The following is a 144,179-nucleotide window of genomic DNA, read 5'->3' on the forward strand; positions in this document are numbered from 1 at the left end:
TGGAATTATCACCGGTTTAGGGACTACACTGAGTTTGGAACTCTCCACACAGCCCTGAAGAATCCGAGACCACTGTTTCTCTGATTAAACACGTGTCAGCTGGCTGCTTTGTCCAACATCGTCCAACTACGATATCATCTAAATGACTAGAGTGGCGAATATGAAAATTGGGTCATTTAATTTAGGACCAATTCCACCAATATCAGTTATATATCAATGGTGGATCAATAGACATCTAGAATCGAACCGTGGACTCTCTAATATAACTCTACGGGCGAGGGTAATAGGTAAAACAGCGGACACAGAACGAATCAAGGAGAGGTCTCTTTAAATAAATGTAAACAACATCACACGTAAAAAACGTGAGCTATCCACATACGCACAGTCACATGACAGAATCGGCGCGTTCCTACACAGGTGTAGGGATTTAGAGCGCACATATAAGGGAGTACCCGGGTTAGCGTTATCTTATCCACGAAATACGGCTGACCGGTGAGGCGCTTGGAACCAACGTGCACACAAGTAAGTGAAATACAGGCACAGGGTATTAAAGAGAGGGACCGTAGTTGATTAATTACATGAGCCAAATCCAGTTTATGGAATCTCGGGACGAGCAGTCGATGTTAGATGTAGCGGCTTAAAGATGTCCCAATTAAATACATATTCGAATTTAGCTTGCTCCGGGCGTGCTCTTTAAAGCAACATCCACCGCTTTTGTGTTTATTATTCATCAAACAACGGAGTCGCTGCTCCGGGGCCTTCAATACTAATGTTGGGTAAATATGGAGCATAGTAAAAAAACCCCCTGCATAACATGTTATCCCCATGGAAAATAAAAGTTACGAGCAGATTTTATTAATGTTATATCAGAGAGAATGTCTTACGCCTATATAACTTACAAATTGGTGGGAATATAAAAGATTCTAAAATGACACTTTGTTACAATAGGCAATATCCTTAAAGCTTAATACCTGTACAGGCCGAAAACGGGATTAAGATACGGCCAAAGAAAATCAGCAGAAGTTTTTATCCAGGAATATCACCATATCGTGGTAAATATGATTTACATATACTCCTCGAGTGAAGTTATGGGAACAGAAGGGGGAGATGGGATGCACAGTATTAGGAACTTAGTAATTAGACTAGCCAATTACTGTCCTTCCTCTAGCTAAAACATGGGATTGTTGGCTTTTTCAGATCGAGCGAAATAAATTAATCGATCGTAGAGGAGCGATAATTGCCCTGCTGCCTCCGATCAGAATAGTTACATAACCTCGGGATATTCGGGTAGGTCAGGTATAGCAAAAAACTATTTATTGGCATTAGAATTAAACATTAAAATCATAAAATAATGATGTTCTATCACTTTATATCCAGAAATCAACTGTAGATATAGAGTACTTCCATTTGTCCGAAGTAATTGACCTGGCACTGCCCGGAAACAAATCAGCAGTTTCCTAGGGACGTCACCCAGAACCAATAAGGTGGGTTTATGTCACACTTACCCACATCAAAGAATTTTAGAATGGCAGACGTGTATGAATGTTAGAGTCCGATTGATTGCTGACTGTGGCCTAAACCTGGTTCCTCAAAGATCATTGAGACATCGTTAGTCTGTAGCATCTGTATAGATACACGAAATAGAGTTGTGAGGTTATTTTTTTATTTTATTTCTCCTCCTTCTCCTCGATTTTAGGTTTGGTTGACTAAGGGGGTTATTTGTATTGAACCAATTATTCCCTGGGAGGGTTACAAACTGTCTAATGAATTACAGCATTAATGAAATTGTCGAGTGAAATATCTCCTTAGGCACCATAGGGCATAGTAATTAAATCGCTCAAGGAGCATTGTCTAATTGTATCTAATTGTTCCATATAGGATATATACGCTGTTGTAAGAAGAAAGCTTGCTTTACACATATATATTGTCCTGAAGAAGGTGGCATAGAGAAACACATGAGCTACCGAAACGCGTCGACGCATCATTGAATGTTACATCCAAAGAACCATACGGGTGTCTCCCTTGATGAAATGATTAATGGACACCTGCTATATATAAAAAAAAATATTGAGTTCAATATGGAGTAACCAGACTAGAGATGCTTCAACTTGTTTGCACTTCACTTGGTTGCTAGCTTTCAGAAACTTAGATTTGTTCACACAGTGGTATCTTTTTATATAACTTGTCTTTTTAATTTTATGTCAAGTCAAAATGACTGGTCAATAGGACTTTTTTAACTGTTTTGTATATAAAAATTGTTTTATGAATGTTGTAGAATATACCATTATTAATTTTATTAAAGACATACTGTATTTTTCTAATTTAGTTTTGTTGTTGTTTTGATGTTACCTAATCACCTTTGAGGAACTGAGTTCGTTAAGAATGGATGTATGATATAGCCAAATCAGAGTTACCTAATAGGGGAATTTTCCACCGCTAATACTGATTGGTGGGGATTCTAACAGTCCCAGGAGAAATCCTCTTATTCTTGCTTTGTGTAACAACCAATTAAAAGAAACCAAGATATCTACATTGGATTTTGCAATATTTTGCCTTCTATTTACATTTGCATTGCCTGTTTTAATACTGTGTGTGTGCACGGGATTGTTATTTTACTAATCCACTCAGCTATCCACATAATACAGATCTGTTCTTTGAAGCATGCGCTGCTTTATGGTGGGTCAAAACTGCCATTAGACAAAACTCTGATCTCTGTTTATAGCAGAAACAATAATCAGAAGTTATCATGACATTTTTATTGCTGCCTGAAAGCTGGAGGCACAAGAAACTTTGTAGCATGTTATTGCTAAACACAGCGCCCTCCCTGAGGTTAGTGCCCGACCCTCCATCCAGGTGAGCGCCTAGTAAGGCCGTACCACCCTAAAGCCAGCCCTAAATGTAACCGATCTGGAGAAAATTCATGCTTCTAGATATCTAGAACACTGGCCCTGCTGGACGATGCTCAGAATTGTTGTGGTCTGTTTAGTATTGTGAGGGCGGTAGCGAGGAAGCTCTCTGCCAGGTTTGTGCTCCAGGTTTGGTGTTAAATAACTTGCACAAGGCAGGATCACTGTAAAACTGCCCTCCCTACTTGTACTGAAAAGTGGATAAGATGGCCAACTTTCCATTACCTCTTCACAGGACACTTTGCACATGTGGAAACACGTTGCGCATGCGGAGACAACAGACATTGTTGGTTGGGAAGTGGAAGACTATAAATTGCGTGTCACATTTTTCTGGTTTAATTTGAAACCCCCCCAAATTATGTCATATTATTATTCCTAGTCTATATGAATTTATTAATTCACTTATTTAAGATTTTTCTGAGGGTTTCAGAGCACTTTACATCAGTACATGTTCACATAAAAAAAAACAAGTATAAACACAGCAACTGAGATGAATGAAACATTTCCTAGCTAGCGTAACGGAAAGTTCAAATTCTATTAAGGACTCGGAGGCGAGGATTATGTTATCTCTCTTTGCTTTATTCTCCATGCCATAGTCCCCCGTCAACCCCTTGCTCTTCTTCTTTCTTTGCGCGAGTACGCAATTAGATTGTCTTCAGCCAGGCATCGGAACCTGGAACCAAATGACAAAATTAGGACTAGAAGACCAAGTCAAGGCAATAACCTGCAAGCAAGGGTATTGAGGTTAACATGTCACTAGACACGAACATGTTGCATCCAAGAACAAAAGAGCTGTAAGGATTCTCACAATCATAAAGCAATGCAGGAAATAGCAACGCAGAACAAGTCAAAATGTGTACTTACTCCCAACGGGCGAGATGTCTTGTAGTACCCTGGGTGGGATAATCCTTGCCTCCGAGTCCTTAATAGAATTAACACTCTCCATTAATATAGCTAGGACATTTTTCATTCTACATCAGGACCGGAGGCTTTGGATTATGCTAGTTTAAAGCTTACTTACCACCAAATGAGCCATATCCATAATCAGCTTAAAATAAAACCTTTTAAAGGTGGAGTCGGAGGACCAATCCGCTGCATTCATAATGTCTTCTAGACGTGGGCCAAGTGTGAATGCTTTGGAAGCCATTGCTCCTCAAGCTGAATGAGCACCAAACTGGCAAAGGCTAATGCATGCTTCCTGCATAACCAAACGCACCCAACACGCTATCGTTGGGGAGGAAACCGCCTTGTGTGGCTTTCGGAGAGCAATCAAAAGTTGTCTCTGGACTTTTTCCTTTTTGCTTACTTTTTTTGCTGTTTTCCTTATAAAATGGTGGCCTTATTGCAGGTGCGGCGGTGGAGCCTTTCATTCACGCGGGGTCGACCTCCGGGGTGTAGACCCAAACGCTGTGTCCCTGATTTGTGTATCCGCCCTGCCGGCAGGTTGATGTCCTTTACCACCCCCTTTTGTACCGCTTTTGGCCGCCATATGTGTGGCAGGGTATGCTCAGACGTGAGTCCCTTGCTCACTTTGCCACTGGATTCATGTAAGCCGGGCTGAAGACGGCTGTAATGCCAGAAACCGGTCCTCGGAAGCTTGTTTCCGGTCCAGGGAAGGCATGGCTTGGCGGTTCGGGCTGGACTGTTCCCATGAGGCACAGGGTCAGACTGATTTGCATATAGCCATGTCTGAACTGGGGTGGCAGAGTGGGCTAAAGAACGGTGATGGATTAAACCCAGATCTTTTGACTGGGTGTGAGTGTTTGATTGGTTCAGATGCTCCGTCCATCACCACCCCCTTTTGTACCACTTTGTTCACCATAAGTTGGCAGGGTATGCTCAGACGTGAGTCCCTTGCTCACTTTGCCACTGGATTCAAGCAAGCTGGGCTGAAGACGGCTGTAATGCCAGAAACCGGTCCTCTGAAGCTTGTTTCCGGTCCAGGGAAGGCATGGCTTGGCGATTCGGGCTGGACTGTTCCCATGAGGCACAGGGTCAGACTGATTTGCATATAGCCATGTCTGAACTGGGGTGGCAGAGTGGGCTAAAGAACGGTGATGGATTAAATCCAGATCTTTTGACTGGGTGAGAGTGTTTGATTGGTTCAGATGCTCCGTCCATTACCACCCCCTTTTGTACCGCTTTTGGCCGCCATAAGTGTGGCAGGGTATGCTCAGACGTGAGTCCCTTGCTCACTTTGCCACTGGATTCAAGCAAGCCGGGCTGAAGATGGCTGTAATGCCAGAAACCGGTCCTCGGAAGCTTGTTTCCGGTCCAGGGAAGGCATGGCTTGGCGGTTCGGGCTGGACTGCTCCCATGAGGCACAGGGTCAGACTGGTTTGTATATAGCCATGTCTGAACTGGGGTGGCAGAGTGGGCTAAAGAACGGTGATGGATTAAACCCAGATCTTTTGACTGGGTGTGAGTGTTTGATTGGTTCAGATGCTCCGTCCATTACCCCCCCCTTTTGTATGGCAGGGGGATGTAGGCAGCTGGGCTGTGTTCTTTGATGTCTTGCCGCTTAATAAAAATGATTGATTCTAAAAAGTTGTCTCTCCCCTGGAGGTCTGAGCTCTGAAGACATGTCCTCATATGCTCTTAGTTCTACGTCTGATGGCGAAAGACACCCCCGTGGGAGAAAACACTCTGTCTGTAATATCCAGGGCACCCACATCAGAAATCCTTCTGCATGGAACCAGACAAAGGAGCATAGCTAGCTTTGCTGATAACTCCTTTCTTGACAAGTACTCATTAGCCTGCCAGGAAAAAAACAGATTAAGTACCATATTCACATCCCACAACTCCGAGTACCTTGGTTCTGGGGGAAGTGATAAACGGAGGCCTCGCAGTAGTCGGCAAACAAACAGGTGTCCGCCTACAGGTTTGCCTTGGACCAGGGCATGCCCCGCTGAAATTGCGGACCGAAAGGTGTTCACACAGCAGTAGGCGAGGCCTTGCTGGGCCAAACTCGCCAAACAATTGAGAACCTGAACTACATCCGAGCCCATCGATCACAACCACGTATCATACACCAACCACACCATCGCCTCCAGGAAGATCGATACCGCTTAATGGTACTGCCCGCCAAGGCCTTGGACAAGAGGTTCTCAGCGTATTCCGAAAGGCCTGGGAGCGACCACCTGCCCCTGTAATCTTCCACGCCATAAGGCGCAGGGATCCATTGAGCACCATCTGGTGAGGAAGCATATTCGGACTGAGAAGAAGATCTGGAAAGTGGGGGAGTCGGATTGGAAAATCCCAAGAAAGTTCCAGAAGAACTGGAAGCCAAACTTGCGACCTCCAGATGGGAGTGATGAGAACCACATTCGCTTGTTGCCTTCTGTCATGGGTTGTCACTCGAATGATCATCGCGAAGGGCGGGAACGCATAGGGTTGCTCCTGCGTCCAATCCTGCAGGAAGGCATCTGTGGCCACTGCCAAAGGATCTGGTATCCAGCTGAAAAACCGAGGAAGCTGATAATCCAGTCTGGAGGCAAAAAGATCCATGGAAAAAGGACCCCAAAGGTCCTGCACCAGAGAAAAAACATCCAGATGTAACTTCCAAAGGCTGGAGTCTCTGAAATGACGAGACTGCCAATCTGCCAGCAGATTCTCCCGACGGGAAGGTATTCCGCCGTAAGCTAAATGTGGTGGTCGAGGCAAAATTGCCACAGATTTGTTGCCAGGGTTGCGGGCGGGCTCGGCTGTCATCACATCCAGCAATGGGAGGAGTGGTGGGCACTAAAGTGCACATGACAGGTTGGCCGGCCGATTTGGCCCGGCCAAAAAGTCATGCGCACTTTGCATGTTCCCTACCAGGCTGTAATACATAGCCTAGTGAGAAAAATGCACAGGGTCCCACTGCCTGTCTGAGCCCCGAACCGCAGTGCTCAGACCAATCACAATGCTGCTTTGCAACATTGTGATTGGCTATGGGGAGCCTGGGTGTGCTTCCTGCTTCAAGCAGGAACAGAAGAGGACAATGCAAGACGGAAGTCCAGCAGCAAGGTAAGTCACTTTTATATTTATGTTTCTATTACCCCCAGCTCATGCCACTCGGTGGCAGCCACCACTGTGTAGCATACAGTTTCCTATTATTGTTCCTGTGTTCTTCTTATCAGTGTCTTAAGACCGAAGTACTCATTTTCATCCATGTTTGGCAAACTTCTTTCTTCTTTCTGAACAAGCAGCAGCACTGCTTGTCCCCTCCGCCCCACAACCTCTTCCCCAGGGCACAGCTTGACCTCCCATCCCACTCCTGCCTCAATCTCTTATCTTGAACGCTCGGCCTCTGCATTTTCCTCGGCGCTCACCGTGCAGCCCATCCTACTCCGCCTGCTTGCGTTGGATCCCACCCTGCCCCCCTTGCTGTCAGCTGTGAACCTGTAAATACTGCTCCCAGCTTGTGTGTCAAGCAAAGCTCCTAGCCAGCAATGCACTGCTTAAGCAAGTACTTGCCAACATTTGGCAACTCCAGAGAAGGAATATAAGACAACCAAGCCAGAAATTGATGTATCCTTCTTTTACAGTATGTACAATTTTAACAGCGTCCCACTCAATCCACAGACTCTTATCTTGGACGCTTGGCCGCTGCCTTATCCTTGGCGCTCACCGTGCAGCCCATCCTGATCTGTTTGATTGTGTTGGATCCTACCCGCCTCCTTTGCTGTCAGCTGTGAACCTGTAAATATTGCTCCCACCTTGTGTGCCAATGAAAGCTCCCAGACAGCAGCGCCCTGTGTCACGATTCGCTCTCGTGCCCACCACCAGAGGGGGGCAGAGTGTGACTTTCCAGTGTTCTAATAAGCTCCCAGACACTCCCCTGCATGCATATCCTGACTTCCAGCCATTTGGACACTATTTGGGAATTGACATCATTTTCAATCCATTTCGGGTTTTGTGGAAGCCAGTCTGCTCATGCTGGAAACTATTACCTAGAATTCCCTGCTTACTGCTTCGTCTCCACCCCGGTAGGCCAAGGATGGGTGGAGGAATTCAGTTCACATGTGGCTGGCTGCTGCTAACCTGCTCACACCTGATGCATGTAATTACAGTGAGTTCTTTTAAGCTCCAGCTCCCTTCAGTCTAGCGTTTGTGCTTCTAACTGTGTTCTGGTGAGACCAACCCTTGTTCCCAGTATTTCCTGAGCTTTTGATATCCTTGTTTCCTGTGTTTTAGTTATTTATTGATTCCTGAGCTATAGCTATCCTTGTTCCTGAACTAGCACTGCCTGCAGTGCTATCTTGACTCTTGAGCTTTAGTAGTTCCCTGTTCTTGAACTAGCAATGCCAGCAGTGCTACTTTGGCTCTTGAGCTTTTGCTCAATTCTTGTGCCTGCTCCAGCACAGCCTTCAGTGCTACTTTGTTGTCTTGATTCCTGAACCAGCACTATTCTAGAATACCCTTGTAGCCTCCCCATCGGTATATCCTTTTGCAGTCCCTGCTTTTCTTCCCATTTCCTTGGTTTCAGTTCCTAGTTTGCTGTCTTTCTATTCCTGCTGTATCATTTCTATTACCTTTTATGTTTGTTACTTGCTTTCTGCCAAGTGTGCCCTGTGATTTTACTTATTTTCCTGTTAATCACTCTTCCTTGCTAGCTCCTTGTCTATTATACTTGGGTTTAGTTTTACCCCCTTGCTGTTACTGCCTTGCGTATTCCCGTTTGATCGACAGGATCCGTGGGCACAGCTGTTAACCTAAGTGATGTTTCTTGGTTACTGTGAGTATTGTCTTTGAGTTAAATTTATAACATCACCATAGGTATCAGCTCCACAGACCCTGCCTTTGCATGCATATCATATATGTGGGTATTTGCATTTAATATCTGTAACAGCAATTGTGGGTGCGGAACTTACTGAGCTTGAGTCTTACCGCGTTGATCTCCCAAGTGCTTTTCCCCACATTCCCTTTACTGTTAATGTTGTTTTATATATATATGTCTTGCACATCCTTCCTGGGTGTAGTTATTCTGGAGGCTAAATCAACTCTTGAGTGCCTATCCTTTCTGAGTCTTAGCTATCTTGTTCCTTTGTGCAGGCTTCCCCTTTCGATCCCTTTTCTCCTCTGACTTCTTGGCAGCGCTGTGCTGATCTTTCTGCTTACGTTTTCTACTGACTCACCAGTCCTTGCCCAAGTCCAGACAGTACCGGACAGTCTGTGACACCCTGGTTAGCAGGTACTTGCCAACATTTGTCAACTCTCGAGAAGGAATACACGACGAACAATGGAATAAATCCATGTATCTTTCTTTCAAGGTATATACCATGTTAAGAGCGTCCCGCTCCTACCACAGACTCTTATCTTGGACGCTCGGTCGCCGCATTATCGGAATCCAAGAGAAGGCACTAGAGTGGATCATCTCATTCCTCGCCGGAAGAACCCAGAGAGTCCGCCTCCCCCCATTCAGATCCGAGGCCACCGAAGTCATCTGCGGCGTACCACAAGGATCATCACTCAGCCCCACCCTCTTCAACGTCTACATGAGCCCCCTCGCAGCCATCGCACGCCAACACAACCTCAACATCATCTCCTACGCCGACGACACCCAGCTGATCCTCTCCCTCACCAACGACCCAGCCACCGCCAGAACCAACCTACACGAAGGGATGAATGACGTAGCCGAGTGGATGATGAACAGCCGCCTGAAACTGAACTCAGACAAGACGGAAGTCCTCATCCTTGGATCATCACCCTCGGCCTGGGACGACTCCTGGTGGCCCCCTGCCCTGGGCAGCGCACCCAAACCAACGGACGACGCACGCAACCTGGGCTTCATCCTGAACTCATCCCTCTCGATGACCAGACAAGTCAACGCCGTCTCATCATCATGTTTCAACATCTTACGCATGCTCCGAAAGATCTTCCGATGGATCCCCACCGAAACCAGGAAGACGGTCACCCAGGCACTCATCACCAGCCGACTGGACTATGGAAACACCCTCTACACCGGAACCACAGCCAAACTGCAGAAAAGACTCCAACGCATCCAGAACGCCTCCGCACGACTCATCCTGGACATCCCCCGACACAGCCACATCTCCGGACACCTGAGAGACCTGCACTGGCTCCCCGTCAGCAAGAGAATCACGTTCCGACTCCTCACCTACGCACACAAGGCCCTCCACGACCTGGGACCCAGGTACCTCAACAACCGCCTGACCTTCTACACTCCCACCCGCCAGCTACGATCGACCAGCCAAGCCCTTGCCGCTGTTCCACGCATTCGAAGAGCCACCATGGGAGGAAGATCCTTCTCCTACCTGGCAGCCAAGACTTGGAACTCCCTCCCCATCCACCTCCGTCTTACCCAAGACCACCTCTCCTTCAGGAAGCAACTCAAGACCTGGCTGTTCGAGCAGTAGCGGACCCCTCTCCCCCAAGCGCCTTGAGACCCTCCGGGTGAGTAGCGCGCTATACAAATTTCTTGATTGATTGATTGATTATCCTCAGCGCTCACCGTGCAGCCCATCCTGCTCTTCCTGCTTGCGTTGGATCCTGCCCACCCCCTTGCCATCAGCTGTGAGCCTGTAAATACTGCTCTCTGCCCGTGTGCTAAGCAGAGCTCCCAGCCAGCAGTGCCTGCTTAAGCAGGTACTTGCCAACATTTGGCAACTCCAGAGAAGGAATACTTAACAAACAAGCGAGAAATCAATTTATCTTTCTTTCACAGTATATACAATTTTAAGAGGGTTAAATAATAACACTGGTTATAATGTCACGCATTAAAGTAATGAATGATACATCTTTTTAACACTTCGTCTTAAATGTGTCCTACTGCCATGCTTTCAGATTGGGATGCAATGGAGGTAAAAGTTAGCACAATGGTAAATACTCGCAGAGCCAGATTTTGCAACAGATAATATAGCTTTTTTTTTCATTTATAGTTTCTGAAGTTTCATTCCATTTAAGATTGGTATGGTTTAGAAATTTGGCACACATTAATGTTCTTCTTCTACTGGTGATTGCCATTTCGTTTCCAACCCTGACCATTTCCACCTTGTGGACAAGTAGGCTAAATGAGGAGCAAATTCAGCTTTAGAAAAAGAAGTCGCACTTGAAATCTACTTTAGCATCCGATCTCTGAGGAAACGCATCAGCTGCAGTTAGGTTACAAAAGCTAAGACTTCGAATGCTAAAATTATTTAAATGAAACAAATGGCCCCCACGTTTTTCAAAGATTTTGATGCAATTACCAGGGTTGCTTATGCTAGGGTTCCCCAGATCTGATGTCAAATCATACCTCATTTGCCACCATACACTTCCTGTTACTAATCCTAATCTTGCAGGTGCTGCTTTTTCCCTGCTTCCCCATTTATCTCTGATTTCTTATCTTTCTCTTTATTTTTTCCTCCTCCGCCTTTCTCTTGCTCTGTTGGTCTAAAATAATTCCATATCTTCGTACTAAATCCTGGAAGAATTATTTTAGAACTTTTAGTTTAGAACGGTAATCTACTTGGCTGTCTAGTATAAGTAGCCTGTTGTGAAGCGTGTGACCGCCGGCTAGCTGTTTTTTCGGTTGACTGCAATGACCGTGCTGTGGCTTGTAATTCCTCCTTTACTCATTGCAGGCATGGGCATACGTGTATAGGCATGCTGGGTGGAAGCCACTCTCTACACATAGGGCCAACTGACCAATAATGCCATGGCTGATACATTGGGTTCATTATTGATATGAATGACCACTTGTGGACCTTTAACCGCATGCGCGCTAGCAGTTTTCCCGCTGCGCGCTGCGATTTTAAAAATCCCGCGTTACGTGACAAGGTCAGCTCGTCATCCGCGTAGCGCAGGTTACGCCCATGACGAGCTGAGCTCGTCATGAGCGTAGAAGGGGTTAAGAACCACACCAAACAGCTGTTGTCCTCTATCTCTAAGCAGACGTTCTAAAGAAGCTACGCAGGGCTGAGCCTGCTAGTGTAGATTATCTCACCTGCTCACACAAACCCTATGAACCACTAAGAGTCTGAGCATGCCCATACACTACCTTAGAAGGTATATATCTTCACAGGCCGCACACGCAGAATACATCAGCACAGGTCACCAGCATGGGCGTCCTCAGACATTTTTTCAGGGGGGGCATAATTTTAACGTCATCCACAGTGGCGACTGGTGACATTTGAAAGTGGTGAGGTGTAAAAGTTCGGGATGAGTGATAAGTGGCTAGCGAGCAAGCCAGACCTCTATACCGGGGGTCCGGGGGCATTTTGAAAAAAATTGTGGACAAATGGTGCATTTTTAAGCAAATTTGAGAAAACAAGAAGGTTATAAGGCAATTGTGAAAGTGTAGTTATGACACCAATAAAGAGATTTCATATGATAATGATGTCACGTAACATAAGTATTTGTAAAGTGCATGTTCGCCTGTGGATATCTTGGTGCTCAATAACAGATGTCTATTGTTACCCAACTCATTGGTTCTCATTTTATCGACCTCATATGGATGAAAGGCTAAGGGGACCTGCTGGGATTTGAACTGGTGACCATGAGGGTGAACATAGGCCTCTGCAATGGATGTATTAGTCCACTGAGCCACCAGACCCAGCATTGTAGGTAGCTGCTTAGTCATAATGTGGGCACATTTTGTGCTACCATCGATTCATTATTTGTCTTTTGTATTTGTGATACCATTATTTTATTATTTGTCATTTTTATACAGATTAGCAGTGGCTGTGCTTTGGTTAGGCCTCATTAGTACCAGTTTAGAATCAATCATTTTTATTGCGTGGTAAAGCATCTTTATACACAGCTCAGCTGCCTACATTCAATTGCCGGCAGAGCGTAATATCATGACAAGTAAACAGAGTACGGTTCTACAGCCCGGAGGATAGCTTACAGACAGGGCAGCTGCTTAGATACCACTTTTATAAAAGAAAGAAACATGAAATAGACAAACACCCAACCCCTCCACCTCCCAAACCCTCCCACCCCGCCCTGCTATTAGTATCAGTTTAACAACCAAATATAGCAACAAGCAACAGAAAGATGACCAGTTAACCTTTTCAAAAGCCTTCCACTGCATGACAACACGTCACTAAGATTTCAATAACAATTTTAGCAGAGTGTAAGTTAAAAACCCATCTTTTTTGTTAAATTTTAAGATTAAGAGCAGATGATGGATTATGTGGCAAATGCTGCAAATCTGTAATTATGCGGAAAACCGCAGCAGTCGCACAATCAGATAATTCCAGTGCCCCGCAAATACCATAGGAGGTGTGTGGGAGGGCGGGTCGGATATACAGACGCGGAGGCTGAATGTATTTTCCAAGTATGTTAGTTTTATTGTCAGGAAGGGCGCTCTTAGGTTAGGTTTCACTACTGGGCAAGTCTCTTCTCCTTTTAGTTTAGGATATTCCGCCTGGGACAGGATGCTGGGATGTGATGATTCTTCTTCTTCCTCCTCTGAGCTGGTTCTCAATGGGGTCTCTCTGGCTTCCTCAGCCGTGGTTGGTTCCTCCCGAAGGCTCACAAAGAGGGAGAAAAAGGTGGGCCGTCAGTGATATGTTCACTTGGAATTAGGTGTTACTCTACCCGTCACCTCACCGGTGCAACACTAGGGCAGACTAACTTACTTGCAGCAACCAAGGGTTGATGCCAGAATGGGTACAAGTCTTTTGTGAGTCAAGCGACTTGCGTGAGACCCTTGCACCCCACTTCTTACAAAGGGGTGTAAGCAATTCGGTAGTCAAAACGATCAGCTGGGAAGGGTTTCTGAGTGTGCGAACACAGGCTAAGAAAGACGGGCCAGGTAAAAAGGTAAGACGTATAAGGACGTGCAGGGGCGTGCAAAACATGCAAAGGAGACGGTGTCTGTGATTAATAATCTTCCCTGCCAGTGAATACAACCTACAACCTTCTTCCATCCCATACCCCTATACCCCTATACCCTCCTCCCTCGTTCCTGCCTGCGTTTCCCCTAGAACCCCAGCACTCACCGGCCTCGCCGCAACTCTCCTGAGTTGCGGCCGCTCCACAGCCTCCTCCGGGGAACACCACCACTCCTCGCTCCAGCAGTCTTCTGGGTCCTCCGATTCCAGTTCGTTTTCGTTTTCGGCTGGGCTCAGCCTGACGTCGCTCCGCTCCTCTTCACTTCTTCCTGCTTGCTTCCGACCGCCGACTCCAGCCCCAGTCAAAGACACACCTTCCGGGTTCAGCTCTCTTTTCAGTGGTGAGAGGCCACTGGTTCTGGTGTCAACTCCGCCTTCTCCCGTTCTCTTGTCTCGCTGTAGAAAGGCCCGAGAGGTAGTTGTAGCCATCTTGAATGACGTATCACTGTTTTGGATTCTTTGATTATGACCCGGAATGGGGCTAGATGCTGGCGTTTCCCTGACCCCAGACAAGTACCGTGCTCTGAGCCGGGTCCCCGGGTCCCTCCCCTTACATCCCATTTCCCTTGCTGTCCTAACACTTGGGGGATGGTTTCGGGGATATCTCGATAGGAAGTCCACATTCCCTTGTTCTGCTCCCTCACGATGTTTAGTCTGGAATCTATAAGGTTGCAAGGCCAGGAACCACCTCATCACCCTTTCGTTGTTACCTTTATTTCTAGACAACCACTCTAAGGGGGCATGGTCAGTATATAGGGTGAATTCCCTTCCTTCAAGATAATATCGTAAGGTCTCTATCGCCCATTTAATTGCAAGGGCCTCTTTTTCAACAACGGCATAATTGCGTTCTCTGGGAAACGATTTTCTACTGATATAGATAATTGGTTTCTCCTCGCCCTGTTTCGATACCTGTGATAGTATGGCTCCTAGTCCCTGGTCAGATGCGTCAGTTTGTAGGACAAATGGGAGAGAATAATCAGGACTGGCTAATAAAGTGTCAGAGGTGAGGGATGCTTTTAAGGATTCAAAGGCCTGCACTATGTCAGAGGAAGGGTCTTTCAATCGGTGTTCGGTGTTTACGGTTTTCTGTAAAAGGTTAGTGAGGGGGGCCGCTGTTTGGGAAAAGTTGGGGATAAAACGTATTTTCCCTCCCAGGTCCCATTACCAGTAATAACCGAGTAACCCCAAAAAGGCCCTGAGGTCCTTCTTTGTTAGTGGTAATGGGACCTGGGAGATGGTAGACAATTTGGTGTCCTGAGGTCTAATCACGCCTTCCCCAAATAAATATCCTAAGTATTTTATTGTTTGTGCTGCCAGATGGCTCTTTGCGGGATTGATCTTCAGTCCATACGACCCTAAATCTTGTATCACTTGTGACAAATGATACAGATGTTGGCCCCAGGAGTCGCTGTAGATAACTATGTCGTCTATGTAAGCTCCAACATACTTTTCATGGGGCCGTAAGATCAGATTCATGGCTCTCTGGAAAGTAGCCGGAGCCACGTGTAACCCAAAGGGCAACACCTTAAATTGAAACAGGCCGTCGGGCGTGGAGAATGCAGTCTTCTCTTTATCTTGTTTGCGTAAGGGAATTTGCCAATACCCTTTACAGAGATCAAGGGTGCTAATATATTTTGCTTGTCCTATTCTTTCAACCATTTCGTCTACCTTCGGGAGAGGATAGGTGTTGAATTCAGATATTTAATTCACCTCTCTAAAATCGATACAAAAGCGGACCGAGCCATCCGGCTTTGGCACCAGAACGATTGGTGAATTCCATTCACTTATGGATGGCTCGATGATGTCCATTTGTAACATCTTATGTACCTCGTCTCTGATGGTATTATGACGAGCTTCGGATACCCTATAAGGTCTCAGACGGACTTTCTTACCTGGCGGGGTCTTGAAAGCATGTTCCACTAAGGTCTTTCTCCCTAGGCACAAGGAGAAGTCATCCTGGAGTGGGAGTAATACATTGTTTATTTCCATCCTCAATTCCAGGGGCAGGCCAGGATCTATACACTGTGCAAACAGCGGTGTCATATTTTCCGCTTTGGCAATTGCTACAGGTAATGGTCCTTCCCATTTCTTCAGTAAATTAATGAGAAAGATCTGAGACACGCCCCGCGCGGGGTCGGTCTCGATGCGATACGTTACTGGCGTCTCTTTTTCCGTCACCGTATACGGTCCCTGCCATTGCCCCAATAATTTATGGTCAGACGATGCCATCATCAATAACACAGAGTCTCCTACATTAGAGGACCTTTCTTTTGCTCTTTTATCGTATTTCCTCTTTTGGGCCTCCTGTGCCTCTTCTAGGTTATTGCGGACTATAGTACGTATTTGACTCAGGCGTGTTTTCAAATAGGATACGTAATCCACCAGTGGTTTGGTGTTGTTTGGCTCTGTTTCCCATTTTTCTTGGGCCATTTCCAGCAATGTTCTTGGCTGTCGCTCATACAAGAGTTCAAAGGGCGAATAACCAGTGCTTTTCTGCACTTTACATCATATGGCGAATAAGGCTAGGGGTAACATATCTTCCCATTTTCTGGTTTCCAAATCAAACAGTTTTTTTAATGTGGCTTTGAGGGTGGCGTTGTATCTTTCCACCAATCTATCCGTCTGGGGGTGATAGGCGGCAGTCCTAATCTGGTTAACTCCTAGCTGAGTACATACTTGTTTCATAATTTTAGGCACAAAAGGTGTCCCTTGATCCGTTAGGATCTCTTTTGGAAACCCTACTCGGGAAAACACATTTATCATTGCTTTAGCGATATTGGCAGCGTCTGGGCGAAGTAAGGCTATTGCTTCCGGAAACCGGGTGGCGTAGTCAACAAGGACAAGTACGTATCGACACCCGCTTTGGGAGGGTAACAAAGGGCCTATAATATCCATACCCACCCTACCGAAGGGCTCATCTATAATAGGCAAAGGACGAAGTGGAACGGGGGAGGTCGGTATCTGCTATTCGTCTGACATATGGGACATTCCCTGCAGTATTGTTTGACCTGTTGGTATATACCTGGCCAGTAAAAGCTTTCTATTATCTGTTTTTCAGTTTTTTCTGCTCTGAAATGCCCCCCCCCCCCAATAAGTGGCTATGAGCCAGAAACAATACTTTTTTGCGAAAGGGGCCTGGAATCAACAACTGGGGTTTCTGGGTGGGACTTCCCTTCCGGTATAGTAGTCCTTCTTTAACAAACAAATAGGGACCTACATGTAGGGGATCTTCGTTATCTAAGGCTGAGTTCCAAGCCTCTTGTAATACTGGATCCTCCCTTTGTGCTGCACGAAAGCTCCGGTCGGTTTCCCATGGGTTTTCCTCCAGTATGATTGGTAGTACCATGGGGTTTTTCCCTTTTTCGGCTCTCTTTCGTCTTCTACTCTTCCTAGGTTTTGAGGGTGGCCATTCAGGACTCTCTTCTTTGGCAAAGGGTGCTGAACCCCACCAGTCCTCTTCTTGTGTTGTGTTCTTCTGTAGCATTTGTGGTAGATTCGGATAGTCACTCCCCAGGATGACTTGTTCCGGTAGATCGGGGATAAGTCCCACCTTTAGTGAAGTTCCTGGATCATGCTGGTGTTGTATGCGTACATTAGCGCTGGGTATTGTTTTGTGTCTCCGTGTACTCACCGGATAGCCACAGTCCCTTCAACAGGTCATATCCAGGGTTCCAAGTCTTTTGGGCGATGAACACTTTGGCGACAGCCTGTATCAGCTAAAGCTATAGCTGTTTGACCGTTCACGGTTATTTGACAGTGATATGGGGGTAATCTCTGGGTTGAAGGAGAACAATAGTAGTTGCGAGCCACTCCTATCTCCATGGGCTCTTCCTTTTGGGGGCAAAACCTGGCGATGTGTCCCATACCCCCGCAATTGAAACATTGAGGACCTGGTACTGGAGGCCGAAATATCGGGGTGCCAGGTATAATAGTAACAGGTTCGGGTTTTTTGCCTACAGGTGGACTGGGAGGCCTATGAGCAGTAGTTCCTCCAGACTTCCATGGTTGGTCGTCTCTCCCCTTTTGTATTTCCTGTGCCCTATTATATACACTAGCTATTTCCACGGCGGTCTCCAGAGTGAGGTGGGCTTGCTGTCGTACCCACCTTTGTATAGGGGGGTGAAGAGAAGTCAAATATTGTTCTAGGTATATTTTGGCCATTATACCATCTTTGTCCGTGGTGGCAGGCTTCAACCATCAGTCGGTCATATCCTTCACCCTGAAGTATAATGCTCTAGGGGTTTCTCGCGGACCCTCTTTTATTTGTCGCAACTTTATTCTGTAGGATTCGTCGTCTATTCCTAAGCGCTTCATGATACACTGTTTGATCTCAGCATAGGGTACTGCTCCTTGTACTGTGGCTGCTTGATATGCCGCTTTGAGGTCGCCTGAAAGAAGGGAACCCAAGTATTGAGCCCACTTATCTGCGGGCCAGGCAGCCGCTGTAGCTATAGGTTCAAAATTATTAAAGAAAAAATCAGGGTCCTCTCCGCTTACGTATCGTTGAAGAACCATGGATGGAAGAGTGGTAGGTCCCCTCTTATGTCCTAGGACCTCTGTGATCTTGTCCATGGCAGCCCCTTGTGACTGACTTTGTCCTGTGAGAGCCTGTTGTATTTTGCTTCTGTCTTCTTCTACCACTGCCAGGAACCTCTCAATGACCTTTCCCGGATGCTCCTGATTTTCAGCCATTTTAGCAAGGGAAGCCTCCATATCTCCTCTTGCTCCCACTTCTGACACCACCTGTGGGAGGGCGAGTCGGATATCCAGACGCGGAGGCTGAATGTATTTTCCAAGTATGTCAGTTTTATTGTCCGGAAGGGCGCTCTTAGGTTTCACTACTGGGCAAGTCTCTTTTGCTTTTAGTGTAGGATCTTCCGCCTGGGACAGGATGCTGGGATGTGATGATTCTTCGTCTTCCTCCTCTGAGCTGGTGCTCAATGGGGTCTGTCTGGCTTCCTCAGCCGTGGTTGGTTCCTCCCGAAGGCTCACAAAGAGGGAGAAAAGGGTTGGCTGTCAGTGATATGTTCACTTGGAATATATAGGTGTTACTCTACCCGTCACCTCACCGGTGCAACACTAGGGCAGGCTAACTTACTTGCAGCAACCAAGGGTTGATGCCAGAATGGGTGTTTACAAGTCTTTTGTGAGTCAAGCGACTTGCGTGAGACCCTTGCACCCCACTTCTTACAAAGGGGTGTAAGCAATTCGGTAGTCAAAACGATCAGCTGGGAAGGGTTCCTGAGTGTGCGAACACAGGCTAAGAAAAACGGGCCAGGTAAAAAGATAGGACGTATAAGGATGTGCAGGGGCGTGCAAAACATGCAAAGGAGATGGTGTCTGTGAGTAATAATCTTCCGTGCCAGTGAATACAACCTACAACCTTCTTCCCACCCGTCCCCCTCTACCCTCCTCCCACGTTCCTGTCCGCGTTTCCCCTAGAACCCCGTCACTCACCGGCCTCGCCGCAACTCTCCTGAGTTGCGGCCGCTCCACAGCCTCCTCCGGGGAACACCACCACTCCTCGCTCCAGCAGTCTTCTGGGTCCTCCGATTCCGGTTCGTCTTCGTTTTCGGCTGGTATCCGCCTGACGTCGCTCCGCTCCTCTTCACTTCTTCCTGCTTGCTTCCGACCGCCGACTCCAGCCCCGGTCAAAGACACACCTTCGGGGTTCAGCTCTCTTTTCAGTGGTGAGAGGCCACTGGTTCCGGGGTCAACTCTGCCTTCACCCGTTTTCTTGTCTCGCTGTAGAAAGACACGAGAGGTAGGTGTGGCCATCTTGAATGACGTATCAATGTTTTGGATTTCTTGATTATGACCCGGAATGGGGCTAGATGCTGGCGTTTCCCTGACCCCAGGCAAGTACCGTGCTCTGAGCCGGGCCCCTGGGTCCCTCCCCTTACAAGGTGACTTTGTTAAAGTGATCACATGTCCAGGTTTGACTTTGTTAAAATGATCACTGTCAACAGGGGCATCCCCCAAGGTTCAGTGCTCTCACCTCAACTGTTCAACATATACATGGAACCCATCACCACCTTACTCAACAAGCTTTAAAAATGCAATAGGTCTTGCCTTTCATTAAGTTAAAGCAATTTGCTTTGCTATACAACACCATTAGCAAAGCAAATGGCTTTAACGTAATCAAAGGCGAGACCTATTGCATGTTCAATGCTAGTTTTTTCAAGGTGTGTCCAATGCCTTGTCTCTAGTTCCACAAAACACGCTGTGTCTTTTTATTGAAGACATTTCAGGAATCAGGATAGCTCTTGATATGTTGTCAAGGAAAGATGCCATAGGTATCTGTTTCTCCGAGATTTTGAAGGGACACAAGTAACTGGGTTGTGTGGATTCCATTACCAACTCCACCCTAAACTACATGTTGGCAGTCACACTCACAATAGATTAGAAATTGCTGATTTTTATATAAGGTTGCCGACTGGCCGTATTTTTAGTGGCCTGTATCTTTAAAGGTCAGTAAATATATTGCGAAAAGTAGTGATAGCCGGTATATTTTCCTTTTTGAAACATACACCTCAAACAGGAAACCCGTGAAGAAATCATCAAAAAAATATTTGTGATCTGTCTTGATCATTTCTAAACGATTATTAGAGCAAGTACAGGTATAATTGCAATGTTACAAAAGATTATTGAATATTATATATAGTTTCTATTTTATTTCCGAGCTCTTGGCCCTTCCACGTAAATGAACAAGCACTATTTTTCTCACAAGCAAAAGCGGCAGCTCGTTGCTTCATAGGGAAGACATAGGATACTGTGTGCTGTAATTGTGATTGGTGAGATTTCGGCAGCTAATTGGTTGGCTTCTTCGCATGCAGAGAAAATTCCAGGTCATGAACATGGTGTGTGGTCTCCCCGAGCTCAGTGATAGACGTTTTAGTGCCCAGAAAAATGAGAGATCGGGTCAGCTCTGTTGAGAGTCGAGCAGGTGCCCTGCAGGTACACACACATCTCTGAAGCAGGTGCAGTTGCCCTCTCAACTTTCTCACCTGTTTCTGATCTCATGCCTACGCTTATCTGCTTTCATGTTTGCAAGTTGAGGCGGGGGTTGACATGTCACGCCCACGGCGTAGCTCTCAATAATGTAGCGGGGGCAATGGCACCGGGTCCGGAGGTGTGAGGAGTCCACTTCACCACACTTATGTATGTCTGTCTTTCACTACAAAACCGAGTGGCCCAATTGCCTGTGTTCCATTAAGGCCCGGGGCACAATTGCCACGTAACTGTTATCGCCCTTCTCGGTTTTTATTTTCTCTGAAAACAAACCCTCGACCCAAGAATAATCAAATAGTGAAAATGCTCTCCAAACTGTTTGACATGATCTCCTTATTGAAAGTCCCGAATGTTGATGAACGAGGCAAATAACCTGATATAACGTGTACTTCTAGGCGCTATACGGAACAAGAAATTCTATTTCCAAATTTTATTGATTTCAGTTAACCAACCAGTAAATAATTTTAGGCCCAAATGTTCCTTTGGGGCCGAACCGGTTGTGGAATGTGGACGCATCGCAGCAGCTGTCAGCGGCGAGCGTGTAACTTGCAGAGCAGTTCTCTATATAAACCGTGTTACAATTGTCCAGGGACTTGGAAATGCGTCTAGACCCGAGGCTCGGATAAGCACTTGTGTGAACCCATATATGGGGCATCCATGTCTGTGCTAGCTGAGAGGTAGGAGTCGAACAGTTTCCGATACATTATTAGTAATAGATACATATTGGCGGGAAAGGGAGTTTTTTTTAACCTTTCTAGGGGCTGTGAAAACAGGCCTATTTACAAATTGGAGTATTTGAGTTAATGGCCCTGGGATAATGAAAGGCTGAACGGGCCACGTCAGATTTGGAAGCGGTGCCCTGCACCCCTCGCAGCCTGCAGTCGGGCTGGGGGTGCCTGCCTGGGCCATGGGAACCCGCACAGGCGGTCGCGCGCTTCTGGCCCCTGCACTTCCCTTGTTATTAATCTTCGGGAGACGGCACTATAAACTAACACCATTAAAACATTATCGCGACTAATGAGAAACAATTACTTAGCAGAAGCAGAGCCTCAGATTGGTTCGGGGACAGTGCGGCTGTCGGCGCTGAGGAGTTTCATGTTATCGCATCGCTGCTCAGGGATATTTAGAATGTGCACTGCCACGACGATGGAATCTGTCTGTCTCGCCGCCTATCTATTGTTCTATCAATGTCTCTGTCTGTAAATCAGTCTCTGTCCATGCTTCAGTGCGTTTATCGGTTTCCCCGTCAATCCATCTCTGCCCATTATTGCCGTCGATCTGTCAGTCCGTTTCGATCGTCTGCCTGTCTACCAGTGTATCATTCGAGGTGCGACTGTATCTATATATGTTTTCCTTTATATGACTATCCGTGTGTCTCTGCCAGTCAGTTTACCTGTACAGAACAGATACTGTTACAATAATCATTTTGTTCACATTAGCGATACACTGGTGAATTATAGATGCACAGTTGCCTTTCGTTTGTTTCTCCTCTCTCTCTCTCTCTCTCTCTCTCTCTTCTCTCTCTCTCTCTCTATATATATATATATAGTTGTTTTGATCTTTAACGTTTTCATATAGCTCCAACTTGGCCGAAGATCAATAGAATACGCTTCAGGAACACCAGATTACATGGTCCTGTATATATTTTTTATATATAGGCTGGGAGAGATTACGTGATATGCTGAGAATCACAGGTTGTTGAGCCGACGCCGGGACTTAAACCTGGTTCCAAGGTAGCCTGCTCTGGCCCTAGGCTGCCTCTCCGGCCCTGTTGGTTCCTTTCTCCTGCCCTGCATGTGGTTATCGAGGCCCCCTCAATGATACGTGAATTGCGCGCCACCCAGCTGCACAGCAGGAAGCTGACGACACAGGGAACATATTTTTTTCTTATAAAATAAAAATATGTAATTGGTCTGTGTATTTTAAACCGATACAGCTTCTGCATGGTTCGGTCGACATCCAAAAACAACTCCGACCTTGGCCTCAAAGGTTTACTCTTGCGTCACCAAACTTCATTCATTGCATAATTTCACCGCAAGACACACTGACCCGTTCTACATTCATCCTTCCATTCATCCATCTCCATTCATCCATCCAGGACCCCACCCATGGATACCATAAATCCAATACTTCATGTTTTTTTTTAATTTTAGCGCTTTTATGTGTGCTGCTTTTGTTTATTCTGACATCGACGTGAAACTGTTACGGAAGAGTCTATTGCATCTATGATTGGATTGCAATGAGATGTGTTTAGCCTTAAAAACACAATATCAGCATGAGTTCACTGATGGTCCATATACAAAAAATGGAGGACTGGAGGAAGATCCCCGTCAGTAGTTCCTGCAATATAGTATAGGGGACGCTTTGCTGAATCCTTCCTACCTGCCGGGACCTTGTGCTTTGTTTTCTGTTCCTGTGTGCTGCGCCTCGCGGTACCCGCTTCGCGGGTCCCGCTTCATGGTGTGTGCTGCTGCAGGTTTGTCGACCTACGGAGTGTTTGCCCTCTGGAGCTTGCTGTGGGTGCGTGGGTTGGAGCAGGGCTGCGAGCAGCGGGACCGGGACTGCATCTCCCAGGAGTCCTCGCTAGCCCGAACTCGTATCACCTGGGCCGCTCTCCCTGCTTGCCCCGCCCCACCACCGACCTCAAAAAACCCCTGTTTCCTGACTTCATTTGGGACGCTTTGCTGAATCCTTCCTACCTGCCGGGACCTTGTGCTTTGTTTTCTGTTCCTGTGTGCTGCGCCTCGCGGTACCCGCTTCGCGGGTCCCACTTCGTGGTGTGTGCTGCTGCAGGTTTGTCGACCTACGGAGTGTTTGCCCTCTGGAGCTTGCTGTGGGTGCGTGGGTTGGAGCAGGGCTGCGAGCAGCGGGACCGGGACTGCATCTCCCAGGAGTCCTCGCTAGCCCGAACTTGTATCACCTGGGCCGCTCTCCCTGCTTGCCCCGCCCCACCACCGACCTCAAAAAACCCCTGTTTCCTGACTTCATTTGGGACGCTTTGCTGAATCCTTCCTACCTGCCGGGACCTTGTGCTTTGTTTTCTGTTCCTGTGTGCTGCGCCTCGCGGTACCCGCTTCGCGGGTCCCACTTCGTGGTGTGTGCTGCTGCAGGTTTGTCGACCTACGGAGTGTTTGCCCTCTGGAGCTTGCTGTGGGTGCGTGGGTTGGAGCAGGGCTGCGAGCAGCGGGACCGGGACTGCATCTCCCAGGAGTCCTCGCTAGCCCGAACTTGTATCACCTGGGCCGCTCTCCCTGCTTGCCCCGCCCCACCACCGACCTCAAAAAACCCCTGTTTCCTGACTTCATTTGGGACGCTTTGCTGAATCCTTCCTACCTGCCGGGACCTTGTGCTTTGTTTTCTGTTCCTGTGTGCTGCGCCTCGCGGTACCCGCTTCGCGGGTCCCACTTCGTGGTGTGTGCTGCTGCAGGTTTGTCGACCTACGGAGTGTTTGCCCTCTGGAGCTTGCTGTGGGTGCGTGGGTTGGAGCAGGGCTGCGAGCAGCAGGACCGGGACTGCATCTCCCAGGAGTCCTCGCTAGCCCGAACTTGTATCACCTGGGCCTCTCTCTCTGCTTGCCCCGCCCCACCACCGACCTCAAAAACCCCTGTTTCCTGAATTCATTTGGGACGCTTTGCTGAATCCTTCCTACCCACCGGGACCTTGTGCTTTGTTTTCTGTTCCTGTGTGCTGCGCCTCGCGGTACCCGCTTCGCGGGTCCTGCTTCGTGGTGTGTGCTGCTGCAGGTTTGTCGACCTACGGAGTGTTTGCCCTCTGGAGCTTGCTGTGGCTGCGTGGGTTGGAGCAGGGCTGCGAGCAGTGGGACCGGGACTGCATCTCCCAGGAGTCCTCTCTAGCCCGAACTCGTATCACCTGGGCCGCTCTCCCTGCTTGCCCCGCCCCACCAATCAAGGTTCCTATATCAAATAATCGTCATCCCCGCTGCGCGGGAGCGTCCTGGGCAAAGGGCGGGCCCTCTGAGGCCCTCAGAGACCGAGTGAGGCCGGGCAGGGCCTACCCTCTTTCATCACCTTTATTGCCATTAACAGTTGGTGTGCCTGTCCGCAATGGCCCAAAGTCCTGGCAAAGCACTCTCTGAGAAGACTGGGGGTTACAATATTGGTACACTTGACAATTATTTTACAAGGGCTCTCACTGATTCAGACAGGGAAAAGTCACTGGCAGAGCGCCGGGCAGAGCGTCGTCGCTCTGTCGAATGTATGAAGAACAGGGCCTCCACAGATCCCCCGCTCAACGCCCTTTCCCTTACTGTAGGATGTACTGGCAGCAATGAAGACCTCCTATCCTTGGAGAGTTTCCCACTTTTGTTACGTGATTCCACTCCAACACCCCTGGTCCTCACAGACCAGCCCATAAGTGACACTCCTCTCTTCAGTCCGATTTTGATAGATGTTGACCCGACTACCCAGACCCCGGATCGGGTTAAACCTGTTCAAAACAAAGCAAAAAAAACAGTGCCTGTCAAGGTACATGGCCCACCACCTGCCAAAAGAAGACAGAAGGGGGGGACCCGCAAAAGCCCAATATCAGTCATACCGACTTTGGTAAACCCCCAAAGCCTAGTACCAGAACTGCCTCGGCCCCAATGGCCGCCCTAGTTAACATGTCAAACTCGCTACCTCCTTCATTACTGGCACCAGTTGTACAGCCTGTGAACACTACTGTCCAAATTGACATCCCTGAAGACCCCTCCCTAAGGGACGTCCCTACTGCTGTTTCACTGGATAACATGGAACACCTAATAAGGTCTTTCATCCTACCCATCATAGAGAGGCTGAGGAGGGTTGAGAAAAGGCTTGAGGACATTGAGTCTGCAATTAGTAATCATGAGGGATTAACCAAGGTACTGGTGAATGGGGTTCTCCCACCCCCAGCCTCGGTGACATCGTGCACTCCCAGTGCTTCTAAAGGTACAGTCCAATCTATCAAACTAACAAACCCCAAGCAACAGAGGGCTCCACCCCCTAAACAGGGTAACAATCTAGTTCCAAATCCAGTTAATGCAGCTCCGAGGGGACCTGGAAAAGTATCTGCAGGAAATACATGGGAGACCACACGGGGTACCACCAGATATACCAGGTCACCTTCCCGTAAAGGCCCCCAAGTAGAATGACCCCCTGAAGCTGTCCCCTACGTGGTTGTTCTGACAGGGGTCCCTAGATTGCCAGATAACAAGAGGGAAGGGTTTTATCAGTTGAAAAATAAAATTATGCACTGGCTCAGCCAATTTAGACCACTCACACATAACATCAATGGTGACATTGTGCATGTCCGGCGTCTCTCTTGGCTGAGTAGTAGAGTCAAGGATAACGAGGGAGATTTAGTTGTTGTAAATTTTAGAGACCCTCGAGCGGTCAATTATATACTGAACTGGCCCCTAGGTAGTGGCAGCAATTCCATCGTCCCTCGTCCTTTGACTTACTTCTACCCCAGATCCCTAGTGTTCCCCCCCCACCTACACTGGTGGCCAGGCACTCAATCAGATTAGCCCCCGACGATGCCAGCCCACACGACGGACCTACGACGCCGCCACTCTCAACGCACTCAATGCCGGCCGGAACCACGCCTGCTACCGAGCCACCCCGAGACGCACCCACGGACCCTTCACCTGCTGTACCTGCAAGTTCACCTGCCTCCGAACCTGCCCCACACTCGCCAAGCCAAGCACCAGCAGCAACCACCTCAAGTGCATCCTGATCAACACCCGCTCCGTCCACAGACACGCTGTGGAACTCTGGCACCTCCTCGACGCTACATCACCGGACGTCGCCTTCCTCACGGAAACCTGGATGAACGCCTCCTCTGCACCCGACATCGCCATCGCCATCCCGGACGGGTACAAGATCATCAGGAGGGACCGCGTCAACCAGACCGGAGGGGGCATCGCCATCGTCCACAGGAACACCATCCGCATCACGACCGACTCCAACGACACCTTCGCCGCAGCCGAGCACCTCCACTTCCAGATACACACCGACCCAAAGACGACCCTCAGAGGCACCCTCGTCTACAGACCTCCGGGACCACGCACACAATTCAGCGAAGACATCACAGACTTCATCAGCCCACAAGCCCTCCCCTCCGCTGACTACATCCTCCTTGGAGACCTCAACTTTCACCTGGAGAACAACAAGGATCACAACACCGCCGCCCTGCTGGACAACCTCGCCAACCTCGGACTCAAGCAACTGGTCAACACCCCCACCCACTACGCCGGCCACGCGCTTGATCCAGTCTTCTCATCCAGCAAGCACATCACCTTCAGCCACTCCACCGGACTCCACTGGACCGACCACAGCTGCGTCCACTTCAGCTTCAGAAGAACCACGACCCACCACCACCCGCTTCAGATCGCCCACAGAAGCTCGAGTAAGATCACCACCGAGCAGCTCACCACCTCTCTCAGCCAGAACCCTCCCGCCAGCGCAACGGACCCCAACGAAGCAGCTCGGAACTTCACACAGTGGCTGACCGCCTGCGCGGACGACCTCGCACCACTGAAGAACCCTCCCAGCAGACCCAGAGGCAAGAAGGCATCCTGGTTCACCGACGAACTCAAGGACTCCAAGAAGACCTGCCGCACCCTCGAGAAAGCCTGGTTCCTCGACCGGACCACCGACAACATGACCGCCCTCAAACACGCTACCCGCAAGCACCACCAGCTTATCCGCACCACCAAGAAGAAATCCCTGAAGGAACGACTGGACAACAATACCCACGACAGCAAGGAACTCTTCAGCATCGTCAAGGAGTTCTCCAACCCCAGCACTGGCACCAACGACATCACTCCGTCACAAGACCTCTGCGACTCCCTCGCCTCGTTCTTCCACCGCAAGATCGCCGACATCCACAACAGCTTCGGCGCACCATCCACGCACCCAACCGTAGAACCAACGCCCCCCACCGCCACCCTCCGCACCTGGACCACGGTGACCACCGAAGACACAGCCCGCATGATGAACACCATCCACTCCGGATCTCCGACCGACCCCTGCCCCCACCATGTCTTCAACAAGGCCGACTCCACCTTCGCACCCAAACTCCGGAACATCATCAACGCCTCCTTCAACACCGCCACCTTCCCGGAGAGCTGGAAGCACGCCGAGCTCAGCGCCCTCCTGAAGAAACCAACAGCGGACCCCACCGACCTCAAAAACTTCCGCCCCATCTCGCTCCTCCCTTTTCCTGCTAAAGTCATCGAGAAGATCGTCAAAAGACAGCTGGCCGCCTTCCTCGAGACGAACGGATCCGTCGACCCCTCGCAGTCCGGCTTCAGAACCAACCACAGCACCGAGACCGCCCTCATCGCAGCCACCGACGACATCCGGACCCTGCTCGACAAGGGGGAAACAGTGGCCCTCATCCTCCTGGACCTCTCCGCTGCGTTCGACACTGTCTGCCACCACATCCTAGTCCAGCGCCTCAGCAATATCGGTATCCAAGAGAAGGCACTGGAGTGGATCATCTCGTTCCTCGCTGGAAGAACTCAAAGAGTCCGCCTCCCCCCATTTCGCTCCGAGGCCACCGAAGTCATCTGCGGCGTTCCGCAAGGATCTTCACTCAGCCCCACCCTGTTCAACGTCTACATGAGACATCTTGCAGCCATCGCACGCCAGCACGACCTCCACATCATCTCCTACGCCGACGACACCCAGCTGATCCTCTCCCTCACCAGGGACCCCGACACCGCCAGAACCTGCCTACACGAAGGGATGAAAGACGTCGCCGAGTGGATGAAGGACAGCCGCCTGAAACTGAACTCGGACAAGACGGAAGTCCTCATCCTGGGATCTTCGCCCTCCGCCTGGGACGACTCCTGGTGCCCCCCAGCCCTGGGCACCGTACCCAAGCCAACCGACCACGCACGCAACCTGGGCTTCATCCTGGACTCCTCCCTCTCGATGACCAGACAAGTCAACGCCGTCTCCTCATCGTGCTTCAACACCCTGCGCATGCTTTGCAAGATCTTCTGCTGGATCCAGACCGAGACCAGGAAGACAGTCACCCAGGCACTCGTCACCAGCCGACTGGACTAAGGAAACGCCCTCTACGCCGGAACCACAGCCAAGCTACAGAAAAGACTCCAGCGCATCCAGAACGCCTCCGCCCGACTCATCCTGGATGTCCCCCGATGCAGCCACATCTCCAGCCACCTGAGGAACCTGCACTGGCTTCCCGTCGACAAGAGGATCACTTTCCGGCTCCTCACCCACGCACACAAGTCTCTCCACGACCTGGGCCCCAAGTACCTCAACGACCGCATGACCTTCTACACGCCCACCCGCCAGCTACAGTCCACCAGCCTCGCCCTCGCAGCCGTACCACGCATCCGAAGAGCCACCGCCGGAGGAAGATCCTTCTCTTACCTGGCTGCCAAGACATGGAACTCCCTCCCCATCCACCTCCGGCTGACCCAGGACCATCTCGCCTTCAGGAGACAACTCAAGACCTGGCTGTTCGAGCAGTAGCATACCCCTTCCCCTAAGCGCCTTGAGACCCTCCCGGGTGAGTAGTGCGCTATACAAATGGCTTGATTGATTGATTATCCCTTCATTATCTTTCAATACTAGATATCCGCTACAAGTTACACACCCTTTACCCGCTGCTGACCCCTTCGGGTGGAATTTGGTACCTCCTAGGCTTAATAGAAACTCCAATAGGAGAATGGATCATCTGAGACCTTTTACACCCCTGGAGTCAGTAAATAGGTTTGATGTGTTCTCAGGTATGGAGGATTGTGATTGAAGATTACAGTCTGACCAGGGCAAGGGTGGCCAAACAAACGCCATTGGAGAGGGTGTGATTGGTGCGGATATCCAATCTATCGAACCTCTCCCCGAGTTGGCGGACACCACTGTGGCTACCATACTTGATTTCTCTGTTACACCTCCCGGCGAGCATATATCCTGTTTGTCCATCCTCTCCTGGAATCTAGCCGGACTTCAGGGTAAACTAGACTCCCCTGAATGGGGGTCCTTTATCGACACACAGGATGTATGCCTGTTTCAGGAGACATGGGCACAGGAGGACAAATGGCGATCAGGCTATGCAACCTTTTAAATTCCAGCTAAATGGGAGGGGAAAGGACGGCCCTCGGGGGGCCTCTGCATATGGGTGGCATCCCATCTGGGATGCAAGGCTAGGGTCCTCAAAACTAATTCATTGGATGTTCAGTGCGTGTTGTTGGAATGGTCGAGCCATACTCAACTAGCGCTGATAAATGTATACTCCAGACCGATGGGTATAACAAAGCCCTCACCCACCTTTGATGAGCTCTCTCTATTTTTGCCCACAATACCTCAGGGTGCCAGGATCCTGTTGGGGGGAGATTTTAACTGTCAGTATGAGCCGTTAACCCTGACTATGGAGGGAGCACTTCTGGAGGAGGATGATCAGTGGGGAATTCCGCAATTAGTTGGCCCCCCACGTAAGCCATGGTCTCCCTTAGCAACACAAATTCTGGCACTCACTCTCAGTAATTCTCTGAGGGCTTGTAATGGCCGAATTAAGAGTGACATCTCTTCAAAACCCACTTTTAATAAACCAGGGCAGGAGTCTCATCTGGACTACATTCTTGTGCAGACATCGGACTGGAACAAGGTCTCTGATTTTGTGGTAGTCCAAAGAACTGACAGCGATCATAACGCGCTGATTCTTTTGCTGGTTTCGCCCAGTGGTTCCACGGGTGATCAGCCGGCAGAGGCAGCCTTAGATCCTAAATTAATTTTAACTAATGATAGGCGCAGAGTGAGGTGGGCCAAGCTCTTGGATAATCCTGCCCACATTTCCGAGCTTTATGCACGGATCCTCCCCATATTTGAACACGTCGGGGCCCTTATTATTCAATCCTCTCCAGAACAATTGTTTCCCAAGTTGGGTACCCTCCATACGGAATTGGTGGATATCCTTGTGGAAATTTTAAACCCAATTTCGCGGAAAGTGCACCGCAGGGGGCAAAGTCCCTCCTGGTTCAACTCAGCTTGTAGGAAGGCAAAGGCCGACCTCCTCGCTGCATTGAAGCACCCTAGGGACATAGAGATAATCAAGACTAGGAGGGCGGAACTGAAGCAACCTATCCACCATGCAAAGGTGGAATGGGAATTTTCCAATTGGGAAAATATGTTGGCCTCCCTCCAGACTAGAGATGCTCCTAAATTTTGGCAGATAGTGAGAACAGGCTCTGCCGAGCCGACTCAAGCTGTGGAGGCCAATATAGCGGCTACGGTGTGGAAGGACCACTTCCGCAGCCTCTATGAAGAGGTCAGCCCTGGCTTGCCCAAGCTCCAAGATGGGCTACCGTTTGAACACCTTCTACTCCCCGGCGGGTCAACCACGCAATCTAAAACCTTGGAGGGCGTTGAGCCAATGCAATTTTCACTGGGGGAGGTTTTCAATGTAATATCTAAACTGCCATTGGGTAAAGCCCCCGGGCTAGATAAAATCCCGGGAGATCTATTTAAGCACCAATCTAGGGTCTGGGCCCCCTACCTGTTGGAAGTTTTTAATGCAATCCTTGGGGGAATGGCGGTCCCTAGTACTTGGCTGGGAGCAGAGATTGTACCTATCTTCAAGAAGGGCTCTCCTCTGCTCTCAGCCAATTACAGGCCAATCAGCCTCATTGATGTTTCACAAAAAACCTTCGCGAGGCTGATACTTGACCGCCTGCAGGAATGGATGACGGACCATTCAATCTTAAGCACGTTCCAGGCTGGGTTTAGGAGTAAGGTGTCAACTACGGACCAAATTTTTCGTTTGGCCCTCCTCTTTTGGAAGACGGTGCGGGTGGAGGGGGGTACGTTGTACACCGTCTTTGTTGACCTCCGCGCAGCCTTCGATTTGGTTCCGCGGAGTAAACTATGGACGGTACTCGCCAAACTCGGCATCCCCGCCGCTCTTTTAGACATCATTGTTCGTCTACACACACATAATTATGCACAGGTGCGGTGCGGGAGGATGGGTAACCTCTCAAAAAGATTTCCCGTTGGCAGAGGGGTAAGGCAGGGTTGTGTCCTTGCACCGACTCTGTTTTGCCTCTTTGTCAACGGGGTCATCGATTACCTAAATAATGTCCCTAACACAGATGCACCTAGGCTCGGCGGCAGCAGGGTGCCCGCAATTATGTTTGCGGACGACACCCTGCTGCTGTCGAAATCCCCAATGGGGATTCAACGTATTCCGGAGGGTTTTGAGTCATTCTGTGGAGAGCATGGTCTCGAAATAAATGCCCTGAAGACCAAGTACATGATTTTTAATCCCCCCAAAAAAACACGCCCCAACCCCTCTATAGGCCTGAACAGGCTAGAAAGAGTCTTTACGTTTGAGTACCTGGGTGTGACCATGAATGATAAATTGGAATGGGGCGATCATCAAGTTAAGTCCCAGCTCAGATTGGCTCAAATAGCAGGGGGAATAATTAGGCTAGTCAACTCTAATAAATCATCTGTTAGACCGTTAGCCCCCCCGTTGGAGATTTATAGACTCCAGGCCAGAGGTGCGATTCTCTATGGCAGTGAACTCTGGGGACATGCTTGCAAAAAAGAATTGGTCATTGTAGAAAACAAGTTCCTTAGGCAACTTTTAAAGTTACCGGCTAGCACCCCCCTTCTGCCCCTCAGGTTGGATCTGGGTCTGAAACCCTTGGACGAAGTAGTGGGTGTAAAGCCCCTAACTTTTTGGAGAAGATTATGGTCCACTCCTGAGTTAGCCAACTATAGGCAGGAACTGCAGGAAATTCTTGCTCTTCCTGCTATAGAGAACATCCCGTGGTTTATATATCTAAAAACTGAGTTTGCCCGGCTGGGCCTTCCGACCCTGTGGAGTGACCCTGAAGTGGCCTGTCAGGGATTGTCCCGCAAACATCTGGTGGAAACTTTTTATGCATGTAACCTTGCATCTCACACACAGGGTACACACCCAGATTCTTTGGCTAACACTTTTCTTGGAGTGAAAGATTCCTACAAGTTTGAGTCAGTTCTTGATGACATCTTTCCGAATCTGGCCAGGAAATTATACCTGCAATGGCGGTATGGCACTCTCCCGCTAAGAGCATTTACCAGTAAATGGAAGCAGCACTCCATGGAAAACTGCCCTGGCTGCAATTGTAGGCTTGAAGATGAATTGCATTTAGTCTTCTTTTGTCCTGCCTACATTGCGTCTAGAAGGTTCTGGATAATTCCTTTATGTAAAAATCTAGGGTTTGCTAAATGCTCTGAGGCCTTTAGAATTCTTAAAACTGACCTTTCAAAAGCAACTGTTTTTGCAATGGCCAAATTTCTCGAAGCAGCATGGCACAAGAGATTGCTTCTAATTCCTAGAGTGCTTCATCCCTGATTCAGTTTACGTATTAGTTAGTGTATAAACTTCCTGTATCAGGTCATTTTATGTAAGATTTTAGCTATACTGTTATATCGCCTTCATTTTTAAATCGCAATATCATAGACTGTTTTAATTAATCAGTACTGGTCTATTTGATTGTTTTTATAGTATAGGATGATGTGTATTGGGGCATTCTCGCTTTTTACCCGTTTGCTATCCCGCTATTGTTGTAACACTGATGTCTGACTTTTGTTTGTACTAATTCTATGCCTATCTTTTATGGCAAATTGCCGAAATAAAGATTAATGAAATGAATGTTTAGCCTTAAAGTACCCGAGACTCCCACCTGACCGCTGTTGGCCTTAACAAACCATTGTTTTGCCTGAATTGTGCATTTCTTGAGAGGGATAAACGTGATGCTTTTTCCTCCCAAAACGCCTTTGCCTGAAAACAAACCCACCTTTTGTTTACTCGTTTCGGAAACCTTAAGTGTCCTCCCCTTTTATTCTTCCTCGCCCGCGCCAGAAAAGGCAGTTGATAAAACAAAACAGATTATGAGATTAGCGCCGTGCATTTGTGCATATTAATGCCAGCGGAAGGCATCTAATGGGTTTGTAATTGCAGAGCTTGCTTGGGATGGTGGGGTGGAAACTGCAGCCTTTCTACACCAAAGGACCCTCGGCGAGGTTTTCACATCGGAACTTGGAGTCAAAGTGAAACAAGCGCTCGCTATTGCCTTGTCCTCCCCATGACCCTGTGCGCCTCTGCGCTCCGTGCCTGCTTCACGGCTGTCGTGAGGACTTTTCTTATCTGCTTGTTAAATAAAGAAGCCGATAAGAAAAGTCTTCACGACAGCTGTGAATCAGGTGAGACGGTCCAGTAAAAAGCCAAAGGGAGGCAACCTAAAACCCTCCTTTCAAATGGGAAACCAGCATTTAACATAAACGCTGATTCTACCCAATGGAAATGAGGGGCGGGGCTCAAGTTCCCTTCTCCAAACTAAGTTGTTTACTATAAGTCATTCCATTCATCCATCCAGGACCCCACCCATGGATTCCATAAGTCCAATACTTCATGTTTTTTAAATTTTCGTGCTTTTATGTGTGCTGCTTTAGTTTATTCTGATATCGACGTGAAACTATTACGGAAGAGTCTATTGCATCTATGATCAGATTACGATGAAATGTGTTTAGCCTTGAAGTACCCGAGACCCCCACCTGACCGCTGTTGGCCTAAACAAACCATTGTTTTGACTGAATTGTGCATTTCTTTAGAGGGATAAACATGATGCTTTTTCCTTCCAAAGCTCCTTTGCCTGAAAACAAACCCACCTTTTGTTTACTCATTTCGGAAGCCTTAAGTGTCCTCCCCTTTTATTCTTCCTCGCCCGCACCAGAAAAGGCAATTGATAAAACAAAACAGATTATGAGATTAGCGCCGAGCATTTGTGCATATTAATGCAAGCGGAGGGCCTCTAATGAGTTTGTAATTGTAGAGCCTGTTTGGGATGGTGGGGTGGAAACTGCAGCCATTCTACACCAAAGGAACCCCGGAGAGGTTTTCACATCGGAACTTGGAGTCAAAGTGAAACAAGCGCTCTCCATTGCCTTGTCCTCCCTGTGACCCTGTGCACCTCTGCGCTCCGTGCCTGCTTCACAGCTGTCATGAGGACTTCTCTTATCTGCTTGTTAAATAAACAAGCAGATAAGAAAAGTCTTCACGACAGCCGTGAATCAGGTGAGCCAGTTCAGCAAAAAGCCAAAGGGAGGCAACCTAAAACCCTCCTTTCTAATGGGAAGCCAGCGTTTAACATAAACGCTGACGCTACTCAATGGAAATGAGGGGAGGGGCTCAAGTTCCCTTCTCCAAACTAAGGTTGTTTACTATAAGTCTCGAGGCGAGGAGCGCATGCGCGCTCCAACGCCAGCCGAGACCTAAGAATGGTAACATCCCTTTCCACCTCTATGCAGATGAGACCCAAATCTATCTTGAAACCTCCTCCATTGATAATATTCACAGAGTAAATGTCACTCTAAAAGAAATCCAACATTGGCTGTCGCTTAACCACTTAAAACTCAACCAAGACAAAACCGAAATACTCCTCATCTCCAACAAAGAGGAGAACCCTCATATTTCAGAATGGCTAAAAGCTTTGGATGCTCTTAACGGCAATCACACTCTGACCCACTCAGTTAAATCATTAGGAATTACCCTAGACTCAAAACTCGACATGGCCAATCGCATCAAGAACTCCACAAAGAGTGCCTTCGTCAACCTGAAGTTGCTTAACAAAATAAAACCATTCATCCCAACAAACGACCTCAAACAAGCCACCCAATCACTGGTGCTATCCAGACTCGACTATGGGAATGCCACCCTCACTGGTACAACAAAATCTCACCTAGCCCCCCTCAAAACTACTCTCAAAGCAGCAGCTAGAATGGTCACTGGAATCAGGAAATACGTTCACATCTCACCAGCACTCAGAGAACTAAAATGGCTCCCAATCGAACTACGAGCCAGATATAGAACTGCCTGCCTCACACATAAAGCCCCGCACACATGAAAACCTGAGTATTTGGCTGCCAAACTCAAGAGGGCAGGTCAGACAAGGAACCTCAGGAGCTCCAGCACCCTACTACTCATCCCCATGAAAACACGCAAACAAAAAACTGCTGCACGGTCCTTCGCCGGAAACGCACCCAAAATCTGGAACGCCATCCCAGTCGGAATCAGGACTATCCCGTCCTTCACAAAATTCACAAAGCAACTTAAAGTCCTTTTTCTCAACCGCTCCCTCCCGAATGGATAGCCACCATCAAAACGCTATCCCCTGCTTGTCGTCTCTTCCTGACATTGTAGCTCTAAGACTTACTTCCTCCCTGCTTTTCGCCCCCCAGCTGCTCTCCCCCTTAATTGGTTCAACCCCAAGACAACGTGCACTCTATGAGGTTATCTCAGGACTCACGGACTACCTCAATGCTGCCCAGCACACTTGGACTTCAGGACCTATTATGTAGAATCCTGCTTTATTGTATCAACCCCAAGACAACATGCACTCTATGAGGTTATCTCAGGACTCACGTACTACCTCAATGCTGCTCAGCACACTTGGACTGCCGAACTTATATTTGAATACTGCTTATGAATCTTGCTCAAAAACTGTTGTGAAGCGCTCCAATACCCTCGGGTCAGGCTAGCGCTATATAAAACACCTTAATAAATAAAATAATAACCCTTTGATCTGTCACAAAGACCCAGACGGATCACCGCCCAGTATCTTAGTCCTAGACAATTAAGGCAGGTACCTTCCATAACAACCAAAGAAACTGCTGGCGAAGAAAACAAAAAACTTGGACAGCAACAAGCTAATCTGTTTTGGTAAAAAAGATTCCCTTTAAAAAGGAAAAAATCCAATCAGCCCACCGTGGTGGCAACTTTCATCATCTGGGATCACCTCTTAACTGCAAATCCTTGTGCAGCCGAGGGCTGCACCCTTCTCAACATGGGAAGGGGGCTTGAGATGTCTCAATCAGTGGCCTAAGATGGAGTCCACTATGATCCCGAAAAAAAGATGAGATCAGATTCTAATTTAAGAGTGGTGCTGATGATGATTGCAGTGCATATCAGTGAATGTGAAAAAAAGTGAAATTTAAAATTGGCTATCAGGATACTGAACAATTTTAATAAACGCTATTAGTGTTAAACATAAAAACAGCGCGTATACAGTTTGAAAAAATAACTGTAAAAAGTCCACAAGGATGACAGGTCTACATGTTTCAACCTTTGGATTCTCTAATCCGGGCTTTCATCAGGACCTAAACAGATGGAATCGCTACTGCAATATAGTGCATAAGATGTGTGAAAACTAAATACAAAGTCTCAAAAGAAAGTGGTTGGTTCAATACAACCTACGATCACCTGTGTATCCTGAAACTGGTCAAATATCACAGGAGTATTGGACCCATTCCTAAAAAAACAAAGTATGCACGTTTAACTAATAAAGACCAAACAAAAAACGAATTACTTTCCAAATTTACTTCATTTTGACATTGCTATTTCGATGATATCGATATTTTTAAATATATCAAGTACCTCTAAGTGTACAAATCCCATAAGGTATGTTTCAAATTGTTGTCGCACTTACCCATCTTTATGCGGGAGTACTCCTCACCTCACCTGGCATCCGCTCAGGGAATGAGGCACCGCTCTGTTTTACAGGTAAAAACATAAAAAGCCAAAATCAGAGTGCAAATCCTCTGAACAGTGGCTACCTATCATGTCAATAAGACACTGTCACGCAAGATTCTGACCAATGGCAAGATCCAGGGTCCCCTGATAGTCAAATGAAAAGATGTGTCTTAGTAAATGTAAATGTAAATGTATTTCGATTTATATAGCGCACTAATCACCCAGGGGTCTCAAGGCGCTTGCTTAGGGAACCCGTCCTGGTATTCCCCTGTGAGATACCCCGGCAGGGTATTCACAAGGTGAAAGCCAGGCATCCCGCCGCGAGGGGCCGTAGTGGAGATTAAGCAAGCTATTGCCCAGAGTCGCAGAGTGTGACCCCGTGAGTCGAGTAGGCACCGGAGCGAGAATTGTCGAGTCCGTGGAATTTTTGAGCCCGAGAACCGCCGAGGCGGGGAATCAAACCCTGGTCCATGGCTGATCTCAGCTTCCGGGTCTGCCTCCTCTAACCACTGAGCCACGCTTCTCCACTGTGCGTCTCTACAGGCAGCTTAAGAATGATATATTATTATATCTGATTTAACCAAACCACACTCTATGGATGTTTCCTAAAGAAATATCATTGTTGTATGAGATACCTCTATGCGTAACAATTTGTCAAATATACTTTGAAACCACTCATAAACTACGTCTTTATACGTCTTATCAAGCAAGGAGTCATGTCTGTTTAAGTCATCAGCCCTTAGGAAGCTTGTTATCGTTCCAAAGCTATCCTGGCTGATGAGGGCTGAAAGCCCGAAACCGGTCCTAGGTTGCCTGTTTCCAGTCCAGGGAGGACCTGGCTTGGCAGTTCGGGCTGGACTGTTCCCATGGGGCACAGGGTCAAGACTGATTTGCATATGGCTGGGTTCAAACTGGAATGGCATGGTGAGCAAAAAAACTATGGATTTAGGCCCAGATCTCTGTACTGGGGTGAATGTATGACATTGTTCTGAATTCTGTCCATCAACTGTGGTTTTTGCAGTAACCACACAAGAAGCCAGTTTTTTGATCACAAGTCATCCTGTGATGCCTTACTTGTACGTTTTACCCAAAATTCATAAGACCCAAAGGCCTCCTCCGGGTCGTCCCATTGTTTCGGGAATTGGGTCCTTATTGGAACCCTTTTCGACCCATGTCAACCACTTTTTAAGGATACTGGTCAGAGAAATGCCTACCTACCGCCAGGATTCAAAGGATATCCTGAGACTATTACCGGATATTGGATTCGACACCGAGACTGATTTTTTGGTCAGTTTCGATGTTGAATCCTTGTATACCTGCAGTCCACAAGAAGAGACTCTCAAAGCAATCAGAGGCCTTTTGGATACTAGAGATTTAGATACCATCACACCGGTGCACTTCATAATGGAGTGTGCCAGATTGGCAATGACGGAAATTTTTTTTAGGTTTGAAGAGACAATTTTTCTACAAGTCTCTGGAACATCGATGGGCAGTATTTTTGCGCCCAGCCTGGCCAATCTTTATGTCCACTTGTTCGGGCAAGAATGTGTACTTGACGACAGCAATCCATTGCAGGACCGGATTTTGCTGTGGAAGAGATACAACAAAGACATTTTTGTTGTATGGCGAAGTACAGCTGCCCCGATTCTGGAATTCCACGCCTGGCACAATACAAGAAACCGCTTTCTCAAGTTCACAGTGGAATATAGCAAAGTGAGTCTGCCCTTTCATGACATCCTTATTTGTCCGTCACAGGGCAGACTGGGCAGTGCATTGTATTGAAAGCCCATGGCCAAAAACTCTTTACTGACCTTTGAGAGTCATCATCCAAAGGCCCTTTGTGAAAACCTGCCAGTGGGACAGTTCCCACGTATACGTAGGAACTGTTCGGACAAAGCAGATTTCGAACTACATGCAAAGGCTCTGTCTATACAATTGAGAAACCGGCACTACCCACAGCAACTGGTGAGGCGAGCATGGAAAAGAGCTTCCAATAATGATCGAGACTCTCTATTAGACCAACCGACAGAGAAACCACCGTTGGGGAGGTTAACTTTTGTGAATACATTCAGCACATTGTCTAATCAGGTACAGAGATCTGTGCGGAAACACTGGAGAATTCTAAATGTGGCTAATGACACAATACCTGCCCCCCTTTTTTCATTCAAGAGGGGTGTGAGTCTCCGGGACAGTGTAGTCCACACTAGGCCAAAGAACAAACCTCCAGATCCTGTAAGTACACTGTGGGATCTTCCTGCTGTGCAAGGACATTTCCCATGTGGATCGTGCACTGCCTGTCCTCAAACCCTACAGACTAAATCGGTAGACATCGGGACTGCGGGACCTTGGGCACTCAGAAGACACACGAATTGTAACACCGAAAAAGTGATCTATATTATCACATGTCCGTGTTCTCTTAGTTATATAGGGATGACCACACGTTAGGTCAAATTACGCATCAACGGACATAAAAGTACCATCGGGTGAAACAAGCATGCCACGAGATTGACAAATCATTTCCTCACATCCAAACACAAGGCAGAGGATCTGAGATGGATTGTATTAGAGCAACCTTTTATTCCATCACATGTTAGTGACATCTCCGAGTTTTTGTTTACCAAAGAACAAAAATGGATCTTTAAACTTAAGTGCGATAGTCAGGGTTTAAACAACGATAAACCGTGGGTCACATTGGGAATATCTTTATTGAGATATGTCAGATGGTGTATATGACCGAAGCCCAGAGGGGGAAATTTGAGTTTGTATTGAGTCTGTTTGTTTCTCCTCTTCACTCTGGGACTCTTACCGGTATTTTCCTGAGTTACCGTTGATACATCTACATAAAGGGTTTTGAAGGATTGGCTATACTGAGCGAACAACGTTTACGGTGTTTTCTAGTATAAATCAATCGTTTCTGAAAACGGATTCCAAAATAATAATGTTGATTTACATACAGAGTCTTGTACACTATACAGGTGCCAATATATTGACATTTTTCAACAGTATGTTGCCGTCCTTACAACAAGATGTTTTATTCTTGCCAGGATGCGCATATATATATACTAAGGGGCCAAAGGGGAAACTACATCTCCTAGGCATCCTCACTGAGGTTTCTAGGAAGCAACCCGACATTGCCTAGGAGTATGTGCGGCCGCAGCCACGTCCGGTGCAGACGTCGCGCAATAAAGGTTTTTTGCAAGGCACGTTTGAATATACAGTGTGGCCATAATTAAAACTACATTTCCCAGGCATCCTCAGCTAGAGATCCAGGAAGGATGATTTTGCCTTCTTTGAGCATGCGCAGCCTTGCGCAGGAAAACCATGACGCGACGCCTGGTGCAAGCGTCGCGCGCTCTTGATGTGCACGTCTAAGACCTGCGTCAAAGACGCAGACGAGACAGATGGGGCACAACCTGTGATCAATCAAGGTGACAAGAGAAAGCGGTATTTAAACAGACACGCCTGTCCATCTGGTTACCTCCCCTTCCAGCTTAGTCCAGTCAGGGGTACCGACGGACAGGTAAGGAGCGACCAGGCCAACTGTCTCTGTAAGTTTTTCTGAGTAGCCTGTAGATGCTTTCTTTTTCCTTCAAGAGGGACTTAATGTTTGAGTTGGATGTCGTCTTCCCTAAAGCAGGCCCTTTGGAACAATAACAAGCTTCCTAAGGGCTAATAACTTAGACATGACTCCTTGCTTGATAAGACGTATAAAGACATAATTTATGAGTGGTTTCAAAGTATATTTGAGACATTGTTACGCATAGAGGTATCTCCTACAACAATGACATTTCTTTAGGAAACATCCATAGAGTGTGGTTTGGTTAAATCAGATATAATAATATATCATTCTTAAGCTGCCTGTAGAGACACAATAAGACACATCTTTTCATTTGACTATCAGGGGCCCGTGGATCTTGCCATTGGTCAGAGTCTTGCGTGACAGTGTCTTATTGACATGATAGGTAGCCACTGTTTAGAGGATTTGCACTCTGATTTTGGCTTTTTATGTTTTTACCTGCAATACAGAGCGGTGCCTCATTCCCTGAGCGGATGCCAGGTGAGGTGAGGAGTACTCCCGCATAAAGACGGGTAAGTATGAAAACAATTTGAAATATACCTTATGTGATTTGTACACTTAGAGGTACTTGATATATTTAAAAATTTCGATATAATCGAAATAGCAATGTCAAGATGATGTAAATGTGGACAGTAATTCGTTTTTGTTTGGTCTTTAATAGTTAAACATGCATACTTTGTTTTTTTAGGAATGGGTCCAATACTCCTGTGATATTTGACCGGTTTCAGATACACATGTGATCGTAGGTTGTATTGAACCAACCACTTTCTTTTGAGACTTTGTATTTAGTTTTCACACATCTTATGCGCTATATTGCAGTAGCGATTCCATCTGTTTAGGTCCTGATAAAAAGCCAGGATTAGAGAATCCAAAGGCTGAAACATGTAGACCTGTCATCCTTGTGGACTTTTTCCAGTTATTTTTTCTAACTGTATACGCACTTTTTAGGTCGAAGCCTAGCTTAAGACTGCGCACATGCGCAGTCTTGCTGGCGAGATTTAGTGATATCAGGTGAGATTCCCTAGCGGGCTATAAGCCCGCCCCTCTTTTCCATTGGCTTTAGTCACCGTTTAGGGTAAACGGTGGACAGCCATTGGAAAAGAGCTTACAGTGACGTACTGTTTTCTCTTTTAGAGCCGTCCAACTTGGACTGGCTGCCCCGACTTACTGCTGGCGTAAAAGGTTTCTTATCTTCTTTATGGGTCCAAACAGATGGCCCCATAAAGAAGATAATAAACCTTTTACGCCAGCAGGAAGTCCGGCCAAGCCCGTCCAAGTGGGACGGCAGAAAAACAGAAAACTCGGCGTCATGGAGGAACGCTTGTTGCTTCTCTCATGGTACAACGAATAAAATGCACAACACATCCCCTGGTACATTTCCTATGGGAATCTACACATCGCTAAAATATGCATGTATATGTACCCTGCTGCAGACTCAAAGGAGGCAGGCACTCAGCAATTACTTATAGATATCTGCTTTCCCCGGAGCAGCCTGGGATGCGATTGATGCGGATTGGATATGCCCAGCTGTGATGCCCCTTCCAGCGGCTGCCGGCTGCTCCTAGTCCACGGTCCTCTGCTCGCCCCTTGCCCGTCCCTGAGTCCCTGTCATCCTCCAGGCCTCACCGAGGCTGCCTGAGATATCTCCCGGGTCCTGAAAAGCACGCGTTTCCCACCCCAGTACGGTGGCTGCTACTCCCCGTCTCCTTCCTTCAGGCCGGAAACGCATCCCACCGTGGTGGGCTGGCTCAGGAGAGAGGGGTGCGGGGCAGAGGCGAGCGGGAGGGGGGAGAGGAGGCGGGAAGCTGCTGCCTCGAAGGCAACTCCCTTTGTGTCTCCTGCTCGGACCTGGCGGCCGCATCCCCCAGCGGCCGCCACCTGTTGCAGCCTGTCAGCCAGGCGAGCACCATCTGCTGGGAACTACCTGAACTCGCTCCCGCTCGCCAAGTCCAGTTTAATAAATAACAATACCGCGCCTGCATGTAAAAATGCTCATTTGCGTGTAAGTCCCCGCCCCCTCCTTCCGGAATCAAAGCGGCTATGGTGGACGGTGTAGGGTGTGTGGAGTGGTATCGTGGGTGTGTGTGCAGGCAGCAGTGATGCAAATGCTACCAGAGCAGGCAGAGACATGTATGTGTGTACTCGTGGGCAAAGCATCCTTTACCAAGCTGCAGTGTGAAAGGTGGGCACCGGCACCCTGTTGGCTCAGACTAGAATTTGCAGCAGGGGAAAAATGTCAATACGAACAAGCACCGCCATTCTCCTGACTGAATACTAACGAGAGAAAGCGAACACTTTTGTGTACAATCTGCTGAGCAAACAACCTTTGGGCAGTGCATGTTTATCTAAGAGACGTTCACAAACCTTAACGTTCTGTTGCCTGTCTCCGGTGTACCAAACAGAGGCACCACATTTACCTGAAATAAATAACAAGAACTACAGGCCCTACTAAAATGCCAGGACTCTGCACCATCACCAGGTGGCTGACTGCGCATGGTCCCGCCCCCTTGTACCCACATTGCCAGTCGCCTGCTTTCTCCTGGGGACTGCGGCTTGCTTTGCACACATCAGGCTGCTCCCTGCCCTCGCTCCCTCCGCACGCCCACACCTGGGTGATGACAGCAGCTCCATGCAGGGCAGAGGGAGGGAGGAAGCGGAGGGAGTCTCGGGCAGGAAGTGCAGCTTTGGACAACTCTGCAGTGGCTGCAGCCTGGGTTCTGCACACAGGGAAGTGGTGACCCGAAGAAAGCCGAGCACCGGAGCCAAGACCTGTGCATGAAGCTGGTATTGAGGTAGGAATGGAATTAGACAGCACAGCACAGGGCTGTCGTGTATTTCTATAGGTTCTGAATCGATCCCCCTATTCCTGACCCTATTCTGGTTAAACTAACTAGCTAGTTAACTAACAGTCAGCCCATGAGGCAAGAAAACCCCCATGATGCAGATACCGTTATCTGACGCAGTCACACTACGGCACAGGAACGTGTTATCTGATTAGGTCATAACGCTTGAGATCTAATTAGACAAGCGACATTCCTCCAGCCCCTGATAAGGCATACGACGTTCTCATAACAAATCAAACCTATGACAACCTGGATAATCCGTGCGGCCATTGTTTTGATTTCACAGAGAACTTTAGTAAAGAATGTGCTAACGAGCAAGTCGTATGACATCTTTATTGACGTACCTATGTCCATCCTTACGTCAATCCCGGCACCTTTAAGGTATAAATATTGCCGACCTTGCCCTATGCAAACACACGCGTGGTGACAAGACAGAGCAGCCATACTTGCCGAAGCCGAGAGCAGAAGCAGACCCCGCAGGCAACAGCCCCGCCTTCCTGACGCGCTGAGAGACGCGCTGCTATCTCAAGCCGAGAGACCCAGCACCGGCGCTTCTGGGCAGCCCTCGCAGGCAGCCTGGAATATCGAGAGCAGAGAAAGAGATACCATTCCTCATTCATCCTAAATTCCAGGTACAGAACTGAATAACCCCTCACAGAGAATTCTTTAGTTATTCACTTGGCAAAAACAAACTTAACTTAAACTGTAACTTTCTATTCCCGCCCACGCATTAGACTTAGGTCAGGTACACGGGGTAGGCGTATTTAGAAACACCAGTTGAGTACGTTTAGTCAAATGTATATGTGTATGTAAATATATTTTAATCATTTTAAACATCATATGGCTCAGAAACCATATCAATGTTTTTACAGTATTATTTTATACTATTGCTTCTAACGTATGCACTTTACTTAACAATAAGTATTGCAATAATATCGATCCATTTCTCTTGTACGAGAAAAGAGACTGATCAATAAATAACATCTTTTATTGAACACGCCCGTCTCTTCCTTTTCTCTACATTCTGATGAGACTAAGAATGCACGTACTGACTGAGTAAAATAATTGCCTTGTGCTCACACGACTCTTGAGATTGACTCTTGATTAGGGGAGAGCAAAGTTGTCATGTTCTATGGTTGTCAGACACTAAATCCCTTCTTGTCTAATCAGGGGAGTTAATCCTTCCTTGAACATTCGAAAAAGTTTCTAGCGAACTCTGAGCTTAGCTGGCAAACCCAAAAATTAAGTCTAGTATCGACAGTAGTAGACCTAGTTAACGTCTGGCCTAGGCCTTTACTGCTGTAGGTACTATTCCAATGTGCAGAGCCTATTGGGAAAATAGGAGCTACACTACATGGCGCCCAACGCGTTTGGAAAGGGCGATAAAACTAACGTAAGACATTTAGAGTAACTCAGTCGTGCTTTCTCACTCAGACCCCTTTTCCCAAATACTCCAAAGACGTCTGGAGTGGGTGAAAGGTTATTATATCCTCCAAAACCTCGCAGGAGGGAACTCCTATGTATGGTTCTTGGTCTAGTCAACGTTGAAGGATAAAACAGTTCCAGAATATTGTGCATCTAATCTCTGTTTCCATAAGAAACCTGATCTGCAAACAAAAATAATACCATCCTGTCAGTAAAATGGGAGACAGTGATGGAGAAAGAGAGGCAATTAGATTAGCTACTGAAATAGCAGATGCTGATGCTACCATGCAAGCAGCAGACGCGGATATAATACTCATTCCGGTCATTAAAAGGAGATCTATAACCTTAAAACTTATAGAAAATGGACTGACACCTAGAGGTGGCACAGTCATATTCGTAATTGAGGCACACGAATATCGGCAGACAGAGGTATACTATACATGGATACATTTTCCAGCAGCAAATGCTGTAACAAAGTACTTCCACTATTACAAAGTAGAGGAACCTCCTGAAACGTACACTCCTTTCGAGGAGGTGGAAGTACCACTCAAATTCCAAGAGCATTTGCTCTTATTTGATGGCGCCCTAATACATAACAATCACATTACAAGGCTCGGTCCTTTAGGAAGACCAGGAGCAACGTGGCCGGTCTTAGCCGGATACACACCACATCCAGACATCGAAAGAATGCCTGCAGCAGAGCTGTTAATACAGCTAAAACAACTACTAAAAATTCACAGACAATTAGTTCAGTATGTAATGCGGACTTCAACAATTCAGCCAGCGATTAAACTTCCACAGCTGACCCCTCACCAGGGGAACACAAATAAAATTACACCACAGAACATCCAATCCTGCCTAAGTAAAGTTCCAGCTAAACGGGAACAGATACCATTCTGGTTGGCACAGAAAATTACCCAAATAGAGGCGGTGTTTCCTGACACCACCCCGCTGGAAAAACACAGGATTCTGACTATATGTCTCCCAATGGGAATCGCACCACACATTGAGGACTGTGACACTTGGGGTACAGTCTTTGCTTCCATCTATACAAAAACGCACGGTGTTCCATCCATTTCGGTAATACCAGATGTGCTAAAACAAATTCAAGATGAATACGGTCCAGAACCTGCTTTAACTCTTGGTATGAAATTACTGAAAGACTTCAAGCAGGTCTCGGCTATATTATTAGCCAACATAAAAGGTGAAGCAGCAAACGTGGCGATCCGCCAGAGGTTAAAAGAGACAGATATAGCAGACCAACCAGCTGAAATTGCCAGAATCATAGAAAAATCCTATGAAGAACTAGGCAGAGATAGTCTAGGTGGAATACCAGTAAAACCGCAACTGACTACAAGTCCAGGAAAAATGTTTTTTAATAATAATAATAATTCACCAAAAAAGAACTGGGATGGAAATAAACAATCCAATCCTAAAGAAAAGAAATTCCAGTCCAGAGGAAGGTCTCCTAGGCGAAGAGAGAAATCTCCAAACCCGAGACAAAGGTCACCCCAGAGTGACCCCTCTGGGAATAGATATAACCTTAGAAATAGGGATAATATTAAAAAACCTGATAGATATCAAGACATTGATACACGTCCCTCTCAATCTTTTCAGAATTCCTCGCAGAAATCGGAAAGAAGAGGACGATCAGAAGAGCACGCCAAGTCCAAAGACAAGGAACCTGCTCAACTGAAAAAGAAATCACAATTTCCAAAAAAGAAGGTAGCCAGTATCAAGGTAGTTAAGAATGCCGAGAATACTGAGGACACAACTGAAAAACGGAGAGTGGGCTCAGACAATGCTAGACAGCGCAGCAGAGGTGAGCATAGCTCGCAAAGTCCTTATGAATCATCTGGAGACAGTGGACACGAATGAATACCTTCAAGTGGAAACTGCAGATACCAGAGTTAGCAAGCCCCACAAAATATACGAGATAACATTACGTATAGAGGGAGATAAGACTAGGAAAATTAGGGGACTATTTTGGGATAACCTCTCCAAAGGCTATGACATCCTTCTAGCTGAAAAAGACTGGCCACCAGAGTTTGTCAGGGAGTGCCCTCATGGCGAAGAAGTAATTATGCCTGCCTTCTCGAATCAAATACCGATTCATAAAAAATATACACTTGCTAGAAAGTGGGCAGTGGCCTTAGCACCTGCTTTATATAAAAATCATGTAGGATGGGATGAGGATTCTCCTCCTCACAAAGTCCAGTTAAAATCACAACCAACTGCACAAAGGCAGTACCCAATTAAGCAAGAAGCTAAAAAACAAGTAAATGAAATACTAGATCAGCTAGAATACCAGGGGGTGATTGAAACTTGCACCTCACAAATGAACAATCCTTTGTTTCCGGTCGCCAAACCAGACAACTCATATCGTCTAGTTTTGGATTACCGACACCTTAACACATGTTGCAAAACCTTTGCAGTGCAAAACTCACACAGTGCTGCACTAATGAATAACATAGTGCGCAAAAAATACAAAACAACCTTGGACATCTCCAATGGATTCTTTTGTCAAAACATAGCACCAGAGAGCAGATATTTAACAGCTTTCTCAGTAAATGGCACTCAAAAACAATTCTGTCGGTTAGCCCAGGGGTACAAGAACAGCCCGGGGGTATTCTCAGCGAGAGTAACAGAATTACTACAACTATATGATGATGAAGCATTATCTTATGTCGATGACATTTACTTAACAGATGATGACTTGGAGACTCACTTGAAAAGAGTGAACACCATAATACTTGGTTTCGCTGCAGAGGGCTACAAATTCAACTTCAAAAAGTCCAGAATTGCCCATCTGACGGTCCTATTCTTAGGATATGAGTTATCAAGTGAAGGCAAAAGCCTGGCAGACAATTTCCTAGAGAAATGTGCCGTAATCCAAGCTCCTAAAACACTAAAAAACCTACAGTCAATTCTAGGCTTCCTAAATTTCGGAAGAACATATATTGCAAATTACGCAGAAAGGGTCAAACCCCTTTATGATCTAATTAAACCAGACTTTAAAAGATCCAGTTGGACTCAAGCACACACAGAAATTTTGAGATCCTTACAAACAGACATGCTAATTAAAACAAAATTAGAAACCCGTGATAATACACGCAACCTTGTGATCCGAGTCATCCCAGGGAGATGCGGATTCACATACCTAACCTCTAATGAGGGAGATAAGGTACCAATTGCATTCAAATCACATTTGTACACAAAAGCTGAACAGAGATTCAACAACAAAGGAAAAATTGTTCAAGCAGTTCAAACCGCAATAGCTAGAGAAAAAGACATAGCTGACGGTAGACATATCACAGTCAGAACAGCTGAATCAGCCTTTGAGGCATTAACAACACCGTGTAATTTACCAACAACAACATTGGATCCAGAATGGTTACAATGGGTAAATTCAATCACAACGGACAAAGTATATTACTTCTTTGATCCAGAACTAGAAGAATTGGAAAATCTAAAATATGAAAAGACGTATCCTCTGCCAATCGACATTCTGCCTCTACGACATTACGCCTGTGTAATATATACAGACGGACATGCTCAACCCTCAGTTTGGGGAGAACATGCATACAATCCCACATGTGAGATTACAAAAGAAGTGTGGCGCGGAGGTAAACTAAGACCTCTATTAACAAAGACACACTCAGTAGAAACCAATTCAGAACAACAAACTGAAATATTAGCTTTGAAAATGGCGCTAGATAATGCGGATGATCGCGAATTCCCGACACTTATAGTGTCAGATTCATATTACTGCGTCAAAGCATATAACAAGGATTTGCAGACATGGATTCAGAACGGTTACAAAGATGACACAGATGCACCAATAAAGCAGAGACTGCTCTGGGAACAAGTAGCTCTTTTGAAAAAAGAACTACCAAAGACTCACGTGACACACTCACTGAGTCACCAGCGTGATGGCGTTCACGTTGTAGGGAATTCATTGGCTGAAACAGCCGCAGCGGCAGCCAGTAAACCGGCTCCCGTAGATCGAAAAAAGCGTACATTAAAATACATTGACGGCGAAACATTGCTGGCGGTGAAAACGTCATCAAAAGGCGACTGCTCAGCGTTACCGATCAATTATCCACTCAATTATACATACATAATCGATGCAAACTCCGTCCCTTTTGCTCGAATCCCTGGAGTGGGGGATAGAGTGATTCCAAACATGGACAGGAGAAACTTGTTAATCGCAGACGCACACATGGGCGAGGGTCACAGACACCTTAAATTAAAAGATTCTCTGGAAGAATTACAATCACGGTACTGGTGGCCAGGCATGAGCCTGCACTACACCATGTTTGTAAAAAACTGCCCAAACTGCAACAGAGATCGCAGTGGGGAGAGAAGCAGTTTAATACCTCGTCGTATCAAGGCAGATAATATTACCAACAAAAAGAATGGCTTGCGATTAACATATACAGGCTAGTTTCCACTTATAATGTAGATCACCAGCACTTGGCTGACGTCCGGACTATTATACAAGATTTGCGAGTCTAAATGGCATATACGCTAAGAGCATGCTACGTTCGACCATTTTTTTTTTCCCACTCAGGCAATCCAGCCTGGGGGGGGGAAAGAATGGCCAAATGAGCACAGCCCAGCGGGATTCTTCTCACTTCCTTCCTGAGGGTATGGGACGGTGTAAAGAAAAAACCAAGGCAGAAAGCAATCTATAATAGAAAGGATATTAGGTTCGGGAGCTGGGTGGGTCAAACATCTAATAAGTGTCCAACGTAGTCTAAATAACTTGCCAAGAAATTCTCTGAAGGGATTCAGTCCGTACGAATTATTATTCGGAACTAGGATGTTGATCTCTGACCTTGATAGTCAGACTTCAGTGGTAATAGAAAAAACCTTTGATGTCAAAGACCGTTTGGCTATTTTGCAGGACTTAAACAAAACAAGAAAAGACCTGAGCAACATACAGTTGAAACAACAGCCAACGACCACTGAAGATTCACCACCTGTCCCAGCAAGACCTGTCTGGATTCCAAAAGTCGGGGATCTAGTCAGGGAGAAGATCGCGGTAAAGAAGGAATTTGGGCCTTCTTACAGAAAAGCAGTTCCTGTCTTGTCTGTCAACGGGACAAGATCAGTTGTACTACCGCCACTTGCTGGAAAAAAGGAGAACCGAGTTGTATCCATCGACCTGGTAAAACCACAACATGTGGCCGATAACAAACAGTAGGCCAAGTGGACTCCCAATAAGTAGCAGAACACCAAGGTTTGCTACCAGTACAGAGGTCCTATCAAAGAGGCTCATCACATTCGAAACGCCTACAGAAGAACAACAAGGACTATGCAACAATGCAATAGAACTAAGACCTCTGAAAACCCAAATAAAGACATTTAGCAGAGAGACACCAATCTATACTGAAGTACCAAGTGAAAATGCGAAAAACAAAAATCCTGAACCAATTGGAACAATTGATAGAACTGCATCTGGTTACTTCATCAACTTCGATGATTCCTCTGACGGCTTCAGTGAACAAAAGACACAGCCATCATCAAAATCCTTTAAAGACAAAGCAAAGGAACTTTTGAAACAACTAAAAGAAACATATCTGATTTCTCCATGGATTGAATTTTGGGTGGGTTTTGGTGCATTTATCCTCATACTTTGGCTCATCATGGTATTTACCTTGGGACGCTTCATTGAGGGAAAATATGCTAAAATGGACACAGCAAGTCAGAACATCAACTTGGTCCTCAAACCACACACATCTTCACACGTCAAGAAACGAGAACTTTCTTCAGAACTTTCTTCAGCCAACTTCACAGCAATTCCAGTACCTGGTGGGGTAGCCTGGGACAACACTGACTATGAAATTTATGGTCCGGTCGAGATCCTGAAATATCCACACCAAATCAAGATCTCCTTGAGTGATTTTGCAAAACCAAACTCATTTGCTGATGATTGGGACTTTGAAAGTATAAATAATATGATGTCTGACTTAGTAATGTCTGCTAAATTTACAAAACATGATTATTTGCAGGGTTCTACAAATTATGATAGTATGTATTGCTATAACCATTATGGTAACCATTTCTTGCATAAATCTGCACAACCTAGAAATGTTTTAAATTATAATCAATGGGAACATTGTGCTACACCTCCAAAAGGGAGCTCTAGAACCGTTTATGACAAATATTCATATTTTTCAGGTTTTAACATAACTAATGCTGAAACATTTTATTACAAATTGTCAAACAAGACAGGGATGAAAACCATGATAACCAACACAAAATTGATTTATTCTGATTCGTTCTTTGAAAAAATGAATACTTTTGGATTTGATTATTGGGACAAAAATGTTGATTTGAAAAGTGTTTGGGGTACAAAAGAATGGCAAGTACAGGGTTTAGAAGCTTTGTTTAGAGCCTGCATGATCCCAGAACAAATGATATTTTTAAATGACACTGTTCAACAAACCACCTGTCTTGGCTTAGCCAAAATCAAAGATTTAAATAACCTGTCTATTCCAAAGCCAACAATGTTTAGCAATAGCTCTGAAACAGATGAAGAAATAGACATAAACCATATACTTAACCAAAACAGAACACATCCTGATTGGAAACAATGGTTGATCTGGCCCACAGATACAAATAACTGTCAAGATAGATTCCTGAATAAAACACAGGGTTTCAAAATGACCAGGCCAGACCCTAGATATCCCCAAAGACATCACCCAGGGATAATAACAACCTACAGTGTGGGCAAATTATGCCTTCAATGGCTACAAACTTCCACACTGCCTGAAATTAAGCAACACCTAACTTTACTTACTGATGGTGCTGACTTGCGTGATTTCATACTGGGACCACGCAAACAGCGTCATAAGCGTTTCATAGCAGCCTCTGTATATGCAGCATACAATGAGGCCTGGAAGGTTACTCAAATTGAGACAGCAGAGAGAATACGTGAAATTGATCGTATTAATTTGGAAAAATCACTTTCTGTAGTGGACAATGGGTTAATGACTCTGTCCTCCAGAATTTTTTCATTGGACAGCATTGTGTCTTCAGCAATCGATATATTATCGCAAGACTTACTGTTATTACAACATGGACAGTCACAATTGCGTTCTATTGTACAGCTTGGCTGGACGTTACAAAATCTGCGTTCAGGCTACGTGCCTTGGCGTTTAATCAACACAACGTCACTGTTCCAAATCTTTAACCTTACTGATAGACAAATCGGTATGGCGCAGAAGGGTGCTGATTATACAATCTTGAGCATTGAAAAACTAGAAAGATTACCAATGACAATGTCAGAACGACCTGTCAGTGAATGGATAATCCACGGAATCATAAATATTCCAATCTCAACCTTCAGGTTTCAATACTGCCAAAAATATATACAGGCTGGCATGTACGAGAAATTGGGAAAGGGGTACCTTAAAACAACTTGGAACCTGCCCTATTCACATGCATGTGTCAGTAACAAAGGACAGAAAGTGTTTCTTAGTGGCAACAATTGTGCTATGTCACTAAGCGGCACACTTCTGTGTAACGGTATTAGTTTGCACGGAGCCTGTGAAGGGAATTCATACAACCTTTCATGTCACCAGCAAGGCGCACCTGCAACTGAAATAGAACCATTCTTTCAAAGACTCTATAATGGGAGTTACATTCTTATTGTAGACCGCAGATGTTGTAGTCTTATGCCCGGGACTCCTTATCTCGTCACTACGACGGCGAAGGTCAAGTGCTGTGGACGTTCTTTGTTCCCCAGCTCCTTTCCAGACAGGGAGGCAAGGGCATGGCCCGGTTTGAAAATTACTTCTATTGGAATAGATACTTTAAGCAGAATGAAAACAGTGCTTCTTCAGACGCCTACAAGGCTCACGTCATCTAAAGAAACGTATGATCTACAAGTCGCAAGGACGACTGCAGAGATACATACATTATTATCAACTAATTCCCCCGTACATTTCGCGGAAATTCTGAGCGAAATCTTAAATATTTCTGTTACCACTGGGGTCTCAAAGGTATTTAAGACAGTATTTTCGATGGCATTAACACCATTCAAAGCCATACTGGGTATTTTTCCAGATTTCGTCCATTCGATTTTTGGCGGACTTCCCCTGATCCTAGGACTAATTGCAGGAATCCTATTCCTAGTCCTTATTTTCCGTTATGGCAACCCATGTCACAGATCAAACTCTCGCGACAATGGAAGATAAGATCCTAGCCATTGGATACCGGGACCGGATATCAAAAATCCTGGGACTCTCCCGGCTTAGAGACCTAAACATGACTTGGTTTCTATCATTTCGACCAATGTGGCAAAGGTGTGTTTTACCTGTACTAAGGTGTCTGCTATGCGGAGAAGAATGCGTGTTAGACACCTGTCTGACGCTACAATCGGATGCGCCGGTGGATGCAGATACACTGTTGGTTCCTACCAAGGTTCACGCACTGTGCTGCCCTCAAAGGCTGCCAATTCTGATGACGGCATTCCTGGAATCTTCACCACTGCGATTGAAGAGTAGTGAAGTTCAAGATGAAAGCAGCATCGAACAGGTACGACCTTCTGTCAGCAATGCAAATCAGAATGTCAATGGAGACAATCATGCGCACGAATGCATGGTTACCCCTATTTCCGACTTAGAGGAACTTTCCCATGAAGCTGTTGACAGTTTTTTCGAAAGCCTGAATGATATGATGTTCTCTCCGGAACAGAAATAGAGACTTTTGAGTAAACTCGCACACGGCGTTCCCTGAATTCGGCCTTCAACTTTAAAAATAAAGTCACATGAACAATTACAATCCAGTTCACGGACAGCAACTTTTTTCAGCAAGCCCTTAAAATATTTTTCTATATTTTTTCCCCGGGACACTGATCTTCTGCTTAAAGTAAGAAACTATTCCTAGAGAACTAAGATTTCTATTTTTAGATACTTTATATAGACTTTAGCTGCCCGCTGGTATGTTCACAAAATATATTATGTGATGAAATGGTTTCGACTTTTCTTTCTGTATAGCCATATTAAGAGCCATTTCATGTGTATTTCTCATATACCAACAAGCAATAATGCATAAAATGCGTGCTTACTTTTGCATTTAATTCATAGCTTAAGTGCATACAATATATGACTGCAATTTTTCAGTATATTTGAAAATTTCAAAATGCATTTATGTATTTTGGGGTGGTAAGGTATACACTATACTCTATAGTATGTTGTACTATGTTATACTATGCATAGATTAGTAGATATGACCATAGTTAGCGTGGAGTGGGTGTCGTGTATTTCTATAGGTTCTGAATCGATCCCCCTATTCCTGACCCTATTCTGGTTAAACTAACTAGCTAGTTAACTAACAGTCAGCCCATGAGGCAAGAAAACCCCCATGATGCAGATACCGTTATCTGACGCAGTCACACTACGGCACAGGAACGTGTTATCTGATTAGGTCATAACGCTTGAGATCTAATTAGACAAGCGACATTCCTCCAGCCCCTGATAAGGCATACGACGTTCTCATAACAAATCAAACCTATGACAACCTGGATAATCCGTGCGGCCATTGTTTTGATTTCACAGAGAACTTTAGTAAAGAATGTGCTAACGAGCAAGTCGTATGACATCTTTATTGACGTACCTATGTCCATCCTTACGTCAATCCCGGCACCTTTAAGGTATAAATATTGCCGACCTTGCCCTATGCAAACACACGCGTGGTGACAAGACGGAGCAGCCATACTTGCCGAAGCCGAGAGCAGAAGCAGACCCCGCAGGCAACAGCCCCGCCTTCCTGACGCGCTGAGAGACGCGCTGCTATCTCAAGCCGAGAGACCCAGCACCGGCGCTTCTGGGCAGCCCTCGCAGGCAGCCTGGAATATCGAGAGCAGAGAAAGAGATACCATTCCTCATTCATCCTAAATTCCAGGTACAGAACTGAATAACCCCTCACAGAGAATTCTTTAGTTATTCACTTGGCAAAAACAAACTTAACTTAAACTGTAACTTTCTATTCCCGCCCACGCATTAGACTTAGGTCAGGTACACGGGGTAGGCGTATTTAGAAACACCAGTTGAGTACGTTTAGTCAAATGTATATGTGTATGTAAATATATTTTAATCATTTTAAACATCATATGGCTCAGAAACCATATCAATGTTTTTACAGTATTATTTTATACTATTGCTTCTAACGTATGCACTTTACTTAACAATAAGTATTGCAATAATATCGATCCATTTCTCTTGTACGAGAAAAGAGACTGATCAATAAATAACATCTTTTATTGAACACGCCCGTCTCTTCCTTTTCTCTACATTCTGATGAGACTAAGAATGCACGTACTGACTGAGTAAAATAATTGCCTTGTGCTCACACGACTCTTGAGATTGACTCTTGATTAGGGGAGAGCAAAGTTGTCATGTTCTATGGTTGTCAGAAACTAAATCCCTTCTTGTCTAATCAGGGGAGTTAATCCTTCCTTGAACATTCGAGAAAGTTTCTAGCGAACTCTGAGCTTAGCTGGCAAACCCAAAAATTAAGTCTAGTATCGACAGTAGTAGACCTAGTTAACGTCTGGCCTAGGCCTTTACTGCTGTAGGTACTATTCCAATGCGCAGAGCCTATTGGGAAAATAGGAGCTACACTACAGGGCATCCCTCCACGGAGTGGAGGGTGTGTCTCCCGGGAGGGGTAGAGAGTAGAGGGGGCTGAAGGTCACTGTTGTTCGTCATGCGGCTTCTGATGCAGGCCTGTGGTGAGAGAGGGAGGGAGGAGAGAGCTCTCTCAGCATTGCCTTTCCTCCTGTCTTCACAACTCCAGGCCGGGGATCAGCAGCAGCGCCAAGAACACCGCGCCCCCCAAAACATAGCCCACCCGAGTTCTACGCTGCTGCGAGGACCCCAGACTCAGCCCTGGTCAGGAGAACACACTGCTATGGTACTTATTTAGCAGAATACGTTTACTTATTTGTTGTCTTGCCTGCTTGTGTGTTTGGTTGTGCAGCATGTCTTTAAAGTTGCCTCCGCCTACATGCTTCCCTCAACCCCGACCCTCCCCCACTCTTGTGTCTCACATTGGAGGAGAGGTGTTGGGTGGGGGCTTGTATTCATGTCTGGGCTGCGGCCACCCGTTGCTCCCACATAGGGCTGCCTGGCGGTGCTGCGGGGGAGGGAGGGGGGCTGGCAGTGAAGGAAGGCAGAGCCGGCTGGCACCGGGCAGCGAGAGATCCGGGGAGGGCAGGGTAGGAATAGAAGGTATAGGGGGGTTGGGGACAAGAGCGGAGAGTCGTGTGTGTGTGAGACACTGTGTGTGTGTGTGTGAGACACTGTGTGTGTGTGAGGCTGTGTGTGTGTGACACTGTGTGTATGAGACACTGTGTGTGTGAGCCACTGTGTGTGTAAACACTGTGTGTGTGTGTGTGTGTGAGGCACTGTGTGTGTGTGTGAGAGACACTGTGTGTGTGTGTGTGTGTGTGTGTGAGACACTGTGTGTGTGAGGCTGTGTGTGTGAGACACTGTGTGTGAGGCACTGTGTGTGTGAGGCTCTACTACTCACTCTACTACTCACTCTACTACTCACTCTCTACTACTCTCTACTACTTACTCTCTACTACTCACTCTCTACTACTCACTCTCTACTACTCACTCTCTATTACTCACTCTCTATTCACTCTCTACTACTCACTCTACTACCCACTCTACTATTCACTCTACTACTCACTCTACTATTCACCCTTCTATTCACTCTCTACTCACTCTCTACTACTCACTCTCTACTACTACTCTCTACTACTCACTTTGCTCTCTACTACTCACTTTGCTCTCTACTACTCACTCTCTACTACTCACTCAATACTACTCACTCTCTACCTCTCTACTCTCTACCTCTCGCTCTACTTCTCTCTGCCTCTCTCTACTTCTCTCTAACTCTACCTCTCTACGCGCACACATATGCGCATATATATATATACGCATATGCATTTATATATATGTATGTGTATGTATATACATACATATATATAATTTGCATATCTATATAAATACAAATATAAATGCATGCATACATATACATATATGCATACATATACATGTTATGTACATGAACGTTTGAAAGACAATTATAAAAGCAAAGCTAAAAAGCCACCTAATTACTCTGTGTGTGTGTGTTTGTGGCTCTATGTGTGTGGCTATGTGTGTGTGTGGCAGTGTGTGCGCGCGTGTGTGTGTGTGTGGGGCTCTGTGTGTGGGGCTCTGTGTGTGTGGCTCTGTGTGTGTGGCTCTGAGTGTGTGGCTCTGTCTGTGTGTGTGTGTGGGTGGCTGGCTGTGTGTGTGTGGGTGTGTGTGTGTGTGTGTGCAAATGCAATAGGTCTCGCATTTGCGAGAGATTAAGCTATTGGCATTGTAAATGACAATGCCATTTAGTAATCTGTTTTCAAAACCAACCCATAAATAAAAGGTTTGTCCTTTACAATGCCAATAGCTCTAACTTTTTCGAAGGCGAGACCTATTGCATTGTAAATGCTTGTTATGTTTGACACTAGGATAACATTTATTAAAATTGTTCAGTATCCTGGTAGCCAATTTAAAATGTCACTTTTTTTCACATTCACTGATATGCACTGCAATCATCATCAGCACCCCTCTTAAATTAGAATCTGATCTCATCTTTTTATCGGAATCATAGTGGACTCCATCTTAGGCCACTGATTGAGACATCTCGAGCCACCTTCCCATGTTGAGAAGGGTTTGCAGTTAAGAGGTGATCCCAGATGATGAAAGTTGCCACCACGGTGGGCTGATGGGATTTTTTTCCTATTTAAAGGGAATCTTTTTGACCAAAACAGATTAGCTTGTTGCTGTCCGAGTTTTTTGTTTTCTAGACCAGCAGTTTCTTTGGTTGTTATGTAAGGTTCAGTCTGGTCTCTAAATATTTTCCCCTGGGCCCCCTATTTAAATAATTTGTGATACGTAGTAAGGCAGGTACCACAGCTTCCAACACAATCAGGCCTTTGACTTTCAAGGTGTACCTCCTTATCCTGCCACAACCCCAGCCCTTACCCATGCTATACTGGATTTTTTATACTCGGCAGACACGCATGTTCATCAAAGTCTCAGTTTGAAGGGTCTTCATCTGAGATCCAGGGAACATAATCTTTTCAGCATGAGCGCAATAACAAGTGCTATACTAAGCACGTCTTTGTGCAAATAGGATGGCAGGCCGAGCTTGAAAGTGTAGATACTATTTCCCCCACGAAGCACACTTCAGACAAGCTCCATGTGCCAGCTGAGCCTGAGGATATGAATTTTCTTCTGAGTCCGGGCACTGAAGTTGTGTTGTCATTACTTCAGAGCAGAGATGGCACAATGAGTTAGGCATGTATATAAGACTGAGGTAATAGATTTATCACGCGCTATCATGCATAAGTAATTTCACTTTTGGACACCTTTTTGTTACGTTCTGACTCGCTACAGATGACCAGCAAGTTCATACTATTGTTAAAAATGTGCTTTTAATTTTAATTGGGGACTGCCCTGTTCTACTTCTTGCAAACTGTCTACAGGCCTGTCCACTTGTCCTAGGAAATGACTCTGCTCATTGCTTGCTGTACAGTAGGCAGTTTAATTGATGCTGGTGTTGCCTTTTACGGAAACAGCATACGTTGCAGCAGACTTTTCCTAATTACCCATACCAGCCTATGCCTTCTAGTCAGTGCTCCCTTATTATGGTATTTTTCCTATTAATGTTGTGTGGTCATCCATATGTCTGTTTTGTGAAAGAGAAGGTGATAAATGTGCACCCGTGGACATTAACAGGATCCCTGGATATGAACTGATTCCAGATTTCACGCTTTTCACTTTAGCCCTTTTGTACCGCTTTGTTTGCCATAAGTTGGCAGGGTATACTCAGACGTGAGTCCCTTGCTCACTTTGCCACTGGATTCAAGCAAGCCTGGTTGAAGACGGCTGGAATGCCAGAAACCGGTCCTAGGAAGCTTGTTTCCGGTCCAGGGAAGGCATGGCTTGGCAGTTCGGGCTGGACTGTTCCCATGAGGCACAGGGTCAGACTGATTTGCATATGGCCATGTCTGAACTGGGGTGGCAGAGTGGGCTAAAGAATGGTGATGGATTAAACCCAGATCTGTTGACTGGGTGTGAGTGTTTGATTGGTTCAGATGCTCCGTTCATCACCACCCCCTTTTGTCTCACTTTAGGCCAGCAAGATCCGCAAGGTCTAGTCCATTTGGTCCTTGACTCATCAGCTAGTTACTGCCTTGTTTTCTTTGGTATCTTGCTCTCCATACGAGTACAATCTTCCCACATTGTTCCTAGCACCCTCCCCAACTTGCCATTGTGTCCTCATCACTGCTTCCTCCCTCCCTCCTCGTCGCTTACTCGTCCCCACCCCACCTTGCTGCTTAAACCTGCCCCCCCCCACTCATTTCTCCATTCGCTGTTTGAACTTGAGAGCCCCTCACACACTCAGGATCTTGAAAACTACAGCAACATCCTCCATTCTTCCTGCCCTCTAAACAACAAAGCTCTCCCCATCATGGGTTGTTTTTATTCCCTTGGTTTTTTAAGGTCGCCCCCTGCCCCTTCCATCATCGTCAGCACATTCAATTGAAACTTTAAGACACAAGGCACTGATGACAGGCAAACTTTAGGCAAAAACTGTGTTCGAACAGCCGCTGTCTGCCTCTTCGTATTAAAAGTCTAATAATGTTATTATTTCGGAGCGTTAACATTTTTCACTTGAACCCAGTTACAGAGTATACTATTTGCATGTCCAGTGGTGCCGTTATTACAGATGAGCATCTATTTATTCGCCAGATGTCCCAAGGCCACCCAGTAGCATTTGACAGCTGGTCTTTCTTGATGACATTCATTTGATTGGGCAAAACAAATGGTAATTCAGATCCATTTTATATCTGTGTATATCTACCAGTGTTCTACTTCATCGATTAAATGCAGCTTTACAAGAGCTCAGCTGGTTATTTTGTGCTAGCAGATTATGTTTTATAGCAGTTGACACCTCCAAAGCAACATGTCGGCCTACACAGTAGAAAGTTCCAGTCTCAACCACTTACATGTGGATTTCTTGGTTGCGCAGAATATTTGAGACTAATTATGCTTCCATAGTGATGGACACATCTTTGGCGTTTGTGTCAACCTAACAACAATTTTTACTTTATTCTGTAGTATTCAGTGAGGACATCTGCATTAAGTGCTGCCTTTGTCTGAGTGCCAATTTGATCTGTAATGTTCAAATTTGATATTTATTGCACCACAGGATTGACAGCCAGCGCCAAGGTAACACATTAGTTCATAAAAGTTATTTAGGTCGTATGGCACCTTTTTATGTCCTTTGTGATATGTATATCTTGTCCAAGTTTAATATTTCATTACGTTTTTCTTTACTGTTACCACAGCATGAGCGGTGCAAGTGCAGTCTGCAAAATGTATTTAACGTTGTAAAGTGCAGAGCCCGGCCTTTTACTCATGCACGCTTATGCACTGAAGGTGTTGCCTAGAGTTTGAACTAATCACATATTTTAGTTTACTTTAGTGTTTACAAAAGTATTTTATCGTGCTTGGGCATTCATTCCTTTGTATGCAATATATTTTTCTGTAGCAGTAATAGAGCGTTTATATGTATAGTACAATGCATTTCCAGCACATTGTCGATTTATCTAATCAGTATTGAACGCAAACGTGTATTTGTAAAGCACAACAGGGTATCTTGGCGCTGAAATAGATATTCGTTGTAACTCGATTCAGTGGCAGTCATTTTATTGGTCTTGGAAGGACTGAATAGACCAGTCGGGGTTCGAACCCGGGGTCAAACAGACTGCTGCAGTGGATGCACAGAGCCTCCAGACTTCAACAATGGCGATGGTCTCATGTCTTTTGCTCACTTCCCCACTGTCGCTTACTCGATACTTGGCTTTCTCGTGATTCAATCATATTCAACCCTCTCCTGTTCCATACCTCTGTCTCTTGCACTCTAGCTTGCCCCTCTGACTCTTGCCCCCTACGGTACACAGACAAAATATCGAAAATAAAATATCGGAAAGACAAAATATCGAAGTTAAAATATCGAAGGTAAAAAATATTGGGAAGCAAATATATCGGATACAAAAATATCGTAATAGGTAAGTAAGTAGAAATATCGAAAAAAATAATATCGTATGACAAAATATCGACAATACAAAATATCGTGTAGTAATGGAAAAAATAAATAGTGTAGGAAAAATATAATAATTGTAAATAAAAATTTGATAAAAAGGTCTATATTAAAAAATTACAATATATTTAATATAAAAATATTTTAAAAAAACATATAGTTTTAGGAGCGGGTTATTGGGTTTATAGGGGATAAGGGTGGGAAGTAATTTAAAAATAATTAATAAATTAATATATATTTGTAAAAAACTTTTTATTAATAATTAATTGGTAAATAATTAATATTAATTAGTTAATTAATTAATATAATTTAGTACATTATTTTATATAATAATTAATTGGTAATTAATGAATATTAATTAGTTAATTAATTAATATAATATCTTACATAATAGTACAAAATTAATAATTGGTAATTAATTATTATTAATTAGTTAATTAATTAATATAATTTTGGACATAATTTTAAATAATAAATAATTGGTAATTAAATAATAATAATTAATTGGTAATTAATTAATATTAACTAGTTAATTAATATAATTTTGTATATATTTTTAAATAATAAATAATTGTTAATTAATTATTATTAATTAGTTAATTAATTAATATAATTTTTTACATATTTTTAAATAATAATTAATTGGTAATTAATTAATATAAATTAGTTAATTATATTAATTAGCTTCATTTAGTTTAATATATATTTTTTACTTATTGTAAATTAATTTGGAAAAAATAATATTAATAATTAAATTTATTTCTTTACAGCTAATGTGCTAATATATTAACTTTATTGTTATTGTTAATTAATAATTAATTTGTAATTACATAATAATAATTATTTTTGGGTAAAGGAGTATTGTTAGAGTTCAGGGTCAGTTTTCAGTTCTTGGTTAAAGGGGTATTTTTAGGGTTCATGGTCAGTTTTCAGTTTTTGGGTAAAGGGGTATTTCTTGGGTTCAGGGTTAGTTTACAGTTTTTGGGTAAAGGTGTAGTTTTTGGGTTCAGGGTCAGTTTTCAGTTTTTGGGTAAAGGGGTATTTCTTGGGTTCAGGGTCAGTTTTCAGTTTTTGGGTAAAGGGGTATTTCTTGGGTTCAGGGTCAGTTTTCAGTTTTTGGGTAAAGGGGTATTTCTTAGGTTCAGGGTCAGTTTTCAGTTTTTGGGTAAAGGGGTATTTTTAGGGTTCAGGGTCAGTTTTCAGTTTTTGGGTAAAGGGGTATTTCTTGGGTTCAGGGTCAGTTTTCAGTTTTTGGGTAAAGGGGTATTTTTAGGGTTCAGGGTCAGTTTTCAGTTTTTGAGTAAAGGGGTATTTTTTGGGTTCAGGGTCAGTTTTTAGTTTTTGGGTAAAGGGGTATTTTTAGGGGTCAGGGTCCGTTTTCAGTTTTTGGGTAAAGGGGTATTTTTTGGGTTCAGGGTCAGTTTTCAGTTTTTGGGTTAAGGGGTATTTTTAGGGTTCAGGGTCAGTTTTGGGTTTTTGGGTAAAGGGGTATTTTTAGGGTTCAGTGTCAGTTTTCAGTTTTTGGGTAAAGGGGTATTTTTAGGGTTCAGGGTCAGTTTTGGGTTTTTGGGTAAAGGGGTATTTTTAGGGTTCAGGGTCAGTTTTCAGTTTTTGGGTAAAGGGGTATTTTTAGGGTTCAGAGTCAGTTTTGGGTTTTTGGGTAAAGGGGTATTTTTAGGGTTCAGGGTCAGTTTTCAGTTTTTGGGTAAAGGGGTATTTTTAGGGTTCAGGGTCAGTTTTGGGTTTTTGGGTAAAGGGGTATTTTTTTGGGTTCAGGGTCAGTTTTAATTTAATGTACGCTGGATTTGGTATAGTAATAATTAAATTATTAGAGACCAACATATACTCACATTTAATATACAGTGCAAAATTTCTGATAAGATTGTTACATTATAGTAAGATAATGATACAAATAGTTCAACATGATTGTAGAAACATTATTTTTATTTATGTTTCACAAATAAAATGTTATTTCATTACAAAAATCTTTTTATTACATTTGGTTTTATAAACATATTTTATAAACACAATGATAAGCAACTATACAGAAGCATTATTATTTTCATACTTTTTGTACAAAAATGAATATTATTTATTATCTCTTTTACATATTGTAATTTCATAAAGAAATGTAGAAATAACAAAAGTATTTTTTACACTTTATTTCAATACATAAAATATTTATTATGTAAGTCACATATTTTAACACATTTTTCTATTATTATAATTTTTGACAATGTAGTTATATTTCTAGACATTGTTAATATAAATATTATTCTTTTCATAATATGTATTTATTACATTCATTTACATATTTGTTAATCAAATCATTGTAGGATTAAAGTAAATATTTCTTTACAATAATAGAAACTTAATGTTCATTTTTGCATATTTAGTGAAGTATATATATTATATTTTATACTTGGGACTATTTTATTGCATTTGGGTGCTTTATTTTGTAACCGGGTTAGGTCGTTTTGGGTTATTTGGAAGAAGGGCTGATCGCGGTTGGGAGACACTTCACGTCGCTTCAGGTAAGGTTTATTTTATATGTTTTATGTGTATTTTAATGATGTTTTGAGATTAGTTACCTTATATTTTGTGTTGTTGAATGTGAGGGAGGTATGTTTTAGATTTCGAAAACAGATAATTACTTATGGTATATACACGTAGTGTTAGTTAGTTAACTCATTATATATAGAGTGAATTTTAGTCTTTTACGGTATATCTACAAGTGAAATCATCTATTTTAATATGTTTGTACCTAATTACTAGCTAATTAATGTGGGTGGGAATGTCTGTTTTCTATGTTTTTGTCATAGGTGTACGCTACATCGGAAGTTCCGTTTTTTTTTTAAAGGAAGTGTTTGTTTGTTTAATTCAACACTGCTTTACAAACACTTCTTTACATTTTTCGGTTTTGCTGGAGCGATTCTTTCTATTTTTCAAATTTTTCGGGTTTTTTATGCTTATTCGATGGCTCTGGATAACGTGGATGTCTTAATTTTGGAACAGTTGTATTTTTACATTTTTTTTGGGGTTAATTTGGCACTACCTGGATTACTTTGGTGGACAAGGAGGTTATTGGATTGACAACATGATTGGTAAGTCCTTGCTTTCTTATTTTGTGTGGGTGGGTAATGTTATTTTTATTATGGAATAGTTTTTTACTTGTTATTTAGTTTTAATGTGTGCATATATTATAATAATATCTCTATATATTGCATACATTAAATACTTTAGAAGCTCACGTTACATATTTTTCCATACTTAGGTGATACTTTTAGTGTTTTATAACATTTTGGGAATTAATTAGAGTAGTGTTTTGGCAATGATATTTAGGTATTCTATGCCTTTTGTACTGGGGTAAAGTTTAACTTGTTCTTCCAGGTACTTGTGCATTTGTTTATTTTGCTTTGATGTTTTAGGGACAAGTTCAGTTACAGATTGGTCCATTCTAAATTCCTGGTAGCTCTGTTCTTCCTGTAGGCATTTAATGAAATGTTCTAGAGTAGGTTTGGTTCTGCCAGTTGATTGTACAAATGCATTGTGCCAACCTTCCACTGCATTGTTAGTTTTTGAATCTCCGTTAAGGGTACTTCTGTAAACGTTCCACCAGGGTATGAGGAATTTGGGATTTCGTCTGTGGCCAGATCTGTGGAGTCTGCCTACCCAGGTGTCTTCAAAGTAGTCCAGAAATGGACTTAATTTAGCTTCATTTTGTTTGTAGAAGGGGCTGTCTATAAGAATGTTGTAGTGTTCAGCTACGTCTGTTTCAGGTACATAAGCAAGTGCAATGAGTTTTTTAATTTGGAAAGCAAAAGATGAGTTTGTAGCATATTCGACACTTAGGGTAGTTTTTTGAAGGTGTCTCCATAAACACTGGTTTAAATGATAATAGCAGCCTTGAATGCAGGTATGGGGGTGGATTTTTATGATAGTTCAGAGCATTGCTTGCTCAAAATCAAGAATGATACTTTCAGGAGAAAAATCATTAGTTTTTTGTTTAATTATATTTATTAACTCCATATATGTGGAATTATTTTTGTTTGGTAATAGTGCATATAGCAAAGGTATGTTGCAGTTGTGGTAGAGGCCATGTATTGTGTATAATTGGAAAAATGGTTTGGGACAGATGTTAAATGTTCCATCCATCATCCAATATTGGCTTTGCTGCAGTTTAACTAAATTCATACTGGTACCAAAAATTATAAGCCTTTTGTCATTGTTTTCGTTGTCGTAAACTATAAATGGTTGTTTATTTAAAGTTATTATTTGGTAAGCAGTTAAATTTATATCCTGATATGTTCTGGGAGATGGTGTTGTAGAAGTAGTAGCTTTTTTAGTTCGTGCTATAGTTCTTTTTAAGGAGAGGATATTTGGCATTTGAGTTGTGGCAGTTTTTGGGATTTTAGGAATGGCTTCTTTTAAAATGACATTTGTTTGCTTTTGGGAACCTGTACTAGCTTCTTTTATATTTTCCAAAGCTGTTCTAACTTCTATTTCAGTAACATTAGGTGGATGATTGTGTTCCCTAGTATACAGTACTGTAGCTTCTTTAGTTGTTGCTCTGCCATAGCACTTGTTAGAATAATATTTACAACATTTCCAATTAACTTGCATGCCATATTGCTTTTCTTGTGTATAAGTGTAACCCATGTAGCATAGTAATAGTTTTCCTTTCTGGCTGGTCACAAATTCGGCTCCTTCGGTCATTTTGTACTTTGTATATCTATAAAATGTATATATAATAGTTAATGTCAAATTAAATGTGATAAATAATCTATGTTAGTGATAAGTAGGAATGTTTATACTTACGTGTTTTTGAATTTACAGCAAAATTAGGAGCTGCTTGCTTCTTTAGTTGGGGATAATTGTTTGTGATGTTGTTGTAGCTGTTATGAAAAACATGAAAGTAGTATATTATTAATTAATGTTTCGGTACATTTGCAATGTTAGAGCTCATTTCTACTACAAAAGTGTATCTTCATGATTCACATTGTGAAGATACTAACATATTTTTTTAGGTTGGTCTTTGCCAGTATAGTTGTTTCTTCAGCTTCTGGAGAGTAGTTTGTAGTGTTATCTTAAATAAAAAAGGAACATATGTATTAGAATAATCACCATGTTGGTATGTTTTTTAATAGATTATCTGGTAATTATGTTCTTTAATATACTTACTTTGTGATTATTATCTGTATTATTCAGAATGTGGAGTTCTGTATTATGTCTGTATATCTATTCGTTGTGTTTGCTCTGTAAATAAACAATATATAATAGAACATAATTAGAACAGTTCTAAATGTTTGTATTGTTTTTCCACATTTATTTCAGTTGCATAATACTTACGTAGTAAAATGTATTGGAGAAATAGTACTGATGTCCTTAGTTCATTAGTAGTGCAGTTTTCAGTAGTAGAATCTACAGAAAAAAAGAAATATGTGGGGCAAAAGTCATTATTTCTGTGTGTTTAGATTTATGTGCACATAATGAATCAATGTGAAATTACTTACATAGTTATTAGAATCTGTATTCCTAGGGTTTGTTCACAGTTATTTTGAGTAGAATATTCAGTACTCGTATCTAAAAAAAATAGTTTCATATAATTATTTAGCATGTTAAGTAGTATGAATAGCAAAGGGGCACTGGGTATTTAGCAGGTAAGTAAGTAGTATTAGCAAATAATGCACTTTCTATTTTATTTACTTACTTAGAAGATGTGATAGTAGGTTGATAGTCTGGTTCTTCTAGTTGTTGTGCAGCAATTCGGATAGAGATGAATCTCCTTCAGTGACTTTTGGCAAGTAGTTTGTGCTTAGATTTTAATTGTTTATATAGGGGAGTGTCAGTAGTAATTACTTTGCTATTGGTTCATTAAAAAAATTAGGTTTGTGATTGGTTAGTATATTTGAATTTCAGTTGTGATTACTTTGTAATAGAAGTGAAAAACAAAAACAAATGATAAAATTATACAAAGTAGTATAGAATATTTTTATATGTGTAGGTGATATAATTATACCAATAGGATATTTTTGACAAATTAATAGTGTGTCTATAGTATTAATTTAAGTATTGGTAAGCATGGGCGGATTTTGCGAATTGGCAATCCGCGAAATTGCGTATTTACGGATTCGCAATCCGCAAAATCCGCGAACTCTCGCGAATTTGCGGATTTTTTTTTATTTTTTTGTGTTCGCAAGGATTTCTGCCAGTTCGCGAGGATTTTGTACCAGTTCGCAAACGCGAACTTACTTTTCGGGTAGCAACGGTCGCGAACATGTTGTTTCTACATCTGGTTCATCACAGCACCCTCTGTTTCACCACTGCTACCCTCTGTTTCACCACTGCCACCCTCTGGCTCACCCATGCCACCCTCTGGCTCACCCATGCCACCCTCTAGTTCATCACTGTAGATTATGGGTGGAAAAGCACACCTGCCCTGCCTCAACTGACATAAATGAATTAGGGGCTGATTAATGTGTTTCTGAATTTGAACTTCCTGGCTGGAACCTGCTTCCTTATCTGTAATTGCTTTTTCTGAGCCTGCTGTGAGGGTCAGAGCAGGGTCATAGAATAGTTGCAAGTAGGCAACTGAACTCTGAAGGGGCCCCTCAGGAAGCACTACAGGGAATGGTTACTAATGATAAGATTGAACTTTTGCACCTGCTGAGTGCTTTCAGTTTTGCAAAAATCCAAATATCCAGCAGCATCCACAAAAAGTAATCCTTCCAGGCACTACAGGGAATGGTTACTAATGATAAGATTGAACTTTTGCACCTGCTGAGTGCTTCCAGGTCAAGATCCAAATCAAAGTGACCAGCACATGAAGAAAGCACTGAGAGGAGCCTGCTGGACAGGAACAGGAAGTTGGAGACTGTGGGGCACTTCCTTCCTCCCCCCTCCCAAATGGACTGCTTGCAAAAAAAAGTGCAGGCAAATGTCAACCTGAGGAGTTATTCTGATAAAAATCATAATTTTCAAGGTTTATGCTGCCTGCTGGTGGATTTCTTGTGCGAAATTGCAAATTTTGCAATCTCGCAATTGTGAGATTGTCGCTGCCCGCCGCATCTACGTTTTCGCAAGTGTTTACTCCCGCGAAATTGTATAGTATTCTAGTTGGCAAGTGCGACCAAGCAAAAAAATCCGCTTCGCACGGATTTACGAATTTTCGGTAAGTTCGCGAGAGTTCGCGGATTGCGAATTTACCGAAAATCCGCAAAATCCGCGAGCGGAACAGATTTTACGCCCATGCTTAGTGAAAACATATAAAACGTTAATTAGTTATGCAAACAGATGCATATAAAAAGTCGATATAGCTGATAATCCGATATTGAAGTGCACGATATTTTTGATGTCGATATTATAGTTAATGTCATTATTTTTTGTAGATAGCGATATTTTTGTTTTCCGATGTTAATGTATTCGATATAAAAGTAAACGATGTTTTTGTATATCGATATTAAAAAATCGATATTTGTGTATATATCTAGTTAAGTATAGGAACCCGATATTTTTGATTTCGATATTTTTGCCCCGATATTTTTGTACGTCGATATTGTGAATCTCGATATTTTGTCAGACATTCCTCCCTACACTTCTCTTTCTTGCTCTATATCCCGCTCCCTTTTGCTTCCTGTCACCCTGACTCTTGGCACCCACCATCTCTTCTGGCCCCTGCCCAATCTGTCTCTTGTTCCCTACATCCGTCTCTTGGATGCGAACCCTGTCTTTTGCTCCCTACTCTACCCATCTCTTATCCTCTACCATCTACTCCCTGGCCACCATCCCTGGTCCCCAAACCCCTGCCTATTGCTCCGACGTATCTTTCTTTCCTGATTCCCTATGTGTCTTGCCCCTGCCCTCTGTCGCTTACTGCCCACCCATCTGTCGCTTACCCCTTTGGCTCTTCCTCTGTGCCCTTACACCTTTATTTTCTGTTCCTTAGCTCTCTGCTTCTCTGCCTCATGATACCTGTCCCTCTGTCTCTTATCCCTCTGCCCCCTCTTTCCTCCTCTCGGCCTCTTATCCCACTGTCTCCTGTTTAATAGCCCTCTTTCTTCTTCGTTCTACCCTTCTGCCTTTTCTACCACCCTTTATTTCCTGTTCCCTAGTTAACTGTCCCTCTCCCTCTTACTCACTTCCCTATCCCTTTGTCTTTTCCCCTCTCCCTACCACTCTGTCCCTTCTTCCTACTCCCTCGCTTTCTTGTTCCTTTCCCTACCTCTTGTCTCGTACCCCTTTGCCTCCTGCTCTACATCCCTCTGTGTCTTACCCCTCTTTGCCCATGCTGGTTTTTACATATCGCACAGCAGCAAGGGCTGCTCTGCAAAATGCTTGTTTTTTCTTGTTTTGTCTTGGTGATAAATAACGGAAGGACAGTAAAATATCTATGCACATTTCTGTAACTCTTACGGTTTAAATATAAAACACCTGATACCTTGTGAGTTTAGGAGAAATATCACTTGAATAGGTCTAAACGTTGCCAGTGCTTTAAATGAGCTGATACCCACCACTTTATAGTACCACCAGTAACAGCACAATATATTGCCTTTCTCAATAAACAAGTTATAACACTTTAACAGAGTTTCAGTGACTTATATTGCACAAGTGCTCACCAAGCTACAACTTACAACACAAAACAGCTTATTAATAATCACATAGGTGAAAGCTATTGCATATACCAATGCTTGGTCAGTATTGTTGCCTTTTGGATGAGGGCCCAAAAGGAGACTCTTTTGTCTCCCGCATGAGGAAAGGCAATTAGAATTTGATTGCGGGCGGGGTACTCAATGCCAGGGTGTTGACCGGCCAGAGGCGCTGCTTGTGGCTCTCCTGGGCTCCTTGCAGTTCCCCCTCCTTGCATCTGCAATCCAGTGGAGGGCCTTTTCACACCACCTGTGTCCCTGGGCCCAATCCTACCTGCCAATTCCATGGACAAGCAAGTCAGAATCTGATTCAGGATGCAACCTTAGCATCACGGTGAGTTGAGGCACCCCACTAACGTCTTGCCCTTTGATGCTTGGTGAGGCATATAATCCGCTCCATGAACCCCTATTCCACTGGCTACTGAAACAGCAGCTTTATTCTTGTATCATGGTCATCTGCTCAGGCTTCAAACCTTCAAGGCTCTTAACAGAGAAGGGTCAGGTTGAAAGATGGCCGACCATTAAAGTGGATGGGACACATACTTTACTGTGGTTCACATGAAAACTTCATATGATATCCTTGGTGCCATTGTCGAGGAAGATGGATGCCTGTGCAAGCCACAGGCAAAGGCTCTGGAACCCACAGATAGGCCTGATACAATATAGGCTGCAGCGATTACCACTCCGAACTCCCTAGAAGCTAAAGCCAATGCATTAGCTATTGATCTTGGATTGATGAGTGACGATCAACGGAAGCTGACTGACATGATACCCATGCAATGAGGGGTCAAAAAAATCGAGCCCCAAACTACTGAACTTCAAATAACAACCCATGACCTCATAGACCATATCTGTTCTCTGAAGGTGGAGCTGAGGAGTCTGACGAAAAACAGATTCTGCACCAAAATCAGAATGTTTGAAATGCAGACAGAAGGCTGAAGGAACGGATGTTGTGACTATCCTGGAAAAATTGATTTCTGGATTTGTGGCCCCACAGGGTTTGTTGTCCTGCTTCCCAACAGAGACAGTGCACAGGGTGCCAGCGCATTGCTGCTCGCCGGGTGCCCTGCCAAGACCCATGGTGGTACAGCTGCTGCACTACAAAGACCGAGATCTTTACTTGCCTGCTGCGCGCTCGCTTGCCTTGCTGTGATTTTATTATTTTAAAAATACTCTGCACTATCGCGCTGCTCGATTCTAGGACGCAGGACGCTCATCACTTTTGGACATCCTTGGGGGCGATAAATAGATCTTACCTGCACTATAATTGTTATTCACCCGCACTTTGCGGGACTCAGGCCGATTCAGGGCTCGTTGGGACCGTATCGCGGCGTTTTGGCCGCCATCTTGGGTGTGGGTAGCCATGAGGTGCCGATTCACAGGCGCCATCTTGGGTGAGGGGCCAGAGGTTTGCCTCGCAGGACTCCCACGCTTAACGGTATTTAAGATGCATACCGGTCAAGCGCGCAGCATAGGCGCGCAGCGGGCGCGCCGACGGCGCGCCAGAGGTGCGCCAGAGGTAAGCCCATTTGCGCCCGTTCGCGCTAAGGTCGCGACCAGCGCCAGTCATGCTGCTTCTCCTGCTCCTTCCCGCCAGGTGTACTCTAGGGAGGAGCTTGTTCAGCTTGACCAGTATCACAAGGTGAGTAGCCTGCCGGATACTATCACCAGTGGCACCGTGGTACTATCTTGCGGTCTGCTTAATGTTCGGTCCCTCTGCAAACACCATGTTGAAATTTCACTTTTAATCGAATCCTATGGGTTCGATGTGCTGTTTCTCACAGAGACATGGACTCGAGCTGACAGTGATGTAGAACTTGGATTGGTCTGCCCTCTGGGCTATAAAATCAGGCATAATCCTCGTGTGGGGAGCAGAGGTGGAGGCGTGGGGTTTATTTTTAGAGACACTTTGGCTATATCTCAGTTTGAGATTAAGGAGGTCCAAGGTTTTGAACTCATGGGTTTTTCTCTTAAAGGGCAAAAAGGAGTTCTGTATTCGGGGTTGTTATGTTATAGACCACCTGGTAACACACTATCTACTCTACCTGAGCTGACTGACCTTATTTATGATCTCTCTAATACACATGCCAGGCTAATAGTCTTGGGGGATTTCAATTTGTGGCCAAATGGGCCATTTGATACAGCTTATAGAGACCTTTGCCAGGCTTGCAGCAATATACAGCTGCAACAGCTGGTACTCTCCCATACTCATTTGAAGGGCCATGCTTTAGATTTAGTTTTTGCGGATGTCACTCAAGCCACGATTAGGGACATAACTATCCAATGTTGGACTGACCATGCTCTTGTCCATTTCTCCCTATACCTCCCTGCTGACTCATTGAGAGATAATAGCTCAGGTTCTACCAAACTCAGTAGGCAATGGTCTAGATTCCTGAAAAATTCTAGTCCACTATTTTTGTTAGCCGGTGACTTCTCTTTGGGGGAAAATGTGGAAAAGAGCTACTTAAGTCTGTGCCAGCAAATTACAAATTCCTTGGATAAAGTGGTTCCCCTGCGGAGAGCTAGGGGTAGGCATAAGCTTGCCATGCCTTGGTATTCTAATGATCTTCTTCCGCTGAAACTGCGGTGTAAACAGGCGGAAAGAGCTTGGAGGAAGCATTATTTAGAGCCAGATAGAACCTTTTTCAAACAGTCACTTTTGGATTATAAAGCACAGATCAAGTGTGCTAAAGCTGGAAGAGCTGTGCATAAATTCTGCCTACGTAATTGCGGGGAGGAGGGGACATTTTTCCACACTATCTGGGAGTGTAGGTTAATATCAATATACTGGACAGCAGTGATGCGCACGATCTCCCAAACAATAGGCATCTCCCTGCTGCCGGAGCCTCGGCGATGCTTACTAAATGTATGAGAACCAAATGACTTGAACCACCGGCAGCAGGACTGGGTGATGTTGGGCATGCTGATGGCAAAACGCAATGTCGCCAGGCTTTGGGGCTCTGCAGTGTCACTGACACTGCATAGTTGGTGTAAAGATATGGATGGGGCGATGGTGGCGGAAAAGGCTGTATATATCCATCGTGGTTGCCCAGGCAAGTGGGGTAAGATATGGGGTGAGTGGAACACGATCAGGGGTGACATCTGCGAGCCGCCGAGCATCGCTGAGGACACTGAGGAACTAGACCTATATTAACTGCTTGGATGTATAGCTGGGGAAGCGATGTGCGCTAAATGTCATGTTTACTGCTTGAGATTTCAAAGTGAATGTAATTACGAAAGGCCCGCTATTGTGTCTATATAACTGATGTAACCGTCTTATGTAGAATTGGCCTGCTTGCTGTGTTGTTGCAAAATAAAAACAAAAAAAACAAAAAAAAAGTGTGCTAAAGCCAAGTATCTCGAGGACCTGCTGTTGCAGGCAACAAACAAGTCGCAGACTTTGTTTAAAATTGTTAACGACCTCTCCCGTCCAGCCTGTGCCACGAATAATATCCCGGCCTCTCAGTCCCTTTGTGACTCCTTGGCAGCCGCATTTGAGGACACAATCGCCACCATTTGAGCGGACTTTCCAGCCTAGGCACTCCTTGCCTCCAGCCCACGGCGATTTTATCAACCCTATCTATTCCAGGTGATCCAGAGGAAGTAGCAGGCCAACCTCGGCTGGATAGTTTCACTCTCCCTTCTTTAGAGGATTTCTGTGCTCTGGCGAATGGTGTTTCATCGGGCTCTCCGATGGACCCGCTGCCTCATAAATTTTGGAAGGTGTTCCAAGAGGAACTCTTCCCTCCTCTTTATTCTATCTGTCACCAGTCCTTCAGTACCGCCACAGTGCCTGAATGTTGGAAACTAGCAGTGGTCTCTCCTCTTTTAAAGAAACCCACATTGGACCCTACCTGCCCGGCGAACTATCGGCCAATCTCGCTGCTCCCTTTTCCTGTTAAGATCATGGAGAAACTTGTCACTCAGTCTCTGTCCAGCATTTTGGAAACCAACATCTGTCTAGACGTGGCGCAGTTCGGCTTCCGGCCAGCCCATGGCACGGAATCTGCGCTGGTAGTCGTCCTGGACGATCTTCGTTCACGGGTCGACACTGGTCGGGCAGCTTTTCTAGTGCTGCTCGACATGTCGGCCGCGTTCGACACGGTCAGCCACGCTATACTTATCAGCAGACTGGAAGAGATCGGGGTAGCTGGGTTGGCGCGGGATTGGCTAGTTTCCTACCTTCATAACAGACATCAGGTGGTGGCTCTGCCGCCTTTCAGATCTGGCATCAAAAGAGTAGGGCAAGGAGTGCCCCAGGGGTTGGCAATCAGCCCTATATTATTCAATCTGTATCTCCGGCCTCTGATTACATTGATTAAATCTTTAGGTATCTCGGTAATCAATTATGCCGATGATACGCAGCTCATCTTTTCCTTTGAAGGCAAAGATGCTGTGTCTAAAGAGACTTTCCATCGTTGTATGACAGCTACTGCGGACTGGTTGCGACATAATTCCCTCCAGTTCAATGGATCCAAGACGGAGGTGCTGTATTGCTCTATAGACCGTACCCCGCGTCCTTTGCCGGCGGATTTCTGGCCAACATCTTACTTAGGCACGGTGGCGGCGGCGGACTCCGCCCGCAACCTGGGGGTCATGTTTGGCCCTAATTTACAACTGGATGCTTTTGTCAATAAGACAATCGCCACCTGCATGCTGTTGCTCCGTACTCTGCGTAAGATCCTTCCCATGCTTCCGGCGCAGGCTAGACCGGAGGTAGTGTGTGGCATAATTCTCAGTAGGTTAGACTACTGCAACGCACTGCTTCTAGGCGCACCTAGCACCTTGATCAGTAAGCTGCAGCGCATACAGAATATGGCAGCTAAGCTTGCCCTTTCTCGGTTGCGCTCTGCTTCCTCCTCTTTGGCGCTCAAAGATCTTCATTGGCTGCCTGTCCAGCAGCGTATTTGTTTTAACGCATCTTGCTTAGTTTTCAAGGCCCTTCATGGTCAGAGGCCGGTTTTGCTGCAAGAGCTTTTTTCATGGTACTCCACCGCCAGACCTCTACGTTCTTCCTCGGCATGTTTGGTGGTAGTTCCTAGAATCCAGAGGCTACGGATGGGTGGCCGTTCTTTTGGCTACACGGCTGCTAAACTTTGGAACTCACTCCCTCTGTCTCTGAGGAGCCTGGGAGAACTCTCATCCTTTAAAAAAGATTTGAAGACTTATCTTTTCCCCAGGGCAGTGTAACCTTGTGATTGCGTAATTGGTCAGGTAGAGTCAAAGCGCCAGGATACCCTTTGGGTGACAGTTTTTTGCGCTATAGAAGTATGCGATACATACATACATCTTATCCTGCAAGTCGCCAGAAATATAGGCCGCTGGGAAATGGGGGATAAAAAACAAAATATTTTTCCAGACTATGGACTGGCAATACAACGCCAATGATCCTTATTCACAGGGGATAATGTCTACCGGACCAAACTGAGAATAACAGTCAGACAGAAAACTTTATCTTTCACTGAGACCTACACAGCCTGGATCTGGGCTGAATAGCATGGTGCATCAAAGCAGGCGGGCAGACACTAAAATAGGAGACTCAACCAAGAAATAGGTGCTGCAGGAACCGCAGATCAAGAGAACCTGAACGTCCACTTTCCTCATCCGCCCCCACTGAACAGCAAGTTCAAGATTCCAGCATGGCAGTGCTTGCGGCTGCAGCTACCTTCGGCCCCAACCAACTGACGTCGGGACTGGCTCCTCTTAGAGCGTACATGAAGTAGACGCAACTTTGCCCACATCGGATTCTACATCTGCAAGAATGCCCAAAATGCTCATAAGAGATGAACTCAATCAGAGAATCTTTCTCAAATCCCAGGGGTATCAATCGTGGTGTTCATGGATCTGAACGGATGTAATGAGGTAGGCTGGGGCCTGGTGGGCAGGGGGGAGGGAAAAGCCTTAGAGAGCATGAAAGCATCTGATATCAGTGCATCTCCAGTCTGGGCTCTGGGGGAGGTCAGGTGGGGGGGTTGACAGTGTTATGACAGAAAAGTCCTCTGATTGGTAAAACGCTACCCTCATAGTGGTGGAAGGCTACTGCCTTTACCAGGAGTTAAGCAGCACAAGCTGTGGTTGCAGCATGCCGTGTAGTGATCAGTAGAAGTGAATGTTAAACCTGTCACTGGACTGAGGAGTACAGGCTCACTCCCTTTTGAAGTTCCGCTGCTGTGTGCTTAACTCACCCTTGTCCTATATCGATCGGTTTGATGTGAAGTGCTGCACAGCACAGAGGTGGTGTATCTGCACTTGGCGTATGTCTGCCTGGGAAGGGTACAATGCAAGGATAATGCAGTACAGAGCGGTGTGTGCATGGTGAATGCATGTGTTGGATGTATATGTGCCTATGAGATGTACAGTCCCTAAAGGATGTAGTGGTGGGCAGTGTGTGCATGATAAATGCATGTGCTGGGTGTATGTGTACTCGTGGGTGGTACAATACATGAAGGATGCAGACAGTGCTTGTTAAATTCAGGCCCTGGATGTATATGTGCCTCTGAGTAGTAGAGTACAGAAAGGATACAGTGCTGGGCAGTGAGTGCATGTTAAATGCACATGCTGTATGTATGTATGTGTATGAGTGGTACAGTAATGGAGAATGCAGTACTGTGCAATGCATGTATGTGTATGTTGTATACATGCGATAGGGGTATGTGTGAAAGTAGATAGTACAATACTTGGAGGTCTTGGGTTCCATTTTGGGAGACCCAGACCTGCATGGAGAAACATTTAGTGGAGGTATAAAGATTGCCCCCAGACAGATTTGTGTATTGCTGAATTCCTGTAAAATGGGTGGGGCACTCACTGTGGAGGGGCGAGCTGACTTTCCCTGTACTCTTCAAAGGGTACTTTTTGATTCAGTAAGAGATCACAAGGAAGAGGCCTGGGCACATCTCAGGAAAGAGATACAAATGATAAAGTGTAGGCTTGGTGGTCCTGTGGTAACCTTTTGATGCACATATCACTGTGCCTGACATCCATGTGTAAACTCTAGTCACTCCCATGGCCTATTTGTGGGACTATCAGCTTTGGAAACACTCCTGCTGTGACAGACTTCTTTTCAAGAGGAAGAGGGAGCAGAGGAGTGAGCATTTCCATAAAAGCAGAACTCCACCATACAACTTCAGAGACTCAGACCTTAAATCACATTTGGTGTCTGCAAATGGACTATAAGAGGGGGAGTTTGAGACCCCACAAACTGTTATCTGCCAAGCAGCTAGATGGACTGTGAGAGGAGGGAAAGCTCTGCAAGAGACCTGGTCTGGAGACCAAGGCCTGCTATTCTCCCTGCTGGGTGAGGTGACATCACCCAGGGAATCCGAGCCCTGCTTGCCAAGATCAGTGTGCCTGTGAGGGACAGGAGAGCGTTGGAGGAAGCAAGGTCCAGTGGGGAGCCCTGATGTCCGGCTCTCTGTCTGAGGAAATGGCTACTACACCGATTGGATCATTGCCCATCTGCAGGACAGAGTCGGCGATCCCGTATGCCAGAAGGGACCGCCAAGGACTGTGGTGTGGTAAGGTCTTAGCCCTGTACTGTAGCAAGGCGAGAATTTCTCTGTGTTGATCGGGCCAGAGTCTGTGGACAGTGAGTTGTGGTGACACTTAATGTCAGAGGAGGGGTCACTGAGAGCACCAAGGACTATGACTTGTTCTGCTGTCTCAGATGGAAACGTGAGGACGCCATGGGAGCACCTGCGCACCATCATCCAGGTAAGGGACTCAAGACAGGATCGTCGTAGCCACCCCTCATTGGGAACAAACACATATTTAGTCTGCAGGGGGAGCCACAGAGAGCTTGTGTGCATCCACTTGGGCAGAGTGGCGCTGACTCACCAGAAGTTGGCTGCTGCGAGCGCCCATGGACAGGGCGCACTCAGGAACTCCGAACGCTTCACACCTGCTGGTGCGGCTAAGACTGGTTTTGGGCCTGTTGACCCTGTTGGAACTTGCTGCTACTTAGCAATAGTGCTGGAACACTACTGACTTTACATTAGAGTCATAATGGACTCTTACGTCTCAGACTACCAATGGAGCATTCCCTAGATGTCCCCAATAATGAATGGGGAATAACCACAATTGCTAACACAAAGAGTGTATGGGATAGGGAACTGCAACAGAAACATTAGAGTAACAACCTCAGGGGAGGACTGTAATTGTTTGTAGATGTCTTATTTTTCCGTTTGTGTGGATAGCAGTAGAAATAAAAGACTTCTTTTTCCCCATAATAGTGAGAGTTTGGTTGGGCAATGATTTATTGCTACTGCTGCGTGCATGTTGAGTTGTGATCCTGTGTTCACTATCCTGTATCTATCGCCCCCACCCCCCTTCCACCCCAGAAGGAGCCTTGGACTCCTCTGACCACGCTATCCTGAGAGTCAAGTGCAGAAGTGGGACTTGGCCCAGTTGTTCAGGATCCATAGTAGGTTAGGCCCCAGGAGTTCAGGAGTAAATAGCCTCAACCCCCACAGTTGGGGCCAGTAGCACCTGCGTGCCCAGTGGCCTTCTAAGAGGGGCTTTAACAGGCGGGTTATCACACACATCACCAGACGCGGCCTCCGTGAGATAGTCTTGAGACATCAATCTAAATTAAGTTACATTAGGGAAAGAATTGCTCCATACAGGTATGACCATGGCTCTGTAACGGGTATCTTAAGTCTGCATGGATCACCATTCTTCTGGATTTAGGGATCCTGGGGCCTCATAGGTCTTATTGAAACTTTCAAGATTCACCCTACCTGTCACCCCTTATTTTTGTTTCTTATCTTCCATCCACAGCACTATTCTTTTGCTGTGGGTGTGCAAGAGGGAGTTCTGATCCCGGCAATGGAAGGGGAATTATAGTTCAACTTGTTAGTGTTAACTGGTTGGTTACCTGTTGAAATAGAAGGATGAAGCATCAGTCACACAACATGGTCCAAGTTAGTCTAACGAAGTATACCAATAGTTGAACCACTCTAAAGACCATGAAACAAACTAGGCACTCTTTAGACCTTTCCAAAAACCTAATAAATGGCAGACACGCTCGTATACTTTATACACCTATTTCGCTTGTTGCCATAATGGTCCACTATGCGGTTATTACCTGGAATGTCCGGGGATTAGGTCATCTTGCTAAGAGATACTGGGTACACTAATTTTAAAGGCGGCGTGGAGCACATTTTGTAATTTTGCAGGATATCCACCATACTGAAACTGAAGGCATGAGACTTCTTCGCAAGTGGAGAGGACAGTTTTATGCACCACCTAGTCTGCATACAATTAGAGGGACTTTAAAATGGGTCAAGATAGAGCCTCCTTTACACTCAAAACGCAACAAATGGGCCCAAAGGGTTGCTACTTATATGTCAGGGGCCTATTGGGGGGCAAAATAGTGTAAATTGTGGCCGTACATCCTCAAAACAGGTCACTGGAGCTTCCTAAATAGTATATCTACCCTGTTAACTACATTCCTTCAGAGTCCGCATTGTTGGCTGGCGAATTTAATGGGGTCCTGGAGATAGGATAGGTCACACCCACGTCTGCCGGGAGCACATGCTGAGGGTGGCCAAAAGCTAGGAACTCGCCGAAGTATGGAGAGCAACACTTGTAGGCAGCAGTGGCGGGTGTTAAATAGCATGGGGGGCCTCCACCTCCCATCCTGGGAAGAAATAAAAACAAGCATTTGCAATGCAATAGGTCTCGCATTAGGAAAGTTTGAGCCATTGGTATTGTAAATTACATTTTTTTTATTTATGTGTTGGTTGTGAAAATAGCTAAAGTAATAGCTTTGTCATTTACAATGCCAATCGTTTTAACTTTCACAAATGTGACACCTATAGCATTTGTAATGCAATATGTGTTGTATTTTCACGAAACCCCAAGAACAGAAGTGAAATATTAACATTTTTTTGTGACATTTATAAGACAGACGTCATTGTTGTTCGAGTACTTTACGCTGGCACACCTCTTAAAATTATGCAGAGTACGCATGATCTGTATTAGCCGCAGTAAGATTGTTTTTAATGAAAAGTGAAATCGAACTATTGTAAATAGCAGCTTTTGAAACTGAATAAAATTGTTAAATACATAATGGTTGGACAAGACCCTCTGCAGCGTTTCAAATCATATTTACTAACATAGAACTGGAAGATGCTGCCAGAAAGAGCATTTGAAACCAACACCTACAAATTATAATGTAACCTGAATGTATTGCCTTAAATCATTCAAGTAATGTGACTTGGAAGAGTAAGTGCAGATTCTGTTGTTCACAATAGAAGTTGTGAGGGCAATCTGCAGCAGAAAGGATGCATGTGAAAGCAGCAAGGCTATAAAATAGTGCTTAAGGCGCAATCCCCAAAAAGTTCTCAGAGAATGTGATATCATTAAAGCTGTGTTTTTGAGCCGTGATAAGTATTATAATGGGATGGGGAAATGAGCTACTGTGAATAAAATACTTCTGGGCTGTGTATGTGTGTGAGCGTGCGTGTGTGCGTGTGTCTTGGAGTCTGTATGTATGCGTGTGTAACTGTGGGGGAGGAGGAGGAGGGGGTTGCCTGTCTGGGTGCCTGCGTGTCTGTGTATGTGTAAGTGCGAGTGTGCGCGTGTGTGTGTGTGTGTGTGTGTGTGTGTCTGTCTGTGTGCATGCATGCATGCGCGTTAGGCTGGGAGTATGGGAGGGCGGCGCAGGACGGAACGTGCGTGTTCGCGCACACGAATCCAGCCTGAAAAAGCTTGTGTCACCCACACCCATCCAGCACAGGAAACACGAGTGACGTGGCAGTTAATGAAGGGGCCTGAGTGCAGGTGCTCAGGGCCAGTTCCAGTTACCATAAGTACAGTGTCCTCATTGCCAAAGTATGTGGCCTCGGCCCCTTGACTTTACACTAATCAAGTGGGCATTGCTGCAGAAATGCATAAGAGCACACTTCGCCGTGCAGAACCTGAACCGCGCTACGATCTCGTCTGTAGACGGAGTTAACAGGTTCCAGTTTATTTTCTGTTTGCTTCACAGTTGTAGTTCACGTAAAATGAAACAGCAACCAGCAGGGCTTTGGGTGGGGCGGGTCCCTCCGTAGCTGTAGTTAAAGAGGCGCGGGGCACTATGGGATCCTATATTCTTTCCTAAGCTTTACTGGGGACAACACATCGTTAAAAGGCTGTCCCAATAATACACACAGCCTATGTCAGCGAGGTCGCTTCTGTTTACATTTCACTTTTAACGTAATTTACTTTCCCAAGAGCATTAGCCTTTCCAGAATGGTGGGTTTTCTGTAGTTTTCTTTTCACCCAGCATATTATGCAATAGCACCTACAGTGACCTGGATCGTCTGTAGGAATCAGTGTGAGTCAGGTTGTGGGTGGGTGTTTATAACGCTGTGTGTAATTTGTACATTTTACAGATATAGCGCATTGAATCATAGTCGATATATACCTCAAGGTTATAGTCCCTGCCACCGACGGATATATGTTTCTATAAAACCGTTACAGTATATTCTGTGAGCGGTTACACGATTGTTGCGAATGTCATCCAAAAAGTTACCGTTTTCTGTGAACGGTTACGCCACTGTGAATTTCATCAAACAACAGTGAGTGAATGTTTTTTTTCTGCTATAACTGCGCGCTCCGCTGAAGTGACGTGGTGTTTGTTTCTGGTCACGTTTGAGAAGCCAAAGTTGAGTGAAGACAGGGTGAGATTATCACAGAGCATTTAGTGAGTGAGGCATAACGTCCAGCAGAGCTTGTCATTAGGGCATACAGGACTAAGCAAACTCTGCCGAAGGCAATTACACAGCTGACTAACGAGTTCAAACTCGCACAATCAGTATCAGTGAGTGCTCTGTGCACGAAGTTCTACCCGTGCATAAGTGGACTCTAGCAACCTCGCAATCGCATTCGATTATTAAAAGTGTTTTCTTTATATAAAGACAAACATACAAGTCTAGTTTTAAGTATTTTATCTTTTTGCAGTTGAAAGTTAGTTATATGCTTACTTTTCCAGAGGTCTCCATGAGTTCTTGTTTGCTCCGGAAAAAACAGTCGCTGCAGCTGGAAACTTTGCCTGTTGAACTGCACTGTAGTTATCTCTTTGTATCTGCAGAGTAAATTATTCACCCCGCGTGCCTTCGGGTAAAGTCCGCGCTATATAAAAATGCATAACTAACTAAAAATATAAATAACGCAAATCACCGCCGTCACTTTGCCGGCCTGCGACCAGGAAGTCAGGCAGGCCGGCGCGACAACCGGAAACAGGAAGTAGGAGGGCGGGAGCCTACCCCGCCTCCCACGGAAGAGCCGGAAGAGCCGCGATTGGTTGCAGCACCGGAGCAGGCAGGAGCCTACCCTGCGCCCCGGTGCCGAAGAATGGAGGAAGAGTCCTGCTGCCGGTGAGTGGGGCTTCGCTTTGTGGCTGGCCTGCGAGGGCGGGAGGGGGGCATGTGTGGGCGCGCGCGCGCGGCGGCCTGTGTATGTGTGTGAGCGTGCGTGTGTCTTGGAGTCTGTGTATATGCGTGTGTGACTGTGGGGGAGGAGGAGGAGGGGGTTGCCTGTCTGGGTGCCTGCGTGTCTGTGTAAGTGTAAGTGCGAGTGCGCGCGCGTTTGTGTGTGTGTGTGTCTGTGTCTGTCTGTGTGCATGCATGCATGCGCGGTAGGCTGGGAGTATGGGAGGGCGGCGCAGGATGGAACGTGCGCGTTCGCGCACACCAATCCAGCCTGGACAAACTCGTGCACCTTCTCGTCCGTCCTTCCCTCGAGACAGCTAACTATACGTCTCCAACCCTGGACGCATCCTTTGGATGCGAATTCCAGGGCGAGACCTAAAAATGGAAAGACCGAGCAGCTGAAAATAAATTGCTGTTGCTGCGCTGTGACGAACTGGTGTGAATCCCTGTTATCTTCTGGGGGAAATGAGTCAGGGAATATGACATGAGGACTCCTCAGCATTGTGAGATGTTGGCAGGTTGAAGTATTCCTCGCCCTAGAGGCATAAGCCAGGCCTGTGACAACAAACTGGGGGCGTGGTGTGTTTTTATATTCACAAACTAGTATCCTTTTCGGGCGTTCTTTACATGGCCCCGGGCGGGAATAAAACAGCGCCATCAAACTAACTGGCCAGGGGTAGGGCAAGCCTTTACTCATAACAAAGGAGTGGGTGTGTCGCTGATCTCTTTCTCTTTGCCTCTCAGCAACTGCTGTCATTGGTCAGGACTTCAAATGTGATTGTTGGACTGGGGGAGGGGCACAGCAATGCTACACAGTTGTCGGGAAAGATGCTGGTTTTGTTTGGTTCCCCGCGAATCAGCCTTTACGTCTACTCTGTTCCCCAACAATAAAATTAACTAGGCTTGTAAACTCTGCCCACATAGTCCTGGGACATTTTCTCGGTCTCTCCCACAGACCAGCAGATATCGTCGAGTTCACTGAGAAGTTAGTAAATCGTGTCATGGATTTAAATACTTATTGACCTCAGTTTACCAAAATGCTAGCGGTAAAGGAAGTGATTTCATGCACCTTTTGATCCAAGATGGCCTGGATCGTACTAACTTAATTTAGCACTACAGCACTATACAATGTCAGTGGTGGTGGATTCCTGTGTGCTTTTGATTAGGGAGACACTGCAGAACTCAAAAGACCAAGAACGGCAGGATCACACACACTGAAAAACCAACAGGATATATTATTCTACCTGCCCGATCCGGTACATCAAGCAATATTTATATCTGTGGTGAAATGTTGCCTGAGCCAACTCAGATCTCTACCAGGACTGTCTCCTCCTACGACCAGCCTGAACCAGCAGCCACCACAGAGGTCAGGTGTCGCGTGCAGGGACCTCACACTCCAAACCTCAGCTTCACAGTAAGCCTGGCCTCTGTCTTCTATTCCATGTTACCTGCAGATGGATGAAAGGGCAATTTCTTCTGCTAATTGCTGACTAGTATATTTATGAGAGACAAATAAGTACCATTTTACTGGCTTATTTTAATGAAGTGAAACTGGAAAACGTGGAATTAATGACTGCTTTCCCCTTAACCAAATTGTGTAATCTTAGGCAAATATTTAATTTCCTCCATTCTCCTTCAACTACGTGACTTCAGAATATGAGCAGTACAAAGATGCATTGTGTTTAAACTAATAGACTGTAATGTTGTTCTATCTATAGGAATCCAGGCCGCATAGAGGGTGCATATAATTTATTTATTTTAGGATTTGTAGAGCACGTAGCTGCCACAGCGACGAGGCATCCCAGCGCTATCAGAACCCCTAGGACCAGAGCCAGTTAGTGAATAACAACAGATAAACTATTTGCAGGGAAAGAGCCAGGTTTTTAAGGTTTTACGAAATGCCAAGGGATTCGACATTACTCTCATGGAGAAAGGGAGTGAGTTCCAGAGTTTTGCGGCCAGATAACCAAAGGAATGGCCACCGGCCCTCGCTCTCCAGATGCGTGGGACGCGGACCTGAGCAAGATCAGCAGACCGAAGCAGGCGTCCCGGCTGATAGTACTCCAGCAGATGGAATAGCCCTGGCGGGGCCTGTCCTGCCAGAATCTTGTGAGAGTAACAAAGTGCCTTGAACTCAATACGCCGCTCAACTGGCAGCCAATGAAGTCTAGGAAGAACATGGGCAACTGAGTGCGATCTAGGCAGAGCAACCAAAAGCCGAGCCACCGCGTTCTGAGCCCTCTGAAGGCGTTTAATGCTCGCTTTGTTGGCGCCCAAATAGAGACAGCGTAGTCCAATCTGGACACAATGGATGACTGGTTGATAGTCTGACGCACCTTGGTGGGAAAGAGACCGAGCAGAGGTCTGAGACCACCTAAGAGTCCAAAGCAGGTCCCTGCGACCGCCTTCGACTGTTTCTCAAAGGACAGATTACTTTCAAACCATACGCCCAGATTTTTCACTGCCTCTCAAATCCCAGGGGTATCAATCGTGGTGCTCATGGATCTGAACGGATGTAATGAGGTAGGCTGGGGCCTGGTGGGCAGGAGGGAGGGAAAAAGCCTTAGAGAGCATGAAAACATCTGATATCAGTGCATCTCTAGTCTGGCTCTGGGGGAGGTCAGGTGGGGGGTTGACAGTGTTATGACAGAAAAGTCCTCTGCATAGTAAAACGCTACCCTCATAGTGGTGGAAGGCTACTGCCTTTATCAGGAGTTGAGCAGCACAAGCTGTGGTTGTAGCATGCCGTGTAGTGATCAGTAGAAGTGAATGTTAAACCTGTCACTGGACTGAGGAGTACAGGCTCACTCACTTTTAAAGTTCCACTGATGTGTGCTTAACTCACCCTTGGCCTATATCGATCGGTTTGATGTGAAGTGCTGCACAGCACAGAGGTGATGTATCTGCACTGGGCGTATGTCTGCCTGGGAAGGGTACAATGCAGGGATAATGCAGTACAGAGCGGTGTGTGCATGATGAATGCATGTGTTGGACGTATATGTGCCTATGAGATGTACAGTCCCTAAAAGATGTAGTGGTGGGCAGTGTGTGCATGATAAATGCATATGCTGGGTGTATGTGAACTCGTACAATAGGCGGTACAATACATGAAGGATGCAGACAGTGCGTGTTAAATTCAGGCCCTGGATGTATATGTGCCCCCGAGTAGTAGAGCACAGAAAGGATACAGCGCTGGGCAGTGTGTGCATGTTAAATGCACATGCTGTATGTATGTATGTGTATGAGTGGTACAGTAATGGAGAATGCAGTACTGTGCAATGCATGTATGTGTATGTTGTATACATGCAATGGGGGTATGTGTGAAAGTAGATAGTACAATACTTGGAGGTCTTGGGTTCTATTTTGGGAGACCCAGACCTGCATAGTGAAACATTTAGTGGAGGTATAGAGATTCCCCCCCAGACAGATTTGTGTATTGCTGAATTCCTGTAAACTGGGTGGTGCACTCACTGTGGAGGGGCGAGCAGGCTTTCCCTGTACTCTTCAAAGGGTACTTTTTGATTCAGTAACAGATCACAAGGAAGAGGCCTGGGCACAGGAAAGAGATACAAATGATAAAGAGTAGGGCTGGTGGTCCTGTGGTAACCTTTTGATGCACATATCACTGTGCCTGACATCCATGTGTAAACTCTAGTCACTCCCATGGCCTATGGTGTGGGACTATCAGCTTTGGAAACACTCCTGCTGTGACAGACCTCTTTTCAAGAGGAAGAGAGAGCAGAGGAGTGAGCACTTCCATAAAAGCAGAACTCCACCATAAAACTTCAGAGACTCAGACCTTAAATCACATTTGGTGTCTGGAAATGGACTATAAGAGGGGGAGTTTGAGACCCCACAAACTGTTATCTGCCAAGCAGCTGGATGGGCTGTGTGAGGAGGGAAAGCTCTGCAAGAGACCAGGTCTGGAGATCAAGGCCTGCTATTCTCCCTGCTGGGTGAGGTGACATCACCCAGGGAATCCGAGCCCTGCCAGTGTTCCCTGTGAGGGAAAGGAGAGCGTTGGAGGAAGCAAGGTCCAGTGGGAAGCCCAAACGCCCGGCTCTCTGTCTGAGTTGTGAGGAAATGGCTACTACACCGATCGGATCATTGCCCATCTGCAGGACAGAGACGGCGATCCCGTATGCCAGGAGGGACCGCCAAGGAAAAGACTGTAGTGTGGTAAGGTTCTTAGCCCTGTACTGTAGCAAGGCGAGAATTTCTCTGTGTTGATCAGGCCAGAGTCTGTGGACAGTGAGTTGTGGTGACACTGTATGTCAGAGGAGGGGTCACTGAGAGCACCAAGGACTACAACTTGTTCTGCTGTCTCAGCTGGAAACGTGAGGACGCCATGGGAGCACCTGCGCACCATCATCCAGGTAAAGGACTCAAGACAGGATCGTCGTAGCCACCCCTCATTGGGAACGAACAAAGATTTAGTCTGCAGGGGGGGCCACAGAGAGCCTGAGTGCATCCACTTGGGCAGAGTGGCGCTGACTCACCAGAACTTGGCTGCTGCGAACGCCCATGGACAGGGCGCACTCAGGAACTCCGAACGCTTCACACCTGCTGGTGCGGCTAAGACTGGTTTTGGGCCTGTTGGCCTTGTTGGAACTTGCTGCTACTTAGCAATAGTGCTGGAACACTACTGACTTTACATTAGAGTCATAATGGACTCTTGCGTCTCAGACTACCAATGGAGCATTCCCTAGATGTCCCCAATAATGAATGGGGAATAACCACAATTGCTAACACAAACAGTGTGTGGGATAGGGAACTGTCAAAGAAACATTAAAGTAACAACCTCAGGGGAGGACTGTAATTGTTTGTAGATGTCTTATTTTTCTGTTTGTGTGGATAGCAGTAGAAATAAAAGACTTATGTTTTCCCATAATTGTGAGAGTTTGGTTGGGCAATGATTTATTGCTACTGCTGCGTGCATGTTGAGTTGTGATCCTGTGTTCACTATCCTGTATCTATCGCCCCCCTCCTCCCCCCCTCCACCCCAGAAGGAGCCTTGGACTCCTCTGACCACGCTATCCTGAGAGTCAAGTGCAGAAGTGGGACTTGGCCCAGTTGTTCAGGATCCATAGTAGATTCGGCCCCATGTGTTCAGGAGTAAATAGCCTCAACCCCCACAGTTGGGGCCAGTAGCACCTGCGTGCCCAGTGGCCTTCTAAGAGGGGCTTTAACAGCCGGGTTATCACACACATCACCAGACGCGGCCTCCGTGAGATAGTCTTGAGACATCAATCTAAATTAAGTTACATTAGGGAAAGTATTGCTCCATACAGGTATGACCATGGCTCTGTAACAGGTATCTTAAGTCTGCATGGATCACCATTCTTCTGGATTTAGGGATCCTGGGGCCTCATAGGTCTTATTGAAACTTTCAAGATTCACCCTACCTGTCATACTCCTTATTTTTAGGTCTCGCAGAGAGACCTAATGCCACCCATCCACAAAACTGACTTTTTACGACCCAGATTTGTAGAAGTGCACGTGCTCGTGACCGCGCTTCTATCCTCCTGCCTTGCTCTTCAAAGGCTCCCCTTACCATTTGCTCCTGCCTCCCCGCCTACTGGTTCACACTTCACGGCCGCAGGCCGTGACTCGCATCTCTACTCCCCTCCTGGTCTCACATCAAAGGCATCAGCCTCCCACAGGCTTCCCCCTCCCCCCCCCCACGTCCTCTTTGGCTCCTTAACTTCTGCCCTCTTTCTCCCCCTCCCTGTTACTTTCCGTGTTCTTCGATGGTTTCTCTTGTTTTCTTGCTTCCTGCACTCTTCTCTTATCTTTCCTCTTCCTGCTCACTTTGAAATTTTAATTTCCCCCCTTTTCCTTCCTCCTCTAATTCTCCCTTATGGTGCTTTCCTCAATAGCTAATATTTTCTCCTTGTTTTCCACCCACATTCTCCATTTCTCCTTCCCGCTGCCTGTATTTCACAGCACCTCCTAAGAGGTTGCGGGGAAGAAATGCCGTGTAACATGCTGGCCGCGTCAGCAGGCTTGTGCCGTATTTTTTTTAATCAACACAGCGCCCACTTTTCTGCTGGGTGCTACCATTGAGCCTGCCGTGCCCATCACTAACCTCTAACTAACAATTCAGTGGCATGCTTTATGCTCTGTTCGTGTTTTTTAGCTTGGCGCCCCTTCTCTGTCATGACTCCACCCCCCCCCCCACCACCACCAACAACCCGCGGTTGCTGCGCTTCCTCTACTTTTCTCCCCTTCCTCAGCAGAGCGTGTGCGAGCCTTCTTTTTAAAAGGAATTTGTATGTTTTTTTTTTACAGTTACGGAGTGTGTGTGTGTTTACAGGGCAGTGGGTAGCCCCTGACACAGTCTATGCTGAGGGTCCCACTTCTCTGGTGGTAGGACAGCATTGGTAGCGCAGGAGACTCACCCTGGCAGGCTCCATAAGTGCTGCAGCGGCTGCGCTGACTCGGCCTCCTTCCTGGCTACCTGCTGGGTTAGGACTTTGCTCTCTCTGGCTGTAGCTACCATGAAGCCTGCTGCGCCCATTACTCAGCTCTAAGTAACACTTCAGTAACTAATTGGTGGCAATCATTTGTCGCTATTGCCTCCCCTCGCGTTCTCCATGTGACTTGCATTTCTGCCCAGCCATCTGTTCCCCAGCTCCAGCACCTCCCCTGCATTGTAAATGCTTGTTCACACCTGAGAGCTGCCTGTTTAGATACATGTTGGCCAGCGAATCCTGCTCAGAGAGCTGTAAAGCCAGCAGGTTTAGTTTGGCATAGTGGAATTGTATCTGAATTCATAAATGGTAGTGTTTCCTGCCATGCGTGTTCTCACGGAATACATTTTTAAATATGCATGGTTTCATTTCATCCTTTATTATGCAGAATCCAGTCTACCAGATGAGTCGTTCTGGGATACATGTTACTGAAAACGCCACTTTGAGAACAGGATTGTAAAAGAAAGAAGGAAACGTGGTGTGGTGTTTCAGTACTTTTTGCTAAAACAATGAACTTCGACCCTGCCACTTAATAACTCCGCACGTTGCTCACTGCCATCGTGCAGTGAAGCAGCTTGTGTTCCCCCCCCCCACTCACTTAGGAAGAACACTTGACACTTCTGCCCCTGCTTAGTGATGTAGGTTTTACTAGAAATACATTTCCCATGTGATTTTTACCAGCACATAGTTTTCTAGGACCGTCTGTTAGAAGAGCTGCTTTGATGCTTTTTCTAATTATGTTCTTTGATTCAGTGGCTTGCCTTCAGGACTATTAAACTGTTAAGGAATGTGGCCATTGACAGAAGATGCCATACAGATTCATCTCAGTCATAATAGCAGTAGTCGCGTGTTCCTGTATAGTCCATTTCATATGAAGCAGCCATACTGCTCATGCTCCCTCCCAGAAAAAAACCGAGATCGAGGCTTGCTTTGATCTCTCTCCCCCACATCAACCGCTAGTGAAAGTCAGTGTTTTTGTAATTAATCATGGCATCATAATAACTACATGAGCCCAATGTCTTCTTGCCACAACTATATAATCAGACTGATAAGACTGGTAATGATTCTTGCTGCCTTTATTTGGGAAAAAAATGTGATCATCCTCAGCCTTTCTTTGTAATACTTTGGATTTGATGTTACAGTTTAAATCGCTTTATTGGCATTTTCATATGAAGATGGCAACAGGTAGAGCGCAGCACTGCTGAGTCCCGGCCTCTGTCTCATCTCGGACCCCGACCATCGCCGGAGACTCCACCTCCGGCGCACTCACCCGCCTGTCACCTCTGTGTCAGAGCGCACTCTGCTGTCACCGTCCCTGCACTCTCGTCTCAGTATCAGACCTCTCTTACTCTCGTCTCAGTGTGTGTCAGACCTCCCCCCTTACTCTCCGCTCTCATCTCAGTGTCAGACCTCTCTCCCCTCTCACTCTCTGCTCTCTCTTCCCTCTCACTCTCCGCTCTCTCCCCTCTCACTCTCCACTCTCTCTTCCCTCTCACTCTCCGCTCTCTCTTCCCTCTCTCCGCTCTCTCCCCTCTCACTCTCCACTCTCTCTTCCCTCTCACTCTCCGCTCTCTCTTCCCTCTCTCCGCTCTCACTCTCCACTCTCCACTCTCTCTCCCCTCTCACTCTCCACTCTCTCCTCCCCTCTCACTCTCCGCTCTCTCTCCCTCTCACTCTCCCCTCTCACTCTCCGCTCTCTCTCCCCTCTCACTCTCCACTCTCCACTCTCTCTCCCCTCTCACTCTCTGCTCTCTCTTCCCTCTCACTCTCCGCTCTCTCCCCTCTCACTCTCCACTCTCTCTTCCCTCTCACTCTCCGCTCTCTCTTCCCTCTCTCCGCTCTCACTCTCCACTCTCCACTCTCTCTCCCCTCTCACTCTCCACTCTCTCCTCCCCTCTCACTCTCCGCTCTCTCTCCCTCTCACTCTCCCCTCTCACTCTCCGCTCTCTCTCCCCTCTCACTCTCCACTCTCCACTCTCTCTCCCCTCTCACTCTCCACTCTCTCTTCCCTCTCACTCTCTGCTCTCTCCCCTCTCACTCTCCACTCTCTCTTCCCTCTCACTCTCCGCTCTCTCTTCCCTCTCTCCGCTCTCACTCTCCACTCTCCACTCTCTCTCCCCTCTCACTCTCCACTCTCTCCTCCCCTCTCACTCTCCGCTCTCTCTCCCTCTCACTCTCCCCTCTCACTCTCCGCTCTCTCTCCCCTCTCACTCTCCACTCTCTCTTCCCTCTCACTCTCCGCTCTCTCTTCCCTCTCTCCGCTCTCACTCTCCACTCTCCACTCTCCACTCTCTCTCCCCTCTCACTCTCCACTCTCTCCTCCCCTCTCACTCTCCGCTCTCTCTCCCTCTCACTCTCCCCTCTCACTCTCCGCTCTCTCTCCCCTCTCACTCTCCACTCTCCACTCTCTCTCCCCTCTCACTCTCTGCTCTCTCTTCCCTCTCACTCTCCGCTCTCTCCCCTCTCACTCTCCGCTCTCTCTTCCCTCTCTCTGCTCTCTCTTCCCTCTCACTCTCCGCTCTCTCCCCTCTCACTCTCCACTCTCCTCTCTCTCTTCCCTCTCACTCTCCGCTCTCTCTTCCCTCTCTCCGCTCTCACTCTCCACTCTCCACTCTCTCTCCCCTCTCACTCTCCACTCTCTCCTCCCCTCTCACTCTCCGCTCTCTCTCCCTCTCACTCTCCCCTCTCACTCTCCGCTCTCTCTCCCCTCTCACTCTCCACTCTCCACTCTCTCTCCCCTCTCACTCTCTGCTCTCTCTTCCCTCTCACTCTCCGCTCTCTCCCCTCTCACTCTCCGCTCTCTCTTCCCTCTCTCCGCTCTCTCTCCCCTCTCACTCTCCACTCTCTCTCCCCTCTCACCCTCCACTCTCTCCTCCCCTCTCACTCTCCGCTCTCTCTCCCTCTCACTCTCCCCTCTCACTCTCCGCTCTCTCTCCCCTCTCACTCTCTCTTCCCTCTCACTCTCTGCTCTCTCTCCCCTGTCTAGGCTGCTCTCTGACTGTCTCCAGTGGCCTCTGTCTGTCTCTGGTCACCTCTCCTCACCATCACACACCCTCAAATCCACTCACCCTCACACTCTCACCCTCACCCACCCTCACACCCTCACCCACCCTCACACCCCCTCACCCTCACACACTCACACCCCCTCACCCTCACACCCCCTCACCCCCTCATCCTCACACACCCTCACTCCCCCTCACACCCTCACCCCCTCACAACTCTCTCACCCTCACTCACCCTCACACCCCCTCACACCCCTCACCCTCACACCCCCTCACCCACCCTCACCCCTCCTCACCATCACATACCCTCACATCCTCTCACCCTCACACACCCTCACTCACCCTCACCCACCCTCACACCCCTTCACCCTCACACACCCTCACCCTCACACCCCCTCACCCTCACACCCCCTCACCCTCACTCACCCTCACCCCCTCATCCTCACACACCCTCACTCACCCTCACACCCTCACCCCCTCACAACCCTCTCACCCTCACCCACCCGCACCCTCACACCCCCTCACCCTCACACCCCCTCACCCTCACACACCCTTACCCTCACACCCTCACCCTCAGTCACCCTCACCCTCACCCCCCTCACCCTCACCCCCTCACACACCCTCACTCACCCTCACACCCCCTCACTCACCCTCACACCCCCTCACTCACCCTCACCCACCCTCACACACCCTCACACACCTTCACACACCCTCACCCTCACACCCCTCACCCTCACAACCCTCACCCTCACACCCCTCACCCTCACACCCCTCACCCTCACACCCTCACCCACCCTCACTCACCCTCACGACCCTCTCACCCTCACACCCCCTCACCCTCACACCCCCTCACCCTCACTCACCCTCACCCTCACTCACCCTCACACCCCCTCACACCCGCTCACTCACCCTCACCCACCCTCACACACCTTCACACCCCCTCACACACCCACTCACCCTCACACACCCTCACACACCCTCACCCTCACACCCCCTCGCCCTCACACCCCTCACCCTCACACCCTCACCCTCACACCCTCACCCAACCTCACTCACCCTCACGACCCTCTCACCCTCAAACACCCTCACCCTCACACCCCCTAACCCTCACACACCCTCACTCACCCTCACACACCCTCACCAGCATAGCATAATAAAACCTAGCATAGCATAGCAAAACATAGCATAGCATAACAAAACAAAGCATAGGATAGCAAAACCAAACCTAGCATAACAAAACAAGAAATAGCATAGCAAAACACAACAAAGCATAGCATAACAAAACACAACAAAACATAGCATAACAAAACATAACAAAGCATAGCAAAACAAAACATAGCATAACAATACACAACAAAATATATCATAAGATAAAACATAGCATAACAATATAAAGCATTGCATAACAAAACACAAAGCATAGTATAACAAAACACAGCATACATAACAAAACATAGCATAACAAAGCATATCAAAACATAACATAACTTAGCATAACAAAACACAACAAAACATAGCATAACAAAACACAACATAGCATAGCATAACAAAACATAGCATAGCATAACAAAGCATAGCATAGCAAAACACAACAAAACATAGCATAGCATAACAAAACAAAGCATAGGATAGCAAAACTAAACATAGCATAGCATTACAAAAAAAGCATAGGATAGCAAAACAAACCATGGCATAACATAACATAACATAACAAAACATAGCATAACAAAACACAACAACACATAGCATAACAAAACATAGCATAGCTTAACAAAACACAGCATAGCATAACAAAACGAAGCTTAGCATAGCATAACAAAACATAGCATAACATAGCATAGCATAACAAAACATAGCATAACAAAACATCTATAGGCCCTCCCTCTATCTATTGCCCTCCCTCGATCTATCTATCGCCCTCCCTCGATCTATCTATCGCCCTCCTTCGATCTATCTATCGCCCTCCCTCGATCTATCTATCGCCCTCCCTCTATCTATCGCCCTCCCTCTATCGCCCTCCATCGCCCTCCCTCTATCTATCACCCTCCCTCTATCTATCGCCCTCCCTCTATCTATCGCCCATACTCTATCTATCTATCGCCCATACTCACTCTATCTATCTATCGCCCTCACTCACTCTATCTATCTATCGCCCTCACTCTATCTATCTATCGCCCTCACTCTATCTATCTATCGCCCTCACTCTATCTATTACCGCCCTCACTCTATCCAGGGCCGGACTGGGAACCAAAAACGGCCCTGGCAAAGTGCTCGGCCGGCCCCCCCTCCTCCCCCTGGGGGAGGAGGGGGATGCCACCAAGCTCTTTACCAGGGCCGCTTTTCGACCGAATTTGTTACAGGGCCGATTTTGCAGCTTTGCTGCAAAAACGGCCCTGTCACAAAAACGCCCCCCAGGGGCCCAAAAACGGCCCCCACCCTTGCGGCCGACCGGGGAATTGCCCGGTGCCCGCAACGGCCAGTCCGGGCCTGACTCTATCTATCTATCGCCCTCACTCTATCTATCTATCGCCCTCACTCTATCTATCTATAGCCCTCTCTCTGTCTATTTATCGCACTCACTCTATCTATCGCTTCACCACAGCATCACTCAGCACCACCACAGCATCACTCAGGGGAAATACAACATTACTTGGCGCTACCACAGCATCACTGAACGCCACAGCATCACTCGTCGCCGTCACAACATCACTCAGCACCACCACAGCATCAATCTGTGCAACCAATCAACAACAGGTTCAAATATGTTCTGTCAATGTTTCAAGCTTTATTACAAATGTCACAAAAAGATGTTATTTCACTTCTCTGCTTGGATTTTCGTCACAATAAAATACAATTAACAAAATCTTCACAAAAATTATTTACAAAAGTTTAAGCTATTGCCATATAAATTACAATAACTTTTATTTAAGTATTAATTATTAAAAAATGTAAAAACCATTGTTATTTGTAATATCAATACATCTAAGTCACGTAAATACAACACATATTGCATTACAAATGCTATAGGTTTCACATTTGCAAAATTTAAACTATTGGCATTGTAAATGACAAAGCTATTAATTTCGCTATTTTCAAAACCAACACATAAATAAAAAATGTGTCATTTACAATACCAATAGCTCAAACTTTCCTAATGCGAGACCTATTGCATTGCAAATGCTTGTTGTTTCTTATCTTCCATCCACAGCACTATTCTTTTGCTGTGGGTGTGCAAGTGGAAATTCTGATCCCGGCAATGGAAGGGGAATTATAGTTCAACTTGTTAGTGTTAACTGGTTGGTTACCTGTTGAGAAAGAAGGATGAAGCATCAATCACACAACATGGTCCAAGTTAGTCTAATGAAGTATACCAATAGTTGTACCACTCTAAAGACCATGAAACAAACTAGGCACTCATTAGACCTTTCCCAAAACCTAATAAATGGCAGACACGCTCGTATACTTTATACACCTATTTCGCTTGTTGCCATAATGGTCCACTATGTGGTTATTACCTGGAATGTCCGGGGATTAGGTCATCTTGCTAAGAGATACTAGGTATACTAATTTTAAAGGCGGTGTGGAGCACATTTTGTAGTTTTGCAGGAGATCCACAGGACTGAAACTGAAGGCATGAGACTTCTTCGCAAGTGGAGAGGACAGTTTTCTACACCACCTAGTCTGCATACATTGGAGGGACTTTAAAATGGGTCAAGGTAGATCCTCCCTTACACTCAAAACGCAACAAATGGGCCCAAAGGGTTGCTACGTATATGTCAGGGGCCTATTGGAGGGCAAAATAGTGTGAATCTGGGCCGTACATCCTCACAACAGGTCACTTGAGCTTCTTAAATAGTATATCTACCCTGTTAACTACATTCCTTCAGAGTCCGCATTGTTGGCTGGCGAATTTAATGGGGTCCAGGAGATAGGATAGGTCACACCCACGTCTGCCGGGAGCCCATTCTGAGGGTGGCCAAAAGCTAGGAACTCGCCGAAGTAGGCAGAGCAACACTTGTAGGCAGCAGTGGCGGGTGTTAAGTAGCGTGACGGGCGTCGACCTCCTATCCTGGGGGGAAATAAAAAAATGAAAAGACCGAGCAGCTGAAAATAAATTGCTGTTTGCGCTGTGACGAACTGGTGTGAATCCCGGTTTCCTTCTGGGGGAAATGCGTCAGGGGAATATGACCTGAGGACTCCTCAGCATTGTGAGATGTTGGCAGTGTAGGAAGGTTGACCCCTGACTATGGTTGCCCCCAACTTTTTGCCTGGTGTTTTGCTGGTTTTCTGACTTAGTTGACCTGGGACCCTGCTATTCAGGGCCCCAGGCCTACTGCTCTCTCTGTAAAATGGATTCCATGTACCTTAGGTACATATCTAAATTGGATACTGAGTCACCTTATCAGTCCCTGTACAGTGTACCTTAGGTACCCAGGGCATAGGTGTACCCAGGGCCTACCAGGGGCTGCAGCATGTATTATGCCACCCCTGGCTGGCCATCCAAATCTGACACAACTGGCTGCTTGACAGCTGGGGCAAGGTGGTGTAATCACCCTTTGCTTTAGATATAGTATACCTATATCTAACCCTAAAATGGACACACAGATCTCCTATCAGTCACTCCTATGGCAGGCCTTGACAATCCTGAAGGCAGAGTGCTTGGAATCGTGTGAGATGGTGCTCTGGCATGAGCTGAGCCTGTCTGCGGCTTTCGGGACCCATCCCTTAGCCGTTTCCATGATATCGCATACCATATACTCTTAAGTGCATTATAATCCTCGCGGTTATGTGCCAACTCTGGTATCGCTTTATCAAAACATGTCGAGTAAGGTGTCATACGAATTGGAATACTAACCCCTCGCCAATTCTGGCGACGGGGTTAGCATTCCACCCTTCTAGAGGGACACGACATGCCTGTAACCTATAACCCGGTTAAAAGTCAGACAGAGCCTTAGCATCCACAAAATGGATGCTGCCACCGAGACACAAGTCTGCCCTCCTGCTGCTGGGAGTCCTCCCAGAGCAGGAGATAAGGACAAAGGGTTTCCTGCCAGGGGCGGTGCCAGCACCGTCCCAGACAGGGTTTTGTGTATTGTAGGTAGGCAGGGCTTTAGAGGAAGGTGACTGCAAGTAGCACCCCGGTGCTCACTATGCATAGGCCGGCTTGAACCAGTTCCAGGGTCACTCCAGACCCTGTGCTGGGGAAAAGCCCGCCAAGGAAGTGGGTGTAACCACCCCCCTCCTAGTCCCACCCATAGGGCAGGACTTAGTCGCGTGCCAGCCCCTTTTTACAGGATAAAGGTAGAGACTGGCCCCCTTCCAAATCAGATCATCTTTGAATCCTGAAACTACTTTCTGCGAAAGGAACTCAAGACTTCTTCCTAAGATTTCTCCCTTGTGACTAAGGAGTAGTCACCCTGCACCCGCAGGCACCATCTACAGAACACTGCGGTCTGCTGCACGTCCTTCCTCCGGAATCCGACTGCCCAGCTCGACGAGACCCGGCTTCCCTGGCACCTCTGACCTCTACCCACCTCTACAGCACAGCTGAGAACCGTGGGTGCGACGAGACCTCGAGGGACCGGCCATCGCCAAGACTGCACGACTTCTGCACAGCAAGCCCGCCGAGTATTCCACTGGTGAGTGCTTTGGGGTCCGAGAAGCCCCGACTCTGAGCAGCTCCAGCTCCGAAGTGCAGCCCCCCAGCATCTCCACGATCTGCGTGGGGCCCTTCTGCTTTCCGCTGCTCACCGCGTTGTTTGGCTACTAGCCCGTTGGCTTGTGGCCTTCCTGACGACGCCCGACGACATTTCTGCTGCTGGTCTGGTTGCTCCAGACTGGCCCTTGCTCCCTTCCAGAAGAGGAGCACCCCGGACCCTCCTGGTCCACTCAAGACGCCATTTTGAGTCCACCGCGTGGGCTTGAATTAGCCAAGGCTTGTTGCCCAATCCTGGGTAACTTCGACGCCAAAGACTTCATCCTTCGTGGGACAGCTCGCACCTCCATCCTGGTCGCCGACAACGCCTCCTGGTCCGAGAGACTGCAGAGCCCAGCAGCGCCCACTCACCTGACTGCGGTGACTTCGCCCGGTGCCATCCTGGTGCCCACTTAATCACTGGCTAGTGATTCAAGAACTTGGTCCCCTCTGCTTTCAGGTTTTCTTCTTCCTTGATCCAGGCTTGGATCCATCGAACTTTCCTTCACTGGTCGCCTGCCAGCAACTTCTTCCTTCCAGGCTCCTGGTCCGGCAACGAGATCCCCGACGTCTTTTCAGACCTATGCAGCTGCAGCCCCTGGGCTAGGTAACTTCGGCACTTCGGTGTCCCAGCATAGCCTCACTATCCTAGGGTCAGGATCCACTGTCGTTTTCTTCCCACCAGGTCGGGTTCGCCCGTGAACACTAACTTTGTGAATTCTAGCTTCCATAGACTTTGTCCCGCATCCCGCGTGAGAGTGCACACTCTGCACCCGAGTTCCCTAGGCCTCCTGCTAGTAATCTAAAGGTTCAGTAGTCCAGTCCTAGCGATCCCAAAGCCTCTGAGAATCGTTACTTACCTGCTAGTAATTCGCATTCCACTTTTAGCGTATATGGTTTTTCGTGCCCCTCGGGCATTTGTGTAACGTGCTAACTTAAAAGTATTTTCGTAAGAGTTTTGTTGTGTGCTTAGCACCCTGTCCTCATAAAGAGTACAGGGTTGTTGTGATTCTAATAAATACATTGTTTATTTTCATAACACTTGTGTGGTGTCCTTTCACTGGGTGTTCAAGGGGTAATGTGATGGTAAAACAGCTGGCTTAACACGCCCTCTAGAGTCTTAGCCTTAGACTGCTCGTATCCATGCTACTAGGATAGCTGGTCTATAAGGTTGACTTATAACCAATCATCAATAAGGGTTGTTTGGACTGATATATAGTGATCACTAGAATAGTGAGCACTGCACATCAGGCCAACTTCTCACATTGGTGGCAGCGGTGGGATTTGAGCTTGCTGTTGTTTTACCACACATGCCCTAAGAATATCTTGTGAAAGATCACATAAGTACTAAAGGTACATATAACTTAGCTTAGAATACTCTGAGTTCTACTGAACCAGCTGTTGTAGCTCCTAGGGCCTAGCACACCCTAAACTACAACTCTAGCAAGGGATCAGTAGGCAAACATATAGTGTAGGTAAGTGCACCACTTACACCTCACTAGAAAAGCATGTCGACTCAGGGGGACTCTACTGAGACTCCCCTGGTCAGTGTTGACCCTCCACAGGTCACTTCAAGATATGCAGCTCTCAGCTTTCAGGAGATGAGACAAATCTGTGTCTCCAGGAAACTGAAGCAGGGGTCTAACCCCACCATTCCCTTTCTGATAGGTCTCTTAGAGACATATGATGCCAGAAAGCTCTCTCAGTTACATGAGAGCATGCCAGCCTTAGAGGGAACCTCTGGGGATCCAGATCTCCACAACACTGATTCAGCAGTTGAGGAGGAGGATCAGGAGGTACTCTCTGGGGATGAGGTAGACAAAGGTCTTGAGGTAGTCAGAAGGCTAACTAGGACCAACTTAGACTTACTTGGGCTAGGATCTGGGGGCCCCCCAGTACTAACCCGAAGTGGGCCTAACCTTGGAGTTAGGAGAGATAGATCTCTTTCTAGGGACTCCAATAGATCTCTGCACTCTAATGCCTCTTCTCAAGGGAGAAGGAATCCTCCACAGAGGAGATTTACTTCCCCTCAGAGAAAGGAGCATGAAGCTAGGATGAGGCAAGCTGAACTGAGGATTGAAAGGGAAGAAATTGCCCTGGCCAAAGAGAAGCTTGCCCTGGCAAGAGAGCAGCAGATGAGTGGGCTAGCTCCCACTGGTGGCAGCAATCTCCCAAGAGATAGAGAGAAGGGTTTAGATACTAAACACCTGACTAAAATAGTGCCCCCCTTTAAGCAAGGGGATGACATCCAGAAATGGATGGCTGCTCTGGAGAGGGCCTGCACTGTGCAGAACATTCCCCAGAGTCAGTGGGCAGCTATACTGTGGCTCTCCTTTGATGGCAAAGGTAGAGATAAGCTCCTCACTACTAGAGTTGAGGATGCTAACAATTACCAGGTCCTGAAAAATGCACTGGTTGATGGGTTTGGTTTAACCACTGAGCAGTACAGGTTGCTGTTCAGAGACACCCAGAAAACTCAGTCTCAGGACTGGTCAGACTTTGTTGATTGTGCCACTAAGGCTTTGGAAGGCTGGCTACTGGGTAGTAAGGTTACTGATTTCAAGGGATTGTATAATCTAATTATGAGAGAGCAAGTCTTAAATAATTGTCAGAACCAGTTATTACACCAGCACCTGGTAGACTCTGATCTGACCTCTCCACAAGAATTGGGTAAGAGGGCAGACAAATGGGTCAGAACCAGGATTAGGCCCAAGAACCAAGGTGGTGACCAGAAAAAGGAATCAACCAAGCCTCAAGAGAAGGGTGGGAATAAATCTTCAGATCAAACCACACCAGGGCCCCAAAAATCCTCTGAGGGGGGTGGGTCCCAAAATCCTTCCAACAACCAGAAGAAACCTTATTGTTATCCCTGTAAACAGGTGGGTCATTTAAAAACTGACAGCAGTTGCCCAAAGAATAACAATAAGGAAAACATACCCCCAAGTAACATTCCCAAACCTCCTGTTACTACTAGTAGTAATCCCCCAGGTGGTGGGAGTGCCCCCAAGAATTTGGGTGCATTTACTTTGGGAGTTCCTGGGGACTCTGGCCTAACCAGGTCCCCAAACTTAGATACTCTTGTCTGTGAGACTGGCATGGGGTTTGCCAACTTCACAACTTGTCCCAACACTTTGGGCAAGTACAGACAGGAGCCCCTCATCAATGGTATAAAAGTTGAGGCCTATAGAGATACAGGGGCTAGCATCACTATGGTGACTGAGAGTCTAGTCCCCTCAAGGCAACTTTTACCTGGTGCCACATACCAGGTGACCAATATTGATGGAGTACAGAGAGATCATCCCATGGCAGTGGTCAATCTCAGCTGGGGAGGTGTCACTGGCCACAAGAGAGTGGCAGTGTCACCAAACTTGCCTGTAGATTGCCTACTGGGGAATGATTTAGAGCTCTCAGCCTGGGCTGAAGTAGAGCAAGAGACCCATTCTAGAATGGTGAACATCCATGGTAAGGTCAGTGGGGCAGTGGTAGCCACAGCCCCAGTCCAAGATATCCTCCCTGAACAGGTCAGGAGGGTTGTGCCAGTCACAACCCAATCTCAGACAACTTCCTTCCCAGAACAGGTTGTCAAGGCTGTGATGGTCACAGCCCACACCCAAACTGAGCCCCCTCCTGAAAAGGTTGGGAGAGTTGTGATGGCCACAGCTCAAACTCAGACAGATGACAGTGTTGTGAAGCCTGAAACTATGGATCACTCCACTCAGACAGAGAGTAGTGAGGAGGAAGAGAAATCTCCCTCCCACCAGACTTTAGGAAAGGATCAGCCTCCTCAGGGAACTGATCTGACCCCTTGTGAAGAAACTGCCACAGAGGTAGTCAGGCCTAGCCTGGCAGAACCCCTGATGTCAGTGGACCCTTCCAAGGTGGGACCCAGTCTGGAGCAGGTAACCTGCCCCTCTCTACCCTGCCTCAGTCAGCCCAGGGCTGTAGAGGTCAGGGAGGCCAGTGTTGGACCCCAAAGGGCCCCCTGTCCAAAAGAATTTCCCAATCAGCAGATTAAGGGCACTGAAGCTAGTAGTCCTAGCCAAGTGAAAATAAAACATACTCCTGAGGGATCCCCCTTAAAATTAGTTAGGGACCTCCCACAGATGGACACTGTTGGGCACAGCCAAACTTGGGACCTGAGGGCCCCAGACCTGACCTGTCCCTCCAGTAAGCCAAACAGAGGGACCCAACCTCCAGCTGTAGGTAGCCAGAGGTTGACCCTGAGAGCCCAAAACAACTCAGTCTTGGAAAGAAAGGCCTATATGGTGGAAAATGATTGGAGGAAGCTGAGCCCAAAATTAGTGGAGCCTCACTTCAGTACTACATTTCAGCACCAGCCTTTTTCTTTGACAAAACACACCACAGGTAGAGATTCCCTATGGTGGAGACCCTCAGACACCCTTAGGGTGAGGGATTGCTTAGTGGACCATGACATAGGGGGTAACCATGCCAGTGCTGGTACTTCCTTAAATGGCCACTTAGGCAATATAGGCTTACCTGGACAAGGATAGCCTTATCTCCTTTCGTTTGGGGGGGGGTTATGTAGGAAGGTTGACCCCTGACTATGGTTGCCCCCAACTTTTTGCCTGGTGTTTTGCTGGTTTTCTGACTTAGTTGACCTGGGACCCTGCTATTCAGGGCCCCAGGCCTACTGCTCTCTCTGTAAAATGGATTCCATGTACCTTAGGTACATATCTAAATTGGATACTGAGTCACCTTATCAGTCCCTGTACAGTGTACCTTAGGTACCCAGGGCATAGGTGTACCCAGGGCCTACCAGGGGCTGCAGCATGTATTATGCCACCCCTGGCTGGCCATCCAAATCTGACACAACTGGCTGCTTGACAGCTGGGGCAAGGTGGTGTAATCACCCTTTGCTTTAGATATAGTATACCTATATCTAACCCTAAAATGGACACACAGATCTCCTATCAGTCACTCCTATGGCAGGCCTTGACAATCCTGAAGGCAGAGTGCTTGGAATCGTGTGAGATGGTGCTCTGGCATGAGCTGAGCCTGTCTGCGGCTTTCGGGACCCATCCCTTAGCCGTTTCCATGATATCGCATACCATATACTCTTAAGTGCATTATAATCCTCGCGGTTATGTGCCAACTCTGGTATCGCTTTATCAAAACATGTCGAGTAAGGTGTCATACGAATTGGAATACTAACCCCTCGCCAATTCTGGCGACGGGGTTAGCATTCCACCCTTCTAGAGGGACACGACATGCCTGTAACCTATAACCCGGTTAAAAGTCAGACAGAGCCTTAGCATCCACAAAATGGATGCTGCCACCGAGACACAAGTCTGCCCTCCTGCTGCTGGGAGTCCTCCCAGAGCAGGAGATAAGGACAAAGGGTTTCCTGCCAGGGGCGGTGCCAGCACCGTCCCAGACAGGGTTTTGTGTATTGTAGGTAGGCAGGGCTTTAGAGGAAGGTGACTGCAAGTAGCACCCCGGTGCTCACTATGCATAGGCCGGCTTGAACCAGTTCCAGGGTCACTCCAGACCCTGTGCTGGGGAAAAGCCCGCCAAGGAAGTGGGTGTAACCACCCCCCTCCTAGTCCCACCCATAGGGCAGGACTTAGTCGCGTGCCAGCCCCTTTTTACAGGATAAAGGTAGAGACTGGCCCCCTTCCAAATCAGATCATCTTTGAATCCTGAAACTACTTTCTGCGAAAGGAACTCAAGACTTCTTCCTAAGATTTCTCCCTTGTGACTAAGGAGTAGTCACCCTGCACCCGCAGGCACCATCTACAGAACACTGCGGTCTGCTGCACGTCCTTCCTCCGGAATCCGACTGCCCAGCTCGACGAGACCCGGCTTCCCTGGCACCTCTGACCTCTACCCACCTCTACAGCACAGCTGAGAACCGTGGGTGCGACGAGACCTCGAGGGACCGGCCATCGCCAAGACTGCACGACTTCTGCACAGCAAGCCCGCCGAGTATTCCACTGGTGAGTGCTTTGGGGTCCGAGAAGCCCCGACTCTGAGCAGCTCCAGCTCCGAAGTGCAGCCCCCCAGCATCTCCACGATCTGCGTGGGGCCCTTCTGCTTTCCGCTGCTCACCGCGTTGTTTGGCTACTAGCCCGTTGGCTTGTGGCCTTCCTGACGACGCCCGACGACATTTCTGCTGCTGGTCTGGTTGCTCCAGACTGGCCCTTGCTCCCTTCCAGAAGAGGAGCACCCCGGACCCTCCTGGTCCACTCAAGACGCCATTTTGAGTCCACCGCGTGGGCTTGAATTAGCCAAGGCTTGTTGCCCAATCCTGGGTAACTTCGACGCCAAAGACTTCATCCTTCGTGGGACAGCTCGCACCTCCATCCTGGTCGCCGACAACGCCTCCTGGTCCGAGAGACTGCAGAGCCCAGCAGCGCCCACTCACCTGACTGCGGTGACTTCGCCCGGTGCCATCCTGGTGCCCACTTAATCACTGGCTAGTGATTCAAGAACTTGGTCCCCTCTGCTTTCAGGTTTTCTTCTTCCTTGATCCAGGCTTGGATCCATCGAACTTTCCTTCACTGGTCGCCTGCCAGCAACTTCTTCCTTCCAGGCTCCTGGTCCGGCAACGAGATCCCCGACGTCTTTTCAGACCTATGCAGCTGCAGCCCCTGGGCTAGGTAACTTCGGCACTTCGGTGTCCCAGCATAGCCTCACTATCCTAGGGTCAGGATCCACTGTCGTTTTCTTCCCACCAGGTCGGGTTCGCCCGTGAACACTAACTTTGTGAATTCTAGCTTCCATAGACTTTGTCCCGCATCCCGCGTGAGAGTGCACACTCTGCACCCGAGTTCCCTAGGCCTCCTGCTAGTAATCTAAAGGTTCAGTAGTCCAGTCCTAGCGATCCCAAAGCCTCTGAGAATCGTTACTTACCTGCTAGTAATTCGCATTCCACTTTTAGCGTATATGGTTTTTCGTGCCCCTCGGGCATTTGTGTAACGTGCTAACTTAAAAGTATTTTCGTAAGAGTTTTGTTGTGTGCTTAGCACCCTGTCCTCATAAAGAGTACAGGGTTGTTGTGATTCTAATAAATACATTGTTTATTTTCATAACACTTGTGTGGTGTCCTTTCACTGGGTGTTCAAGGGGTAATGTGATGGTAAAACAGCTGGCTTAACACGCCCTCTAGAGTCTTAGCCTTAGACTGCTCGTATCCATGCTACTAGGATAGCTGGTCTATAAGGTTGACTTATAACCAATCATCAATAAGGGTTGTTTGGACTGATATATAGTGATCACTAGAATAGTGAGCACTGCACATCAGGCCAACTTCTCACAGGCAGGTTGAAGTATTCCTCGCCCTAGAGGCATAAGCCAGGCCTGTGACAACAAACTGGGGGCGTGGTGTGTTTTCATATTCACAAACTAGTATCCTTTTCGGGTGTTCTTTACATGGCCCTGGGCGGGAATAAAACAGCGCCATCAAACTAACTGGCCAGGGGTAGGGCAAGCCTTTACTCATAACAAAGGAGTGGGTGTGTCGCTGATCTCTTTCTCTTACTTTGCCTCTCAGCAACTGCTGCCATTGGTCAGGATTTCAAATTTGATTGTTGGACCGGGACAGGGGCACAGCAATACTACAAAGTTGTCGGGAAAGATGCTGTTTTGTTTGGTTCCCCGCGAATCAGCCTTTACGTCTATTCTGTTCCCCAACAATAACGTTAACTAGGCTTGTAAACTCTGCCCACATAGTCCTGGGACATTTTCTCGGTCTCTCCCACAGACCAGCAGATAGGGTCGAGTTCACTGAGAAGTTAGTAAATCGTGTCATGGATTAAAATACTTATTGACCTCAGTTTACCAGAATGCTAGCGGTAAAGGAAGTGATTTCATGCACCTTTTGATCCAAGATGGCCTGGATCCTACTAACTTAATTTAGCACTAGAGCACTATACAATGGATGTATGACGTTACAACGCATACTTTTACAACGCCTACCTTTACAACGCAATTTTTACAACGCAGAATCCATTACAACAAACTACCATTACAACGCATGTTTTTACATCGCAGATGCCTTTACAACGCATGCCATTACAACGTAAGTATTGGTAAGTATATAATCTTTTTAAAAATGTAATTAATTAAAATTAATATAATTTAATTTAATTTTAATTTTACTTTATTTTTCCCTGTACCCCAAAACCCAAACCTAGCCCTGAACCCTAAAAATACCCCTGTACCCCAAAACCCAAACCTATCCCTAAACCCTAAAAATACCCCTGTACCCAAAAACCCAAACCTAGCCCTGAACCCTAAAATACCCCTGTACCCAAAAATCCAAACCTAGCCCTGAACCCTAAAATACCCCTGTACCCAAAAACCCAAACCTAGCCCTGAACCCTAAAAATACCCCTGTACCCCAAAACCCAAACCTATCCCTGAACCCTAAAAATACCCCTGTACCCAAAAACCCAAACCTAGCCCTTTACACTAAAAATACCCCTGTACCCAAAAACCCAAACCTAGCCCTGAACCCTAAAAATACCCCTGTACCCCAAAACCCAAACCTATCCCTGAACCCTAAAAATACCCCTGTACCCAAAAACCCAAACCTAGCCCTAAACCCTAAAATACCCCTGTACCCAAAAACCCAAACCTAGCCCTGAACCCTAAAAATACCCCTGTACCCAAAAACCCAAACCTAGCCCTGAACCCTAAAATACCCCTGTACCCAAAAACCCAAACCTAGCACTTTACCCTAAAAATACCCCTTTACCCAAAAACCCAAACCTATAACATTTTTATTAAAATTATATACTTCCAATACTTACGTTGTAATGGCATGCGTTGTAAAGGCATCTGCGATGTAAAAACATGCGTTGTAATGGTAGTTTGTTGTAATGGATCCTGCGTTGTAAAAGTTGCGTTGTAAAAGTAGTCCGTTGTAATAGTTGCGTTGTAACGGTTGTATACCCTATACAATGTCAGTGGTGGTAGATTCCTGTGTGCTTTTGATTATGGAGACACTGCAGAACTCAAAAGACCAAGCCCGGCAGGGTCACACACACTGAAAAACCAACAGGATATATTATTCTACCTGCCCGATCCGGTACATCAAGCAAGATTTAAATCTGTGGTGAAATGCTGCCTGAGCCAACTCAGATCTCTACCAGGACTGTCTCCTCCTACGACCAGCCTGAGCCAGCAGCCACCACAGAGGACAGGTGTCACGTGCAAGTGATGGAGCAAGAATTCGCACGTAAAGCGGCTTGCTTGTATTCATGAACCTCGAATAACCCTAACAAACGAATTCAACCTGTTTGTGTTACTAATATTGCACATTTTACATTACACGGGGTGTCCCAGTGACGCTTGCCTATGTGTTTATTAACCTTAATACGCTTGCCATTAAAATGGCCGCTGCTTGGCAGGGTTTTCTTCTGCGCATGCGTTGGTCACAATCACGTGACGTGACGTACTCGCAGTTCTGGTGGGAATCTTTTGCGCTTGCGCAGTAGCATTAAGATGGCCGCTTTGGGGGAGGAGCCTAGCTCGCCGCCGTAATGGTCGCCCTTTAGCTCGGCTCCCGCAGCCCTCCGTCCTGATTGCCTATCCTGTCTTCCATCCTGTCCGGGGACGACACATTTTTGGGGCATTGGAAACATAACGGCTTGTTTGTACTTACCATCCGACCCCGGGGTCTCGGTGTGCAGTGGCTCCGGAGTTGTGGCCTCTGAGAGATCGGGGCCTCTGCGAGACTTGGACCGGGACCTGGCCGGTGGGATCCGACGGCTCTCGGCCCCGGCCGAGAGCGAGAACCAGTGTTGGGAGCCGATGTGCGAAGATCCCGGCGATCCTGACCCGGGCCTGCCCTGGTGGCCGCGTGGCCGACGTGGGTGAGAGGGCCGGGGACCTGAGTCTGTGAGGGGGTCTCTCCCCGCCGCTGCTTTGTCCGGCGGCCCTGGTCCTCGGGGCCCGGACTCCGCTTGATTGGGGCACCGGTGCTGGTGCTGGCGGAGACCCGTCTCGGGCGGGCATCCATTTGGCATCGAGGCCGCCCTTGCTGGGACCCCCGGAGCTTGTAAAGTCCTACATTTGAGAACTGTTCTTTCCGGGGGTCTTGGTGAGCGGCGATTGGGCTGATTCACGAAATGGCGGCCGACCCTCTGCAACGAGAATCTCCCTGTGGCGGCGGGCCCGTGTTGCCTATTGGTGTGGGGAACGGATCTGGTGGACGTGAGCCGACGGTCAGAGATATCCTGGAAGCCCTGAGATCCCTACACGCTTCCCTGGCCCTGGGCGTCTCGGTGGGTACGCCACGATCTGCCGCCATTTTGGGCGGCCATTTCTTCTTGTCGCCCTCTTGTTTCGAAGACTTCATTGCCTCGCCCCCCTCGATTGACTTGAGTGTCTCCGCCACTGATCGAAGATCGTCTAGTGTGTCGGTGACTTTGGGGCGCCCTGCTTTTCAAGGTTCGGACCCCGGGGACTTGGATGCTGTACTGCGACCCTGTTCGACATTGTTGTCTGAAACTATTGGTGGACTGCCGACTGTGCCTGCTTCGATGACTTTGCCTGTGTCTATACTTGGGGCCACCTCGCCTGCTCCAGTGGCGCAACTGACCTCCTGTTTTTCATTGCTCGTGCTGCGATATTTGATGCATCGATACTTTCTGTTTGGACTATTGCTCCCTTGTGGATCTATCTACCCCCCACGTAACTATGCTAGTCACCATTCCACTCGATTACATGCTGATTTAGTACTTAGTATGTGGTTTTACATTGCCATGTGGTGGGTGGGGTTTGTCGCTCGAAAGGGTTGGGGGTGAAATGTACGACTTCCGTTTGATTCCCGGTATACGATTTAGTAGCATAATTGTTTTTAATCGTGGAAAGATGGGAGGTCCCCTTCTCCTAATGTTTTGTGGCATGTGATGGGGTGTCGTCCTGGTCTGTTTTTGATTGTGCTTGTCTGGTTGGGCGGAGGGCTGCGGCCGCCCGTTCGGATTATGGTTATTCTGCTCCTCCCTCCTGTCTTCTTTTCTCCGCTTTTGTTGCCTTTTTGTCTCTTTCTTCTCTCTTACTTCTCGCTATATTTCGGGTTCTGGTTTAGGGCGACAGGCACGCTGTTTGAAGGGTGGGCCATAGCCTTCTACAGGGGTGCAGGGTGGGACGGGTGGGTTGGGCTCTATTTTTTGTTTGTCTTCTGGTTCTATGGCCCTTTTGTATCTCTTTTTCGTGTGGCCGCGTCTGTCCCGACCTCCTGTGGTGTGTTTCGGGTGGGGGGTGTGGCGTCGTTCATCCTCCTGCTATGTTTCGGCTGTCTTTCTCCCCGATCGCCATACCCCCACTTGGGCCGCTACTCCTTTTGTCTCCTGTCTTCCCGCCACAGGGGGCCTGTGTCGGCGTGTCTTCTTCCTTTCGTTTTTTCATATTTTCTTATTTTCCTTTTATTGTTTTATTTTGTCTTCCCTCCATTTTCCTCTCCCTTCCTCTTCCCCTTCCCCACTTCGTTCCCCCCCCCTTTTTTTTTCCTTCCTGTGTCCCAGAGGTTATTATGACGGGCTGGTTTTGATGCATTGTTTTTCCGATCCCGCTGTTCTGGCTTGGTAGTGTCTTGGGTGGCGGGCATGTTACGATGATAATGCTCAGGGGCTGATTGTGTCTCACGTATCCTGATTTTCTTGAATGCAGTGTATTGTCCCCCCGATATTTTGCCCCCATGCCCCCTTATTAATGTTGAGGTTGGTTTGGGATATCGGATGCCTCCGTATTGAAAGTGAGCCTGTCGTATGTCTTCTCCCCATATTATAAAATTAAGCCTTATTTACTCCTGTGTTTTAGCCCTTTGGTTTCTGTAATTTTCCCCTTCTACGATTGTACGGCCTCTACTTTGTGTTGATTGATTATGTAATATTTGCCTGGTGACTCCTGATTATTTTGCACATTGCGGCCGGCCGGCTTGGTTGTAGGCCTCGACTTGTCTTTCCTTTGATGTCAATAAAGGTTTTCAAAAAAAATAAAATAAAAAAAAAATAAAAAAAAGATGGCCGCTTTGTGTTCTCACATGCCGAAGCTTGCACTATCGCTTTCTGCATTTCTGTTCGTTTGCACTAATATTAATGCTATAAGTTAGTATAAAGTAAGGGGAGTCATATAGGGATTCCTGGTATACAGTGTATTCATTTATTTCTGTGTTTTAATTTGTTTTCGCTTACTTTTCATGTATCATAACCCTTGGGCCTGGGAGGGAGTCCAAACCCCATCTTAGAAGTCCCTACTGCGCATGTCATCCTGGCAGAGGGAAGAAAACCTTGTACCAGTGGAACTCAGCCAGCTGGCAGCCACAGTCAAGATGCTCATGGGAAAGTGACCTGCGACCCAGCAGAATGAAGCTGAACTGTCCTGCAACTGAAACATTTGTATTTAATCTATTGTATTCTGTGGAATATGTCATGAGAACCCCAAATTCAATAGGCGGTCCCAAAAAAATGTAAATTTGGTCTTGTAAATGTTTGTCCTGATTGGTGTGTTAACCTGTCCTACTTGAGGACCAATCGAACTTGGGGATTCTTACACTAGCAACATTTGGGGGGTGGTACACTGACCCAAAAACAGTATAACTAGCCTAGGTTTCGCTAGAGAAATTGTCCGACTTGTCCGAATAGCTGACCTGTCACTGACCCAACGCACTCAATAGGTGACTGATACAGAGAGCTGCGGAGCACTCTGTCCGTAATTTCCATAGACCCAGGGGGGTTTGTTCTGAAACCTTAAGTGCTGGCGGAGCACTTTGCTGGGGAATCCGTTAACCCAATCGGGGTTCTGACTGATAGCTGCAGAGAGGGTGGAGCGCAGGCGTTGCTTCCGAACTGCGGGTGCTGGTCTTACCTTGGTGGTCCTGTCCTGATCCTAATCTGGTTTTCCTGTCCTGTCCTGGGGTGTCCATTCTGCACCTGCTGGCCTACTGGCGACTATCCTTCCTTGGGGTTTCTCCTGTCCTTGACTGACCCGTGGCCAGGGTTGGTCTTCACACCGTTCTAGGTAAATATAACTCTGAGGGAACCCATTTTTGCATTCTCCATTTCCTTGCTTTGAATAAATTCATACTTGCCTTTATTCTTTTTTTTTCCCCTTCCCCTTCTGACAAATGTTAAAGTCCTTCATTGTAGTTGTTATACTAGCATGTTCCATTTTTCCCCATCCTATAAGTACTGTTCTGAATACTACTCATACAATATATAGATGTTCCTTTTCTTTACCCATCCTTTAGTCGATTCAAGTAATTGCATCGTTTTATTAGTATGGTCTATTCTTACTTTACCTATAGTTCCTCTTCATGGGGAAATATTTCACTGTGAAATTCTAGTATGTTCCTTATTTTTCCCGTCCTTTAGACATCATATTGAGTCCAAGCTCTGAAATTTCTTATTAGTATGTTCCCTGTTCCTACCTTCATTTTAGAGACATAAACGATTGGTCTTATTCACTTTCTATATGGATATGTGCTCTTTATAATCCTAGTTATTGACAGTCTAATTGCTGTAAATCTTTTACTTTCTGAGATAGAAGAAAACTAGATAAAGACTTTTAAAACTTCCCGAGTCTGTGGTTATTATACGAGTGTAATATAGTAAATGAAAAGTGTATTTGGTGTCTGCCTTTCTTTTACAGCTAGCTCCCTGATCCATTGTGATCATAGGTACCCGTAACAGTAGATTGGTAAGTCGGGTACACTGGAAATAAAATAGGAAGGAGCAGGGTTGCTGGTAGTAGAGTGTAAGGTTACCCGCTTAATAATAATATGGTGAATTGAATTTATGGGCCCGATGCGTATATGGTAAATTTTATAGTTGGGTGACCTGCGCTCTATCAGTAATTTTCTGGTAGCAGAGGAAATGGTTAGGGACTAGTTAAAGTTAGGTAGGACTAGTTAAGATAGGTAAATAGGTTATTTGCTGCTAATTATGAAAATATTGCTGCTAAACGTTCGAACGAAATTTACAAATGTGTTATTGCTTTGAGAATTATGAAATGTTTTAAATTGTTTTTCTTGCTGATATATTGATATATGTACTAATAAAACTCGTTAGTAAATTGTTATATGTTTGTCTGGAATCCCCGGGGAATTGAATAGCGGGTGGTGAGGAGAATCCACGCCGTAGTGAGGTCATTGGCTTGAGGAAAATTGGTGCAGGTTAGGCAGAACTGGAAGCACTGATTAGGGTTTTCTGAATGAATGTTTGAATAAATGGTAGCAAAGAGTTTGCTGGCAAAACTTCTATTGTGATATAACCTAGTACGGGTCACACGGAAGGAGTAGCAGGTTCATCTAAGCTTGATTGGTAGCAAAGGAGTTCACTAGTGAAACTTTTGGCTTAGTATATATCCCGTACTGGATGAGTCGAAGGAGTAGCAGGTTCACTAATGCTGGTGTGAAGAGTAGGCAGAAGGGATCTACTCGCAGTAATTGAAAAGTAAATAGAAGAGGTTTACTTGCAGTGAAACAAATCTTTTCTTTCTAGACACTCGAGTACAGTGGCGAATGTGTTTACGTTGTGAATTAAACAGAGCACTTGCACTTTAAAAGGTAGAAATTGCATTTTCCTTACCTTGTGAAGGAGGGAGTCAGTTGCGGAGCTGCGCTGACGTCACTCAGTGCCGCGCTGGTATTGGTCAAAACAGCGGGCGTGTAGCTGAGGTGGAATTGTGAAGGAGGGGTGAGCACAGGAGCGTGAGAACTCGTTACGAGAAACGCCGCGCACCCATTGGTTGAGGTTATTTGAATTCGCGGATTTGATTGGTTGCACAAAAAAAAAGACATCTTGGTATTGGAGGTGATTTTGTAAACAAAAGTGAAATGCAGAAAATTATATGTGGCATACGTATAGGCCAGAGACTAGACCTGATCCAAGACATTTAGGGTTTGAGAAAGATCAGTGGAAAGGTCATAACAACAGCATTATGTACGAAAATAAGAGAAAATTGACTCTTGTAAATAAAGTACGGAATTATTTAAAGAAAGACAAACCTATTAAAACGAGAGAAGGAGTTGTCATTCCACCACCTAATACTCCCGCATCATTCATGATGTTTGATAAAGGGTACCATTCTTGTGTGTGGTTGGAAAATTGGGTGGAATACACTAAAAATGACGGAGTTTTGGCATTTCCGTTAGATGGTACATTTAATAGCTGGATTCTGTTTAACTTGAGAACACGAATGAATGATTTACATCCCAGACCTAGATTAACGCAATATGAAGCCTTAGAAGAGTGGGAGATAGAGCCTTTTGAGCGAGACAAACCTAGACTGGACAAGGGGTTAACCAAATGGTATCCGAAATTGAAACAAGAAACCCGAGATAAAAAAATGAAACAATGGAGACAGAACATGATAGTGGAAGGACTATACCCTGTAATAACCCTAGAAGCGCCCCTGGGAGAGAAAAGGACAGAGAAAACAAGACATTTAGTGACCAGTGGGGATTCAGATGAGGATTATTTGGAGGAACTATTAATGAAGAACCCACCTCCTTATAATGAGGGTTCAAGACCCATAGGTGCCAGAGATACCTGTCTGAGACCCCCTTATAGTGAAGAGTCAAGATACTCAGGCGAGAGAGACTTCTGTCCAAGGCCTCCTTATGAGGATGAGACAAGACCCTTAAGTACAGGAAATCCGTTCCTGAAACCTAATTATGGTGAAGGACCAAGTATGACACACCCTACTGCCCCGAGTTATGCCCCGACTTTGACTCTGCAAATATTGCATGAGAACTCCATGGAAAGGGTATTGCAAGAGAGAGAGCGAGAGGCTCTAGCCAAACAAAGAACCGAATTAATTCAGAAAATCTCCCAACTAAATACAAGTCCTGAAGCCCTGACCATCCCAGTAACAATTGGACCAGTGGTTCCTTTGTACGGGGATAAACAGGGGAGCCCAAAGACACCGATTATTACCCCAACTGTAGTGCAGCCGAGAAAAGAACCCTTGATTGTGGATGATCAGGCAAGTGAATGTGAATCTGTGATTTCCTTGATGGATTTGCCAGTCAGGGAGCTGGGAGGAGGGTCACAGAAAAGGAGTGCTCCTTTCACCTCAAGAGAAATTCAAATGGAATCAACATCAGGTACTAGAAATGTTACGGTAGTGACTCCTGAAGAGATTGAAAGATGGAGTCGAGAATTAGAGAAACAAAATCCCCCGTCGAAAACATTAGATATTTATAAATTAAGAATAGAATTGGAAGAACTGATAGCTGGAAATGTGGGGTTAGACAGACTGAATACCTTTTCTGAGGAGGAGTTGCTATTTATTTGTAAAAGCATCACCCGTAACACCAGAGTGTTCCATGAGAAATTAATGTACACCGCGGCTAGTATGGGAATAGATATCGGTAAATCTAAAGTGTTGCAAAAACCATACAGAGCAGAGTTTTCAGACAAAGATTTAGAAAACATGAATGTGTCAGGGAAAAAGGTACAGATCAGAGAATTGTTGAACCTGTTACAAAAATGGTGAGAATTAGAAAAATGGAAAGCCAGGTGGGCAAAGAAAAAGGAGGAGATTAGATCAAAACAAATGGCTTCCGAGTATGTCTTAAAAGAAGCTGACAAGGCAGAAACATTGTATCCTATGCGAGAAGTGCCAGGTGGAAAGTATGTACACGTTTCATGGTCCCGACAGGATATTGTGTCCTTTACTAATGACTTCCCGAAACTGCGAGAGAAACCGGTAGATTGGTATAGACAGGCTGAGAGATTTGTGAAGGTCCAGAAATGTCTCTGGAAAGATTTAGATGGGTTTTTCGACATTGTGGTGCCTGTAGATTTGTGGACAGAATGTAAAATTGCAGTTGATTGGCCTAGTGAGGAGTACCCGAGAGACCCAAATACAGGGGCACCCTCAGCTGAAGTGATGAAAAAGTACAATCAGGTGATGTTGTATCTGAAGGGAAAGGTGCCTGCTAAGGAAACTGATTGGACCCGAATAGACAGAACTACCCAGAATAGGGATGAGACTGTGCATTCCTATTATGAACGATTGTTACAGGTGTTCAAAACGTACAGTGGTCTGGACAACATTGAAATGAAGGACATGACTCACTTCATTTACAGGTTTGTATTAGGCTTAAGACCTGAAATTTCACAGTGGATCAAAGACAATAAAATCTGTTGGCAGTCTAAACCAATTGATGAGGTTTTAAAGTATGCAAAATATTGTGAAGATGAATTGGGAGATAAACGAAAAGAATTAAAGGGAAAAGTTATGTGGGCACAGGTGAAATTAGCAGAACAACAAGAACAGCAGTTAAAGAAAATGTCCAGTAATCAGGGTCAAAGCTCCGGGGGTGGGGGAAAGCCCAGAGTTAAAATGAGCCGAGAGGAAGCCAAAAAGAAGTTCCCCTGTCACGGATGCGGCCAGATAGGTCATTGGAGAGACGAGTGTCCACATGCACAGAATGGTAATATTCAAATTAATGATTTAAATCCACAGACGCAGAATGAGAAACCACGAAAGACCCAGCAACAGGTAAAACAGAATCAGTTGCCTCGTGCTCCTAGACAGAATTATAAGAACAAAGCACAGCAGGGAGAGGTTACTGAAGAATGGGAAGGAAGGGAGGATAGAAATGCAGCCGTTTCACAATTCTTGTTAAATGACACATTTCTCTGTGATGACACCTACTGACGGTGCCTGAGGGGGGAGGACGAGGAGTGCGTGCTTGGCTCCTCCTTTCCGGTGGACCAGTCAGGGCCATACATTGAAGGAAAGGTTGAGGGAAATGACGTCACCTTTCTGTTGGACACTGGTGCTACCCGCTCTACTGTGAGAACAGCAGACGTTCCAAACCTACCCCTCTCGAGAGAAGTGATCCAAGTAGTGGGCATTTCTAATCAGCTAATTAGTACCCCACTTACAAAGCCCATAGAGATTAAAATTGGAAATTTTAAAGAGATGCACAGATTTGTCGTTTGCGACACCAGTCCTGTAAACCTGTTAGGGAGAGATTTGTTGTGTAAAATGAACTGCACCATCTTTCGCACACCAAATAGCGTTGAAATACAGACCCCAGACGAAGATGGAATTTACAAATTAATGTTAGCAAGACCCGATTCAGAAATTAAAAGATTGACCATAGCAGACTTGCCTGAAGAGCTCCAAAAAACAGTAAAGCCAGAAGTATGGGATTTTACAGGAAAAGATGTAGGATTAATGGAAAATGTTGACCCAATTAAAAACACCATAAAAGAGAATGCAGTATACCCAAACATTAAACAGTACAAAATGAGTGCAGAAGTGAAAGCAGGAGTTGCCATTGAAATAAAAAGACTGTTAGAGGCCAAAATCATACAAGAAGTGATGAGCAGCCCATGTAATTCGCCCACAATTGGAATCAAGAAACCTAGCGGTAAGTACAGGGTAGTACAGGACCTGCGCAAGGTCAACAAAATTGTGGTTTCTTGTTGTCCTGTTGTGCCAAACCCTGCAGTGATTCTATACCAAATTCCATGGAATGCTGGATGGTTTACCGTCATTGACTTATGTCATGCATTCTTTTCAATCCCATTGCACCCAGAAAGCAAATTTCTATTCTCATTTGAATTCGACAGTCACGTGTTCGTCTGGAACCGCGTCCCTCAGGGGTATACAGAAAGCCCCTCAATCTTTAATCAGATTCTGAAAAAATGCCTCGAGACCCTAATTTTGCCCGGAAAACCAGTTCTGGTGCAGTACATAGACGACCTCTTGGTGGCGTCTAAAAGTCGACAGGACTGTGTGACTGACACCATTGCCTTGCTGAACCATTTAGGTGAAGGAGGGCATAAAGTATCACCAGAAAAGTTGCAATTCTGCACCACATCAGTGAAATATCTGGGGCACCAGATAGAGAGAGGTATCAGAAAAGTCACCCCAGAAAGAATCAGGATAATTCGAAACATGGAGTTGCCAAATACCCAGAAGGAAATCAGAATGTTCCTTGGAGTTGTAGGGTACTGCAGGCAGTGGATTGTGGGATTCGCAGTCCTAGCAAAACCGTTGATAAAAATGACAAAGGAAGGAGCAAGTGACCCTGTAGATTGGGATGATGAAAGCATAACAGCTTTTACAAAATTGCGAGACTGTCTCTGTACCGCTCCTGCCCTAGGAATGCCCGATTACTCAAAAGATTTTGCACTGTTTTGTGACACACGAGACAATTGTGCACTTTCAGTCCTGACCCAAATTCATGGTTTGACTCGACGTCCAGTGGCATACTTTTCTTCCACATTGGACCCAGTAGCAGCTGGATTACCTGGATGTCTGAAAGCTGTAGCTGCAACTTGCATGAGTCTTGAACAGAGTGAGTCCATTGTGATGGGACATCCTGTAACTGTATATGTTCCACATCCTGTTGTGATTTTATTGACAAGGACGAAAACCCAGTATCTCACACCTAGTCGGCTGACAAAGTATGAGAGGATCCTTGTAGGTGCAGGAAATGTAACTATCGAAAGATGTAACATTCTGAATCCTGCCACCTTACTACCAAGCACATTCGCAGATGAAGTAAGGGAAGAATTTGCAAATGATTGCATTGACTTAACTGAATTCAGTACAAAACCACGCCCAGACATTAGAGAAAACCCTGTGTCCAAGGAAGATTATGAGCTGTTTGTAGACGGCTCATGCATGAGACACGAGGATGGTGGCCTAAGTGCTGCCTACTCAGTGTGCACTCTAGATCGTCCAGTGGAAGCATCTTATTTGCATGGAGTCAAGTCTGCACAAATAGCCGAATTGATTGCATTGACAAAAGCCTGTAAATTTGGGAGAAATTTGAGAATAACCATATATACTGATAGCCAGTATGGTTATGGCGTTGTGCATGACTTTGGCCAATTGTGGCTACAGAGGGAGTTCCTGACTTCTTCAGGCACCCCTATCCGTAATGGAAAATATGTTCAGGATTTACTGGAATCAATCCAGTTACCAAAAGAATTGGCTGTGGTCAAGTGTGCTGCTCACAAATCTGGCGATGACAATGTGACAGCAGGTAACCGATATGCTGACCAGTTGGCTCAACATTGTGCAAAGTACAAAATCTCAATCAATATAAGGGTTGGGGGAAGTGGAAGCAGCTGCCAACTTTTTATGCTAGAAGGAGTGAATACATGGGAGGAAGTGAGAGACTTACAGGAAGCAGCAGAGCCTCAAGAAAAACAAAGATGGAGAAACTTTGGGTGCCGCAGGAGAGATGAAGAGGGTGTCATTGTTTACCTTGATGGGTTGCCTGTGTTGCCAGATTGTATGCTTGCTCCTATGGCTAGACTAATACATGGAAATACACATGTGGGCAGAGATGCGATGATTCGCATGTTCCGCCGAACATGGTTCAATTCGAAATTCAGAAGAGTAGCAGAGGCACTCTGCCAGAGGTGTTTGACCTGCCAGCAATTTAACCCAGGAAAAAAGACCATAGTGTTGCCAGGGAAAATTGGAAAGGCAGAGTGCCCCTTCATTAGACTACAACTTGACTTCATTCAGTTGCCCCCTTGTCGAGGAATGAAATACCTACTTGTCATTGTCTGCCTGTTTTCAAAATGGGTGGAAGCTTTCCCTGCACGTAGAAATGACAGCATCACAGTAGCAAAATTATTACTTAGAGAGCTTATACCACGTTACGGTTTCCCAGTCTTAATTGAATCTGACAGAGGAAGTCATTTTCAGAATGAAATATTAAAACAGATCTGTGAAGCATTCAAAATCACGCAACATCTGCACTGTGCATATCGTCCAGAGGCTTCTGGAGTGGTAGAACAGATAAATGGCACAATCAAGTCAAGATTGGGAAAGATGTGTGAATACACTCAACTGCAAATGCCCAGATGCTCTGCCTCTTGTACTGATGGGACTCAGAAGTATTCCAGACAGGAACACGGGCTTGAGTCCACATGAAATCCTGATGGGAAGAGCAATGCGGCAAGCATGGGTGCCAGGATACAAAATAATAAGCATATCTGATGATTTGGTGCTGGAATATTGTAAAGAGATGGCTGACCAAGTGCGTTCTATCTCTCGCCAGGTTGGGGGAGAAGACGTCGCCAGGCCAACAACTCCAACACATAACCTGAATCCTGGAGATTGGGTCGCAATAAAGAAGCACACTCGGAAAAGCTGCCTTGAACCCAGGTGGGGAAAGCCACGACAGGTGATCCTGGTTACCACCACAGCTGTAAAGTGTGCAGGAGTACCTCGCTGGATCCATGCCAGCCACACAAAGAGAGTGACTGAACCAGACCTAACTGAAGCTGAAGGTTGCCCAGCTGAAGGATCCCAAGATATCGGTCCTGAAATAGCTGAAGAGGAACAACCGAGCTCCAGCCAAGAAGATTGGGTGCCGCTCATTGACCTGACTATCGACCCTATCCGAACCAGAAGTCAAGCCCAATTAGACAGACAATGGGATAGTGAGGACGAGACAGGTGAAGAAGAAGCTACTCAGATTATCGAAATACATGTCAGATCTGATTCTGAGGAGGACCAGATAGGGGAAGAGCAGGTAATCGACACTCCACCTAGAACACCTGCACCAGAAGAGGAACAGATAGAAATTAGGGCGGAAGTTCACGCAGAAGAAAATCAAGAGTTCGAAGAGCGTGAGCAGGAACATATAGGACTAGACAATTGTGTTCAGGAAGAAGAGATCGAAACAGATCAAAGCCCAACTCAGTATACACCTGAACAAGGCCAGTTTAGGGACCAGGCAGAAGAAACAGTCGAAAGACCTGGACCTAGTCAGTTAGGGAATGATACTGAAACCGAACTTGATCCAAGTGTGCCACAATTGAACGAAAACAAAAGGGTGTTAGACGAAGGCAAAGAGACAGTACCAGTTAAAAGACTGAAAACAGGTGATTCAGTACCTCGATTTGTGAAAAAGCTGAGATTGCGTCTAAAAACAATAAACGAGGAGCCTGAACAAATAAATGAGGTTTCGAGTCAAACTGACCCAGTCCACACAAAGATAAAGAGAAGTGCTCGCATTAAGAAACTGAATAACAAGTACGCGAGTCCTGAATGGACTTACTTTGTATTGGAGGAGTTTGAGAATCTGGAAATAAGTGACGAAAGTGATGAAGAATTGATTGCTGAACAGACCAGTGAAGAAGCAAACGCAACCTGAAAAGTTACTCGAGTAAGAAAGCTGTGCAGAGTTACAAAGAGGGGTTGAAGCTTCTTTTGAGTCAAAAATATCTGATTCTTCTGAGAATGGGTGACCGAGACGAAGTTGTTGTAAAACATGCTGCCAAGTATGTTTATGTAGTGTAGCAATAGTACTGATCCTTTGGATTGGACTAACAGTAACCCTTCCTTCTATGATGAGTAAAAACCCGAGTTTGTACCCAAACAATAACTTACCTGATGACACTGTAGAAACGCACACAAGACTCACACCACGAAGAGTAGACTCTTTGGACAAACCACTTAGCCTGAAACGAAGACAGTTAGAGTTAGAAGCACCAGACGAGGAAGGATTACATAACAAGATGAAGAACAAGACACATTTGAATGTTTTCGCAAACCTGTTATTGCATTATGTAGAAACTATGGAAATAGACGACTGTTATGTCTGCATGAAGCTACCTACTTCTGTGGCTGATGGTGTGACTTATCATCACCTGCCTTTTTAACATATGGAATTTCCTGTAGTATACTAACTAGCTTATTTTACAAAAGAGGACCTTTACAGTATTACTATTCAAACTCTGACGTAACGTTTTCTGAACTTCCTGTTCGAAGAAACCTGAATCCTGTACATACGACTAGAGATGTAGCTAAGTACATGAGTGATTATTTTCTAACAGTAGGAAAAATCAATATAGATGATGCACATTAAAATAACCTAACCTGTTTTTTTACATGAAAAGGAAAAATAATTTCTGGACATGGTAGAGAAGAGAAGAGAGAGTTTCCAAAAGAAAGCCAAAGACAGGAACCATAAAGTTCCTAAATGGGCAGAAAGTATAGGGAGCACCCCAAATGGCGGAGCTAATGCTGCGATGCTTCTGGATTTCGAAAAGAAAGGGAAACTCTGTCTTAAAAGAGAAAAGACTAGTTATAACAATATTTTCATTGGTTCCAGTGAATGCGAACATAATTACAAGGTAATTGGAGGTTGGGGTTTCAAAGATAGGACAGAGCCTGTGTTTCCTGGAATTTATTTTATATGTGGGAATAAGGCTTATTTCAAATTGCCCGACCATTGGCACGGGAGTTGCTATTTTGGTATTGTCTTCCCAAAGATATACCATGTGGAGAAAATCACTGGAAGCACTGAAGAAACTAACCAATTAGTACGCAATAAAAGAAAAACTGCTGGTGAAATTGTAGGAGATATTTTTAGCGCAATATTACCTGCAGGGGGAGTGGTTCTGAATACACACAAAATTTGCAAATTGTCAACAGAAGTAGATCGGTTATCTACCGACACTGCTGGAGGTTTCCTGATGGTCAATACCGAAATGTTTGCGGTCAGATCGATGGTTTTACAGAACAGACTTGCTCTTGATACCCTATTAGCAAAAGAGGGCGGAGTCTGCAGAATGTTGAAAGCGCAACATTGTTGCACTTACATACCTGATAAAAGCGTGGGAATCCAAAGGTATGTGAGGAACATTACTAATTTGGCGAAAGAACTCAAACCACTGGAGGTTGACAGTGCCTGGAAGAGACTTACTGATGGTCTCTCTGCTGTAGGTCATTGGTTTGCTAATTTAGGTAGAAGTTTATTATTTAAAGTACTGATGCCAATTGCGGGAATAGGTTTAGTAATATTCATCATATTCATGTGTTGTAAATGTCGAAAGCACCAAAAGAAGTACACTGTGAACAAGAGAGGAGTGAAGAGGAATGTGGATGAACTTGAATTAGAGGAATTAAATAATCAGATTTATAAAAGGGTGAAAAATTCTCACCCTAATAAAGAAAGAAAAGAGAAACTGAATCGAATGTTGGAAGAGATTGAATTGGGAAAAATTTAAAGTTGGCATCTGGTTCTATTGATTTGTGATGATATAAAATATCATCAAAGAGGGAATTGATGGAGCAAGAATTCGCACGTAAAGCGGCTTGCTTGTATTCATGAACCTCGAATAACCCTAACGAACTAATTCAACCTGTTTGTGTTACTAATATTGCACATTTTACATTACACGGGGTGTCCCAGTGACGCTTGCCTATGTGTTTATTAACCTTAATACGCTTGCCATTAAAATGGCCGCTGCTTGACGGGGTTTTCTTCTGCGCATGCGTTGGTCACAATCACGTTACGTGACGTACTCGCAGTTCTGGTGGGAATCTTTTGCGCTTGCGCAGTAGCATTAAGATGGCCGCTTTGTGTTCTCACATGCCGAAGCTTGCACTATTGCTTTCTGCATTTCTGTTCGTTTGCACTAATATTAATGCTATAAGTTAGTATAAAGTAAGGGGAGTCATATAGGGATTCCTGGTATACAGTGTATTCATTTATTTCTGTGTTTTAATTTGTTTTCGCTTACTTTTCATGTATCGTAACCCTTGGGCCTGGGAGGGAGTCCAAACCCCTTCTTAGAAGTCCCTACTGCGCATGTCATCCTGGCAGAGGGAAGAAAACCGTGTACCAGTGGAACTCAGCCAGCTGGCAGACACAGTCAAGATGCTCATGGGAAAGTGACCTGCGACCCAGCAGAATGAAGCTGAACTGTCCTGCAACTGAAACATTTGTATTTAATCTATTGTATTCTGTGGAATATGTCATGAGAACCCCAAATTCAATAGGCGGTCCCAAAAAAATGCGAAAATTTGGTCTTGTAAATGTTTGTCCTGATTGGTGTGTTAACCTGTCCTACTTGAGGACCAATCGAAATTGGGGATTCTTACACTAGCAACATTTGGGGGGTGGTACACTGACCCAAAAACCGTAAAACTAGCCTAGGTTTAGCTAGAGAAATTGTCCGACTTGTCCGAATAGCTGACCTGTCACTGACCCAACGCACTCAATAGGTGACTGATACAGAGAGCTGCGGAGCACTCTGTCCGTAATTTCCATAGACCCAGGGGAGTTTGTTCTGAAACCTTAAGTGCTGGCGGAGCACTTTGCTGGGGAATTCGATAACCCAATCGGGGTTCTGACTGATAGCTGCAGAGAGGGTGGAGCGCAGGCGTTGCTTCCGAACTGCGGGTGCTGGTCTTACCTTGGTGGTCCTGTCCTGATCCTAATCTGGTTTTCCTGTCCTGTCCTGGGGTGTTCCTTCTGCACCTGCTGGCCTACTGGCGACTATCCTTCCTTGGGGAATCTCCTGTCCTTGACTGACCCGTGGCCATGGTTGGTCTTCACACCGTTCTAGGTAAATATAACTCTGAGGGAACCCATTTTTGCATTCTCCATTTCCTTGCTTTGAATAAATTCATACTTGCCTTTATTCTTTTTTTTTCCCTTCCCCTTCTGACAAATGTTAAAGTCCTACATTGTAGTTGTTATACTAGCATGTTCCATTTTTCCCCATCCTATAAGTACTGTTCTGAATACTACTCATACAATATATAGATGTTCCTTTTCTTTACCCATCCTTTAGTCGATTCAAGTAATTGCATTGTTTTATTAGTATGGTCTATTCTTACTTTACCTATAGTTCCTCTTCATGGGGAAATATTTCACTGTGAAATTCTAGTATGTTCCTTATTTTTCCCGTCCTTTAGACATCATATTGAGTCCAAGCTCTGAAATTTCTTATTAGTATGTTCCCTGTTCTTACCTTCCTTTTAGAGACATAAATGATTGGTCTTATTCACTTTCTATATGGATATGTGCTCTTTATAATCCTAGTTATTGACAGTCTAATTGCTGTAAATCTTTTACTTTCTGAAATAGAAGAAAACAAGATAAAGACTTTTAAAACTTCCCGAGTCTGTGGTTATTATACGAGTGTAATATAGTAAATGAAAAGTGTATTTGGTGTCTGCCTTTCTTTTACAGCTAGCTCCCTGATCCATTGTGATCATAGGTACCCGTAACAGTAGATTGGTAAGTCGGGTACACTGGAAATAAAATAGGAAGGAGCAGGGTTACTGGTAGTAGAGTGTAAGGTTACCCGATTAATAATAATATGGTGAATTGAATTTATGGGCCCGATGCGTATATGGTAAATTTTATAGCTGGGTGACCTGCGCGCTCTATCACAGGGACTCACTCCAAACCTCAGCTTCACAGTAAGCATGGCCTCTGTCTTCTATTCCATGTTACCTGCAGATGGATGAAAGGGCAATTCTTCTGCTAATTGCTGACTGGTATATTTATGAGAGACTAATAAGTACCATTTTACAGGCTGATTTTAACGAAGCAAAACTGGAAAACGTAGAATTAATCCCTGCTTTCCCTTTAACCAAATTGTGTAATCTTAGGCAAATATTTAATTTCCTCCATTCTCCTTCAACTACGTGACTTCAGAATATGAGCGGTACAAAAATGCATTGTGTTTAAACTAATAGACTGTAATGTTGTTCTATCTATAGGAATCCGGGCCGCATACAGGGTGTATATAATGATGCAGTTGCCTCTTAGTCCACTAATGGCATTGTCACCAAGGTGGGGGCAGGAACTGTTCTAAGATCATGCTTAAAACTATCTCTTTGGCTTGTTAAAGAAATACAGTTCTTAGACTTTTAAATAGTCTTTGTCGTATTTTAAGGGAGGTTGTATGTTTTACTTGGAAACCTCTTCAGGGCGTCGGCTCAAGCACAAGCTGTAAGAGCCAAGCCGGGCTCTTCCTTCGGCTCTCTCAGTTAATTTGTTGGGTCGCCTACCTCTACTTACTCTAAACCACACCTAGCTGTGTGTTTTCAACCTCTTGAGGCGGAAGCCGAGAGGTCCTCCTTTACTAGTTTTTACAGCGGCCCTATTGGGGGTGTTTAAGCGCTCTGACGCGCTCTGACGCGCTCTAGCTTCCTATAAAAGGGGCGTTCTTGTTCCCAGCATTTACCTAGCTGTGTGATTTCACCCTCTTGAGGCGGAAGCCGGGAGGTCCTCCTTTACTGCTTTTATTCTGAGTGTTATAAACTATCTGTCACTCGTAACCTTGCTTGATTTAAAAAGCATTTTATTTTCCGTGTACTCTGTGTCTGGCACTTCAGCTTGATCTACAAAGCTTTCCACCTTGCCAGTTAACCTTTTTACATCTTACCGCTGCCTGGGCCTCTCTCAGCTGAGCATCGACGCTGAGAGTTCGGTCCCGGGGAGCCGTAGTTTTTACAGCGGCCATATTGGGGGTGTTTAAGCGCTCTGACGCGCTCTAGCTGCCTATAAAAGGGGACGGCCTCCCTCCGCGCAGCGGACGTGCCTAGCGGACACACCGGACTCACTCCGGAGTCATGCCAGAGTCCTGCCCGTCTGCACCCGTCAGCGACAAGGAGGCGCCGGCGGCCGGGCAGGCTGATCAAGTCTCTGCCCATCGGGCAGGTAGGTTTCCACATTCCCTACAGTTACTGCTATCTGCCAAACCCCCGCCCATGCCCTGCCACCATACTTTTACTCCTGAGCGGGTCCTGGAAGCCTTTGCGTGTCAGTGCATTGGAAATCTGGCCCCTCGCAATAAATACACTAGGCCTGTCAATCACATACCCTCTAGGTCGACCACAGAGAACGGGTTTTTGATTAATGTTAGATCGCTCATCAAAAACAATTTCGCCTTTCGGGATTTTGTCTCCGAGAGAAAACCTCTTTGTGTGTTTATCAAGGAGACCTGGGATACCGACAATTCTGGACCAGATCTTTTGAATGCCATTCTGGAGGGCTACTCTTTATCCAGAATGGACAGAGAGAGACGAAGGGGGGGGTGGAATTGGGATTTTACACAGAACCGCAGTCAGATGCAAAGCTGAGCACCTATCCTCCCCCAGTGATCCCTATCAGGCCCTTTTCTTCGCCCTGAATCCTTCCCCCTCTATCACCTTCGCCGGGATCCTGATCTACAGGCCTCCTGGTCCTAGGTCAGAATTCTGCCAAAATCTTATTAAGGTTCTGGAGCCCTACCTCGACAGACCTAACTTCTTGGGGGATTTTAATTTTCATCTCGAGAAGGACAACTCTACTGACACTGCCCTTCTGCTGGACCTACTAGCCTCATGTGGCCTGAGCCAGAGAGTGGATGGCTGCACCCACACAGCCGGACACACCTTGGACGGGGTCTTTTCCAACGACCCTAGGGTGCAGACAGGGACTCCCCTCCCGCTCTCTTGGTCGGATCACATGGCCATTCCCCTTGCTTTTAGATATTCAAATTCCATCCTAGCCCCTGCAAACCCCAGTAAGTGGGAACTTAAAAGAAACTTTAAAGGAATAAACCGTGACACACTAGCCCCTCTGCTACCCAACCACGCCCACCTACTTACATTGAACACACATAGTGCTGCGCTTGACTTGTACAATTCTATCCTGAAGGCAATAGATAAACTGGCCCCTATCAAGCCACACTATTCTGCCAGAAAACGCCCTTCGGCGCCTTGGTTCTCTGACACCCTCAGGTCCCTCAGGCAGGGATGTAGAAGACAGGAGAGAACCTGGAGACTTCATTTAGATCCTGAAGAAAAGCAAAAACATAAGATTCTACTTAAAGAATATAAATCTGCGGTGCTTGTGGAAAAGAAACAACATTTTTCTAAGATAACCACTTCCCTTAGGTCCACCAGGGAATTGTTTAAAATCATTGACTCCCGATCAGCCCTGCAATCTCCAGACCCTACTGTGCCATCACAGGAGCTCTGCAACCAGATATCCACTTTCTTCCATGTAAAGATAACCGATATCTATTCCAGTATAGAAGCTCTTAATCAGGAATCAGAACTCCCGACTTCCTCTGTTCCTCTTTTTACGGAAGAAGGCCCCGCTGAAGTTTCTCATGACACTCTCAACAACTTCCCTCAGCTTACACTAGAACAACTTAACCTGCACCTAGACAAGCTGAAGTCAGGCTCTCCCCTGGACCCCTGCTCCCTTAAGATCTTTAAGGAATGCAGAGATGTTCTTCTTCCTGCTTTCCTTGAAGTAATTAATCTTTCAATTCTGGAAGGTGCCTTCCCCAAATCCTGGAAAATGGCCATAGTTAAGTCTCTTCTTAAAAAAGCCTCATTGGACCCCGGTATCTTAAAAAACTATCGGCCTATCTCCCTGCTTCCGGCCCCTGCAAAAATGTTAGAGGCCCATCTTAACATCCATCTGAGTGCCTTTTTAGAGAACGCCTGCCTTCTTGACCCCTCCCAACACAGTTTTCGAAAGGCGCATAGCGCCGAGTCCGCTCTCACAGTTGTCACCAATAGCATCCGTGCCAGGGTCGACAGTGGCCAGACTACCCTTCTGGTCCTGCTCGACCTTACAGCCACATTTGACACCCTATCTCCCTCCATCTTAGTTAAATGCCTCAAGGAGATAGGAGTGAACGGGCCGGCGCTTAGCCTATTGAAATCTTTTTTGGATGACAGTGTACAAAGGGTCAAGCTGGGCGACTTTCTCTCGCCAGTAAAACCAGTGCAGTGTGGGGTCCCTCAGGGGTCATCCCTGAGCCCCACACTTTTCAACATTTATGTGACACCGCTTGCCAGACTCGTAAGATCTTTTGGGCGGGAAGTTCTATCCTATGCCGATGATACCCAGATCATGGTCTCCCTTTCACACTCTGCCAACATCACAGCCCGGAATTTGAGAAACTGCATGGAAGCAGTTGCTGGCTGGATGGTGAGGAATTTCCTCAAACTAAATGGGGAAAAAACAGAGATGCTGATCTTCGGAGGCAAAGAAGAGATATGGTCAATGGACTGGTGGCCCCCGGCCCTTGGGGTCTGCCCTAAGCCCTCTCAGTCCGCTAGAAATCTAGGTGTCATCTTTGACAATAAACTCTCTTTCGACAAACAGGTCAGCAGGACGATCTCCACCTGTTGTGGAGCTCTTAGAACCCTGAGGAAGTTGGTGCACTATCTTTCCCCAGAGGCCCGGAAAACGGCAACTGTTGCACTAATCTCCTCTAGGTTAGATTATTGCAACGCACTGTACCTGGGTATTAATAAACAGCAGGTACAACGCCTGCAAGTGGTACAAAATGCAGCTGCTCGGTTTGTCGTTGACGCCCCTAGACTTTCATCAGCAACCTCCATTAGGAGGGATCTTCACTGGCTCCCTATGCAGGCCAGGATAGAGTTCAAGGTTCTTTGTCTCACTCACCGTGCCTTGTATGCCGGTGGATCGGAAGATCTCAAATCCTTGCTAACACCTTATATCCCTGGTAGGGTCCTTCGATTGGCCAACAAAAATCTTGTGATGATCCCCAGAATCTACAAAGCCAGATGGGGCGGGAGGTCTTTCCACTCCCTTGTCCCCAAGATCTGGAATATCCTTCCGGCGGATATTAACCCCTTCAGCGCTAATGACAAGGGTAACTCGTCATGGACTTTCCATTGATTTCAATGGAAAGTCAATGGACCTCGCACACACCCCTTAGCAGCCAAGTGGTTAAAGGTCAGTCGACCCACTCTCTCTTTCGTAAAGCCCTAAAGACCTGGCTCTTCGGGGAGACCTATCTGTAATGTCTTCTCTTTTCCTGTCAGCTGGTTCTTCAGGGAGACCTTTCTGTAATACCTTCCCCTCTCCTCACAGCCTATTCCATCGTTAGCGCCTTGACGCCTACGGGCAATGTTGCGCTGGATAAATCCCTTTTCAATTCAATTCAATTCACATCGCTATCTGTCATGTGGAATGGGGGCATGTTTAGAGGGTTAGAGTTTGCATTGTGTGCTGGGTGCCCACAGGTGTGCCTGAGTGTCTATATAATTAGTGTGCACAGGGTTTGGTATATATAAATGAAAATAGGGGTGTATCTGAATGGGAACTAGTATTTGTTCTAACAGTGTCTTATAGGCTCAATATATATAGATCTATACTGATCTGGTTCGCGCTATATATATATATATATATATATATATATATATATATATATAAAATAAAAAAAATCAAAAATATGCTCATATGGAATCCATATACTGAGTTTGTAAGCAAGTCCCACTCGGATCTAAGAATTCTGCCTTGTCACTTTTAAAATCCACCAGTCTGTCTGTAAGCCGGGGAATACTTCACTACACAAATTTCCACACACAGACCATCTGCATAGATATGAAATTATCTACATCACAAATGCAAGATTTGATTCTGGGAACCCGATGCACCTGAACTTGGCTGCTGCAAGCGCCTGCGGGAGGGGTGTACTCAGGAACTCCGAACACTTCACACCTGACTGTGCAAGTAAGACTGGTTTTGGGCCTGTCAGCCCTGAGGGAACATACTGCTACTTTAGAGAGAGCGCAGGAGCACTATTGACTTTAAGTAGGAGTCATAGTGGACTCTGGAGACTTGAACCACCAGTGGGGCATACCTGGATGTTACCAATAGTGAATGGGAAATAACTACAATTGCTAACATGTGGAGTGAGTGGGAAAGGGAACTGCCAAAGGAACATTAGAGCCCGACCTCTGAGGAGGGCTGTATAATTGTTTGTGGATTATGTATTGTTCCTTTGTCTGGATAGCACTGGAAATAAAATACTTCTCTTCAATAAAGTGAGTATTTGATTTATTGTTGCTGCTGCGCATATTTTGAATTATGAGCTTGTGTTCACTATCCTGTATCCACCCTACCCTCACCCCTGAGGGAGCATTGGACTCCTTGGAACACTCTATCCTGAGATTTAAGTGCAGAAGGAGTACTTGGCCTTGTTGTTCAGGATCTATAGTAGGTCAGGACCCGAGACATCAGAATAAAAGGCCTCAACCCCCAAGGTTGGTCTTAGTAGTGCCTGCTTGCCTCGTGGCCCTCTGAAAGTGGTTCTGGCAGATTGGTTATCACACACATCACCGAAAGCGTCCTTGGTGAGATAGTCTTGAGACATCAAACATAATTAAGTTACACTAGAGAAAGAATTGCTCCATACAGGCATGGCCATGGCTCTGTAACAGGTATTGTAAGTCAGCACAGATTATCAGACTTCTAGGCATAGGAATCATGGACCCTCGTAGGGCTGACTGAAGCTTTCGAGACTCACTCTACATGTAACAACCCCTTGTTTTTGTCTTTTTTTAATCTTCTTACCACAGCACTATCAAAGAGGAAGTTCTGATCCCAGCCATGGGAGGAGAATTATAGTTCAACTTGTTTGTGTCAACTGGTTACCTGTTTAAAAAGAAGGATGAAGCAACAATCACACAATTTTGTTCAAGTTATTGTAATGAAGTATATCAACAGATGTGCCTCTCAAAAGCATATACACAAAAAAGAGGGGAGAGAGGTACCATTCCTTTTCCATCTTCCCTTATTTATAACCATACGCATAAACACAAAAGAGAGAAAGGAGGAAATGTAATATGCGATCAAATTAACAATACCAAATGGGAAAATATCAAGGTTATTTTAAAATGCCCTCACCCACTGGTAGTGGCATGCTTCATCATTGGGTGTGCTACAACATGCAAGCACGAACCAATGCCGGGGATGGAGACGAGGGAATTCGGGAACACAATATAAACATATATAGGGATCTACTCTGCAGAACGAAAACGTGAATAAAACTACCTCAGGGACGTCCTAAACTCTCTATGTTATTGGGCTCCTCCTTTAGGATAAAAAAATCAATAACGGTGATGAAGTGGAGGTAATAGTGCCCCTTCATCCCTCCTATCGGCTCTCTTGTCGAAGGGAGGCACACAGATCCGTGGGGAAGAGCTCATAAAGTAATTAAAATGGACGGGTTGACTCATTGGCTACAATAGTACGACAAACCAAAGTATATGAGGTTATTGTTTGAGGGTTTCCAACGTGGTTTTAAACTAGAATATACAGGGTCGACAGGGTAGGAGATGGGCTGAGAATATGAAAACTGGGCAGGAACACCCTGAAGTGGTGGAGAAGAAGCTGAGCAAGGAAGTTAGTGAAGGAAGAATGGCGGGCCTCTTTGATGACTGGCCGCTGGAGATATTGTTTGTGTCACCCGTAGGGTTGTGCCAAAGACGCAAGAAGAACAGTTTAGATTCATCCAGTATCTGTGAGGCTGAAGGGGCATTTGGTAAATTATTTCATCCTGGAAGAACTATCTATTGTTGAATACTCCTCAGTGGATGTAACACTGGTCATTGTGAACAGAGTGGGACAGAGAGGGAAATGGCAAAAAGTGACATTAAGTCAGCATTCAGGCTGCTTCCAGTACATTCAAAGGATTTCAAGCTGTTGGGTACACAGTCAGGGTAAATGATATGTGGATAAAGCACTACCAGTGGGCTGTTCAATTTCATGTAATCAGAAATTGAGTTAGTTTCTGCAATGTTTGTTCATTTTTGTGACTAGTTATTATTCAGTGACTCACTATTTGGATGATTTCTTCTTTGTGGGACCTCCTGGCTCTGCGGACTGCCAACAGATGTTGGTATGTTTTAAAGAGCTCATGGAGGATGTGGGGGTGCCCCTCGCCGGAAGAAAGACTGTGGTCCCAAGAACAGTGTTGACCAATTTAGGCATAGAAATTGACACAGAGAAGAGAGAAGTGAGACTGCCAGAGGACAAAAAGATGATGATGATACAGCTGATAGACTCTCTGCTGGTGAAGAAAAAAGTGCAGGTGTAGGAAGTGCAAGTCCTCTTGGGTGATTTTAATTTTACATGCAGGGTGGTTTCAGCCGGCAGCACATTTTGCAGGAGAATGGGCATGGCCTTATCAGGCTTAAGTTTGCGCCTCATCAGTTGCAGCTGAGAGCGGGGGTAAGGAGGATCTGGTGGTCATTTTTTAGCCTTTCATTGGCATTTCACTGGAAGGCTTGGGCAAGGAGGCAGACTGGAGGATTCAAGCTTTTTCCAATGTGACAGGAGGGCTGGGTTTTGGTCTGTATTGGCAGGGGTATTAGTGTGCGGAACAAGAGCCGAAAGACTGGAAGAGGGGCGGAAGCAGCATAGCGTTTCTGGAATTGTTTTCACTGTTGGTTGCACTGGTTCTTTGGGGCAAGAAACTTGGTTCCTGGGATGAGTTACAGTGCTCTGTGAACCCCCGTATGATTGATGAAACAATTGCCGGGAAGTGCGTTTCATTACTTGAAACAGGCTAGCATTAAGAGCCTCTTTACCCCACCAGCTGGTAGGAGACGACGTGGCTGGATGAGGTCCCAGAGTTAAGATGTCCAACATTGGTGCAGTGACTAAGTGGTGAGCCCTGACGAATCTGCCAGAAGTTGTGAAGGCAGTGAAACATGTTGGCTGCAGGTATTGGTATGCAAAATTAAGCTACCAGCCTTTTTAGTTCATCAGATCACACCTATTTCAAGAATAAAAGTGTGCAACAGGTGTGTCTGTTGATTTTAATCACTGTGTGTGTGTCACATAAAGGAGTGAATGTGATTGCTCCTTGTCTGCACTTTATATTTTACACTCCTAGTTGGTTTGGTCTGGACACGTTTTTCTTTCTCCTTTTGAATTTGAATGACTACCAATGATGAGAAAGGGGGCATCATTTGGTAACATCTGCCATCTGCCCCGAGGGTGGTGCGCCCATGAGGTGTCATTCTTTTCATCACACATTTTTCACAGATATTAAGTGTGGGTGGATGTACTGTCTCAGTGGAGCAGACATCGTATAGTACTCTGTGTGACTGTCGGTTTGAACTCCACCTGGAAATTCCCTTATTTTTGCAAAGATTTGTTTTTGGACGACACACATATAGCACACCCAGCTACATATAGAGGGGGTGCGATACTGGATTTTGACAGTGGGCTTTTCCAGTGCTTGATAATAATAATATTGACGTGAAGTAATAGAGTGTTATCCAACGTCCTGGGTACAGGGTTTTTGTTATTGATACTTGTTGAGTGGGGGGCTACCCTGTTGTTACCCTTTATTCCCTCTTGGCTCCTGTGTGGATTGCAAGAAACTTGCCAACAAGAAAGTATTCTTTAATGTGGATAACATGGCAGTAGTGCAAGTGGTGAACAGGCAGGCAGAAAAGGCTGTACATGTGCTGAAGTTATCCGAAGTTTTCATGCTGATTTATTTGACACATAACATACGTTTTAGGGTGTGTCATGTACTGGGTCAAGATAATGACAGTGTGGATGCTCTTTCTTTGTTTTCAGTGCCAGAGGTTCCCTGGTCATGGTTCCGGAGCAGTCAAGGACAAGACACCGATGCCAGAGGAATTGTGGAAAGTAGGCAAAAAAGGATGCTAGAATTGATTGCAGACTCATTGGCACAATCTATGAAACAGGCATACGGTCAGGCTTGGAAAGAGTTTTTCGAGTCAGGGGTACAGAAGTGACAATTGGAGGACGAGGCAGGGAAGAGACAGGAAGATGTGGTAAATGTCATCATGTCCATGATATAAAAAGTTTGGTTAAAGGTGGTGATAGCGGCTAAGCTCTTAGGTATTCCCTTTGTTGGGAAGCTACTGTGCAGTTATGCTCCATCAGCAGGTGAGCTGGGTACAAGGCTTTTAGAAGGATGGGCAAGAGAGGCAGGGAATGAGGGTCAGAAGAGAAGATCTCTCCTTTGGACAGAGTATTTGGAGAAGTAATGGAAGTGTGCAAGCAAGGAGGAGAGGGTGGTGTTTTCATTTTTTTCCCCAAAGCTTATTTTTATTAGCATTTGGCGTACACTTAGTAACACTGTAACAAACATGGAGCTTAAGCAGCTTTACGGGTTGTAGCATGCTAAGCTATGCTGAGGTTGAACATCCAAGAATAACACAAACCATGGCCCCTCCCTTTTTAGTACATAAGAAATAAAGGCACAGTTTCAGACATTGTAAAGGCACAAGATGTTAAAAAAAAAGACTTGCCCGCCCAACCCGTCTTTTCTTTTGCAACAAGTTTTAAATCAAATCCTTCCAACATGGAAGGTCCCCATAAACAAAACCCACCCCCCTCCCAATAAACAAAATAAGTGGTGGTGGTGACAAATACCTAGTGCATTCTTTAGCCTAGTTGTGTGAGGGGTGAACCCCGTGATGTTTCATGGGCTTGACCCTTCTCCTCTAGTCTTCCATACCAGAATACCCTGTAGCTGTGTCAGGTGTCCGTGGATATAGGGTCTAGAACTGAAAGAGGTGCATGTCTCAAATTTAGTGTTTTCATTTTTGATGAGTTGCATGCTCTTTGGGGCATTTGGGTGCAGGACAGTGGCATGTCTAAACTTGAGGCACCCGCCTGCAAAGTGCATGGAGGCCCCTCCCCCCATGCTCCAGACCCAGCCAGGAGCTCTTGGGCCCACCCGTGCACAGTGCCAGAGGGAGCCTCTTAGAGCTTGGGTCCACCCCGCACCGCAGATGCTGCCTGGGCTATTGTTAGAGATAAGAGGGAGGCTGAGGTGCACAACAAGCGTGGGTTTTCAACATCAGGATGGATCGCCAGTACCTGCGTTCCAATGTTGGCAGTGTTGCGCATGCCAATGAGACAATTGGGTTTACCTGCAGCAGTATATGGGACACATTCATTTAGAATAGGGGCAGCAACTGAGGCAGACAGGAGAGGATGGGGCAAGGAGCAGATTAAGAAGTTGGAGAGATGGTTATCAGATTGTTATAAAGCATATGTGCGTTAAACAAGAGTGTATGTTTTATGTTACAGTTGTAAAATTGTTGTTCTGTTTTAAAAGTTTCAGTGCTGGGACCAGAGTGAGGTCATGAACATCTGGATTGTGGGCCATTCGTTCGTGAAGTAGGCAAGACACAAGAACGAGGGAAGTTGTGGAACACAGCTTGGTTTGTTGCAGCATGGGGTTTAAGTTTTTTGGAAGGGAAAAGAATGTTATGGGACGATTTGGTGCCTTCTTTGAATGGGTTAAAGGTTTCAGGTGTTTGCCCAGACGTATTGGCACTTCACCTAAGAGAAATCGATTTGGTTCAACAGAAAGGTTTAGCCCTTTTGAAGGCCACAAAGGCTGATCTGGAGGTCAGTGGTGGCTCGCTTGGAACGGGGGTGGTGAAGTGGGGGGATTAAATAAAGAATAAAAAAACCTATCTTCCCCGCCGCACGCCTCTCTCGCCGCCACACACCTCTCGTCAGCTGGAAGCACCGGAAGCACTCGAGCCGCCACTGTTTGAGGTGATATGGAAAGGTTGGGTAGGGATTTGCATTTAATGGACAGAGCTGGTCGTGCGGCGCTGAGGGAGTGACGAGTTGCAGAGAGACCGGGTGCCATCGATAAAGCACGAAGGAAGACAAATAGGGAGTTAAGGAAGTTTTGCTGTGAGAAAGGAATAGGTAGGGTGGTTCATCCAAAAATGAAATTCAAAGTGGCCCACTTTTTCAGAGGAGATGGGGCACATTTGTCTATCATGGGTATGACCTTTATTTCCTTCAGATGAGATAGCCAGTGGGTGATTCACTGGGCGTCAGATGGGGTCAACAGGCTTAAGAGGAATATGGCAGTAAGGGATGCATTATGGGCGGTGGTCCAGAAATCTCCAAAAGGAGTTTTCATGAGTGATGCTTGATGAAAGGTTTTCATAGTTTCAATCGGTTTGAATTGCTGTTGAAGGGGGGGAGAAGGCAGTTGGAAGGGGGGGGGGTAATCTATATTTTCCAAGGCAGGAAGTTAAAGGTTTGCAGTTGAAAGCAGCAATGTTAGTTCATTAAGTTCATAAGGAAGAGTGCAGTGCAGGAACAGATGATCGAGTTTGGGCGGAAGTGTTGGGAGCAGGGGTGGCTCCTCCACTAGGGCGTAGGAGTGTAGTTCCACTGCTTTCTCGCAGTGCAAGAAACCCAAAACATAAAATGGTAATACATTTTAGTTATTACCATTTTATGTTTGCTTTGCGCATTGCGGGTGGGCGGGGCTGATCTGCTTTTTGAGCAGGGCAGGGGAGGAGTGGTTTGCCCACTCCTGAGTGTGCAAAGACTGTTAGATTGAGCCGCTCGGGCCGCCCAAACCAGTTATGCGCACTCTGCCCTTCTATGCAGGCTTCATTGCATGGAGAACATGGCCACTCCATTAGTCCCTGGCTGGGCGCCGTCCCGACCAATGACAACGCTGCTTGCAGCGATGTGATTGGCTTAGGGGAGGGAGCCTGGCTGCCTGCTTCCTGTTCCTGTCGGAGGCAGGAAAGCAGAAGAGCAGGAGCAGTAAAGACATGGGGACGCAGGACGGGGCGGAAGGTAATTTTTTAAATTATGACTCCTCCCCCCCTGCACAACCTTCCACCCCCTTGCCCATCCTTCCACCTGGCAAGTCATGCCAGCCGCTACTCGTTGGAAGGGTAAACATTAGCGGTGGGGGCAGAAATAGTAGGTGTATTCATGTATAGTGAGGCTTTCGTTTTGTAAGGCACTTGCCTAGGGTTTTGTAATGTTTTGTGGTGTGCGCCTGCTTCAAGAAAGTGGCCTTTTTCACACTACAAGTTGTCAGTGACTTATGTTGCTACCTCTTGCCTACACCTTGGGCAGCGACAGACTGTTATTTCAGTTCTACAAGAACTATAAATCCTCACTAGCAAAATGCTGCTGGACATATATCAAGTGGCGTTCAAAAAGCGCTCCCTCAACACTAATGAAAAGGAAGAGCTTATCACGAGGCTGCTGAAACTGGGCAAAGATAAACCAAATCGCAGTGTGTAGGTGTAGTACTTGTATCGTTTATTTTGTGTCCTGCATTGAGCTCCACCTGATTTGCCATATGTGGCAGTAAATTCTGTAGGCGTAGGAAAAAAAATACAGGTCCCACAGGTGGCGATATTTATTCCATGTACTGTGAGATATTGAATTCGGTGAGGGAATTCTCTTGTGGATCCAACTCTTGTACGACTGCCCCCTCTAGAATCAAACCAGGAAAAGTAATATCAGAGCAGGTATATATATATATATATATATATATATATATATATATATATATATATATATATATATATATACAGAGGATACGAGGCAAGGTTACCCCCTCTGACCATTATTTTAAAAAAAAACATTTTGATTAACTTTTGCCATCGTGAAATCATACAACAAGCATGTCATTATCGAGCAACACACCCATCCCCCCGTCTCCCCGCCCTCCCTTCCCGCCATTTGATCAAAGACGTAGTCCTCCAATCTGTCCGATAATTCCGTGGAGTCTCTCACCCAAATCCATCCAGAAACCAGCCCCAGTCCCCTCATCCATTTCCGTTCAATAGAGAGTAGGAACCCAGGCCTCCCGTTCAGCTCATAGCCCTCCATCTAGTCCATGATATCGGCGCCATTTGCCCCATACCCTACCAAATTTCTTTGCGCACCCCCTCGCCTTGTACGTAACTCTCTCAGCTGCCATGTAAAGGTTCATACCCCTCCTCCACTCCTCCAGTTGCGGTATGTCAGGTGCCCCCCATTTCCGGGCCACGTCTCTCTTGGCCACCACTAAGGCCAGCACCAGGAAAATCAGCAGGGGTCGAGCCAAGTCCACGTCATTCATCATTCCCAGGAGGGCAAGTTTGGGGTGTAAGGGTAGGGTGGTCTCTAGCACATCTCCTAACTCTTTCAGGACCTCCTCCCAAAAGAGTTGAATTTTTGAGCATGCCCAGATCGTGTGGTAGAAGTCCCCTCTGTCATGGCCACACCGCAAACAGCATGGGTCCGTTACTCTTCCAATCTTATGCAGGCGCACTCTATCGAAATAAGTCCTGTGAAGGATATTAAACTGGATCAGCCTTAGGCGAGATCTAACCGCTACTTCCCTGGGATGCATCAGGATCATACCCCAATCTACTTCATCCATGTCACCCACCTCTCACTCCCATGTGGCCCTGAGGTTCCCAAGTCTGTCTGGCCTGTTATTCATTATGGTTTTATACGTTAGGGACACTGCCTTACCAGGGATCCGTTCCTGCAAAAAGGCGATCCTCTAATGGAGCGTATTCTGGGAGTGCCTCCGTCAAAGCCCTCTCCGCCCTCCAGGCATGTCTTAATTGCATATACTTGAAATATTGTGTGTGGTGGAGCCCATGGTCCTGTCGCAGTGAGGGAAAGGGTTGCAGCACCCCTTTCTTTATCACGTCCCCCAGAGTCGACATGCCAATGGCATCCCAGCTCTGGAATCCTTTCAATTTATTAAGCTGCTTCAACCAGGCGCATTTCCATAGTGGTGTTTGTTTCGTAGGCTTGCATTCCCACCCTATCGCCTTTGTCGCTCTCATCCATATCCCTATTGTGAGTCTTCAAGCAGGCAGTAGTCTAGCCCTCCCCTACCTCCGTATAGATAATGTATGCACGTTTGGGTGTCCATGGTGTGTCTTTCCAGTGCAAAAGTAGGGTGGGTGGCCGGGGCGTGTATCCATTCATTTATGGAGACTAAATGTTCTGCCCAATAGTAGGCCTCTAAGTCGGGCAAAGAGATACCTCCATTATATTGGTGTCTCTGCAGGGTCAACAGCGCCACCCTGGGTTGCTTCCCCAGCCATAGAAATGTCCGGAGTTCCGCCTGAATCTCATTAAAAACCCGACTCTGCAGGGGAAAATATTCATTTTGAAAGGCGTATAAGAATCTCGGGAGTGTGATCATTTTAAACATTGCTGCCCGGCCCAGAAGTGTCAGGGGAAGCAATGTCCCTCGCGCCGCGTCCTCCTTAAAGTTACGCACTACACGGTTAACATTCCTCTCAAAGGAGAGTGTCTTATCAGTCGTAAGAAATACCCCCAGGTAGGCAAATCCCTCTGTCGTCCTTCGTAGCCTCTCAGGCAACGTGGGCCCTTCCTCCCCCGTTGGGGATTGTAAAGAGTCGATTTGTGCCAGTTGATCTGGTAGCCTGCCTTGGCCCTATAGCGATCTAGCTCCGAGAACAGCGCAGGTATGGTAGTATCTGGTTTCGTGATATACAGAAGGACGTCGTCAGCATACAGGGATAGTTTTTCTTCGGACTTATCTGACTGTCTTATTCTAAACCCTCTGATTCCCTTGTTCTGTCGGACTGTGCACGCCATCACCTCTATGGAGAGGGCGAACAACAGTGGGGACAGGGGGCATCCCTGCCTGGTGCCCTGTCTTATGGGGAAGTCGCCAGACAGTGTCCCATTGACCCGAACTCTCGCCCTGGGGTCAGTGTATTGCAGACCGATCTTCTTCCTGTATTTGGGTCCAAAACCGAAACGTTCTAGTACCCCCTCTAAGAAGGGCCAGTGGACTGCATCAAATGCCTTTTCGCATCGAAGGATAGGAACCAATCTGGATGTTCTCTAGTGTACACCTCCATTAGCCAGTTATGGGTTCTCTTAAGGTTGTATCTGGTCGCCCTCTCAGGGAGGAACCCTGTTTGGTCGAGGTGTACCAGTCCCGAGATCACCCGCCTCAGGCGAAGGGCCAGTATCGTTGCAAAGAGCTTCGGCTCCACATTTAGGAGGGAGATGGGTCGATAGGACGAACATTCCTCGGGTGGCTTACCCTCCTTGAAAACCGGGATGATCATGGCTTGTCTGAGGTCTAGCAGGAGCACCCCCTCCGATTCAGCGTTCACAAAGAGGCCCAGTAGGTGAAGGGTCAGGAGATCCGCCGTTTTTTTTTTTAATTCCGCCGGGAAGCCATTAGGGCCTGGAGCCTTCCCCGCCCGGAGTCTAACCATGGCCTCCCTAATTTCATCCTTTGTTATGTCCGCCTCCAGGTCCCGGTGGTCTGCGTCCTCCAGAACCGGAAGCTCGATATGTGCCATATACTGCAGCGCGTCCTCTCTCGTCCCCAGGTCCCTCGCGTCGTAGAATGCCGCATAGTAGCCTGCAAAAGTCTCCGTTATCTGTTCGTCTGCTCGGGCCCATCCACCCTGGCCATCTCTCACCTTCTCCACCCATCGCGCATCTCTTTCTTTCTTGCTAAGCCATGCCAGCAACCGCCCGGATTTGTCACGCACATCGTATAGGCAGTGTAAAGTCGCCAGGGCCTGCACCTTTGCCTCCCCCGTAACTAGATGCTTATACTTGGCTTGTACATCCAAAAGTCGTCTAAGCGTCCCTAAGTCTCTGGCAGTCTGATGCTCCTGCTCCAGAGCCAGTGTCTGGGCTTTCAAGGGCTAGCACCTCTGCTTGAACTTTTCTGCTGTCTTCCGCTAACCTATTTTGCGCCCTGTCACGCTGGACCGTTTTGAGTGCCTCCCATAGCATCACCCGGGAGGTCACCGACCCCTCATTTTCTGCCATGTAAACCTTCACATTGGCCCGCAGGCCTCTCGGTAAGTCCGAGTTTTGAAGGTCCCAAGCAGTCAGCCGTAGCGCTGCGGGTCGCCCTCCCCTCCTCCCTCCCGCCTTGAGCAACAGGGGTGAATGGTCCAAAATGCCTCTCGCGCGATATTCTCCCACGTCGGTGACACACAGCGCCTGTCGAGCCATAAATATCTAGTCTAGGCGGGAGTACACTTTATGCGCTCCGGAAAAGAAGGAGTAGGCCCTAGTCTCAGGATGGAGCCATCTCCAGGCATCCACCAGGCCCACTGTATCCATCGTTTCAGCCAGCAGAGTAGGGCCCGCGGGCCTGTCCCTGTCTCCTGTCCTGTCCGCCCCTATATCCATAACGTCGTTGAAATCTTCCCCCAAGACTTGCACCGTGTCAGACGTGTTGAGGAGAATGTCAGTGACGCCTCTGAGTGTGCCTACCTGTAATTTGGGTGGGGCGTAGGCCGATATAAACGTGTATTCCTTCCTCATCTAGTGTCCCCACACTCCCACGTATGTCCCCTGTGGGTCCGTCCAAATCTGTGCTATTCTCATGGGTGGATGTTTTTTAATCAGGATTGTGACCCCTCTCGAGCCAGATGTGAAACCTGCATATGCAAGAACTCTGTATTGCCCTCTTGCAAGGAAGGCACATTTGGTACCCTGTAGATGTGTTTCTTCCAACATTATGACATCTGCCCCTGATCTCTTCACATATTTGTGTACCAGTCCCCGCTTGATTTTACAGCCCAGGCCATTGACATTCCATGTCAGCACCTGAAGACCATCACGGGACATACTCTCCCTGACTGGGCTAACCCGCATCATGTCTTGCATTAAGGCATAAACGTGCTCATAGTCCTGCACGCGGGATCGTCAGGTCTTGTGTGTGTATGATCAACATTACATGCTTAACAGTCCCCCCTCCCCCCAACTCCCCCCACCCACCCCTCCACTCCAAAACACTCTCCCACGAACCCTCAACCAAGAAACAACAAAATCCCGCTCTCCTCCCCCCACCCCACCTCCCCCTCCTGCCGGCCCCATCCTCACTACTAGCTTCGTCAGGGACTTTCGGGTAGAGAAGGTCTATCGCCCACCCCTGAAGATCCCCTAGCACCCCAGCTCCCGGACAGTAGTCCAAGAGCGAACAAAACTCCCTTCCACCTTAGTTACATACAGGGAGGCAGCGTTCACCAAACAATGTAAACTAAGAAGTTTATAGGGGGTGTATCAACTTGCGTGCACTCCGGCTGAGCCATGAACTTCATGTCCAAACTGTACCGTGATCACAAGTGAGAGTCCTGGGCAGCATCTTGTGAGGCCCCGTTCTCCTTGGCCGAGTCCCGTTCCATCTCGTTGATCACTGCTACTAGCGGATGCATGGACTGCGTTTCGTTGTCCTCTTCTCCAGATGAGTTACCAACTGTGTCCTCTTCCCCCTCTGAGCGGGTGGTCCTCTTTAGGCATCGAAACCTGGATCCATGTGCGCCCCCGGACCCTGGGGAAGCCGATCGTCGCCGCAGTCGGTTGGTCGGGGTCAGCGGGGGATACGGGGTCGTCTTCAACCTCCTGCGTCCCCGCACTCCTCTCTGCGCCTTCGGTAGACCCCACTGGGCCTCCATAACCGGCGTTATCGCCGCCCCTTCCCGTCTCCCGCCCTCCGCTCCCTGCCGCGGGGGGCGCTCCTCCAGCCACTGCCACGCATCATCCGGGTGTGTGAAGAAATGCGACCTTTCCCTGTAGATGACCTTTACGTTCGCGGGGAAGAGCAGCATGTGCTGTATCTTAAAGTCCCTCAGCTTTGCTTTCACCGAGTCAAAAGAGCGCCTCTGCTTCTGCACTTCTTGACTATAGTCCGGTAAGATCATAATTATCGCATTTTCCATTCGTATTTCTCCCAACTTCCAAGCTTCTCTTAAGATTAAATCCAGGTCCGCAAAGTTCAGGAAGCGGGCAATGATCAGTCGGGGTCTCGCCCCCTCAGGGGGCTTCGCCAGCAGTGCTCGATGTGCCCGCTCCACGATAAAGCAGTTGGAGAAGCGTACCGCCGGGAGGGTCTTCTGCAGCCATGTATGGAGGAAGGCTGTCGCGTTGGTCCCTTCAATTCCTTCCCGAAATCCCACAAAGCGGAGGTTGTTGCGGCGGGCCCTATTTTCCGCATCATCTACCTTCCATTGGAGTTGCTTGTGGGACGCCTGGAGTTCCGCCACGTCTCTCTTGAGTGTGAGGATAGTATCTTCTGTGTACCCCAATCTTGTCTCCGCCGTGGTCACCCTGTCCGTCAGGTTGCGGAAGTCCTGACGTAGTAGGGTAACCTCTGATCCTACCTCTCCAATCTTGACCTCCAGGGCGGCTCTGGACGCCTGTATGTCCTCCCGCGACGCCTGGATAGCCCCCATCAAGAGCGCCGTATCTGAGCGCGATCCCTGGGTCTCAGTCTCTGTGGCGGAAGGGGCCGTTGCATAGCAGTCCAGGGTGCCCTGCCGTGGGGCCCGAGCAGCCGCCTCCTTCTTCCCCATGTCGCGCCCACCAGGCGTCCGTATGGTCTAGGCGGCTCGCAGGCTGTATTTAGGGCGCACCACTCCCAGGCCCCTATCCCTGGTGTAGCAGATTTGGCCGCAGGCCCCAAGCACTCGATCGCAGGTTGAGGACCCTTCCGGCTACGTGTCGCCAGATGCGGCTGGCCTATTTCTGAATGTCTCTCACTGCGGGGGGCAGTCGACCACCGCCGGTGTTTTAGCAATTTGCCGGTGGACCCCAGAACTCGATGGTGAGGCCAGGGTGGGGCAGCGAGCGTCCCGGCCACGGCCGCGCCGTGATCTCAGGTCTCCCTCAGCAAGGCCGGAAGCCTGTAGTGGGCCCACCGCTTTCCTTAAGCTCTGTGCGGCTGACTCCGCCCACCGGTCTCCTCCGTGACGGTCCTTGTTCAGACCTAGGCCCTCTCAGGGCCCTCCCGGATCCGGGTCTAAGGGCCTCACTGGTACGTGGCTCGTCCCTCGGCTCCACGGCACTGGACTCAACACAACGGCACCCAATATGGTTCTCTGCGGGGTCCCGCTCCTAGTAGTGCAGCCCTCGTAGTCTCTGCGTCCCCAGGGCTTGCTCGCCGGCCCGTTGCGGCAGGAGGGCCGGATCTTCAGTGAACGGCACCTCCGTTGGCCGTCTCACTCACCCCACCCCCCCTCCCCCCCCCCACCCCGTGGTCCGCTGCGCAGTCACAGGGACCGGCCGCGCCCCGCAGAGAAGGCGCGCTCCGCTGGTCAGCGTGCCGGCTCTGGGAGTCCCCCCAGGTATCGCTGGAGTGAGGGCGCCGACTCCGGAGCCTTGGCAATCCCGGGCTCACCTCCTTATGCCCGCTCCGATGTCTCGTCTCGCTGGACCGGCCTTCCCGAATCGGGTCTCAGACCGCCGCCATCTTGGGATCGGGCCGCAGCAGCCCAGGATGGCGTGCCGGCTCTCGCAGTTGCAGATCGTTGCAGCGTTGTAAGTCTGGTTTATGGATCGCCCCCAGTGTCAAGGGGCCAAAGGCACGCCCTGGGTGTCCAAATCGGGGTCTTTGGACGGCATAGATTGCCGGATCATGATCAGCTCGCCGGAGCTCACGGGAGACTCGACCTAGTCGGCCATGTTGTTGGCCACGCCCCCCCTCTGACCATTATTGTTTTCCATGGCAATGGATCCCATCGCACATCGTAAGCATAAAATAGGGGAACATTGCGGGGTGAAGCTGCAGGACCAAAAGCGTTTCATTTTGCTATATTCAGATGATAGATCATTATACTTCCATGATGCCCATATGCGCCTCCTGATGGTCCTGTGGTATTTAGAAACGTTTGGCAGGATCTTTGGGCTCAAGCTGAACAGAAGTAAATCATACATCTTTCCATTAACTGACTTGAGCGCCCGAAATCTCTCTTCTCTAGACAACCCAGGGCCTTGAACTAGCAACACACACCTTTAAGTACCCTGGGTGTGAACATCTACAGAGGGATGTAGGATATTGCAGCATCTAAACTGAACAGAGCCTTTGCTTCCACAAGGGCATGAGATGTTTTTTGCTATTCCCACTGGGCAGAGTAGCCTGGCAAAAATGGTTCTTTTACCACGTATACATTGCTGGATCACCACTTCCCTAATCACCCTCAACGCTTGCTTTTTTAGAGACCTCAACTTAGTCTTGTCAGAACTCATCCTTGCAACTGATAGGTGTAGAGTTGCTCTTGACAAACAGTTCACTCTGATGGAAGAAGGGGGTCTAAACTTCCAAGACTTTGACATATATTACTTAGTGGCTCAGCTCCTATAGGTGGACTCTTGGTTGACAGCTGGCAGTATCTGGAAGTAGGGTATGTTAAGACCTTCTGTATGGTGTGACGGTAGCTACGTTTCTCCTACTTATACCAACAGACTCCCCATGGTTGTCGTTTACAGCTAAACTTCGCTGGCGTGGATACCTGTAAAAAAACCTAAGCGGCAGGTTGAGTATGCCGTTGATTCCACTCTGGCCCCTCTCAGTGTTTAAAC

General features: G+C 46.4%; 1 long non-coding RNA gene across 1 annotated transcript; it reads right to left on the reverse strand.

Annotated features, from left to right (window-relative positions):
• Positions 1–65,633: 65,633 nt before the first annotated feature.
• LOC144790657 (uncharacterized) lies at positions 65,634–66,355 on the reverse strand. The gene is made up of 3 exons (XR_013602247.1): positions 66,298–66,355; positions 66,101–66,177; positions 65,634–66,014 (listed from the first exon to the last, which is right to left on the reverse strand). It is a non-coding gene; the product is annotated as an uncharacterized LOC144790657 (long non-coding RNA).
• Between the last annotated feature and the right edge of the window lie 77,824 nt (positions 66,356–144,179).

Source organism: Lissotriton helveticus, chromosome 11 (assembly GCF_964261635.1).
Source record: "Lissotriton helveticus chromosome 11, aLisHel1.1, whole genome shotgun sequence".
Lineage (NCBI taxonomy): Eukaryota > Metazoa > Chordata > Amphibia > Caudata > Salamandridae > Lissotriton > Lissotriton helveticus.